The sequence below is a fragment of the Abramis brama genome (genome assembly GCF_963993115.1).
Source record: "Abramis brama genome assembly, chromosome: 22".
NCBI lineage: Eukaryota > Metazoa > Chordata > Actinopteri > Cypriniformes > Leuciscidae > Abramis > Abramis brama.
Genome location: NC_139984.1, coordinates 26,848,581 through 26,992,759, shown reverse-complemented (window position 1 = coordinate 26,992,759; position 144,179 = coordinate 26,848,581). Strand labels below are relative to the sequence as shown.

Genomic DNA, 144,179 nt, shown 5'->3' with positions numbered 1-144,179 from the left:
AGTGTGATTGTCTTAAGGAAAAGAAATCTCTCAAAATTAATGCTGGAAACTATACAGGGAACCCTCTCGGTACATTACTATAACATTAGAGGTTAAAATTAACAACAGAGCCCAAACTATTACTTTCTACTGCTATTTATTTTTATATATAGGCTAATAATTACACAAAAAAAAAAAGAAATGTTTGTATACAACTGGACATATAGTTTTCATAAAGACTTCACAACACATTTAAAACATAAATATATAATTAACAGTGAATAAACCCCTCTCTAGTGTTTTTATAGCTAATAAGGAACTGTGAACTTTGGATAACTTTCCTGAGGTAAATGCAACGTTATTGTTCTCACGCTGTTTTATTGACATCTTTCCATGGTCGAAACACTGATTGAGCGAGTAACTACTGTACTGTGCTGTATCTTTCAAGATCAACCGATATTGATACCGATACCAATTATTTGCATGTTTATGTGCCCGATGACCGATATACACACTGGTCATAAACCAGCTTGAACACAATGACGATAGCAGATGTTGAGGAATAACAAACTGGTAAGCAGTGCAGCGATCACAGATTATCACCAATGGAGTCTTTGATTATGATAACTGGTTTTGTCTTACAGATGATCCAAACACACAAGAGGGAGCAGATGAGAAGAGAAGATGGTGCTATATAGTGCTTGTGATGAGGGCTAATGAGTGACAGCTGTGCCAGGGAGGATCATGGGAAATGCAATCTGTGACATTATGCACATTGTATATTGCAAAAAAATTCAGAATATTATTGTAGATGTTTAGACGAGTTATTTGGACTTATTTAATTTGACTTTTTTTAAAACTATATTTCCTTGTCCGCTGTAGACGTCACAGCTCAAAGAAGGATCTGAACTATGTAGATTCCCTGTGTTCAAAGGCAAGCTATCTTAGCAAAAACTATATACTTTATTAAATTACAGGAAAATAAATAAATAAATTCTGTACCTGAAAATCTAATTTAAACTGTGTATTTCATTTGTATATGTTTATTCTGTTATATTTATTTGTGCTATAGCTCACAATTTAATTGTTTCCTCTTATTTTATTACTGTCTTTTACAATATTTAAAATGTACATAAGTTAGGCTAGTAGTTATGTCATAATAACCTTATTTATTAAGGTTACATGGATCAAAAACAACTAAAACAATAACTATTTGATTTATTTATTACTTTTTTGTGTTGGGGCCAGTGAAAATTTTGGCAGGGCCAAATCGACTAGGCAAGTAGAAAAAATCCTTGCCGTTGAGCCCTGTTCAAGTATGTGAGTTGGCACAGCCACTTGAAGATTTCAGACGGGTGTGTAGCATGGTTGAGCTGTGTGAAAATGACTTTTATTTGCATCTAGCATATTCAAAGTGACAGAGGAGAATGCGCTCGCAAAACAGCAATTCCAACAGCCTTCGTCCAAGACCCTTCACTTGACAGCTCATGCAGAGGAGATTATGACAGCCTGACGTGTACGGGAACGCTGGGGATCTGTTGCAGACTGTAAACCTTGGCCCACTGCTGGATGTGGCATGGAAAAGAGCTCAGGGACGCGCGGCGTGGGCCGTGTAAAGGAACTCGTTGAGGATTCAGCGTGAAAGATGCGCTTCTTGCTCCAGATGGACTTGCAGTGAGGAAGCAATCACTGGCAGGGACTCGGAGATTAATTCATTTGCCAATAATTATATTTCAACCACTGCAGCTCGGGACGCTCTGCTAGGATGCTGAGGGCTTGCTGAATGAAGTCATATGCGTTTGAACTTCGCAGGGAACAAACTCTTTGAAACAGTTTCAGAGCTGTGTCTGTCATTATTACTAGTCTGTCATTGCCTTTGGGAGAGCGAGTGTTGTTTTAAAGGGATAGTTCACACTATAGGAAATTAAACTTCTGTCATTATTTACTCATCCTCATGACTTTCTTTCTTCTGTAGAGCAGGAACAGAGGACGAATATCCTGGTCTCAATTCTTTTTTCCATATAATGAAATTCATATGGGAACTGAGGCTGTCAAGCTCCAAAATTACATAAAAGCACCAAGAAAGGGCCATGAATATGGGGTTCGATCAACATGAGAGTGAGTAAAAGATGACAGAATTTTCAATTTTGGGTAAACTGTTTCTTTAAATGTAAAAATGAAAATGTATGTATTGAACATTTTTGTCATACTCTGGTGGCTCGTTCTTTCCTCATCACAGAGGCGACATGCTGATCATTGTTTTCGGTTTGGACTGCATCCATTTACAAGCTCCACCAGTCCTCCTTCTCTCCCTCTCTCTCCCTCTCTCTCTCTCTCTCTCCCTCTCTCTCTCTCCCTCTCTCTTCCAAGGGCAGATATCCAAAGACTTTCTGATTACAAAATCACTGATCGTTTTTCCACTGCCCCGCATTTGATTCATTCTCAGCATAACATTATACCGAGACCAGGCTTCCACTCCATAAACCCATCCAGTTAGTCTAGTCACGTCAAAAGTTTTACAACAAACAACTTTCATGTTCACTTCTCAACACAGACCATTTTCTGTGTGCCTGCATAAAAATATGAAATTAAACACTGAATACAAATGCACTGAGCATTGTTTAGCAACTTAATAATTGCTGAGCAAAGATTTTTTTTTATTTGTATTATTTAGATAAATATATAAATGCTGTAAAAATGTGTTGTTCATAATTAGTTCATTATTTAACCTTATTGTAGTGTTACCAAAGCTATGTATATAAACTATTAGTTGCATTCGATTAGAGTAAAAATATTGATTTGAATCTACATTCACTAAATTGAATTACTCTACACTGAATTCACTACATTAACTATTTCTATTTTATTTCAGCCTCATGTCATTTAATGAAAATTATGTTTAATAGTTTTAATTTCGGTTGCTTAACCCCCCCATGAGAAACATAAAAGTTGTGTGTCCAAGTCGTGTGTCCTGGCACCAGGCTTGGTTAAAGCATTAGTTGGCAATAACAACATTGCTATAAATGAGCAACCTATACCAGCAGAGGCTAACGGGACAGTGTTAACCAGCCAAACCTTCACCCATGTGCCCAAACCTCAGATATCACATGGGTTTGACTGTAGGGACGAGCTGACTCCTGTGTGCCTCCTGATGCTGTGGTCCAGCTTCTGTGAGAAAGGAAACAAATGCATTTTGAGAACATTCCCAGTGTGTGATCAATCAAAGTTCCTCTTTGTATCAGTCATCCATTGCTATTAGAAATGAGCTAAACTGATTAGAGTGGAAGCACAGGAAACTTTTATCATCTGTCTGGCTCTCCGTTCTCTCACATCTGCAGCGCTCTGAGACAAAGCACTATTGGGTGTGAGGGATAAAACATTAATCTTCTTTTAGTAAGTGTGGTAACTGCTTTATTCCGGTTAGCTGGCCAGCGGCTGCTTCTTCCAAATATGTTTTCTGCTCACTTATGGTCTTATACTGTGGGGCACAATGGGTTAGGAGTTTCACCTTCACATTTTAGTGTATTACAGATGTATGCTGAGTGTGTTTAGTTACTCGATGAAGATTTAGAACATGTTTTCTTTACTCTAGTAGAGTAGAAATAGTGTTAAACCAAAGAAATAACTTTAAAGAAAACCTGAAAACTGATCATTCTGTCATCATTTGTTCACCCTCTTGTCATTCCAAACACATCCAAACAGTTGTTAAAATACTGTGTAAAGTTAAAACCCTAAATCGACTGTAAAAAAATTATAATTTAAACAGCTTTAAAGCTCAAATAATAGATAAAATAAAAGTTTTAACAGAAGAATGAATGTAAGACTTTTCTGGTTTTAACTCTGTTCCATTCACTTCCATTGTAAAGTTGTTGAGACGAAAACATTTTTTTGTGGTACTCAAAAAGATGCGGTCGACTGAACTTGTTAACTTGCTCTGATGTAATTTACACACAACCAGATTTACATCAAAACTGCATCTGCTGCTCAGGATACTGACAGATTTGTCCCAAATATTTCTGTATATCCAGTATTTATGTCCCTCATGTGAACGGCTACACCACTTAGAAATGTACAGATATTTCATGATAGATGGATGTCATTAAGGCCCCCTTTTACTTGGCATTAATTTTTAATGAACATCTGGAAATTCTTTAGCTGCACCTTGCATAGCACACTGCAATAAATAATTTTCTTACTCAGTAGTACTGTTTTACTTTGTTCTGAAATTAAATGTACTTCGTTCTGTCCAGTGGAAAGCAGCACTTCTTTCAATAAACACGCAATCCCGCAGTCAGTTCAGTTGTTGTCCAATAGACGACCATGTAAGAAGTTTGACTGGTTTGTAACCCCAATATCCCTGAGCATCTGATGGTCGGCTGTAACATCTGCTGTCTCATTTGCCATTCTAATTCAATTCCCACATGGCCGAAATAGGGAGAGAGCGCACTAATTGACAGAAATCGCAGCATACTTTTTCAAGAGTTGTTTTCAGAAATATTTACGGTCACATCTCACAGAGGTCATCGTGTTCCGGACGCTTACTGATAAAGAGTTATATTCATAGAGTTATATTTAACTATATTCTAACAGTCAGGTTCCAGAAATAAAAACATTCATTTTCTCCATAGGGAAATACATTTTTAACGATATATACAAACCTTTAAAGACAGACCAACTGTGAGCTGCGAGGTTGCTAATCGATGGTATTTGCTTCTGATGAAGTCGTCATCCTGCATTTTAACTATTTATTTTTTAACTAATCATGTTTAACAGTGGAATTCATGATGAAAACTACATTACCCATGATGCTGTACAGAAAATTCCACCAATCAGAGAGTCGCGACAAGCAAAATGCGCCAAAAGAGCTCTTTAGCTCCGCCCACTCCCATGAAACGCTGCGAATGACATGATCAAGACGTCCTCCGTACACTCTCGGGAGCAGACGTTGCGTGAACGTGCGTTGGAGATTAATATTTTGTAAATAAATTGATAAATTGTGGGGTTTTGAGCAAACATAGCACTCACGTCGCTTCATAAAATTGAGGTTAAATCACTAGAGTCACACGGATTACTTTAATGATGTCTTTACTACCTTTGAAAAGTGGTAATTGCGTAGGCTGTCAATGGAGGGACAGAAAGCTCTCAGATTTCATTAAAAAGATCTTCATTTGTGTTGCGGAGATGAACGAATGTCTTACAGGTTTGGAACGATATGAGGGTGATTAATTAATGACAGAATTTTCATTTTTGGGGGAACTAACCCTTTCAAGAATTCCCTTTTTGTCTTCCAAGGTTGAAAGTTTGGAACAACAGGAGTAAATAATGTCAGAAGTTTCATTTTTAGCCAAACTATTCCTGTAATGCCTAATTTATTGAATCATTTCCATGAAACGGTGCCGTATAATTTAGTGCATCTATTTGAAACTCTGCTCCCTCTACTTCTGCATGGCCGACAGACTTTAATGGAAAAACAAATGACTTGCACGGAGAGAGAAAAGTCTGCATCTCCCTAAAACTCTCCACCGGTAATACATTTCCAACTTGATTATACGTAAAAGCTTGGAAGTTCTTTCATTTCTGTTGATTTAGTTGATCTGGGAGTGAAATGGAAAGCCATTTATTTTTGCAATAGAAAAGTGCATTTCAAAGAGTCCGCTCTGTCTTTCAGTAATACCTGATTATTAGGGATTAAACTAAAAACGAAATTCTGCACAAACTATGTCAGTCTGAGGAAGTCATGCCATATGCATCCTCAAGTGCTCATCTTAAACCTCTGATGTACCAGATCTTTATTATTACAGTAGGCTACTATTAGATTTTGTGGCCGTTGTTCAAGGAATGCAAAGTACAGGTTGATTTTGTTTGAATTAAAATGTCCCAGGGCTTTAAAAGCATGCTGTGCCACTTAGAAACGGAGCCAGCGGGGGTAAAGCAAACATATGAATAGGCACTCAGGTTTGACCCGGCCTCTGTTTGCTAGTCTCCATGGGTCGCACCTCTTATAGACCTGGCTGACAATAGTTGTGGGTGGTAATGTAAGGTTCTGAGAGCTGTTGTCGACATTGGCAAAGTGTATCATAAAAAGGCTACCTCAATCTCACACAGGCCTCCTACTGAGTGTGTTTAAATGTGAGAAGGTAGTCAGAGCCGAACTTCATTTCTCATTTAACAGTGGAAGCCTTTCGCTAAACGCAGCTTGAACTAAATATTCCAGGCCTTATTCCCTCCAGTAAAACGTGTTCATAATTCATTTCGGAGATGCGATTGCTTTGTTTTCTTTCAAAGAGCCGCTCAAAGTTTTTAGTGATTATTCATTTTCAGTGCATAATACCTGTTCTGGGTCATTAGGGAACTTAGGAAAATTATTTGGAAACCATTTCAGGGACCTGCATACATCAGGAGTTTGTAAATTAGCATCGCAAAGACATTCGCTGCCAGTGTCAACAAGACTTCATTACAGTGACTGCTAAATTGTTTATGCAGAACACATTGAGCATAATATACATTCTTGCATGATATACGTCAACAATACATATTCATAATCAAGACTGTATGCATCAAAACATAACCAGAAAAAGACATCTTTTGAGAACTGTACTTCATTATAACATTTAAAGACCCCATTATATATAAATTAGAGTTTCAAGGCTATTAGTTCAATGTTTTATTCCTATTATAGTGTGCACATAACATTGGCATTACATTATATTTAGAAATAACAAAAAAATTCTTCTTGGAAAACTGACTTATACGCTTTGATGAGGTCTTTTTGTATTAATCTGGGGAATTTGTAGTTTATATACTATTTTACATGACAAAAATCATACTTTTATTTTTTACATCTGCATTTAGACCTAAATATTTCTGCTTATCAAAATTGTTTTTCTTCTGATTTTCTGTGTGACTTAAGTAATGATATCAATGTCAGTGTAAATGTAACTGGACACAATTCTGGCCATGCGCTATTATGAAAATATGCTTCATCTTAGAATAGTCATTTTCATCATGAAAAAGTTTTACATAAAGACATGAATTGTACTTTCATGGAATAAATGAATCATGACTGTGACTGTAAACTGTGTCAATCCAAGACAACATATATCGGCCAGTGCAATATAAAAAAGAGTTCACTCTTAATTAAGCAACTGCCTTTAAGACATGTAAAAGCACTAAAATAAATCAAGTATTACTTTATGTAGAATAACCATAGAATAAACATGTTTACCATATACTTTATTTCAGGCATTTCACTTTTTTGGCCTGAAAAAATACATCATTCCTGCAGCACTATTTACAATTTTAGTTGTGTACGATGTGCAATTTCAGTATGTAACTCTGTGTGTCCTAGAACCATATAGTCAAGACACTGAGTAAAATTATGACTAAGTTGCTTTACAAAGTTTGTGCATCAAAACTAATGAGAAAACATCCAATGTATCTTGGTTGCATTTGTCATAAAAAAAAAAAAAAGGTATAGTGTTTACTTTTAACAAGTACAGTTAAACGTAGAGTCTTTTTTTTACTTTCACTAAAGTAGTATGTGGACTTTTAATTAAGTAAAATTTTGACACATAACCTATAATTATGCATAATTTCTTAGTACTTGATACATCGCTACCTTTGCATCTATTCAGACAAGTGAATTACCCTACGGTCTAAACTGATTTTGAATGCATCATGTCAGGGTGGGCGTAAGTGCCGTCCAGGTGAGTGTCCACTTCAGCGTGTGCCCCAGAGGTGTGTGACTTTTAATGTCTCCAGAAATAGCAAAAACATCAGGTTTGTTGTGTTTTAGAGGAGAGGATCCACTCACAAACTTCTGTGAGCATCTGTGAACTCTGATCCTCAGAGTGCACTTTTACTTTCCACCATCATTTATTAATACGCCGTCACCTTCTCTGTTCATGAAAATACGACGCCACAGTAGCGTCCCCAGCTGACAATTGCACTTTAATAACAGTGTCCTCTTAATGAAAACCAAGGAGATGGTGACACACACATGCTCTCCATCAGATAGACTGCTGAAATAGTGACAGCTCTGGTCCTTGTGTGTCATTTCAGTGTCTCCGTAAACCTCAGAATATCCATGCGTGTTGTTGAGCAGACACAGGTGGGTGGCTTTGTTTCTTAAGTATGATAGATGGAGTTTGGTGTAGAGCTTCCTGACTGTCCGCATTGTGTAGTCATTCTCCCGGAGGGGAAGAGAACGCCGTCGAATAGCAATACAGCCCTTCCAGCAAGCTTTTGTTTCCCCTCAATCTACAGCGACTGAACTGTTTAACGCTTTTATTGGCTTCCTATAGTTCCTCTGAGTCGAGCGCTTATTGAAGACGAATGCCATCAGAAAAGCAGCGTTTCATTGTTCACCGTTGGCTTTACTCAGCATTACTCAACTAAATTAGACACGTTTTCTAGCTCCACATTATTCCCAGTAAAGCTTTTCCACAACTCTCTACTGCAGAAATGGATAGCATGGCTAGTCTCACAAGGTTTTGTAAGGCTGAAATATTTGAGAAACATTACTAATGCACTCACTGGTGGGCTAGTGTCTTGACATGAACCAGGTACATCAATTGGGTATGACGTACCCTACGGCATTTGGCCTTGGCTAATATATATATATATATATATATATATATATATATTAATTGTGCAAAATAGTAAATTGATTAAGTGAAGTGGGCTGTAGTTTCATGTAGTTTAAACGTAATTTAACACACACACAATTTAATATTTAATATATTTAATATGGGTTTCCATATAAAATATAATGATATCTTTTTTTAATGATTTATCAGCTATTTTCATCATAGGGAAATTTTGTCCCTGCAATGTAAGGGAATACCTGAACCACACACACACACACACACACACACACACACACACACTTCCCATACAATGGGTCCAAAACCGTATAATATCATAGTCATTGCATTGTTCAAAATGATAGCTAATTGTGTTTACAATATTTTGTACTTTAATTTATATTATAATCTATTCAATTAGTAATTTATTTAGCCTCTAGCAACTCACTTATAAATGCAGAATGCATAATTTTGATGCAAATTATTCTATTGTTTATCCCAGACTTCAGCCATTTAAGAGATTACTATATCACCTAATGGATTGATTGTTTTTAATTTAAATTCAAATCAAGCATTTTCAGCTGCCAGGTTATGACCAAAGCTATGATCTGATTATTATTACCTTTAGAAGTTTGTGTGTGCTGAGGTTACTGAAAGTGAAATGGCTACTCAGTCTATAACATCTTTTGTGCAGAGTAAATGGTAGTGGTTTACTCAGGCAGAGTTGTTGAACCCGCTCTGTTAACAGTCACCATTTAGATAAATATTTGATGTTTAAACGCAAGAATCTCTTCGATCGCACTGCATTATGTTGTTTTAGATAAAAAAAAATAAAAAAAAAAGAGTTATAAAATTAAGCTAATGTACAGATGCTGCATCCAGAATTGGATAGTTCCCTACTATATAGTATGTGAAAAACAGTATGTGAGCCGAGTAGTATGTACTCAAGTATGTTCATAGTATTTAAAACAGTAGGCTAAAAATACCCGGATGTCCTACTACTTCTGGAGAGATTCTGAAGTGTGTATTCAATCGACATGGGAAAGGATTTGTCAATGGAAGTGAAGCGACACGACGGACGCCATAGGTCACATGACAATGACAACGTGAATGATGTAGTACAGTATGTCCGAATTTCATTCAGTATGCGATTTTGGACACAGCGAAAGAATCAAAACCATTATTAGCAGTGATCAATCAAGAGATGAGATATATCACAGTTAGATGATTTAGTAATGTTAGTAGGCTATGGTAATAACTATATGACATTTATAAGTGGAAAAGTCCAATAGTGCTAGTATTTTTCTGTAACATTATTTTAACTCAGTCAACCCTCAAACAGCTAAAGAGTTTTTTTTTTTTTTTCAAATGAAATTAGATCATGACATGATCCAATTTCACGGCCGACGTGTATTGCAGCTATTAAAGGCGGTTGCTGAATTATTTATAATAACTTGCTTTTTTGTTCACGAATTGCATCGGAGGAGGTTTTAAAGTTTAATAATAATGCATTTTCTTGATCAAATCGTTCTCCAGCTTGAGATTTAAACCCATTTTCAAAGATTACAAAAAAATGCAGGCCACTTTTTAAATGAATATCACTACAGTTGGCATAAGCACATTGAAGTTTACAACAAAAAGACAGAACTTCAACCAACTGGACTGAAGGAAAAATACAAGTGAGATATCTTTAATCCCTCAAATGCTTCTCTTAGATGACAAGAAGTTTACATGGAGGTCAAACTGAGACTTTTGCTCATGACTCAATCTGCCTTTATAGTTCCTGGCAAAGGAAACCCCTCACCAAAACGAACTTGATTTGATCATGATCTGATTAAAGGTTACCGGGATACCAGTGTGAAATTCCAGATTCATCGAGATGCTTTAAATTATTCTAGAAACATCAAGAGTGCCTTGACCCTCGTCTTCGTCTGCGATTCATGAGGGGCGTTACTGATTTAAGCAGGTGTAAGGAGCAGTCTCACCTCAGAGGAAATCTAATCTTACCTGACATCCACAGGTTTATTGTTCAAGACGCTGTCACAACAGCATGTGCTGCTTACATATCAAAAACAAATGGCATAATTCAACATTTCACAGGCTCATTGTGCCATTCGCCAACAAATAATAGTATATCACTGCATGTTTGGTAGCCATAACGGCGTCCTGAACATTTCTGAATGCCATTGCATTAGATAATAAAATATCAAATTAAATCTATTATTTCAGTTTTAAAAACAATACATGAACTGTTTGTATTTTATATAGCGACACTTTCTGATTGTCAAATGTTTGTGGAACATATATGTCCATACCCAGCTAATAATAGGGAACGTTCTCAGAAAATGTTCTGGCAAGATTCTCTCAAAGTTATGAACAAACATTATCCCAGTAATGTTAATAAAACGATCATTCAAAGTTATACGCTTTGTCCAAAATATATACTTCCCTATTATATAATAGTATGCGGAAAACAGTGCGCCAAAAGAGTAGTATGTCCGAATACATAGCATTAAAAAAAAACAGTATAGACGAAAAGTCCCAGGGTGACCTACTACCTCCAGCGAAGTTCTGGAGTGCGCATTCGATGGACACTTCACTATCCCATGAGGCCACGGGAGGGGATTTATGAATGGAAGTGAAGTGGCACAACTGATGCTGTTAGGTTGCGTGACAGTAACAATATGATGTACTGTATGTAATCAGTGTTGGGGAAAGTTACTTTGAAAAGTAATGCATTACAATAGTGTGTTACTCCCTTAAAAAGTAACTACGCTACTTTTGCGTTACTTTTTCTCACCTGGGCTGGGCTTGTTTTGTTTTTTGTTTTTTTTATAACAAAAAAGTTAAACGTTGAAATAATAAGGCTGAAGGAAATGCAAATTCACATGTGTACAGTAGAGGGCACAGAATAAACTTCACAAATAAAAACAAAAAATCGAAAGTCATTTTTGCTGAATCATCGAAGATCAGCAGGAAGGACATTGGTCAATAAAGTGAGATTAAATGCATAAACATATTTGTTTTATTTAACATATTTGTTTCTTGCAGGTTTGCGTAGTATTCTGATTTTGCAAGTGAGATGAGTAAATACATGCTCACATTTAGTCTAGAACTGCAATAACCATCATGTTCACATGCAACGCCTCTGCACTTACTCCCAAATTTCTCTCAACATGGGGACAGGAGAGCTGTCAGTCAATAAATGGGAAAACAAAGTAACTTGCATTACTTATTATATACTTTTTAAATTTAAAAGTGATTTGTTACTTTACTAGTTACTTACTAACTCGAGTAACTCGAGTTACTTGTAAGGACTTACCCCCAACACTAGGTGTAATATGTCTGAATTTATACTACCCATATTCATAGGCTATACTTTTTTAACCGCTGCAAAGTAAATTCAAATTCAAATGTAGGACATATTTAGACATTTAGCGATGGTCTTTCACAATGTTCTGAATTTATACATCGTTCATTGAAGTTTTAGTTGGACAGACATCTAATATATTTTTTTAAAGTTTCAGAGAACGTTCAAAAGTAACGTTCCCCCCATGATGTTTGCAAAATAAACTGGAATGTTCCCTTAATGTTCACATACAAAAAAACACAACAAGACTACACTACATGCATATTTACTTTCGAGTTAAAAAATATAATTTATTTGTAAAACTATAGTAGCATCTTTCAGTCGCTGGGGGGGGGGGGGGGGGGGGGGGGGGGCGAAGCGACGCCCATGCTAAATACCGGTATTTATATGTTATTGTAATGAACTACAACTGTTGCTAGTACACTTTTTTTTGGTTAAAATTAATTCCACAAACTGCCATGAGAAATTAAATGAAAGTGACATTGGAAAAAGTCTGGCATAGTTTATTTGCTGATACCATTACGTTTTATATATGTATCTAATGCAGTAAAATCCATACACTTTTAACTATGGTTTAAATCTTCAAATGCTTTTGGGAGAAATACTTTCCAAGAGAGAAATGGTTTACTAAAGGTGTCACGATCCACACAAGAACAGAGGAAAAGTAGATCCAAGTGCAGTATGTAAATTTATTAAGGGAAATCCGTTACTCAAATCCAGTCCAGGCAGGGGTCAAAACCAAAGTAGCAATCCAACATAAACAGGCACAAGACAAACGGGCAAGAACAGAACTAGGAAGTGGCGTGATAATACAAGGACTCCGTGACACATACTAAAACAGACAGGGTTATATACACAGGGAAATGACAATACTAATGGGGAATTGGCTGAGTGCAATGCCAATGATTAATGACAAGGGACAGCTGAGTGCAATGAAGAAACAAGGATCGTGGGGAATGTAGTTCAGAAAGTGACAGACACCGTGGGGAAGGAGGACATCTAGTGGTTACCCAGGGAACACAAACCAAACACTGTGACAAAAGGGTCAAAAAAATTTTATTGGTTAAACTTATTGATTGTTCTTTATTTCATGTTGTCTATGAGAAATATGGAAAGTAAAGTGCTTGTAGTTTGAATCTATTACCTTAAATCAGGAAGAAATGTAGGATTTTCAAGCCATGTGGTCCCTCTGGAACTTCTTTTTATAACAGCCGATTTTTCGATTTGTGTGTAAAATTATGTCTGTTGTTAACATTATGTGAAGATACTTTAAATTAATTTATAAGTTGCTAACAATTTGCTTAAACATGAAGTACACTTCTATTCAGCATTATTTACTTCAACTAAGAATAATTTTTTACAAAAAGTTCTCTATTTTAGGACAAATATAGTGAAAAAATAATGATAATCTTAGAAGATCAGAGTGTGATGCCTTTGCATTTGGACAGTCAACATTTGGTAAACAGCAGGTTGCTTTTAATTTTCTCCCATGATTCCAGTTGGTGCAAAACTCATTATACCCCAAAAAATAATTAGCACTGCAGGAAAGAAAGAAAAGAAAAGAAAAGAAAGAAAGACCCAGAGGAAAAAAATAAGCATTCAAAGTTTTTCTATTGTGTGAATCAGTCTTTTTAGAAGGCTTTATTCAAGTGTCAAGAACAGACGAAAGAAGGGAAGGGAAGATCCACGTGTTGAGTGTGACTGGTAGAGATCTGAACGTTTTATAGAGATAGATCACCTAAAAGTGAATATTTAATCATCATTTACTCCCCCTCATGTTGTTTCCAAACCTGTATGAAATGTATATAAATGTTTGTAGACTGTATGCCACTCTTTTTTATTTACTTACAATAATGGGGTCTGGAGCTTAAAAACCATAAAAAGGTGTCATAAAAGCAGCCATGACTTGTATGCTATATCCCAAAAATATGTTCTGAGAATGCTTTGCTAACATTCTTAGAATGTTCATAACTTTGAGAGAACATTGCCAGAATGTTAGCCAAAGTTCTGAGAAGCTTCCCTGTTAGCTGCGATACTGCATATGTCTTTATTATTATTATTATTATTATTATTATTATGAAAACTTAATGACCAGATGGAAGAGGAGAGAAAACGCAGATGTCAAGGTTTTCAGTGAATAAGACTCTTTAGGTCTACGTCAGTATTAAACATTAGTGCATGAGTCATTTGGTTCATTTTTATGATACTTTTGATGGTCCTTTTGTATTTTTTAAAGCATTTACATGCCCGTCCCCATTTATTGCAAAAAAAAAAAAAAAAAAAAAAAAAAAACTCCTTTTGTTTTCCGCAAAAGAAAGAAAGTCATGAAGGTTTGGAAGGACTTTCAATGCGAGTAACTAGAGAGAATTTTCATTTTATTTTGACGTGATCTATTCCTTTAAATCCACTTCCTTCGAGTGCCAAGAACAGAATAAATGTATGGAGATCCAGGCGTTGAGTGAACCGCCTCAAGGTCATATAAGTACTCTACACTGTTAAGATCAGGAATAAAAGATGATGCTTGTGTAGAGGGTTCACGTAAATCATTACCACATACTCAGAGAAGCGAAATATGGTTCATAAGGAGCTACGTGAGCTTTAAGACTCTCTGTAAATAACCTCAGCTTTCTTGCGGGCCATAGAAAGAAAAAGAAAAACAAGGCGCATTTGCGATGTTGAAATTGGTTGTCCTCATAAATATGTCATTGGATTTCTGAACATAAATATATTGGGATACATTCAGAAAGCACATGCCACATGGGTTTGTGAAATGCCATCAGAGCTTAACAGCAATTGCTTGTATTTTTTCCAGTGAGATCTTATGCGCTTATAAATGGAGGTGAAAGGTAATGTTAAATCTTTTAGCACTAGGGCAGACAGGCCCACCGTACAGTATCTGTCAAACTATGGAAACTGAGCTAATATTAACGTGCAGATATATCACTCTTCACACGTGCGAATCTAAGTGAAAATGAATCTTTGGCTTGTAAAAATGATTAGTCTCTGAGTCAATTAAAGATCCATTTTTTTCTTGAGGTGAGATCTGCATAAAGAGATGCCAGTGCTTAGTGCAATCTGTGGTAATGGAGTCTTGTATAATGTAGAGGAGACCGGGGCTAGTTGTCACACTCAAAATTTCTCAGAGTAAGTTAAATTTGGAGTTAGTTTCTGTATAGATATATAACTTAAAGTCTTGGCTGCAAAAATAAGAAGAAGCTTTGGTTTAACACCCAGGGCATGTTGTCACAATCTATGGGGTAAGTTGTCACAATGGAACTTGCCATTTATTCAAGTTTTTTAGGCTTATTTTAATGCAAAAAATAAGGTAACAAAATGTCAGAATTTTGACTCAAGAGCTTATACCCAGCTGACAGGGAACATTCTAGCAAGGTTCTCTTAAAGTTATGAAAAAAATCCTCCAGTAACGTTAAAATAACATTCAAATTTATCTGGTCTTTAATAATGTTCTCAAAACATTGACACAAAACATTATTCATACATCGTTCATGGAATTTTTTTTTGTTAGACATTCATCTAATATTTTTTAAAATGTTATTTGTTTCAGAACTTTCAGAGAACATTCAAAAATATCACTGCCATAATGTGTAATGATTGAAATTTAATGTTTCCTTAACGTTCGCATAACTAAGAAAAAAACTTTTAAAACATTTAAAAAACAGGACATTTTGAACATTCAGAGAACAATCCGAAATAACATTTTAATAACCTAATTGAAACGTTAGCAAAATGTTCGTAGAACATCTTAGTTTTTAGCTCGGTAATTATTGAGATATAGCAAGACTGGGGGTAGTTGTCACATAGAGAATGTCTATAATGTAAAACATGTGCACTGGTTACTAAATGAAGTGCATTGGGTCGGAGAGCAATCTGTCCTCTGTAACATCCAGTCTGAATGAGTGACAAGCAATCAGATGTAATTTATGGGTCTGTGGCACCTCAGACCGAACTAAAGGATTTCTCATTTAAAGTCTAGGGTGCCGAACGCCCTAGAAGCATCCAGTTACTTTCTGAGTCATTGTCATTGCCCTAGAAGCCACATCATTCACCAAAATCACCTATATGTCAGTTTTCATAATTTATGCTTAAAGGGACAGTTCAACCCCCAAAATATGAATATTCTGTCATTATTTCCAAACCTGTTGTGTGCTGTTATTTTTACTCTAGGACAAAACAGGAACATTTATGAGAAATTTCTTTGAGAAGGTCTATTAAGCTGTAAAAATGACAATATAATTGCACATGGCCTATGCCTCTCATGGAGAAAGCAATTTCAGCCAGTGTATTGGCGTGTAGAGCTGGCAGTGATGTATCTTTAACAGCTCATATTAAGTGACACTGTTACTCTAATCTGGGCTTTTGCGATTAAAACCCAGGTCACATTTAGTGGACAAACTGGTTCAGTCACAAAGTCATAGAGATGCAGATGTATCACTGAACCAGCCAGGCATATGAGGACCTCATTACACAGTCAGGCCAAGATTAGATCTGATTTGATTAAATGCTAGAGACGCTGACTCTCTCTCTCTCTCTGTGTGTGTGTGTGTTTCCCTACATTATAGGGGGCCAAATGTCCCCATAAGAATAGAAAAACCTGAAATCAGCTAAATTGTGAGGACCAGTCAACAATTCCAGCTTAATAAAAGGAACTAAGTAAACATACTATTTTGATTAAAATCTTTTAATTGTAACATCTCATAAAAGGACTTCATATCTCACATATGACTTTATATCTCACAAATGCAAAGTTAATTCTCATATTTGTGACTTTATATTTCACAAAATGTCTATATTTAACACTTGCAAAGTTATTTCTCATATGTATGACTTTATATCTCAATATAACTTTCTCACAATTGCAAAGTTATTTCTCATGTTTGTAACTTACTGTATATCTCACAATAAGACGTTAAATCTCCAAACTGCAGTTATTTCTCATATTTGTGACTCTCACTATTACAGATATTTCTCATTTTTGTGACATATCTCACAATAGCAAATTTATTTCTCATATATTTGACTTTATATCTCATAATTGCAAAGTTATTTCTCATATTTGTGAATTCATTTCTCATAATTGTGACTTCATTTCTAGCAACTATGACTATTTCTTGGAATTGGGTTTATAATGAAAATGATTAAAATCATGGATAGCTTGAAATCATGTAAACAGGTCTCTATGATTGTTTGGGATAGCAATTGTCATTGCATGAGTGGTTCTGTCTGTCTGTCTGTCTGTCTGTGTGTGTGTGTGTGTGTCTGTTTGATCCTGGTAAACCATACGTTGCGGGGACATTTTTCAAACAGCTTATAAATCTTAAATGATGATATATAACTGTAGAAAGTTTCTGTGAGGGTTGTGTCTATGGGATTGAATATACATTTTGTGCAGTATAAAAATCATTATGTCTATGGAAAGTCCCCATAAAACATTGGAATTCCAATGCATGTGTGTGTGTGTGTGTGTGTGTGTGTGGTTAACATGCACTATTTCTTCCCCTAAGCTGCCCTATAATGGGTATTTGTCCCAATATATCCGTGGCTAAAGTTCATTGAGTGAGTGGGGAGTAAAAGAGGCGTCGAGCGTTTGAGAGAGAAGTACAGCAAGCAGCAGCGATGGTACAGAAGACTAGCTGTAAGTGAACATTTTCTCTATAGGAATATGTTGTGCGAGGTGTCTCAAAGGTGGCAGGTGCATCTTCACGCTAATTTAATTAGCAAGCACTGGAATAGCTTGTGCTTTGGTGAATTATTAAAAATTGCAGTGTTGTGGAACAATACATCTGCTAGTCTGCTTGTGAGTTGTAAGTTCAGAGGTGTTGCTTCGCACCAAACGACATGTTTCCCAAATGTGAAACATTCCTTTATTATAATGTATGAAGTTTGTTGATTGTTCACAAATGACAGACATTCCAATAGTAAATCATTTATTCCAATTCATTTAGTTTTTTTCTCTCTCAAATGATAGGGTATTTTGTTTGTCTTTCGTTCTTTACAATGTTTTGATGAAAAATACACTTGAAATTAATTTTTTTCTCACAGAATCTTTTTTTTTGGTTTTGAAATGTTTTGCCTGTGCAAATTCGAAGCTTCAAATGCTCTTTTCAGGTGATAATATGTGAAACACAAACAAACGCATGATTTTGATGTGTACGATTTATGTGTTTTAATCAGTATTATTTAAATATCATTTATAAGCTAGTTTTATATAGTTTTATAATATTTTGAATGATATTTTATATTATATCCAGTTTTCATTTTAATTTTAGTTACAATTTTAGTAATTTTGTTTTTTAAAATCATTTTTATTATTTTTAAAATATGTTTTTTTGTGTGTGTTAAGTTTTAGTGTTTAGTTTATTTAGTTCATCTTAAACTAAATGAAAATGAGAAATGTTGCCTTGATGCTGGAATAAAATAAGTTTAAGTTGTATTATGCTTTATTTTATTTCAGTTAATATTTATTTATTATTGTTTTAGCTTTAGTTAATGATAATAACCCTGGTTTTAATTACAAGGGTTCTTTCTGCACTTTCCTTCTTCTGCCTGTAAATCTGCATGACTTTCAGCAGACGTTCAGTCAGCATCCAGTTGAATCCCTGTCTCTTTCCTCTCTTGCAGTGCAGAGTGTAATCCGGCCCTACAAGCCCGCAGATAAGTCTGCTATTGTCTCTCTCTTCCGCTTTGGCATTCTGGAGCATGTCTACCCAGCCTTCTTCAAAGCCATGAGTCATCCGGACCACATCGGCGTGACCCTCAGCGTCTCCGTGGCCGGATATGTGCTCGGAGGGAGCTCGTACTTCCAGGCCGTGCTCTTCGGAGGAGCTTGGGCTTGCTTGGTTTACTATTGCTGCCACGAAATTTACGACAGCTTCCTCAAGATGAAGATGGAGGTGGAAATGGCAGATATTCAGGCCAAGTTCTTGGATAACCAGGTGAATCATTTCTGGGTGGCGGAGGTGGAGGTGAACGGGAAGTGGAAAGTGTCCGGGCTGCTGGCTGTAGTTGGTGAGAAGGGTGGCGTTTCGAAGGATGGCTGGAACGCAGACGATGCAGCGACAGCGGAGGTGTTTCAGTTAATCGTGTCCTTCCACCAGCGACGGAAAGGCCTGGGAACCCAGCTGGTAGAGACAGCCGTAGAGTTCTGTAAGGAGCAGGGACTTTCTCGGGTGGTCGTAGAGATCAGCTCCCCACAGACCGCGGCCATTTCCATTTTCCGCAAACTGGGCTTTGCTGTGACATCCATGCATAGCTACAGACATCCTAACCATCTGGTCTCAAAACTGGCCAGGATCAATGTGATACGAATGGAAAAGCACATTCTTTGATGCAATGTTACATCCATGGGTTACACTTTATTTCAATAGTCCACTTTAGATATTCTACTAGTAACTTTGCAACTATTGTCAACTAACTCTCAGTAGAGTAGTAGTAGACGGTAAGGTTAGGTGTTAGGGTTCAGGTTAGTAGAATAAGTTTGTTGAAGTACGTTTTAGTTGACATGTAGTTGCAAAGTTACTTATAGTCAGTAGAATGTCTGTTGGGGGAGCATCAAAATAAAGTGTTAGCAGATATTAAGCAGAAAGACTACTAATAGTCAAATAACTGGTACTTATAGTTAGTAAAATGTCTAAAGTGGACAATCGAAATAAATGTTACCAGTCCTTGCACCAGATATGTTTAGATGTTTGTATCTCTTATTCACACATTTGACCATCCCTTGGCAATCAACACTATATTCTCACTCCAAAGACAGTCAAAGAGCAATGCCAATTTAAATCAAATATTGAGTTTTCTAGAGAATATGTGGTTTCTTTATATTGCTATATTGGATCTAAACAAATGCCACAAGCAATAAACAACACAAATATTATATTTTCTCTCTCATCCATTAGAATTCAAATGCAAATAGAAGCTGAGGTGTAAAAATGTTATATAAACTACTTTTAGCTTTCAGGGAAAGGTTGAATCTCATTGCTCCAGAGGAATTTATGCCAGCTGACCCATAAGTCCGTACTTAAATCTTTTAAATACAACTGAAATACAAAACCAAAGAAAGCGGCTGGAGGTTTAACATTCTTGCAGCGATGACATTGTGAGCCTATTGTGTGGATTAGAATAAAGGAGCTAGTGTTTACAACTCACATTTTTGGGAATAAAAGCTATGTTTAACCACGTAACACCATTATTGTATTACTGAACATCATTCATCAGTAGAACAGTGTGTGTGTGTGTGGGGGGGGTTAATGTGATGAGTTAATGTGTTAATTTTGCAGTTAATTTTTTTTTTTTCATTTTATCCCGTTGAAAATATTTAACGCAATTAACGCAGCATCCGTTTTTTCCTGGCATTCTTCGGCTAACGTTACATTATATAATCATGCTATCATTCATTCAAGTGCTTTTAAACCAATCAAAAACGATAAGACGCCAAAGAGAACTGTCATCTTACCCAAAACGCATGCACAGAAAGCCACTTCACACACCAGTAACGCATTGAGTTCTCTTTCACATTTGAATGGACAGAAAATCACAAAAAATATGTCAAAATGCCGTTGTTGATGAGTATCCTTGATAGCACAGTCTTAAATAAGTAAAGAAATGTGAGAACATCGGATGCATGTCAGATCCGCGTCGTGCATCAGGTCTTAAGTGACAGCGGCCGAATAAACCTGCTGCACTCGCTAATGTTTCACTAATGTTAATCAAACAACAAAAGACAAAAATAAAACCACTCACTGCTCTTGACTGAATCACGTTGGTAGCTTTAATAAGGATTTATCTATATATTTTTGCAGAGCAAGTAAATATATAGTGACATTTACCTACATTTAGATAGTGGTTAATAGCAACGTATTCAGAATTTAACCTACATTTATATATTCATATTTTTAGCACTACCAGTATATTTTTTCAGTGATATATAAAAATATACATTTGTATTTATAATTATCAAAACATTTTAATATATATAATCATGATTTTTCCCCCTCTACCTATATTGTTTATATTACAAATTTAAGAATATGTACATCCTTACATAACATCACATGAAAAACTAAGGTGAACTACACTGTATCGAGCATTCAAGGTGAAAATGATGGCATCAATTTTCAAATTACTTAGTTATTGTGACCATGTGATGTGTATGGGGGGTACCATTATCTTCAGTCGGGGGTAATTACCTCTATTGTCATTAGATGATTCGATTTAGTGGTCATCTCTAAGGCTGTGTGTAAGGTCAACACTTTTAAGGACTGTCAGAGTCAGACTTGATGACTGCAGATTCCGACAGCTCGTGTTCTCAATAAAGAATCCTGCTGAAGACACAACCAAGTCTCCTGGTCTTCGCTTCTACACATTTTTCTACGAGTTTCCTACACATCCTTTAGCTTACCATTTTAGTTTACATATAGTATATATTTTAGAGTAATATTAGAATTAATAGAAACATAATTTCAGAATTTAGCATACATTTATATATTCAATTATATTTTAGATTTATTGTGATGTGTGTATATGCTAAATTCGGAATATCGTGCTATGAATCTAAATTAAAAAATGTATTATATACATGCAGATTTGTGTGTATATATATATATATACACAAACATGGGTAACACTATATTTTACAATGTCCTTGTTACACGTTATAGCTAAATATCACATTTTATATACAAAAGAATATATACATTTGGATTCATAATTATATATCCAGGATTATATTTATGCCTTCAGATAAATGAGACCATATTATATGTGATATTCTATCCCAAAGGTGTTCTGTGTTTGTCTGAGATGCGCACACATTACTAGACAGAGTACTCGCTCAGATCTTGTCAGATAAAGCACTGTCCGGTCGGCAGGTGATGATCTCTCCAGTGACGTCTGCACTACTGAGCCCCCTTTCAGACACTCCGAGGGGAATCAGCCTCTAGTAATGACTTTAATCATTATTATTCCTACCATGCATAAGGGTGGGTTTTAAAATAATTGTCTAAATTGCACATCATGACTCTAATGCATGCATATGCACATACAGGTAAGGGACACACATAATGTCAGGATGGATAATGCCATAGTGTTAATGCTAAATAATTGGCAAGCGTCAAGGTGTGTGACTGTGCATTTTGGTGGTATTTTTACAGCTTGGAGAAGCTTGATGTTTTTGGAGAGGATAAATATTCAATCAATTGGTTAGGTTCCTCTCAAAACATGGTATGAAGAATATTGATCAGTTGTGTAAATACAGCAATGGGACTTCTAGTGCTGAATTTACATGTGCATGTGCATATAGAGTTCATAAAATAATATACTTATGTGACATTATCAGGACATGAAAATAATGTATCATTTTCTTCAGGAAATATTCCTGTAGATAGGATTATATACACTTTTTAAGGGTATTGTTACCCACTTAAAGTTGACCTGAAAAGGAAGTTGTGGTTGTCTTTTCTTCCCCAATTGTCACGTATATCTGATTGAAATGGCTTCTCGAGCAAGAAATGCGGGATGGGACTTGATTTTGTACATCAGGAATTGATTGGATGGTTGTGGTTTGCTCTGTTACTTTAATTTCCTATTATCACTGTAAAGCTGTTTTGAAACAGTCCATATTGTTAAAAGCGCTATAATAAATGAAGGTGACTTGACTTGACTATTGGTGGATCTCATGTGAGTGACAGGTTGCCCCGCCCCACGCGCCAGTAAACATGTCATCAGAGAAGAGAAGAAATGTTGCCGCAAGAGAAGGGGAAGTTATTATTACAGGCTTTCATAGACAACCTAGGAAGTCGGGAAGGTCTTGTTTTTTTACCTTTTGTTACAAGCTCACACACTGGCAATACAAAAAGAAATGAATACATAACATTCTTACACATAGCCCATTTAAGTTGTTATTAATATAATTTCCTTAATGTGTCTTTAAAATTCTGTTGCCTATATGGCTGGGCCATGTTGCTATGTAGTTGCTAAGGTGTTGCTAGGCAGTTGCTAGGCTGTCTGTGGAGTTTCTAAATGGTTGCAAAGTCAAAAAGTCAGTATCACTGTATGGGGCTTATTGGGATACTTAAACAAACAAGCACTGTTTTGATAGAGTTGCAGCGTTTACACTTTCCAGGGAATCAACTTACAAATGGCTTTTTTATCCTAGATGTCTCTATTAAGCTGGAGAAAGTATTCAAACAGTGAAAAAAATCACCTCTAAATAGAATGGTCATTTCATATACCATCATCTATTAGAATACATTAAAGCAGCGAGATAAAGGAGGGATGAGAGATGCAAAAAGCTCAGATCGCTTTAATGAACTCACCCTTGGGTTTAAGAGGGAACATAGAAATCAACACACACACACACACACTGCTGGGTGCAAGGCGAGTATAGAGTGGCAATTAATTCTAAAATGTTCTTTTTGCTCAAAGCAAATTTTGGGGGTGCAAGCTGAATATACTAAAGCCAAGGCTGTCGATTTAACTTTAATTTTCTACACTTAATTGTAGAATTTTTTTAATTGTCTTTAATCTCCATTTCATATATTGGGCCCTATTTTAACGATCTAAGCGCATGGTCTAAAGAGTTCACTTTCAAGTTCAAGTTCACTTAGGCCGTGTCCGAATCCACTTTTGCTAGTTTAACGACGGGAAAAATGGTCGCCAGGCGCATGGTCTAAAAGGGTTGTCCCTATTCTCTTAATGAGTAATGGGTGTGTTTTGGGATTTACGTGCGTTAAACCAATCAGAGTCTCATCTCCCATTCCCTTTAAATGCCAGTTGTGCTCGCGCTATGGCAGATTCGCTATTTACATGACGGAATTTGATAGTGGAAACACTGAACGCGTCTTCAGAGCGCAAAGGAACTGCTCGTGCGCGAGGTAAAAGTGCGCAAGCAGACAGTCTACGGGACAAGCCGGATTCCACCATATCTTTATGTACACAATAATAATCTTTTACATTGTAATCCTTTTATTTAAAATATTTGGCATGTTTGTGTGCGTCCCTGTGTGTTTAATAAGCAGAATGTACGCGCGTTGTGGACCCGCCTAGAAGCGCACATTACTAACGCACTCATTAAAGCTGCATTATGCAGCTTTGCCGACTTCTTCGCTGTTTTCTCGCTTTTTGCTCGCGGGTTTCTCTATAGAGCTCCCCCTACAGCTTCGGAATAGATATTTGACAACACTGTCGTTAAAACTCGTTGGCTCGTCCCATCTTCTCCCGCTGGTCATGTGTATTTGTTTTCAAAGAACCCGACGAACGCACGGAGCCATGTCCACTGAGGTATGTATAATACACAGAAGGCTAGCATATAAATGTTTAGATAGTATATGTGTGCAGTGCCGTAAAGCAGTTTGTTACATCGCGAGACCTGATATCACGCGATACTTCCTGATGCTGCGGCCGGCCGGTATTTACTTAGTTCACTTTTAAATAACCAAAAAATAATAACATTGCACCATTGACTTTAGACCTGGTTTCAGCTGGCCAATGGCGCAGTCTATTTCTGTTGCCTCAAAATAGCAACACGCCAACAATGCACCTGAACACACCTCGTTTTCAGACCAGCACGCCCACGGGCGCACAAATGGGCGCAAATGCATTTGCTATTTAAACAACATGACGCAGGACGTGAAAATGATAACTGCGTCGGACTGAAACTAGCAAAAAACGTTTGGCGCTGCATTGTACCGGGTGTAAGATCCCAACAAGCAATTTTGTGTTTAAAAGACATCTAATAGCCGTCCAAACACAGCCCTGATGTCTAGAACAAGGCAAAATTTGGGCTGTCAGTGAAAATTTAATAGACGTCTAATAGCCAAAGAATAGACTAGTCATCAATTAGATAACATGTTAAAGAAATTAAACCAAACACCTTGTAATCACTGTTGACTTTGCTTACATGATGGAATATCATACATCTCGCAAGTTATTTTGGTAAAAACGACATGTAACCAAATTTAAGGTTATTTTGTCTAGAAGTGTGTCACTCATAGCCGGACTATATCGGGTCTATAGTTAACCTAGACGGTGAAATGATGGCTATTGCTTGCTGGGATAGGGTCCATACTGTATGTGACAAAGTGATTTACGGATTTGTTTTTATAACAATGATCTCGTTATCTTTTATGTAGAAACAAATATTCAGCAGCACACTGTGTAACAGCAGGATATATGAATCACTGGAGTTTGTGATTTCACACTAGCAAGATGTCCTCGATCAGCAAAACGGCTTCAAAGACACTGCAGGATCACTATAAGGTCACTTTTTGAAGGAAAGTTCAGGTCTGTGACTTTCTTTGAACGTATCTCTTCAAATACTTAATAGATCTGAAATAATGGTATCAGACAGATGTGTCCGACAGGAAAGAACCAAGACAAACTGAAGCTGGATACTGTGATCAGTGTTCAAAATGAATTAGATGCCATTTTAGCTGTCATGGTTGAGGAGGAAACAGCAAAAGACATTCTGGCATTTTGTGAGTGGTCAGGGACTTTTGTGTTGCCTGTCATGTTGTCTGCTGGTTATGCAGTAGGAAAAGCTCTGAAATCGATTCATGCTTGAAGAAAAAAAACAGCATGAGAAAATCTAGATGGCAATACAGAAACAGGCTAATGTCTCATTAGCATCTGGTATTGGTATCCAATTTAGTGATTCGATCACAAGAAGGCACTGCTAAATACAAAATGTGTTTTACACTGCAAAAATCATTTTCTTAAAGTCCCCCTGTGGTGAAAATCAAGCTTTTAATGTTGTTTATATGTCGATGTGGTGTTTTTAATATGCTTTAAGACAAACCATGTGCAAATTCATAAGTCAACACCATTGCTGAGTATTTTCTCCTTAAAACTGCAGTGAACCAAAGACAGCCTCAAGTGGATCAATGAGCTGGTGTGAGTGAGTGGAGGCGGGGCTCATTTGCATATTCAAAGAATCGCGTATACTAAATGAGGCAAGGGTGTAGAGTTACATTCAAGCTATTTTAAGGCATGACAACAACAAAAATATATATATATATATATAAACGTTATAGGTAAAAACGTTTAAATATGTCATTACCGGTAAGTATTTTTTCCCCCTTAAGCCATGCTTAGACTACCGGAGTTTCAGGCCGATTTATGCTTGATTTACCCCTCCCGACATTCTGAAAGAAAAAAAATCGTGTCCAGGGCATCAGTCAGTGTGTATTTCATCTGTTTAAAAAGAGTATTTTTTCATAAACAACTGTTAAAGCTCACAGGTGAACAGTGAATGGTGTGGAATGAATGAAAGATTTAAACTAATGGTACTTTTAATTGTGTGACCATTGCAAATGCTTGTTTTTTTACACTTCTTCCCTTGACAGTAGAGCTAAAAAGACTAAAAGTGTCCTCCATTTTTGAAAGAGTGCCACATAATTAACAGTAACCAGGTTTATATTTTTGACATGCCCTTGAAATTAATCCAATGAATGTGTGGAGTGGAGGCTTAACCAACTTAGTGCTGAACAGTGTGTGAATTAGCTTAGCTTGAGCCTCAAGAGGTATTAAGAATGCATGAGTCACATCTTGGATGCTTGTTTCCACCACGGAATAATAATTAAAAAAAAAGGTAATTATGACTTTTTATCTCACTATTCTGACTTTTTCCTTGCAATAGCGAGTTCAGAGAGAATTCTAAGAAAAAAGGTCAGAATTGTCAGATATAAACTCTTGAATTGCATGATATAAACTGGCAATTCTGACTTCTTTCTCAAAATTGTGAGATATAAACTTGCAATTGCAAGTTATAAAGTCCGAATTGCAAGAAAAATGTCAGAATTGTGAGTTTATATCTTGCAATTTTGAAGAAAAAAACTTTTATTCAGTAGTGGAAAAAAGCTTCCATAGGATGCAACTCCGGTGTCCTTTAAAAATCCTTAACCCACTGCTCAAGCACCCCAATCTGAACAGCACAACAGCAGTAACACTCAGACACTGAACACAGTGTGACTCATTAAGCCCATAAAGAGCGAACAACCTCTTTTTGTTCTCTTTGAAAATCCACTTGAAACCAGAGTCACGTAGCATGCGATCTGCCCAGAGAGATGCTGAACACTTCACAGGGCAGGAGGGCTCTTATTTCGGTACGGATGTGCGGCACCTTCAGTGCTGTGGCCGACAGCTGTTGTCATGGCATCAACCCGGGCAGCGGGTGCTCAAGTGCTTCCACAAACAGGGTACTTTTATGAATCTTTACCTCATATACAGGTTGTGGAGACTTGTGCAAATAGCATGATAGAATCTTTTGAGCTTATTTACTAAGCAGAGACTTCATGCTTGCCTGGCATCTATTTGACTGATATGCCACCCGGTGTGATTTAGGTCTTAAAGCACAAATTATTATGCCACAGAGGTGCTTAGAGTTGTGTAAGAGTATTTTTGATATTTGTGACCCTGGACCACAAAACCAGTCACATGGGTCAATTTTTTTAAAATTGAGATTTATACATCATCTGAAAGCTGAATAAATAAGCTTTCCATTGGTGTATGGTTTGTTAGGATAGGACAATATTTGGCAGAGAAACATTGAGAAAATCTCCTTTAAAGTTTTCCATTTATGTTCGCGATTGTGCTGCATTCACTCACAAAAGTAAATGTTTTATATATTTACGGTAGGGAATGTACAAAATATCTTCATGGAACCTGATCTTTACTTAATATCCTAATCATTTTTGGCATAAAAGAAAAATCAATAATTTTGACCCATGCAATGTATTGTTGGCTATTGCCACAAATATACCCGTGCGACTTGTGACTGGTTTTGTGATCCAGGGTCACATATGGTCCTTTTTGCAGTATATTCTGGCTAAGAACTGCCCATTTACACAAAAAAAATAATAGGTTTGGAAACAGTTTTCACTCTGAAATTGCTAGTAAATTTTCACAAACAATTACAAAGAAATGGCAAGTAACACATTGAATTAAACGTCTGAAGAGGTAACACTTCAATTTGTGACGTAGTTACATGTTTCTTCATCTACTTACTATTGTAATATAAGTTAATTATGCATAATCACAAGTAACTAACCCTAAAACAAAACCCAAACCGTAACTCTATAGTAAGTACATGCAGTTAAAGAGTTAGTTCACCCAAAAATGAAAATTCTGTCAGTAATTACTCACAATAAAGTCATTTTTTTGGGGGGGGTTTTGCGCACAAAAAGTATTCTCGTCGCTTTATAAACTTAAGATTGAGCCACTGTAGTCACTTGGACTATATTAACGATGTCTTTAATACATTTTCTGGGCCAGCAAGTTATAATGTCTTAGAAGCCTATGGAGGAGTGATCCAGCACTCAGATTTAATCAGAAATACCTTAATTTGTGTTCCGAAGATGAACGAAGATCTTACGGGGTTGGAACAACATGAGGGTGAGTAATTACTGACAGAATTTTCATTTTTGGGTGAACTAACCCTTTAATTAATATTACTCAGTACTTATCTGAGTAAGTACAATGTAACTATCACCTTAAAATAAAGTTTAACTGAAATGAAATGTTTAACCTATAGGGCGAAACTCAGGGTGTCTTCAAAGGCTGCAATATTTTGCAAAATCTGTGTGCATGGCTCATAACTACTGCATGAATGCAGTGAAATTTATTATGAAATTAGTATAATATCTGATAACTGTAACCTTGGTTATATACATTCTTATTGAAGCAGAAAAAGCATTTTGTAGACTGCAGCCCATGAACTCATGATCTCTAGCTTCTGCTGTCTGCATGAATCACCTTATTCTACATGCACCTCAAAGAAGCCATGATTTGTCATTCAAATCAGTCTATTCAACTCTTTAATGAATGCTCAAAGTCAACATGAAATCAGAACAGATATTTACTTTTTTAATGCATGTTCATGGTCTCATTGTGAACTGGTTCACTGGTGCATGTTGATACAAAATTCTAAATAAAAGATGATTATCTTTATAATCTTTCAGAAAAATAACTTGCAAACTTTCCTTCTCAGCTGACATCATTAATCCCTTTTACTTTCAGCCAACCTCCCTCCATTCTGGTTAGAGATCATGGATTGTAATATTGTCAAATATTATTACAATTAAAAAGAACTTTTTTCTATTTTAATATATTTTAAAATGTAATTCATTCTTGTGATGTCAAAGCTGCTTTTCAGCATCATTACTCCAGTCTTCAGTGTCACATGATCCTTCAGAAATCATTCTAATATGATGATTTCAAGGAACATTTCTTATTATTATCAATGTTGAAAACAGTCGTTCTCCTTAATATTTTTGTGGAAACCAAAAATGACCCCCCAAACAAGCTAAATGTGACTTTTGATATAAGCTGGGTTTTTATAGCTATTAAATGATTTTGTTCATGTTATATAATTGTTCGAAATAAATGGACAACAAAAAATGAGTCTTCCATTCATGTCTAGATCTTTAGACTAAGTCTGCCATTCATGTTGACTTTAATGAATGTTTGTTATGTTTAAAAATGTCTTTCCTCCCATCTTAACACGTTTTAAAGCCCTGCTTTGCTGAATGCGACAGTCTGTGACAGACCAAGGGATCAAGAGACAGTTTAGCATGCAGGGCATTCACCGGCGGCGTCTACGTGGCGTGACAAGCAATGATTTCAGAAAGGAAAATAAAAAGCTCATTTGCCCAGGCAGGAAAAAATGCTTTGGCGTAGGTGATCTAAGCCTCAGCATATTATTAGTGGTTCTTTTTTCTCGCTCTCAACCTTCCTCACCTACGCAGATCCGGGTCTCTACGGGGACCTGCTGCTAGTAGGGGACCTGACTGTATTGAGGGCTTTTGAAAGGCAAAACCTATCCTAGGATGGGAAAAACAGTCTCAGACTACTTGGTTGCTTATGCAAGGGTCATACCCAAGTACCCACCTGGATTAACCTAGCTCTCAAAATGTAAGTACATGGAAATGAAAAGTAAAAACAGACTGATATTGAGCTTGCCTTCTCAAGGCAATGCAGCATTTTAAAGCTCTATTCAATGACAGGGAGAATCTTAAACAAAAGAGGTCGCATTTTTGCCCTCAATAAGATTTTCTTGCATTGTGACACTATTTTAAAGTGCCACTACAATGCCTTTTCAGATATTACCTTTGATGGAGTGTGTAATGTGTGAATGTAAAAGGTCCGCATAGTTTCAGAGATTAAAGCGTGTGATAAATGGAGTTATTGTCTCCCTAAAGAAAGTATGATTCTGACTGAAGTACAATTCCAGTCTTACTTGCAGAAACACATGTAGGTTTGTAATACATTTGCATAATTCCAGCCTATGGTTTTCATTGGCTGTCCACAAACAACGTCTACTTTACCCCACCCTTAAACACTGTAGTTGTAGCTGAGACTTGGAATAGTTTGGGTCATGTTATCGAAATATCGAGAAGATGCTGTTTTCTGCCCTGCAAAAGCAAATCCACTTCCAAAGGAGAACTCGCGCTCTAATTAATACGGTAAAACCAATGGGATCGTTAATGTTCTTAAGGAAGCATACGGAGCTGAAATTCAGATATAGTAATTGGCATTTTGTTTCCGACACATGCTGTAAGCGGTAGACCAATCACGACGAACTTGGCCATCAGACCAATCAGAGCAGAGCAGGGGCTTGGAGAGGAGGAGTTTAGAGAGGCTGAATCCTTTACTGAATGGTTTCAGACACTGTGAGAAAAGAAGTGATACTGCAATGTAAATTATGAGAAAATTAAAGTGTCAAGACTTTGGATACATGTTGTAGGACACCTCAAAAACAAAACCTTAGGAACCTCTAAAATAGCATAATAGGGGCACTTTAAATCACAAGTAACCACATTCCCAAATAAACTGTAATGTTTCTAGACATCTTTTGGAATTGCCATAATTCTTAATGGTGATTCTCGTTATCTTCTCTCTTACAATTATGCTATTTAAGCAAGAATAAATAATTAAAATAATAAAATATAGTTGCACAGTAAATAAACAATATTTTACTATAATTTAATACTTTTATTTTATTTTTATTTTAAAAATTAGATTTTTTTACCATTATTTGCATTTTAGTTTGACAACATATGGACATGTCCTTGATAGGTTTCCTGTAATTCTCCTGATACTTCGTGCCTTATCTTTAATGCTGGTTGACGTTTGAGAATATATATGCAGAAAACTTTAAAATCAATGCATATTAGTCAGGAATGCACCCAGTGTATTCTAGCAAATGCATTGTGAAAAATGGAATGAGGATGTTTTTCACACCACATGGTCATTAATTTACATTAGTCTGCAGCAGAAAACCTGCACAGGTTGTGTTTTTCCCCATTGATGTTGAATAAAAATGCATCTTCAGGTCTGTTAACACCTGTTCCAAAATCACAGATGCACAATGCCATGCCAAGCTGCAATTTTTCTCTGTTTGGCCCAAAAACATGAACACATACAGCAGTCTTGGACATCTGTTTGCCAGCGTTGAAAATTCAGACAATGCACAGGATCATTAAATCCACAACGCTCTGTTCAGAGACACGAGGCTCTTTTCCAAGAGGAATACTTGTGATGTGTTGGATAAGATTTTTCTGATACTTTTTTCTCAGATGAATGTTAGGGCCGCCAAAGTTAACGCATTCATTTATAAGATTATTTAAATATGTTTCACCTACTTACATTTATTTAACACTTGACTAGTATTTAGAATAACACCAGTCCTTGGAAAATCTTCCTGTTAGGAAATGTGAAATTACCCCAGCTAACAGGGAACGAGAACTTTGGTTAACGCTCTGGCAAATGAATTATGTTCTATTACAAATATTATTCCAGTAACATAAATGGAATGTTCGTTCAGTTAAAACATTAGCACAAAAAACTTTATTTCTAGCTCGTTTTAATGTAAATGGTACTACTTGTTTCAGAGAACATTCAAAAGTAACATTCCCATACTGTTTGCAATATACTAAAAATGGTATGTTCCCTTAACGTTTGTATAACCAAGAAAAAAATATTTTTAAAACATTTAATCAACTGGACGTTTTGAACATTCAGAAATATCGTTTTCATATCTTAATGGAACGTTAGCAAAATGTTCTTAGAAAATGTTGTTTTTGTTTGCTGGGACACTTTCATTTTTTGAAGGTGGACTTCCAACTTGGAAACTGATATACAAATATGTTTGGAAAGAAACTTTTCAGCAAATTCCAAATTTTAAGACAACAAAAATCTAATTAGTGTTTTTTAAAAAGTATATATCTCCCTGATGATTCATTGCCCTCATAGTTCACATGTAATTAATATATAATATTTGCATATCTGTGTGTGGAAAATGCTGACAGCATGCTCTTCAGCTGCCTGGAATAATATATTCCATCACTTGTCATTCTTATGGCATATTTGAAGAGGATCTGACACTGACCTTGACAAACATTATTTTGGGCTCAATGAGTCAGCAGTTCTCTGATTTAATGAGACCATACTGAACAGTAATACGGTTGTAAAAGATGAAAATATTCGTAAATTTTTTTCTTTTCTTTTTCTTGACTTACACAAAGGATGTAAGAAAGACTGAATGTATGTTCACTTAATGAAGTGACATTTTGAAAATGGACTTTTGTGGAAAAAGAGCAGGATCTTCCTGGTAAAACGGCATATGGAAAGCTTCTAAAGGTGCATAATGGGGTTTAATACAGGTATGGATTTAATTAAGTTTAATTAAGTCTAACTTTTTTTTGATTTTTTTAAATCTAGGTTTTGAAACAGAATCATTTGAAACAGAATCATTTGATCATTTGAAACAGAGTCATGTCCATTTACAGGTGATATTTTCTTGAGGGATTTCCTTTGATCAGCTCTTTTGAGAACGTGCCTTCCTGTTGTTGTTCTCGATCTTATGTTTTAAACTTTTTAAAATAATTTCTATGAATTTCAAACAGAGCTTATAATTAGCACCTAACACACAAATCACACATGTATAAAATGTGTTTTCTGAGAGTTGTGGTGAGAGCTCAAGAGAGCGGGGGCTTGATTAGTTGAGTGTCAATGGAGTGCGCTGAAGGGCTTCTCAGAACAGTCTACCTACTTGAACAGCTCGAGCTGATTACAATAATCAAATAAAAATCAGAAATAAATAATTGCTCTGTTCGCCGGCAAGTGAAGAGTGCTCTGCATGACTGGAGAGGAAGTGATCACGAAATGGCATCTTAGTTTTTGCACTGACTGATGAAAACTATAGCAATATTTATTAGTGATGTCTGAAAATGCTATATTAACTTTTTATATATATATATATATATATATATATATATATATGTTTTTTTTGTTTTGTTTTTTTTTACTTCTTTTTTTGTTTGTTTTGAACAAGAACCCAGGAAAATGTTTTCTCAAAGGTTGACCATTCAAAAATCTCTCACCTATTTTTTAATTAATCACTTTTGTCTCAGATGTTTCTACTAAAATTCCTTCTAAAATCTGTAACACAAATGATAATTTAAACTTACATAAATCTTATAACTAAACCATTAAATCTTATAACTAAACCATTAAAGGTAAGTTTTGGAAGTATTTGACAATGCATGTATGAGATCATTTTGGGATGTTTCAGTTTGCACACTTGGCATCTCAACTTTTATTAGGGACGCACGATATATCGGCCACCATATCGGTATCGGCCCGAAATATGTTCATTTTTAATGTTATCGTTTGATAAGAAAATTTGGCCGATATATTAAAGCCGATAAATAATGGATTAGTTCCTTCAGCTGAGACACTTCAGATGCGCACTGTTCGCCTGTTATGTCTAACGAATGTAGTTTGTTTGTTTACTTGGGTCTAAAAAAAGATACTGTATATCAGTTATCGACTCTCAAATATAAAGAATTATCGATTATCTGTATTGTCCAAAATTTTCATATTGGTGCATCCCTAATTTATATAAAGATAAATCATTGATAAGAAAATTTGGCCGATATATTAAAGCCGATAAATAATGGATTAGTTCCTTCAGCTGAGACACTTCAGATGCGCACTGTTCGCCTGTTATGTCTAACGAATGTAGTTTGTTTGTTTACTTGGGTCTAAAAAAAGATACTGTATATCAGTTATCGACTCTCAAATATAAAGAATTATCGATTATCTGTATTGTCCAAAATTTTCATATTGGTGCATCCCTAATTTATATAAAGATAAAGTCATTGATAAGAAAATTTGGCCGATATATTAAAGCCGATAAATAATGGATTATTTCCTTCAGCTGAGACACTTCAGATGCGCACTGTTCGCCTGTTATGTCTAACGAATGTAGTTTGTTTGTTTACTTGGGTCTAAAAAAAGATACTGTATATCAGTTATCGACTCTCAAATATAAAGAATTATCGATTATCTGTATTGTCCAAAATTTTCATATTGGTGCATCCCTAATTTATATAAAGATAAAATCATTTATGAACTCAGTCCATGCAAAGCTAAAAACAAAAAGCAAAATTTTAAAATCATTACGGAACTTAACTGATAACCAGTGAAGAGAAGTGAGCACAGGTGTAATGTGTCAGTCAGTAATCTGGCTGCCGCATTTTGTACAATTTGCACACAATCTACTGATTTAGGCAAACCCAGATAAAGCGAATTAAAGTAGTCCAACCTAGATGTTATAAGTGCATGAATAACAGTTTTCAGGTCCTTCTTAGGATCATCATCTTGATTCTAGCAACAGATCTTAAATGAAAGACACACTGTAAAAAATGATCGTAATTTTAACGGTAAAAGACTACAAAACGCTACAGTGAAAAACTGTTAATTGGTTAACAGAAAGTTTCCGTACTATATACGGTAAATAACTGTGATAGATCTAATGGTACATTTAATGTAATTTTACTGTAAAATACCATTAAATTTACAGTTTTTGAAAGTCAAAAAGAACAACTCATTGTATAATTTACAGTAAAAAAATGTAAATTGACATTCCCACAATTCCATGTGACACTTCACATTTGATGTATTTTTGTTGAAATAACTGTTTCTTCATAGTTTTCTTCGTTTTTTCTAATCAGTTATGTACATTAGGGTTTTATGTTACATTTAATGTTGTTAAATGAATGTTTATTGCATTTTTAAAATTTCATGTGTGTTACCGTGATGGTGTTTAATGTTTGTGTGAATGACACTGTGCAGCTTCTATATACTAGTATTACATTTCTTGTGGGAGAGCTGCTTGTGATGAGCTTTGATTGATCATGTGACTCTCATCACTGCTGTGATTGGTGGTTATCAGTGTATTACAATAGTACAAAACAGATATTAATACTTCAATAGGATGTTAAATTCACATTATATCAGAAAATGAATTACGGTTTATTACTGTAAATTTGAAGTTAAGTCTGTAAAACCAATAACGTTGCTATCGTATTTTGACGGTAAAGTTCTGGCAACCACAGCTGCCGTTTTTTTACCGTAAAAATCACGGTTAAAATTTTTACAGTGCTTTTCACAACAGCACTAATCTGCTCAAGATTTTTGACACATGGCTGATGGGCCAAAGAAGATTAATTCAGTTTTATCGTTGTTTAGCTGTAAAAAAGTTCATGTCCATCTAGCATTTTATGTCATGCAGACAGTCAAACAAACTAGACACAGAACAGCTATTATTTTTCACAGGAAGATAAAGCTGTGTCATTGGCATAGAACTAATATGATAAGTTGTGTCTCTCAATGATATGACCTTGAGGAAGCATATATAAAGAAAAAAGAAGAGGGCCCAAAATGGAACCCTGGGGAACACCATAGGAAATTTGCGCACAGGATGATAAACCCTTCTCTACTTTAACAGAATAAGTTCTCTCCTTGAGGTAAGAGGCAAACCACTCCAGCACAGGCCCCTGAAATCCAGCATGATCAAGTCTTTGTAAAAGGATATCATTATCTACTTATGAATTTCTCTGTATTTTTATAAAGTTTTGTCCATAGTTCTTTCGTAATGAAAGTTTTCAGTAGTACTTTTTCTTGAGATTCTCACAGTCGCAATCTAGTCATCAAGTTAATGAACATGTACTTAATTTTAAGATCACAGCATGCAAAAAAAAAAATTAACCTCTTCTAGAGATTCACCCAGCAGGAATCACTTGAGAGTTTCTCGTAATAGGAAAAAAGCAATAAAATCAGAATGTAATTGCTGAAGTGCTCTACATCACAGGTCAATTAACTGCATCATCAAACTGAGAGAAAAAAAATTTCTAAAACATTTTAGGTGGGAAATACGACATCTGGAACAAAAACCATGCTCCGTTTCTTGCCATTGTTTTTTATATTTGACTCAAAACCATTATAGAAGTATCACTTCTACCAATTTCCCTGTCAACTGTAAAAAATTGTTTTAGCTTAAAATGTAAGTGTTACTCAACTTGAAATGTAAAGTTGAATAATTTATTTATTTTGATTATTTAAGTTGATCATCTCAAATTGAATCCAGGAAAGTTATCCTAACACTAAATTTTAAGCTGTGATATCTAATTGCAACAATCAAGTTTAGTGTGTGACAAGCTTTTATATGTCATTATATGTCATGTATATGCTTGTTCAAATATGAAAAACCTTCTAGCAACACGACATTATGTATTAGCAGTTTTATGGTCTGTCTCTCCCACTCTTCAGCTTGACTTTGCATTGAGATCCTTGTTGTAAATTTGAATCCCGTTTTATCATAAAACTCTCCTGGAAGCAAATAAGCACAAAATGTGGTTGTGTGAGATCTACATTTTTTGCTTGGTTAAACACCTGCATATGCTGATATGAAGTGCAGCTCATGCTTACACCAGTTGCTCTGCATTTGCATGTTTTTCTGCGCTTCGCAGGTTTCACTAACTGCCATTAATGTCTGAGAGATTGCTGAATTTACCCACATGCTGTTCAACAGCATTCTCTCTATAATTTTATGGATAATTTAAATGACATGCTAATTGTGATCACTACATAATCAGTGTGACATTTAGTGTAATTTGATTGGATTACCGAAGGATACAGCATAGTTTTACTGTATTTATGTGCAGTTATATCACACGTACGTACATATGTACGTGTGTGTGTGTGTGTGTGTGTGTGTGTGTGTGTAGTGTAGTGTAGTGTGTACAAATATTGGAATCACACTGTAGGAAGCTGTGCATTAGTGAGATCCCTGATCTGGTTGTTAGCACCTGTTTGTGACTTAGTGTGATAAGTATTTTAGATAGAAATCAATCATATGGTGTTACCTCGCATGAATTATGTGGAGAATCTAATTATTTATTTCTGATAATGTTCCTTCAACTTTGATTTTTAAACCAGATGAACAAAAAAACCCCACTTACTATAATATTAAAAGTCAAATTTGGTTTAATGGTTTTCAATAATATGATAATATATATATAAAAAAATTCATCTTTCATCTTTTTTAATCAATTAAAATTTTATTTTGATATGTGCTTGTTTGCCCCATTGACTTCCATAGTATGGGGAAAACAAATACTATAGAAGTAACTGTTCAAAATATCTTCTTTTGTGTTCAGCAGAAGAAATAAATTCATTCAGGCTTGGAACAACATGAGGGTGAGTAAATGACAGAATTTTAATTTTTCAGTGAACTATCCCTTTAATAATTGATCATACTTTACCATATAATTTGAGTAGCTCATGTCCAAGTCATTTTATTATGCTCTACAGCTTCTAAAACGCTGATCAGCAGTACTAAATAGATTGTTGTCCTCTTTGTGACAGATACCACAGGACTAGTGAATATATAATGGTTCTTTTCAGCAACGTGAACATAATATATAGTTGCTTCTATGCATCTCCGCTTATTTATTGTTCTGTTTTGAGGTTACACATTCAGTTTAGACACCAACTTTAAGATTCAGACATCAAGATAAGGGTGATGTTTACTGTCCGACAGCAGTAGCCTCTGTGTAAATCTGTCCCGTTTCAAACTGATAACGCAGCACAATTTTCAGGGGCAACAGAGCTAGACTTTACTTCAGTTTACAACTCAACTTGAAATGTTACAAAAGTTTAAGAGATTTTTTCTTTTAGGATCCAAAATATTAGATCCAAAAACCGTAAAAACAGTTATATTGTGAAATATTATTATTATTACATATATTTTTTAATATTTATTCCAGTGATGTCAAAGCTGAATTTTCAGCATCATTACTCCAGTCTTCAGTGTCACATGATCCTTCAGAAATCATTCTAATATGTTGATTTGCTGCTCAAGAAACATTTATTATCATTATCAATGTTGAAAACAGTTCATATTTTTGTGGAGTTTTTATATATATATATATATATATATATATATATATATATATATAGCTGAATATATGATATATGAAGATATATGAATATATATGATTCAGCTTCATTCACTTATGGCCATTAAGTCTCTAAGGGTCTGAATGCATACAAGCACCTGTTATTCATGTACTCGTCTTCTGTTCCTTCTTATGTTTGAATTAGTTCATTTACATTCTCCCCTCTCCCCAAACACATCCCAAAAGAATAAAAAACTTATAGACGTTTGTCTCAGCGAAAGGGGCATAAAGGTCAGCCCTTTCAAGATCAAAATGGAAAGAGTCCATCAGCCAAAGAACTTCTCTTTTCCCCAATGATGGATCACAATCTGAATTTGACAGGAGAGAGATAGTGTTCATCCCTCACTTTTGGCCTCTTTTTCTGTTTTTATCTAATCTAAATTTGCTCTCTGCAGACTGCAGTCTACTTTTTATAACTTTTTCAGAAATGGATTTCCAGAAATGGAAGCTTTAGAACCTTCATTCACATTTTGCTAAATTGAAACTGGGGTTAGGTGATAAATCAGATGCCTTTTGCTTAGTGTGATTTATCCGAGTATAGGAAATGTTGCTGAATCCAAGTCCTCGTCGGTCATGGAGCAACATTCATGGATCAGATTTTAAGGATGCTTGTAGGATATATAGCCTAAATATAGACAAATCATATCAATATATACTTTTTATTATAAAATATATTATATGTTATTAATAATAATATATTTTATATTATTTAATATTTTTTTAAATAGCAATGTTGTTCCAGCACTGTAACATTTTGTGTTCTCTTTCAAATGTTTTTTCTGTGACAGACACTTTTCAGCTTTCAGCTCTATTTTGCTTTTCAACTTAATTTAGCTGTAACAAAATATGACATTACAGCTGAGAAGTCTAGAGGTTCATGATATCTATTGTGAATGGATATGGAATATGAGGTAGGAATAGCATAATTTTCCCTTCACAGATGACTCACTGATTATTTTCATCATTCAGAAGTCACAATCATCCATGGACACCTCTGGTGAAGTACTGGGCCGTTTTAATAGGATCATAAAATGTAAATGCACTGGCATAATGAACTCAGATCTCTGTGCTTACTTTCATTTATATGGTTTATGCCAGATTTGTTTGAATGAATAAATTAATATATTAATCAATTAGTCAATAAATAGATTAATGAAATAATAAAATGTATGTTACACAATGTTCTATTGATAAAAATGGTAAAAAGAAAATAGAATACAAAAGATTTTTCAATATGCGAAAAAGTGTAAGTGCAAGAGCTCATAATTTTCCTTCCACATACTTTTCTTCACATACTTAGTGGACGTCTAATTCCATGAAATATGACCTATTGCCATTTCTGACATTTCTGCTGTGTTAACCATGTTTTATAGCTACTGATTTTGCTTAGTTATGAATAATTGCCAGAGAGAACTTTTCCTTTAGATAGACAAAAGTAAATGTTAAGCGTCTCAAGATGGAAATGGAACAATGTATGTTATACAACAGCATGAGGGTCCAAGATTAAGTGTTATTTGAAGAGTCTTTATATATATATATATATATATATATATATATATATATATATATATATATATATATATATATATATATAACTTGTATTTATATATATATATATATAAATTATTTCCCTGTCAGCAAGTCTCTGCAAGTTCAACTTTAGAGTTTTCTAAAGTTAGGTTTTCATAACCATTTTCCACTTTCTCTGATCCTGTTGTATAGGCCTAGTGTTATTTTGATGTTACTGTGCCTTTAAGACTTCTACGTAAACACATTTTCATGTGTGAAATGCAGCACATAGGCTGGGTTTGCTTTTCAAAAGTTTTTACCTGTGCCATCCTTCAATAACAGCCTATTTACAGAGCAAGAAATATAGTGTTCACAAAACAATCTGTGCTGAAATGTGCAACTCAAACGGTAAAGATCAGGCTGATATCTGGAATCTTGTTAAACAGATGTTTTAAGATTATAAAATAAAAATATTAAGTTGTGTAGTATAAATTTGAATGTGCAAAGTGCAAACACAGCATATGGGCCATTGTATTGTATATTGTATTGATCTTTCAAATACTTTCAAACAAAGCCACAACGAAATGATCCGCTGAACGAATCCGAGCAACACTGCAGTAGTAGTAGTGTTCCTGAATGAATCCGTGTTATGAATGATTCGGTTCATTGAATGATTCAGTAGCTCATACATAAAGCCAGTCACGTTTTGTTCCTGAATGAATTGGTATTTCGAATGAATTGGTTGAATTAATTATTCAAAGATTCACTGAAAAAGACAACTTTTCCCCACAGCTAATGCAGATTTCGTTAGACTTCAGAAATTCAAGGATTTCAGAATGAAATGTTTTTGCAGCTTGTTTACAATAAAGGGGTTTTTGAATTGGTTTGGACGTTTTTGAGTTATACAAGTTTTAATTTTTACAATACAATGAACTATTTTGTCTAAAAAAGTTAATCAAGGACGATTTCTCCTGATATGACCGCTTTTAAAAGAGGACGTGATGCCATCTGCTTTGTTGTTCTAGCACTAATAAACCACTCTGCATCAACATCTCCCTAGACTATTCCCCTTTGCTCATCTGCATCAGAATTAGTTACTTGAGAAAATCCCAGATCTGAAAGAACATGAAAAGAAACTTGTCATGAAACACCCACAACAGGGACGAGTTGCCCATCCACTCAAGGACGATTCACATGCGGTTTCAGTAGAGATTTAGAAATGATGATGAACAGACAGCGAAACATAAGCTGCTCGCTTCTAGATCTCACATACTGATGCGTCTCTTCCAAAGGTTATGACAGACAAAGATGAGAATTCACCCCACCAGCATTTTTACACTTCTACTCGCGGTAGTTTGCGTGTCTCAGAGGAGGTCATTTGATGGATGGTGCTTCATCCACACAGACCACAATTCCTGGTTCTCAGCAGCTTTCGTAATGTCAAGAAGCCATTGAAAACAGCAAAACCCCTAGTGATATAAAATTAGGAAGAAAAAGAGAGAAAACTAAATTGAAATTGATGGCAAAGTGGGTTTTTTTGTGACTGATACAGTATATGCACACTTGCAATAGTGTCCCTCTTAATGACTAGGCTATCTATCTATCTATCTATCTATCTATCTGTCTGTCTGTCTGTCTGTCTGTCTGTCTGTCTGTTTGTCTGTCTGTCTGTCTATCTATCTATCTATCTATCTATCTGTCTGTCTCATTGTTTCTAACACACCCTTCAGAACAATGCACAGAGCAGTTTAGGTAAAAAATTGATTTCCCATGTTTCTATTATTTTATTTTTCTACAAAAAAACTATAAAAAAACATTTCTGTTTTGGTCCCTAGACATTGCTGGGGGGTCAAACAAATTTTATGGCCCATTGTATTGCCACAAAAATCGTAAATGGAATTACTCTGAGGCATCGTTTCTGTCGGCAGCACAAACAAAGTTTTGTTTGGGGAAGAATAAGAGTAAATACTGTATGAGCAATAACAATAATGATGCTTGCCTAAGCAAACAGCTCTAATTAAAATAAGAAATATGGAAACAAATGCATTTAGCTAGTAGCATTTGGAAATTTGCCATTTCTTTCAGTTCCTTATTTAGGTTTTAATTCAGAGCGAGTCTTGCCGCTTGCCCTGACTGTTGTATGAATTAGATCTGTATGCCTGTGGTGTCAATAAACACCAAATAGTTGAATTCGTCCTCTGTCAAGGCATTACATACAATCCCTCTTCCCTCGGGCTATTCCAAGGCCAGCTTATGGTCCATCATATACTGTATAGTTTTTGATTATCGGATGAGACATAGGAGTCATTTATCACAAAGGGAGCAGACAAAGCATGTTTGCACACGGAGGGAAACCTCAGGGGCGAATGATTCGTTGGTTAGTTTGTCCCACAGAAGTCAATGACTTTCTGGCTCTGCTGTCCTTGCATCTCATAGCTTTGATTAGACAGTTTTTTAAAGTTTCCTCGGAAACCGGAGAAATCTCCAGAATATGTTCAAGGATTTACTATCCCAGCTAGATGAAATACTTTAAAATGTACTAGGAATATTAGACAATAATTGGAACACATAAAATATTTGTCAGTAATAAAAATTTCTGTTATAAAGGTCAAACTCTTTACAAAATCATATTTAAAGCTAGGGTAGGCAATTTCGGAGAGGCTAGCAATGGAGTAGTGCACGTATGACGTCACTTTGTAGGCTGGCAGCATCACACTCGTTCCCTCGACAAAAACCCAATAGGATTTTTCCATAGGCTTTTGGATTATTTTTGTCCATCAAGATCATTTTCACAGATGAACAACTTTTATGAAGCCTAAATGCAGTCACCAGAAGTAAAAAGCTAAACGTCACCATCACTAAGCTTCAGACAACTCTTTCAGTTTTTATCAAAAAACATTTTATCAGAAAGTATGAGTTAGAATAGTTTATAAGAGCACAATTATAAGCATAACAAGGCTGTAAAAGCAAGCGTAAGCTTACCTGTTTGGTGTGATGGCGTTTAATGTCCTCGTCTGCCTCTGAAGTCCCATTTAGCCACTTGTTAGCAGTCTCCTTTTTCAAGACAAGTAACAGCTTTAAAAAAATCACGAGTGTGGTAATACTGATGTATTTTATGAATAAAACGTGAAAGTGTCTTAGGCTTGTGTTCCCCAGAGGCCTTATTTCAGCCATTTAACCAAAATCCCATTTACTTCGGGGCAATGGAACCGGAAATGCTAAAATACTCTTAGCTTTGAAAGCATAAGATCCCATCCTCCCATCATAAGAGTCTCCAAAACCATGCCTCCTTCAAAACACACAAACATTAGTTGGTCTTGTGAGTAAATGTTCTATATTTGGTGTTTTATCGCTAGTAAACTTACAGTAGGACTGCATTGTTTATGGAATGTGCTTTACTGTGGAAAAAAGAGAGCAAATAGCACTGTGTGGAAAAATGTAGTCATATGCTTTAAAAAAAAAAACAAGTGGTTTTATTTATTTTAAAGGTTAAGCTTGAGTTAGCAAACTGTACTTTTTATATAATTTATGTAATAAATAGAACCTTATTGTAAAGTGTTACTGATTAGTTATACACCGATTCAGACGTCTCCTGAGTTCACTGTTGGAAAGATCAGTTGTTTTAACCATTCATTAAAATGAAACGGTTCAAAGGAGTCATTAGTTCGCGAATTGGACGTGTCGTGCGCGTTGTGTGATTATCCCAGCACATTTATTTCGTTTAATTAAAGTGTTGTTTTATGTCAGCTGAATGTCCGGAACGCTTTTCAGAGAAGATAAGGAAAGTTATTTAGCACAATTTACACCCAGCAGTAATTCAGGAAAAAAAAAAAAAATCTCCGAATGCTCCACATGAAACTTTGGTCTTCCGACCTTTTACCACCGTCGATTTATTTTGATTAATATGTGCGAGGGAGAGAGCAACACAGCGCCTAGTTTGGAGATGGTGAAGTCGTTTACACAGAGAGTGCGCGCGCGCGACCGGCTCTCTCTCTCTCGTTCTTTCAGTTAAACATACGCCCTTGTGACACACGCAGCCGTTCATCTACATTACTCACCGATCAAATAAGACTTTGGCGGGCGCTAAAACAAGTTCAATGCAGGAAAATTCATGCGTGAGTTTCCATTAGACTCGCACGGGCGTCTCATCTACTAATGGCGAGCTCAGTTGACGCTGTGTGCTTCAAGATTCTGACGCAAGTGCTAAGATTCCAATTGGCCAAGAGAAAAAGTGCAGGTAGGCTATGTTATTAAATAGGTAGGCTACTATTATAATGGAGTAAATGAGTCTTCTGCCTTCTCTTATAAAATAACCTTTTTATTATACTAAAATCTAATTGTTCCCAGCAAAAGCATTGTTTAGCGTAAAACATGTTGAAGATTAGCGGACAGGAAGTCGATTCATTAAGCTATTTCCTCACAAAAGTGGTTTATTCTGTGTAATGAGGCCTCTTCTCCATTGACATCCATTCATAAAAAACGGCCTCTGCTCTCCTTCCCTGCGTATCGACAAAGCCCGAGAGTTATCATTAGCCGTTACGCTTTTTTGGATCAAGGTTGCAGTCTTGCCTTCCAGTCTTGGCTCTTACTTGTAACGCCTGATTTCATTTCGCGTTGATAGTGTTGCCATAGAAACGCATACAACCGAGTCTGAGGACATGATCTGCTCTGAGTGTAATGTTACGGATGCCATCTCTAAATCACAGTAATTAAGACATGGGGTGTGTGAATGCCAACATAAGCTCGTTTCAATTCAGGAGGAACTGTAAAAGGCGCCTGCTGTTTGTTTTTGGCGCTCGGTGACTTTTTGTCCACAACTCTGCATAGCCTCGAGGAACGCGCTGATGACGTATGACATGTGATGTGTGCGCGAGCAGGTGCGCGGAGGTGCTGACAGGCTGGTAACATCGGACCGAATGCAATGATTGGATGAACATTTTTGGTCCTTAGACTTCCACAGATGATATGTACATTTTTTAGAACACTGTTATTGTTTGCGATCAGGATGTGAAGAGAGATACTGTCTATATAATCTAAGATTGTGCATCGCAGATTTTAACATGGGCTTTATTCAACAGTGACAGTTATATGATAATATAGGCTACACCAATGTTCAATAAATAGATATGTTTAATAAAATAAATTAATATTTTTTATTAATTTATTATAAAAAGTATTTCTAAATTTGTATCTTGTTTTAAAGAAGTCTAGAAAAATAAAATGAACTGCGCAGCCCTATGATGCATTAAAGCATTAAATAAACACTCTCCATTTTCAAAAGGCTTTTAGATTTTATTAACACCGCAATATCTTCATTCTGAATAAAGATCAGCATCAAAACAATATGTAGCCTATAGTAAAGGGTAAGCCATGCAGAAACCATTCTCTGAAAACCTGAGCATATTCTCTCTTTAATTGCCTTACAAGTGTTTTATTTTTTCGTGTTTTAAAGCCGTGGGTGGGAATCTCACATGATTTGAATATAGATCAGGCTGTCTTTTGGCTGTCTCCAGACAAGCACATCTAATCTTTCATGATCCAGCAGTGTCTATTATTGTTATTTTTTTTTGCTATGAAAAAGAAAACTAATTTGAAAATCAGAGGAAGATAATTAAATGCCAAACAAGTACATCCCCTGAAGACTCCCACATCGGTCTATATGGTTTAGATTACTCTGGAACAACAGTTGAATCCTGAATATATTAGACGGGGGTAAACCCAAGTAATATAAAAACCAATGCAATGGAATTAATCTGTTAAATTTATGATGTACCAAGGTTTGTGAAGTTCATTGCATAGAATCAGTCATAGGAGTTTTGTTTGCCCTCATTTAGATTAAAGCAGTGGCTCTCAACTGGTTCAGCTGTTGAACATTTTTAGGAAATTGAACCAAGCAAATCTATTGAAAAAAAATGTGGCTCAAACCCAGAGTAGAGTAGCAAACTGAGTCAGGACAACATGAGACACGGGTCAGTGGAACAAAACAGTGAGTGCAACAGTCAAACATGTGTGTATAGTGTGTGTTTACATAGAAAAACAATGGAAAAGTAGAGCAGTGGAATGAAAGAGTGTGTTCTGTCTGACAGAAGAGCAAAGTCTTTGCAGAAGGGTCAACCGCTCTCACGGATGTAATTCAAAATTAAAGTCTTGCGCATCAGAAAAACATTGTAATTAGCCTAAGTGTTTTGTTGTTGTGTTTCTCTGACTACACACTCCGTGACCCACTTAAAAAGGTCTTGCGACCCACCAAGTTGAGAAACACTGAACTAAAGGATAGGCCTAATTTAAGATTTTGTTTGTGTTTCATTTCAATGTTGCAGATAGTGATGTCATTATTTGCTATTAAAATGGTGTTTTATCATTGTAATGCCAGACAAGCTTTTGATATTTTCTATGAAAAATCTATGTTTGGATAGTTTGAAACACAGAAATTAAACAAAAACAAAATAGTCCTACCCAGAGAGAATATATGCAGTATTCTTCTGTTTTTTTTTCTTCTTCTTTTTTTAAATCCTTAAATATGCAAATATTTCACCCTCTTTATTATCTCCTTCAAACACTCCAAAAAAAGAGACTTTTTAAAAGTGTTGGAGCATCCCAAGCCCTGCACTGACCAAGTATTTGCAAGTGTTTTATTTTTCTGTGTTTTTAAAGCCGTGGGTGGGAATCTCATATGATTTGAATATAGATCAGGCTGTCTTTTGGCTCCAGAAAAGCACATCTAATCTTTCATGATCCAGCAGTGTCTGTTATTATTAGTTTTGCTATGAAAAAGAAAACTAATTTGAAAATCAGATGAATATAAATAAATGCCAAACAATACATCCCCTGAAGACTCCCACATCAGTCAGTCAGTCTATCTATCTATCTATCTATCTATCTATCTATCTATCTATCTATCTATCTATCTATCTATCTATCTATCTATCTATCTATCTATCTATCTATCTAATCTATCTATCTATCTGTCTACTGTATCTGTCTGTCTATCTGTCCATCCCTGTCCGTCCGTTTATCTATCTGTCTGTCTTTCTCTGACCTGGCTGAAACTCAAGCTTTTTGACATTTTAAAACGGGTTTCAGAGTGCACGTCTTTGAAAATGATAACGTTATAGTTGAATTTGATCACATTTGTGAAAACGGTGATATAATGCACATGCGTATTCAGTCATGTAGTGTTTCATTACAAAGTCACATGACCAACCACTGGCCTGGCAGCATTTTTAGTCATTTTCGGGGATTTTAGTCATGAACGGGGATCGTTCTGACAATGCAAAGGAAAGACTTTTTTATAGAGATTAGTGAATTCTGGTTGTGCAAACATACCTTTAGACTAAGGAGATTAATGAAATAAGGTTATCCAAAATGCAAAAAACTAAAATATGTTTTTCTGTAAATGTTTTGCTATTTTTTCACTTACATAGATTTTGTTTGATTCTACTGCATTTTTATTTGAAAAAATATATATTTATATCATTTTAACAAGTTTTGTTAATAATGATAACATCATTCCAGTATACATCAGAATCTAACCAAGGTCAAACAGACATTGTTAGTCTTTTCATTTAAGAATGTCCTGCGTGTTACATCATAAATCTGAGATTGCTTCATTCGACTTCATAAACGAATACAGGACTCATATTAAATGCTGCTTTGTCAGTGTTTCAAAGCGTTACGCATAGTGACTGACAGTAGTCTGAAAAATAAGAAGCATTTCTGTCCAGAATCATTATGTTTTCCATCCAACACCTGAAAGCGGCCCATAAGCCATTTCTGTTCCATTACAATCATTTTGAACATCATCTCTTACCTTGATATATTCAAGCTATCCGCTCAAGCTCGAGCGCAACTAGCTACAGACCTATTGTTGTACTAGTGATAAAAAGCAAGGGTGCCAATCCATCCTTTCTGGAAAAAAATCTCGACTCATATTCATGACAGCTCATCTTTGTTGAGTGGATTGTGTAATAGACTGCTGTCCTCACTTTTGATGGTCAGCTCGGAGGTCAGAAAGGAAACTTGCAGAGTATTAAATGTCAACAGTGTTCTCCCACAGAGCTCTCGAGAGGTGATTTCTGAGTTCACCAGCTGAATGAACAGAGAACAGGTGAAACTGCTTCATTCTGATGGCTTCTTTTCTACATTTCCCCAGGATGTCCAATAAACCGGAGAAAAAATTGTTAGTGATTACAGTTATTATCCGACTAATTTTATGCACGCGTTGGAAAAGGTCAAAACTACAGGCTTTCGAACTGACAGCATGTGTCGAAGCGGAAATTGCTGGATGTGGCTCCAGACTGTGACTATAAAAAACTAAAAAAGGCGATAATAATTTAAAATCTAAAGTGGTTTACATGGTTTTTGTTCGAGCGCATGCGAGTGTTTCCTGCACCGAAATGTTCGGTTCTCGAACAAAGGACTAATTATTTTTAATGAGTCCATCACAATGATTCATAAAGCACTCACTGGGTTAGCGGTTCGAATCAGATACACTCAGTCTGTGAATCATTCAGAGACATAACTGACTCACTCACTGAAATGCGAGTCATTTCACAGAATTGTTACTTTCGAGATGAGCTGGGAAATGTTAATGTGATACTAGGTTCATGAGACTTTGGACTGCAAGACAAGTTGTTCTTATGACAACGTGCCCTTCAAATCAAATAAGAGCTGTGCGAGTTCGAATCCCGCTCAGAGCAGGTCGAGTAGTACCAGTTACATTTGGTGCCGTGACCCCGATGGGAGAGATATTTAGGCACATTAGCGGCTGTGGTCTTTAGCGTCTTTGCTAGCGCGCCCGCCGGGGTCCGCCGTTCGAATCCCGCTAGGAGGGGGTCGAGTAGGATCAGTTACATAAGGTCGACTCAATATTTATTTACTTTTATCAAACAGCCAGAAATATTCTTACAGTGCTATTTTTATGTCAAATAAATGATTCATTTTCTCATTCATCCAAGTCTGAGCACTGGGCCAAGAAAGTGCTTAGTTTTGCCTGTCCCGGGACTGGGGATTTATTGTGCTGTATTAGCCAAATTAACTTTCCACTGAATCAACAAAAGCCTCTCTGTTTGAAGGCGCCGATAATAGTTAGAAATAGTGAGATATTTACAGTTTGCTGTGTTTACTCCTGGGCAAGAAGTGTCAGAACTGAACTGAACCTAATTTAGTCCAATTTCTCATCGCCTGGATGGAATTACATTTCTGATTACAAGCCAATTAGAACAATTTGCAGTTCATTTAACATCTTATCTTTAATGGACATTTTGATTTGATACTAATTTGCTTAAGTTGCTTTGTGCTTATTATAGTAAAATCAAACATATTTTAGATCAGTCTGCCTTGCTTTCTTCCATAAAACACCTAAAGAGATGTTACTGTGAGTTCACACCGGACGCGAATAGCGCGTCAAATTCGCGCCTGCCACGTCTAGTTATACGCTTGACCACTTTGTGTCCATTCGCGCGTCAAGAGCGAAATTGATGTGTGTAAAAACAAAAGTTTGAAGCGAAATTTACGCGCGTCAGAGGCGCAAGGTTTCGAAACCCATTGGCGGCCATCTTTTTACAAGATGTCTGATGTTGATCGATCCTTTATCGAGAGAGTCACCGCTCTGTATTTGCTCTGGAGAGCAAAAGAGAGGCGTAGGGATCATCCGCCAGGCAGAACATCATGGTCACTTCTTTCTATTCAATGATAGTAAATGGGGACGGGCCTTAAAAGTTTCATAAAAGTATGACTCAAGTCTTCTGTAACTAGATGAAGAGCATAATGAAATAGTTAGCCAAAACGTTAAATTCAAGCCCCAGCAAATTCGCATTAAGCTTAAGTATTATGCACAAGTATATTACATTACACTTGTTAAATACAATTGTAGACTTGATTTATCAATCAATCAATCAATCAATTTTTATTTATATAGCGCCTTTACAACAACCAAAAAGGTGCACAAAGCGCTTTCCATAAAACACATAAAAAAGGCAGCAGGATATAAAAATTGCAAGTTAAAGCTAATTTAAGCAGTTAAAACAAAGTAACTAACACAACGACTAAAAACACAAAACAGGTGGTTACGTGTTGAAAGCCTTCCTGAAAAGAAACGTTTTTAACTGCGATTTAAAAACACTAAACACAGTTATGTTACGAAGGGGAGTAGGTAAGGCATTCCACAAAGTAGGTCCCTGGATGGCAAAAGATCGGCCTCCAAACTTTTTGCATCTAAACTTAGGGATAATCAAAGAGGTGTTCTGGCAGGTTGGTATACAGTGACCAGCTCGGAGAGGTATGCTGGGGCCAGACCATTGATGGCCTTAAAAACAAACATCAGAACCTTATACTCCACCCTAAACCGTACCGGGAGCCAGTGAAGTGAGCAGAGGACGGGGGTGATGTGTGCACGTTTATGGGTATTGGTGAGGAGACGCGCTGCTGCGTTTTGAACCATCTGAAGACGGTTGAGAAGTGATTGGTTAAGCCCAGTGTAGAGGGCATTACAGTAATCTAGCCTTGAGCTGATAAAGGCATGTATGGCTTTTTCTAGATCAGCACGGGACATGAATGATTTCACCTTACTGAGTAGCCTTAGCTGGAAAAAGCTAATCTTAACGACTGCACCAATCTGTTTGTCAAAATGCAATCTATTGTCGAAAGCAACACCCAGGTTACGAACAGTCGATGCAAAGTGGGGCGTGAGGGGGCCAAAACTGAGCGAGCTGCAAGGTGAGTCTGGGGTGAACAGTATGTACTCGGTCTTACCTTCATTTAAATGAAGAAAGTTTTGAGAAAGCCACTGTTTAATGTCCTGGGTACAGTTATGGAGGGGGGCCTAGTGCTGAATGATTGTTCAAAACTACAGGAAGGTAGACTTGAAGGTCGTCAGCATAGAAATTAAATTGTACGTTGTGTTTTGAAATGAGTTGACCAAGTGGCAGCATATAAAGGGAGAACAGGATAGGACCAAGAATAGAACCCTGGGGCACACCAGATGATAAAGGGGCAGCCGAGGAGGAGAAGTCATCAAGCATTACTGAGAAAGTTCTGTTGGTGAGATATGACGAGAACCAGTTGAGCACCGTGCCCTGTAGACCCACAACATGTTGTAGACGGGAGATGAGGATTGCGTGGTCCACGGTGTCAAAAGCAGCGGTAAGGTCAAGCAGCACCAGAACCACTGAGTTTTTATCTGAGTTATTTATCCCACAGCCCGCCTCCAAACACATGCCTAGTCACACCTTTGTGCAATCTGGACACGGTGTCATGTAATTGGCTGTTTGCACAATGCAAACACACAGCATGAATCTTGATAATTCCTGACTAATTGCAGCAGCTGTGAATCATTTCTTTCATGACAATAATTACCAAGAACCCTCTCATTTCCAGAGAGATGCACTGAGCAGGACCGGTGCCCAAAGCACTTTAGCAAGGCCTTTGTTTGTATTCAGATGGCACTTTGCCATGATGCCTTTGACAATCAGTGATATATATTCTGTAAATTATTCTTAGACGCAGTTCACAGAGGACATACAAATGAATTTACGGATTAAGGAAGTGATGCGTGGACAGGACAGACGGACAAATCAATACCGTGAGTCTTGAAATTCGCCCAAACGCACAAAATTATGCAGTTTCTCCTCATTTTCTCCGTTCTTTTTCTCATTCTTCCTCTCTCTTCAAGTCAGTCTCCGTAGTTTTTTTATAGCTCTTGTTGATGGTTGCTTTAATAACTCCTGTGTTTAATATTAAATGAGGAGAGGCCAGTAAATAGGGACTTCTCAAGCATCCCACAGTAAAATCCATCCTACCTGCTAAGGTTTTCGCCGGGTGCTTGTGTTCATCCTCCACAACAACATATTTATCATTCTTGATCCGTGAGGGGAAAGTGGCCAAATTGACCAATTATTCAGAAACAGAAGTGCAGATTCTGCATAATGTCAGTTGGCGAAATGTGCAGAATTGGCTGTTGCTGGATGAAGGCGTCTGTTTAACCGTCGTGTTTTTGTTGCTCAGGGGTGATTTAATATTTAGAGTAATTGGACTGGTGCTGTTCACTGCGGTGAGGTTAAAGTGAGAAACTTTTAAAAGCACCCAGATTAAAAAAGATATAAATACACCCAGTGGTCAATCGTATATTTGAGGCGGTGAACCGAACGACTCACAAAATGCTATTTGATTGCGGAAAGGACTTTTTTTTAGGTCAACTATTTTAAATTATAGTTTTTTTCCCCCAAGCAAATAACTGTGGGCATCCCAGTGCAAAAATCTCAAGTGATATATTCTGCAACTCCAATTTCCTGTGTTGGCAAGAAAAAGTGTTTACTAAGAAATAAATGTGCTAAAACAGACACTGGAACGGCTTTAAAGTCACACATTGAGGTGGAAGCCTTTAAAATAAAAATAAAAAATACTAAAATAGCATTTAAAAATATAACCAGATTTGTGGATTTTGTACATTTCTGAAGAAAATGCTGGTGTTGGCACATGCAAAAGTTGACCCCAGGATGCTAGGGTCTTGTAAGTGGTTTCCAGGGTGTTGCTGTGAAGGGTTCGTGCAACAGAGCCCGCCCATTTTGTCAGCGGCATTGATTCCAAAAGTATTTTTTCCATTCATTTCTCCCATAGGGATTTAAAAAAAAGTCTTTGTTGAGCATTATAAACCATGAATCAAACAAATATACGTATTTTGATCATCATGGCGCATTGCAAACCGCATAATCAAATTAAAAACAATGGAGAAATATAAAACTGCACATTTAAAAATGTTGATTGTATATATATAAAAACAATATACACTCACCTAAAGGATTATTAGGAACACCATACTAATACTGTGTTTGACCCCCTTTCGCCTTCAGAACTGCCTTAATTCTATGTGGCATTGATTCAACAAGGTGCTGAAAGCATTCTTTAGAAATGTTGGCCCATATTGATAGGATAGCATCTTGCAGTTGATGGAGATTTGTGGGATGCACATCCAGGGCACGAAGCTCCCGTTCCACCACATCCCCAAGATGCTCTATTGGGTTGAGATCTGGTGACTGTGGGGGCCATTTTTGTACAGTGAACTCATTGTCATGTTCAAGAAACCAATTTGAAATGATTCGAGCTTTGTGACATGGTGCATTATCCTGCTGGAAGTAGCCATCAGAGGATGGGTACATGGTGGTCATAAAGGGATGGACATGGTCAGAAACAATGCTCAGGTAGGCCGTGGCATTTAAACAATGCCCAATTGGCACTAAGGGGCCTAAAGTGTGCCAAGAAAACATCCCCCACACCATTACACCACCACCACCAGCCTGCACAGTGGTAACAAGGCATGATGGATCCATATTCTCATTCTGTTTACGCCAAATTCTGACTCTACCATCTGAATGTCTCAACAGAAATCGAGACTCATCAGACCAGGCAACATTTTTCCAGTCTTCAACTGTCCAATTTTGGTGAGCTCGTGCAAATTGTAGCCTCTTTTTCCTATTTGTAGTGGAGATGAGTGGTACCCGGTGGGGTCTTCTGCTGTTGTAGCCCATCCGCCTCAAGGTTGTGCGTGTTGTGGCTTCACAAATGCTTTGCTGCATACCTCGGTTGTAACGAGTGGTTATTTCAGTCAAAGTTGCTCTTCTATCAGCTTGAATCAGTCGGCCCATTCTCCTCTGACCTCTAGCATCAACGAGGCATTTTCGCCCACAGGACTGCCGCATACTGGATGTTTTTCCCTTTTCACACCATTCTTTGTAAACCCTAGAAATGGTTAAAATTCAAGTTACTGGGAAAATCCCAGTAACTGAGCAGATTGTGAAATACTCAGACCGGCCCGTCTGGCACCAACAACCATGCCACGCTCAAAATTGCTTAAATCACCTTTCTTTCCCATTCTGACATTCAGTTTGGAGTTCAGGAGATTGTCTTGACCAGGACCACACCCCTAAATGCATTGAAGCAACTGCCATGTGATTGGTTGATTAGATAATTGCATTAATGAGAAATCGAACAGGTGTTCCTAATAATCCTTTAGGTGAGTGTATTTTATTTATCTTATTTTTTTATTTTTATTTTGAGAGCATAGGGAGACCGACTCGATTACGTCATTTGCAGTGCTTCATGGGAGTGGGCGGAGCTAAAGAGCTATTTTGGCGCTTTAGCTGATTGGTGGAAGTTTTTGTACAGCATCAAGGGTAATGTAGTTTTTCACCATAAATCCCTATTTTAAAAATAAGTTGAAATAATGCGGGATGCCAGCTTCAACAGAACGAAATACTATCGGTTAACAACCTCGTAGCTCACCGTAATCCTGTCTTTAAAGGTGTATAAGTTATCATTAAAAAACAATTTCCCTATGGAGAAATATGTGCTGTAGTAATGCTGCAAGCACCCATTGATTAAAAAAAACTGTGAAAATGTTGATCATAAAAGTATTCTTGGCTGCCAATTTTTCTTGATTCACTGGGTTAAAAGTTCAAACCTTCTATTTAATTAAGCAGCATGCATTTGTGTTTCAGCATGCAGATTGTCTAAGAAAGCCTTGAATTACAATAGTTAAACAATAAAAGACAGCCACTGCATGAGGAAAATGCAGGATTTTGGATCGAAAGTAGGAGGTCACAAATACATAACACTGTGTGTAAGATACTCTCCATTCAATCAAATCTCTGTGTTCATGTGCAGAATAACACTGGACCTAATCCTCTGAATCTGAAGGATTGTCCAGCGATGAAATGAACAAGGACAAATTTTCATTACGGATACTTCAATTTAATAGGACAAAAACACATAATGATTTAAAGGCTTTTTTGATCAAATCAGAGACAATCCAACCATATGGTCAAATACATTTTGGTGATTCGTAATCAATGACACAGACCGGATGCTGCTCTTCTTTTAATCAAGTCCCTCTAATATGTTTTTTACATGATTCCTGCTGGTTTCTTTAACCATTTCAGTCTTGGGACACTGCTACTGATGTGTCTCTCTTGTCTGGTGTGGACATTGGTAATAAAAAAGGAAAGAAAAGTTTCAGTTTTGATGAAAACAATCACTCATCTTTCTGCTTGTCACTCCAAATCCACCGATGCAAACATGCAAGATCTCCATTATGTTTTCGACCAGGTACAATCCCAGAGAGAAATCATCTGATTCAACTCGTCTTTGATCCAAACGCCATCTGAAGATGTCCATCATGAAGAAACAATGTCAAAGTGGGATGCACATAGACAAAGAAAAAAAATATCTTAAATAATTAAAAATAGGTGTTTTACGTATAAACATGACAAAGATTTGAACATAAATGAGGGCAAATTTTCCAAGCATTTCCATTAGTCTAATTAACATTAGTCTGAGGTCCATTATAACAAGGCTCTGCTAAAAGAATAATGGCTCATTGGAGTATAAAACATGTACGGCATACAGTTTGAACTACACAACACCAGTCGGTCATGTGACACGCCAGGATCAAATTATTCACAATATTAGGCCAATCTGTCGTTTGTGAACTGACACTTCATATCAGCAAATCTATAGTGTAAAAAATAGTGAGAATGAAAATGAAATATTTACAAAGGTAATTCAACATTAATGTAAGACTTGGCATAAAGAGTGAAAACCGAGAGGAATGCGGCTATTTGCTGCGTTAGCCATAATGATTGTGCTAAATCGTACAGCCGCTGTTTTTATGGCCACATGGTTGATTGAACATTCACTTTCTGGAATTTTTAATCCATCAAACATTGAGTTTGTTTAATAAAAAAATATTATCAAAGCAAAAATCCATTAGTTGCTAATAAGTGGCAGACCTGTGTCACAATATGAAAGGCTTTTCAGGGAAACTGATGAAACACAGTTGAAGGTTTTGAAGTGTGTGGTGAACTACACATTGAAGAAGACATTTACTCAATGTCAAGTTAGTTATTCTTACAATCTCGCCCTCTAATTAAAACATCATTTTTAATGAGCTGAAATTTTAGTGGTTTAAAAATGTTTATAATTGGTTTATTGCAGCATTTGTTTGAAACGGCACCAAGCTGTGGTTGAGATCTAAACCACATCTAAACTAAAACTTGAAGGAATAGTTCACCCACAAATACAACTTCTGTCATTATTTACTCACCACCACTTTTTTGCACTATGCAGTTTATACAATAAAATAAAAAAAATCCTAGACTATTTTAGTCTAGATTGAATTCAGTGTGGAGTTAGCAATTTTTTTGTTTGTTTATTATTTACTCCCCCTCATGTTATTGCAAATCTGCTGGGGAGAAATCTTCTGCTCGGTTGCTATTTTTTTATAGTTTCTGAAAAAAAGGCATACACAGAAATGTTGTTAATTATTAAATATTAAATATATATAGTTAATTAAAACTAACTATAAAAAATAATAAATATGATAATATATATATATATATATTATAAGTTGCCTTGGCACTTACCTGAAATAAATAAGTCTATATTACTAAAAATAAAATAAAGCTAAATAAAAATACTTATTTTTTAAAAAACTAATAAAAATGACAAAGCAAAAGCACACAACAAAATTACTTTGATGAAAATTAAAATGATATCTGAAAATATAAAAAATAAAAGCTAATTCAAAATATGAATAAATACTATAATATATAAATAATGCTACAATAAAAAATAATAGTATTTAATAAATTATTTCATTCTGAACATTAATTCACATTCAAAAATGGTTGCACAAGGTACAGCACATGACTGATGTCATATGTATTAATTTAGGTGAATTTATGTATTATTATTTTTTTCTGTCTTTATTGAAGCGTTAAAGATGTGGTTAAATAATTGTTAAATTGCAGCATATGGTTTTGAAACAACATAAGAATGAGTAAATGTTGGCCAATATTTTTGTGTGTGAACTGTCCCTTTAAAAGTGATGAGATCCACACTCCAACTGTGGTTTTTAAGTCGCACAAAAATCAACTCTCCAGCCTCCAGTGACCTATAGTTCTGCTTTAACCTCAAGCACAGTCTATGTGACTCACAAGTGACAGACATTAATTCCGAAACTGTATGAATGATGCGGTGACATGATTATTGAGTTGTTGTGTGAGTGTGTCTGAGCTCATTGGCACCTTTACACACACCGATCCCTCCACCCCTCGACTCTGTTAAAACACTCCGTGTGAAGTCCCTGAACGGATCACAAACATATTCCCTTTAACACCTCTTAATGCTGAAAATTGGATTTCAGGATTGAAATCAGTAAGTACTGTTTTACCTCTCTTTTCCATTCAGACAATCTTGTCGTTTTTACACAGAAAACATTAACAACCTCCCTTTACTGCAAACAGGGCAAATTAAGAATGAATTGTGGCCTGGTTTACTTGCACGCTGTGTTGTTTGAGCACCTGACTAGTCAGCTTTCATTGGCCAAGGCCCAACCAAGAGGCCGTCTGACTGACATGTAAAGCAACCAATCACAGCGTCATATTTAGGGGCATGAGACCAACATGCATCTAATAAATGATTCATTCAAGAACATCTTGCAATTTTACAGCAACAATGGTGCTGTGAACTTCACATGCTTTTGAAAATCCAGTGTTTAGTTGATCCTGATAAGCGCTCATTTTCACAGTTGTAAACACAACAGCGTTCTTCTTCCATGAGGGGGTTTGGCTTCACGACGGCTTTGTTTCCAAGCGGACCGATAAAGAACGTGAAACCTAGAAATCCTAGAGAATTCAACCAATCAGATGACGACTTTGAAACTCCCAAAGTGTTTGCCAGTTGTGTGCCTTATGCATCAGACGTTTAGCCAACGGTTCGTCTGAGACTGAAACTAGAGGTGCGTTCACCCAATATCTTAATTACTATAAGGATTCTGAACTGTAAAAAGCCTTCACATACTTGTAGAACTTGTAATTACAACCAGGGCTTGACATTAACATCTGTCAAATGCATGTGGATTTTAGCACTCATTTCATTTGCTCCAGATGAATATTGTTGGTGTTGCAGGGCTTGAATTTCAGCATGGAATTGCGCGCGTTGTGCATAATTTTATATATTCCTGCAGATTTTGTGCTCAGACCCAAAGTGCAGCACATAAAGCCGCCTCTCGGTACTAAATTGAGTTCTTTTTCACTGCTTATTGCGCTTAAACAGTCAAATACACAAAATAATGTCAAAATGCTGGTCTTGGCGAGTATTCACGCAAACTTAGTCAGTTGTTTTAAGTGAACGTAAACAGCTGAGAAACAGTATAATGGATCAGCGAATCAGTTCTTAAAGTGACAGAAGCCTAATAATAAATATATATATATGTCAGTTTTTCCCATCGATGTGAAAATGCTGGCTAGTAACTTTGGAAAACCACTAGCCACAGTGGCTGGTGAGCAAAAAAGTTAATGTCATTGTCAAGCCCTGATTACAACGCGTTAGATACGACTTGTACCATGTGGCCGCTGTACCTGACCACTGCAGATTTAAGGTGTGTTCGACTTGAAGCTGCGCTGTGCAGACCGATCGGTGTATGACATCAAAGTACCGTGAGAGTGATTCGAAAGCAAATGGAGCTTTATTTACAGTAATTACGACATGGTATGAATGCGGCATAGCAGCCGACTGACTAAAGGAAGTATGCAAATAAAGTAGTCGCAAACGCAACCAAAAAAAAAAAAAAAAATCCAGTGTAATTCTCCAACTTACAGGTCAGAGTTCTAGGATGCAGAGGATGCAACAGACTATTCAACAGATCTAGCGACTTTACTGAAGCTGTACAGCAAGTCAATGTTGGAAAAAAAAAACTGCAAGGTCTTGAGGTAAATTTTTTTAAAGTTTTATTTTAACTTGAGCATTGAGTTTTTAGAACGGCACGTCAAAAGACGCAAGTGCAATGGTCAAACATGTCCGTCTAGCGCATATTTCCATTGAAAAACAATGGAAAAGTAGAGCAGTGGAATGGAAAAACACATAGGCTGCATCCATAAATCGCATAATAAGAGTAGGTTCGTAATTACTTCACGACTGCTATAAAAGTATGTTTTATATAGTATGAATGTAATCCGGACGTAATACATTCGCCATGTTGTCATTATCATGTGACTTTACCAGCGTCAGTCGCTTCACTGCCATTCAAAAATCCTCTCCCGTGGCCTCATGGGATAGTAAAGTGTACATCGTATGCACACTTCAATCTCGCCGGGAGTAGTAGGTCATTCGGGTACTCTTTTATGAGTACTGTGAATTCGGACATACTTATGTTGTCACGTACTGTTTTTCAACTACTACAACCACCTAGTATGCGATTTCGGATGCAGCCGTACTGTGTGAACGACCCCTCACTCAACCATTGCAATGCTTTAAAATGCAGCAGAAAGTACGGAGCATGTTGGGAAACATGGCCATTATAATGTTCTTCTTATTCTCATTTGATCATCATATGATGAATTACTGCTGCCATGATAGCTAGAAACAAATGGAAACACTTTTAAATAAAGTTTTTTTACCACCTGTATTTCATGACGATAAATAGCACAGGCTAAAAGCATTGATATTTAGCATGAACAAGTCTAATTTACATAGAAATGTGTATTTGCTTGAAAACAATGATATTTTTAATTTTTTTAATGTAATTACATTTTTTATTTTTTATTTTTAAATAGGCATGGTGCAGTGCAAGGTTTTTGATATATTGCGCCCTTCAGGGGCAAGACTGTTTCCTGCCTTTCCTCTCTGACAGGAAATGACCTTATTAACAAATACTAAATCAGGATCCCTCATTTCACTAAAAACCAATACACACATACGAACGAAACGAACAAACAGTCTGACATGATGTGTTGAATCCTGGATGGCAGCAGAAAGTGATATTGCACTGAAGTAGATGTCTCCAGATTCACCGACGCATTTTCCAGTAGTCCGCAGACAACAGCTGAATGAATGTCTGGAATTATGATTCCATTTGGGTGCCTCCGATTAATGCTGAAGGGCTGGTTACACAATGACGATAGGACAGCAAAGGTGGCGGTCTTTTTGTTTGCTTTACAGAGGAAAAACAAGAAAGCCAGAAAAGGTGGAGTACTGCCATCCTCCTACCAGATTCCCCTTCTCCAGTTTCAGATAAACCTTGTCTTCTTTGTTGAGGTGCAGGAGGACTCCATTGGTGGCGGCCTCACGTGTGACATCTTTGTCTCCTGCGAAGGCAGAGATGACCGGTTTTCCATTCAGCATTAAATTCACCTGAAACACAAAGAGAGAAAATCAATGCAGAGATCTCAAGTATGTATGTTTTACAGGACTTAGTTCATGAATCTATCTACTACATCTATGATGGTTACATTTATAAAATAAAATAAAAAATACATTCATTTATTTATTACAATTTCTTATTACAATTTTCATAACACTTGACTTAAAACCTGCATTTAATATTATAAAGATTTTCATAGTGCCTTATATTGTATTCCACTATATATTTTCATTTAAAAAATGTAATCATCATGGTAAAAATGTTAGCAATTTTAATGGAAGACTACTACAGTTAAACCTGTAAATTGTGAGTTACCACACAATAAAATGACAAATTAAGTTCAACAAGATAATACATGCAATATTACTGTAAAGAGCTGTAAAAATCTAAAGTAGAAAGTATGAATGACCTTATATTTACAATGAAAATCTATATAATATTTAACAAGACATATGTTTGTAAAATATTAAAACTAAAATAAAAATATTTTTATAATTAAGCTTGAAATAACTTGAAAAAAAGTACTTTATTTTAAGAATATTTTACAATATTTTTTTACAAGTAAAAAGCAAGAATTACCATATTTTTTGTGATAGATTATAAGATAATTGTTGCTTTTTAGTTACTAAAACAATTTCGGCAACATGCATGATGTTAAATATATTTAATTAGAGTAACTGAACACAGTAATACATGTATGTTAACAGATTTATTTATTTTTATGATCTTTTTGTAAATAAAATATAATATATGGAAAATCACTGAAAAATTACTATTATAATTCCTGCATGACAAATAACATCTGATTATGTTTTAAATGGTTAAAAAGCTGTTCAACTTTAAGTTTATGTTTAACTTTAAATATACTGACTATCCAAGGTGTATTGTAAGGCATTGTATAATAAATTGAAAATATATTTAAAATGCAATATTTATACAGGCTTCAAATGTTACCCAATTTCTATATTCTCTAACTCTGTTCATTACGAAATTCAAATATGATATAAAAATTAAAGTGATTAAACATATTCTTTCTGTACTCACTTGTATAGTCTGGCTCTGGTAGACTTTAATAACGTGGAAGTTAAAGCTGTAGACTCCTTTCCGGGGACAAAGAAAGACGGATTCCAACGTGAAATAGTTTCCTATGTTGACAAGAACCTGCAAAAGAGTATTACAGAGGTATCAGACCTGATGCATTATAATGAAATATCCTATCCACACTATACAATTATTTGTTCTGTGAAATATGTATACTTGCAATGCTAAAACCTCAAAAGACCTTGAAAAAACGTTAGTGTCAGATTAGAAAAGGCAGCTGGAATCAAATATGAATGCACTCATGCTTACAATTGGACATTTCAATAATAATCCTCTGCAACAATGAAACAATACTACAATCCTGCCATCACACCAAATTCTCATTCTTACGGTCATGCTGACCATGATTTCATTCTAATGCCGTGATGAGGCACCATGATCTATAGCAAATGCAGGGCAATCAATCATAGGTGGCAGAAACTGCATCTGAAGTGACAGACACCATGGAAAGATGTTCTCACAGACTTTTTAATGCACAGTGGCAGCTTGCTCTACAGTTCCTATTGTGACATAAGTAATGTTACAAATGATTTCTATTTCAAATAAATGTTCATTTGAGCTGTCCATTCTGTTATGTATTATTACTTATTGTTTTATGCATCATTTTTTTAGAGCTGCTAACTCCATTTCGTTGATGTGTACTACTGTGTGCATACAATGACAATAAAGATTCTTATTCTTATTATTCATCAAAGAATCCTGAAAAATGTGTGGTTTCCTATATAGTATGGTGGCATAGTTACTGCTTTGCAAAGACTTGAATTCGTCAGGGAATGTCTGTCTTTGACTGTATCGAATCAGACTCAGTTCTGCATTTTCCACATCTTCTACTGAAAGTTTTTTTGGTCAGTGTCTGTTTCAACTTGAACATTTGAGTTTGCAAATGTGCTTGTTGTCTGTTTGGATTATTTTCAGTTTGACTTACGTAGCTTGAATTTCACGTCTCTTGTTTGATAGGTGTTGGAGTATTTCCTTCAGCCTCAACATCCAAGCGATTGCTCTCTTCAATCTGTACCATTCTGAATAATACTCAATCATTTTATTCAGAGGTTTCGCTTTTCCTGTAGCACTGACACAATTTACTACAGCTGACTGTTTCAATTCCACTTCCATTGCACCTGCATTATCTGGTCGCCAAGGCCATTCACTCTCACAAGGAATTCTGGTCCTTTGACCCAATTTTCCTTTTTCATGAAGTTTTCCACTTTGATGCCTCTAGAGGCAAAGTGTTCACATACCTCCACTGTGAGGGCTCAGAAGCTTCTCTGATAAAGGAAACCCTATTGGCAACAAATGTTTTAAATAGTGAGCTTCATTCTCAATGCATTGCAGTACTGTGAGGCTATCAGTCCAGAACACAGAGTCTTTGAGTTGTAACTGAAGCTCTTGTTTTAACATTCTGTCCATTTTCGCTGCAATAACTGCTGCAGTCAACTCCATTCTAGTGATTGTTATCTGCTTCAGAGGCGCAACTCTGGATTCACCCATTACGAATGAACAGTGTTTTTCTCCTTGCTCATTTGTGAGTAATAGATAGTACTAGATAGGAAACAGTTCCATATCCATTTTCACTTGCATCTGCGAAATGATGTACTGTAATTCAGCAGACTTAGTAGTTCCAAAATTGTCTGGCTTGAAGCATTTGCTTACACTGAAGTTTGACAATTGTTGAATGTCCTTTTTCCACGTGAACCATTTTTGTGCTTGCTTTTCCGGCATGTTCTGATCCCAGCCTAATTTGTCTTTGCACAGTTGTCTCAAAATGAGTTTCACTGGAAGGATACAGGGTGCTACAAGACCAAAAGGATTGTATATGAAATTCACTACTGAAAGCAGTCCTCTTCTCGTAGCAGGTTTCTCCTGTACGTTGATTGAGAATCTGAATGTATCTGATTCTGTGCACCACCGTACTCCAAGAGGCCTCTTTGGATCTTTCCTTTTCTGGAAATGATAACGGGACTTCTCTGTTATTGCTCACCCACTTAGTCAAATTGAATCCACCTTTAGAGCACATAGATATCAGACTTTGTGATAGTTTGATTGCTGCCTCCTCAGAGGCGACAGATGTTAAGCAATCGTCCATGTAAACGTTTTGGAGAATAGTATTGGCCGCTTCAGCTGTTTCCTCCGTTTTTCCATCCATTGCAGCCTTTCGCAAAACGAAGCATGCACAACTGGGAGACGAGGTTGCCCCGAACAGGTGTACTGTCATCCTGTATTCCTCTGTAGGCTTACCTAGATCTCCTTCAGGCCACCACAAAAATCGCAAAAGATCTGAATCATAAGCTGGGACTCTAACTTGGTAAAACATTGATTCGATATCTGCCATGATAGCAATTGGCTCTTGAATCGATTTAGCACACCAATGAGAGTATTGGTCAGGTCACGTCCCTGCAACAGTTGATTATTCAGTGAGAAGCCCTGGTAGGTCGCAGTGCAGTCAAAAACAACTCTGATTTTGTTCTTTTTCAGGTGATATATCCCATGGTGTGGTATATACCACACTTTGTCTGTGCGTTCCAGTTGTTCTAAAGGTACTTTTTTAGCATAGCCTTTGTCAATTACAGTGAGGAAAATAAGTATTTGAACACCCTGCTATTTTGCAAGTTCTCACACTTGGAAATCATGGAGGGGTCTGAAATTGTCATCGTAGGTGCATGTCCACTGTGAGAGACATAATCTAAAAAAAAAAAATCCAGAAATCACAATATATGATTTTTTAACTATTTATTTGTATGATACAGCTGCAAATAAGTATTTGAACACCTGTCTATCAGCTAGAATTCTGACCCTCAAAGACCTGTTAGTCTGCCTTTAAAATGTCCACCTCCACTCCATTTATTATCCTAAATTAGATGCACCTGTTTGAGGTCGTTAGCTGCATAAAGACACCTGTCCACCCCATACAATCAGTAAGAATCCAACTACTAACATGGCCAAGACCAAAGAGCTGTCCAAAGACACTAGAGACAAAATTGTACACCTCCACAAGGCTGGAAAGGGCTACGGGGAAATTGCCAAGCAGCTTGGTGAAAAAAGGTCCACTGTTGGAGCAATCGTTAGAAAATGGAAGAAGCTAAACATGACTGTCAATCTCCCTCGGACTGGGGCTCCATGCAAGATCTCACCTCGTGGGGTCTCAATGATCCTAAGAAAGGTGAGAAATCAGCCCAGAACTACACGGGAGGAGCTGGTCAATGACCTGATAAGAGCTGGGACCACCGTTTCCAAGGTTACTGTTGGTAATACACTAAGACGTCATGGTTTGAAATCATGCATGGCACGGAAGGTTCCCCTGCTTAAACCAGCACATGTCAAGGCCCGTCTTAAGTTTTCCAATGACCATTTGGATGATCCAGAGGAGTCATGGGAGGAAGTCATGTGGTCAGATGAGACCAAAATAGAACTTTTTGGTCATAATTCCACTAAACGTGTTTGGAGGAAGAAGAATGATGAGTACCATCCCAAGAACATCATCCCTACTGTGAAGCATGGGGGTGGTAGCATCATGCTTTGGGGGTGTTTTTCTGCACATGGGACAGGGCGACTGCACTGTATTAAGGAGAGGATGACCGGGGCCATGTATTGCGAGATTTTGGGGAACAACCTCCTTCCCTCAGTTAGAGCATTGAAGATGGGTCGAGGCTGGGTCTTCCAACATGACAATGACCCGAAGCACACAGCCAGGATAACCAAGGAGTGGCTCTGTAAGAAGCATATCAAGGTTCTGGCGTGGCCTAGCCAGTCTCCAGACCTAAACCCAATAGAGAATCTTTGGAGGGAGCTCAAACTCCGTGTTTCTCAGCGACAGCCCAGAAACCTGACTGATCTAGAGAAGATCTGTGTGGAGGAGTGGGCCAAAATCCCTCCTGCAGTGTGTGCAAACCTGGTGAAAAACTACAGGAAACGTTTGACCTCTGTAATTGCAAACAAAGGCTACTGTACCAAATATTAACATTGATTTTCTCAGGTGTTTAAATACTTATTTGCAGCTGTATCATACAAATAAATAGTTAAAAAATCATACATTGTGATTTCTGGATTTTTTTTTTTTAGATTATGTCTCTCACAGTGGACATGCACCTACGATGACAATTTCAGACCCCTCCATGATTTCTAAGTGGAAGAACTTGCAAAATAGCAGGGTGTTCAAATACTTATTTTCCTCACTGTATGTCTGACATGAAACTTTATAGTCTTTGTGATACTCTGGGTTCCTGCTGAGCTTACTTTTGAGACTGATGGCTCTTTGTTCTGCTATGCATCTGTTGTTGGGCAGCTTATCAGGATCGTTCTTAAAAGGTAATTCAATACAGCAATGTCCTTTATACTCTATACTGCAATATATCTTTATACTGTATTGACTGCTCCACGCACTGCATGAATTTTAGGTCTTCTTGTGACATTTCAGCTTTGTCACTATAATTACGTTCAGAGAAGTCGGCATTGAAATGCTCTACTAACAGCGTTTCAATGTCCACCACTGCAATCCTGTTCACTGTGAAACTTGGAGTTCTGACCTAGTCCGATTCGGTGCTCACATCTTTCATAAAGGCCCATTCACTATCCATCCTAATGCCGTCCTAAGAGCATAAGGTCCATTTTCCTACCTGTTTATTATTTGCCATGGTTCTATTGCCTTGTGCACATTAGCGCCAATCAGTAGGCCTACCTCTGCATTGAGATGAGGAATAATAACTTGTCTCAAATAAGACCATCTTTCCAGGTCCTGCTGTTGAGGGATGTTTTCCTGTTTTACCGGAATCTCTTTCTGAGTGAACATTTTTGGAAGTTATATGTAGTCTTTGCTTTCTAAACCACTTATTTCCAGGTCTGACAGAATGTGACTATGAACAGGTTTTTCTTGTCCCATAGTACGAAGAAGAATCTCCGTCTTTCTGCCTCTCAAGTGATCTTGACTGGAACTATAGCAAGAATGCATTCACTGTTTCCGGCCCCAGTGTATCCACAAGTTTCATGGTCTATGAAAGTTGTTCTCATGCTAGTTTTGTTCTCATCACAACTGCTGGATGTGGGACTGTTCTCCTTTGTAATGTGCAAAATACTTGGGTGACTCTTGGAACATTCTTGACAAATAAGTATTTTCTTGCAGTCTCTGCTTAAGTGTCCTTGTGTGAGACTTCCAAAGCACAAAACTCAATTGTATCTTTGTGTGCTTGCTCCTTAAACTTGAAATAGGAATTCAAGGCATGATTCTTTTGACAGAACACGCATGTGACATGAACGGTTTTATCAAGTTGAGGTTTTGTCTCACTTTCTTTTTTCTGATCAGTACAGACACTTGTAACGAAACTACTTCCCTTAGTAGTAACCTTTTTGTTCTTAAAGTCAGAAGCTTTGCTTTTCTTCCCACTTACAGTACTATCTCCTGAATGTCTCCAAACAAGGGGTCATTTTTTACTTTGGCTTGACGGTCGATATATTCCACTAAGTCTGAAAACCTAGCTCTTCTTCCCGTCCTTTCATGAATATCATATGCCACATTTCTCCAGTTCTCTCTCATTTTGTATGGACGCTTGGAGATGATAACCCTCAGGTTTGTAGGGTTGTCCATTTCAGCCATGTAATCTACATCTTGCATAGTGTTGCGGCATCCAATCAAGAAAAGAGCATATGCATTTAGCATCTTCCTGTCTTCGGTTTTCATCTGAGGCCATTTTAGTGCCTTCTCAATGTACGCTGAAGCAATTTTGAGTTCGTCACCGTAATGATGTTGCAATAATCTTCTTGCCTCTTTATATCCGTTTTCTGCACTCATATGTCCACAACTCCTTACCAGGTCTTGTGGTTCACCACTGTTATATTGCTCCAAATAGAACAGCTTGTCCTTGGCGTTCTCAGTTTTACTGTCTAAGCTATTGTCAAAGGCTGCAATAAACGATCTGAAGTTAAGAGGATCACCAAGGAAGATTGGGACATCTCTTTGCGGTAGTTGGGACAGATTTTGTTGCTTTACTAGCATTTGTGTGATCTCATTTTGTCTTAGCATTATTTGAAATAAATTGTCTTCTGAGCTTTCGGATTTTTTAAAATTTTGACTTGCATTATGAAGTCGAGTTTTTTCAGCAACAGGCTTTTGTTTTCTTCTGGTTGCAGCTTGAACATCAGAACTTTCATCGTCAGGATCTTTCTCAAGTCCTGACCTCCTTTCATCCAATGCGTGCTATGGTTAAACATATTTTTGCACTGATTCACCAGAATTTTCATGTTCATCATAAACTTTCAGTTTTGCATTAGAAACTTCTTGTTCTATTTCCACATTTGCATCATTTTCTTTTAATTTGTCGATTTCTTTCATTTGAATGGTAATTCGAGCCATTTTTGACTTTCTCAAATGAATGAGTCAGTTCAAACGCTCCTCCTGCACTTTATGCGTGTACTTGTGGTCATCTTTATCTCGGCAATTTATTCTGCGTCATCCGTAATTCAACAGCAAGTCAAAAATCAATGAATTGAAAAAAGTAACAGCAAAATTACCTTTTAAATTGTATTAAGAGTCCAGTTTCAACCTGAAGAAACAAGTTTAAATGTCTCTATACATCCAAATAGTACAGACCGGGAAATCCGCGCGTCTCCTGGTCAGAGCCGGACAGTAACTGAGTACATTTACTTGAGTACAGTACTTAAGTACAATTTTGAGGGATCTGTACTTTACTCGAGTATCATTTTTGGGGAGTACTCATGACTTTATTCAAGTACATTTGAGAGGCAAATATTGTACTCTTTACTCCACTACATTTCTATCCATAACTGTGAGTACCCGTTACTTCTTCTAAAAAAAAAAAAAAAAAAAAAAAAAAAAAGGAAAAAAGAAACATCTCGGAAACCCTCTCAAATGTGATTGGATTGTGCAGGCGCCACTGATTGGGACAGCCTATCAGCAATCACCTTCAGCTTTCCGCCAAAGTCAACTCCATGGTCATATTTAGATAAGAGACGAAACCATGGACGAAACAATGGATGAAGACGCAGCAGGTCCATCCCGGGAGCAATATTTTTTTTCCCAGGATGGTAGGGGAAGACTCATGAATATTCATTAGGGAAGTCATCCCTGATTGGTCTTAACCCCAGTGACGGGTAGGTTTAGGGGCGGGGTTATGGAGGTCATAAGACCCACTGTGACGGGTAGGTTTAGGGGTGGGGTTAGGGGTAGGTCATCAGACCAATCAGGGATGACTTCCCTAATGAATATTAATGAGTCTTCCCCTACCATCCTGGGGGAAAAAATATCGCATCACGGGAATGTGCCAAGCCGTGGCCCCACCTCGCCAGACTATTTTAATTTTCTGAACAAGTTAATGATAGTTTTCGCTTCAAGTGTTTGCTGTGTTTACCAATGTAAGCACTGTGGCAGTAGTAATGCAATAAAAGTAATGCAGTACTCTTGATACTCAAGTACTTTTAAAAACAAGTACTTTAGTACTTTTACTTAAGTAGACATCTACTTAAGATGTCTACTTGAGATGTTCCTTGTGTCAGTCGCAAGGAACTTTGAAATTGGTCGTGAAGCAACCGTTACCCTCGGCTATTCACAATTGTAAAATTAATGATTTTAATGAATATAATGCATGCATGAATATATCCACACAAAACGAATGACCCTCAATACATCTAATATAAAAAACAGTCGATTTTATAGAGCTAATCAATATAAATATTGATTTAATAATTATACAAATATTTTTTCAGCCATAATTATTAATAACCGTCATTTTGCAGGAATAGCGTTAACATTAAAGTATTGAAATATTGGTAATTCTAGCTTCGCGCTCATAGATTTGATTAGAAAACATCACATCCGGGCGACCGGTCGCATACGGTCTAGCCGCAGAAGTTCAGATATTTCAACGTATCCAAAGCTCAAATCGGATCAGAAATTTCCGCATACGCATATGATCGGAACTCCCCGCAGCTCCCGTACGACTCTCCCATTGGAAATGAATGACTTCCGGTCCGACGGCTGTCGTTTGTCGTTTGCAGTGGAAAGGCGGCTTGAGCTGTTTTTCGTTCTTCGCCATTTCCACAAGGGTGTAGCATAAAGGATTTGACGCGTGAATCCATAAACTTTACTTTTTTGTTGTCAGGTTACATTTTAAGAGAAATCAAACACAAAAAAAGATTATACACTTATTCACGTTCCAACATGAATTGGATCCTTTTCACGGTCAAAACACTGTCTAGCACCAACCCTTTCTTCTTCCTTATTCTTCTTCAAATTATTACACGTAGGCTACATAGCACGTAAAACTAGTCAAAATCTCGCGATATAATAGCCTACAAATAATACAAAATATGCATTTATCAAAAAACATAATCACTCTTAATATAAGGAAAAATATTACAAAATTATAGTAATTATGGCTCTAACAAAAGTAATGCGCTACTTTACTAGTTACTTGAAAGAGAAAAAAAATCTTATTACATAACTGATTGCGTTACTCCAGCACTGCCTGTAATCTTTCTGGACTTGGCAAAAAAAAAAAAATCCAAATCTACAGTGGTAAAAATATAATACACCTAAACCTGAATGCTATCAGGGCCAAACATCCTACAACAGGTTTCCTAGGATTAAAACCCGGTGTTCTCAACACTGATGAAATTTCAGGTCATGTTCGGTAACACTGATTGAAGTGAACATCAAAAAGAAAGTGTATTTATTGTGTTCCCTTCACTTTGTAGACACAAAGATGAGTGGATGGAGTCTGGGCATTGACCCCAGCCCGCTCAAAGGTAAATTTGTACATTGCACTCTCTCTCTTTTGATCTTGGCTTTATTACAGTCGAAGAAAAACTCAAGCAAAACAGAGAGTTTTAGCTTTTTTATGATTGACCACAAATACATAAGCTACAATACTGGGGTCCAAAAGTTTTTGTTTCTCCATTTAAACCTGGAAATACAAAGTTTCATATTTTGAAACCTTTCCAATGAAAGAAAATGATGGAAATACAAAGTTTCATATTTTGAAACCTTTCCAACGAAAGAAAATGATGTAAAAATGAATAAGTCATAATGTGACACTGATAATGTGCCCCTTTGTACAGAACTTTGTTCATCCTCTGAAAAACAAGATGCTCTATGGAAAATCTCAAGTCATGCTGAGAACAAGGTCATCAGGTTTGATTCATGTCAGGCAAAGCAAATACTAAGACAATATACTCTTAAAAATAAAGGTTCCAAAAGGGAGTTTTGTAGTGATGCCACAGAAGAACCATTTTGTTTCTGCAAAGAACCTAAAATAGCAATTTTAATAATCTAAAGAACCTTTTTCCACTTTTGTACATTGAAAAAGTTCCTGGAACCATCAATGCCAATAAAGAACCTTTATTTTTAAAAGTGTAGTTAATTTTTTTTTTTTTACTTTACACTTTAATTGTTTTTGTACAAAAAAAAAAAAAATGCAAGAAACATTTTAACTCACTGTCTCAGATCCATGAATTTTTATAGAGCAGCGCAGCAGTGACACTAAAATCTTTGCCTATATAAAGGCAAACAAAGGCTTTCCACATAAACTAGCTGTGATATGCGCTAGGATTACTCAGCATCCCAAACAGCCAGCTCTTTTGTTGGTTCACAAAGCTCTTGGTACATTGACAAGGGCAGAATCTCTCTCTTGCAGTCTGTGAGCTCCACACAACCTTTCCCTGTGGCGTACCCCGATCGAGACACGTGCCGGGCCAGAGGATTGGATGGTGTTATGTGTGTCAAGGTCTGGAGCGCAGTGGCTGAGGGCAGCTGGTCAGTCCTGCACTTTTTTACATTATTATTTTGAGTTTCCTGCAGCCAAAGCAATGGGAGTGAAATAATGGCTCCTCAAGGGCAAAATGTAAACAGCTTCCTGTGTATTTAATCAAAAAGAGACAAATTTACCAGGCGAAATCTTTAGGAATTAAAGGAATTAAAGGAATTGATCATCCTAAAATGCTAATGTGCTCTCCCTCATGTTTTTCCAAACCCATGTGACTTTCCTTCTTGTGTGGAACAGAATGTGTTTGAATAATGTAGTTGGTCTCTTTTTCTATTACAAATGGGGACTGAGGCTTTCAAGCATCAAAAAGGATGCAGAAGCACCATAAAAGTCGTCTTGCACTATATTAAAGTCTTTTGAAGGCATTCAATAGCTTCAGATCTTATTCAGTCATTTTTTCCATGACCAATGTGAACGGATCATTGAGTCAGTGAGTTGAATTTGGGAATCGGTTCAGTCAGATCAATCAGTCTGATCCATGAACAAATCATTCAGATTGGTTTTCTGAACTGGATCAATTGATTCATTGAAAAAATCTGACAGAATGATTCATGATTCATTCACAGGTGGACAGTGTGATTAATGAACTTTTTTTTCAGTGAATATTGAAGTAAAATTCAATCTGCTCCACACACAAAGAAATCATATGGCTTCAGATCTTATTCAATGATATTTTCCATGACCAATCTGACAGATCATTGAATGATCGTTGAACTTGGGAATCAGTTCAGTCAGATCAATCAGTTTGATTTATGAACAAACAATTCAGATTGGTTTTCTGAACTGGATTAATGGATTCATTTTTAAAAAATCTAAATAAAATTGAGGTAATCAGTTCTTTGTACTCATACATTTTAATTGATCTTAATTTAAAATATCTGAGTAAACTGATTCAATCATTCATTTATCTTAAAATTATCATGTAATCTCAACTTAAATATTTTTAGTAGTGGAAAATTGGCAAGATTTAACTGTAAAAGTGATCAGTTGACTTAACTTTAAAAAAAAAGTGAGGTTACCCGTTGCCTTAAAGATATTAAGTAAATAAACTTCATGCATAATTGGAAAAAATACGTTATGTGGAGTTGTCAAGTTCACATAACTTTTTTTATTATTATTATGCATGAATTTTATTACTTCATTTTAAGGCAATGGGTTTCCATGATGGGTTGTGGAATTTAGTTCCCCCTATAAACACTACTAAATCTCCCACTTAACATTAATCTTGCTCAAAAAAACATTATATAACACTTAATTTTAGCATTTACTCTCCCTTTTGAGTATCATGGTAAAGCATGCTGGGAAATAGAATTCCCAGCCCAGTTTCAGTTCACAATTCATTGTAATTGGAAAACATCTTAAAAATGTCGTCTTCTGTTTCACCTTTGTGTCAAGGTTTTGAACAACAGGGGGGTTAGTAAATGAAAAGAAAAAGTTTGTAAGGAAGCCTTCAGAGAGAAGGCATTCTAAAAATGTCCCACCTTTTTCTTTTGGGAATCGATTCAATCGTGAAATACAAACACACGTTGACCTCGTCTCCAGCATAATTTTTCATTTATTCCAAGGATATTGGCAATAAAAGAGTTTTATTTATTTTTCTTCAGGCATGCACATCATGGAGGCTCTGTTTGATCTGACTCTGCATAATGACGTTCGCTCATTAATTCTACCACGTCTTTGACCAAGAAAGAGAACTGAATAAAATCAGGCAGGGTCATGCTATGCCAGATCTGTGTGCACCAAAACACACAGTGAATATAAATATATTCACACAAAGCCAAGCTTACTAATTTTCATGTTTAAGTTCATTTAAACGGAATGGAAGTAATTTAAAATACAGTATGCTTTGAGTTCAGCACATGCATGAATGTTTCTAATTAATTTATTTTCAGAGTCATAAAGCTAAAGACTAAAGTTAAGCATAACATGACCCCTAGACGGATGCATGAGAAAACGCACCTCTTTCAACACAAACACAGCTAAAAAATAAGAAATACAATAAGAATAAATATCTGACTTTTACCGTCCTGACAGTTTGACTTATCAGTAATGACCTATCATCACTGTGATATTTCATACCTGTGTATCTGCTGCAATAATGGAAACCCTGAAAACCTGCGTTTATGTGCTGTCCGTGTCAAACACACAGATGCAATGTATTATGAACAATATTTGACACAGTTCTTACAGTAGGGTAGCTGTGAATATCTGATCATATCTGAGGTTACGAAACAAACTCTTTCATGTACATCTATGTACAGAAAATCTGTCCTGAATTTAGATATCCTCTCATCCAAATGACTTTGAATTTTTCTTTTTCTTTACTCTGTAAAATAAATGTCCATGTTAAATGCAAAATAATAATTAACCTCTGCACTCATTCCAATTATCACAGTAATCTGATTTAGAATATTAACTAATGATGACAAATTAATTGAATGTGCTTTATGCCTCTTGTAATTTGAATATTCCATAACATTAGATTCACTTAGACCCTCTAAAGAAAATCCAAAATGACTGTTATGTTAAAAATAAGCAGCACTTTAAATACACTGCCTAGTATTGACTATGTTATAAATATTACATCAATTTAATTAATTACAAAAGCAGAAACAATGTGTAGTCACAAAAAGATTTATATAGAGGAGACTGGGGCAAGTTGTCACGTGTGTAATTTTAATTCATTACCATATTTGTTGGCCAAAACAATGATATGATATACAGTATCCATTAGTTTACCTTTTACATTTTTTCTCTTTCATGATTTTTTTTTACTGACTGTTTAGCCAACATGACAGGTTCCGTTGTGACAACTTACCCCATTTAATTGAACATTCCTCGAAGGTGGCCTGTGAAAAGGTCAATGTGTGTTAAACTATATTTTTTATTTGTAGTTTAATGTATGAAACTACTGTATACATAAAGTGACTTAAAATAAACCTACTCTGAGAAATAGTGAGTAAAACATTTATTACGTGTAACCCAAAACTGTTAGTCCAGCCCACGAGCTTTGTTGGATGGTCTGAAAAGTCAAAGTCAAAGAAAAATACTATTCGTCTCAATATAACATGCATAAAAACATGAAGATCAGCCTTACCTGGTCAAAATATATGATTCTCGTTTTATTGCTCATCTCAGAGGGCTCGTGGTTGTTGCTTCTCACCGCAGAGAAAGCCACTTTGGAGTTGGCGGCGCGCACGGAGATGCCGAGCGGCGAGGATGAGCTCTTCCAGTCGGCGGGGTTCGAGTCACAAACCACCAGACATTTGCCCTCTAGGACGATGGGTTCCGTGTCATTTTGAGAAAAAGCCAACTCAAACATGACGGCCAGGTAGAACAAAAGAGCCACGCAGTCGACAAACGCCTTGTTTAAGGGCTTTATGGACACCATGTTGAACGATCTCCAATGTAGTCTAAATCCAAACGGCTCTCCCGAACCCGTCACTTCGCTTCTGCTCCGTGTCCGTGCTCGTTTACGCCAAACATCCGTCCGGACACCAGCTGCTGATTTACAAATCACCAAATGCGCGTAGGTGGATGCAACAACCTTATGTCTATAGTCATTTTTTATTGTTATACTTATTTCCCAGTGTGTTATTGATTCTGATAGTTTTCAACTTCAGAAGATCTGTCAGACGACTTTTGGGCAGTTGCAGTTTCTCCGTGGGTTCCTGGCGACTCCGCGTAAAAATCCACTCAGTGCGCACAGCAATGCTATATTATCCGCAATGCATGGGCAATCGCCACTTCGTGTCCATATTAGTTTTGCGCCATGAAAATAGAGAAGGATAGCCTACTAAAGCAAACCCCCAATGACCCCCTTAACACATCTGTGGATGTTCCTCTATCTCTCTCTCAACCACAAGACACTTCTATGAGCGCGCGCACACCCTTAATGACGCCCGACTATGCACTCACTGTGACGACTGGTGCGTAACGTCAGATGATTTTTCAATATCCACCTGACACCCAGCAAACAGACATTTTAAATAGTGTTACATAGGTAATTAAGTAAAGTTTTTATTATTATTTATATTTATGTACAATAATTAAACGTAATACGTACGTAATTATGATTACGATTAATACAAATAATATTTGTGATAATATTAATATTATTAAAGAATATATTAATAACTATATATATAGTTCAATTTGTATTAAATTAATATTTATATACAGTCGTACTCAAAAGTTTGCATACCCCTTGAATCTGCAAAATGTTATTTTAACAAAATAAGAGGGATTATACAAAATGCATTTTATGTTTTATTTAGTACTGTTCTGAATAAGATATTTGACTTAAAAGATCTAAAAGATGACAAAAAAGTAGCTGAATTTATAAAAATGACCCCGTTCAAAAGTTACCCTTGATTGACTTACCCTTGATTCTTAATACTGTGTGTCGTTACCTGGATGATCCAACTGTTTTTTGTTTTGTTGGTTGATGGTTGTTCTTGAGTCCTGTGTTTGTCCTGAGCAGTTAAACTGCCCAATGTTCTTCAGAAAATTCTCCAGGTCCTGCAAATTCTTCAGTTTTCCAGTATCTTTTGCATATTTGAACCCTTTCCAGCAGCGACTGTAGGAATTTGAGATCCATCTTTTCACACGGAGGAAAAACACAACTAGTAAAAAAAAAAAGGTTAAAACATTCACTGATGCTCCAGAAGGAAACACGATGCATGCACGTGGATCCAGGTAATGACACACAGTAAGAATCAAACTTTTTTGTAAATGTAGCTATTGTTTTTTTTTATAAATTCAGCCATTTTATTGTCTTGAGGACTATATGTAAACATCTTTTATGTAAAACATCTTATTCAGGACAGTGCTAAATAAAACATAACATGAATTTTCTATGATTGATCTTATTTTGCCAAAATAATTAACATTTTACAGATTCTCCAAGGGGTATGTAAACTTTTGAGCACAACTTTATTCATATCATTGGCCACACCAGAAAAATACATAATACTTTAATAAAAAAAAAAATGTATATATGTATATATAAATATGTATGTCCAGTTAATACAAATGGACTTAAAAGCAGCTAGCGGCATGTCTGGTCTAATATCTATAAACAAAAAATATACAGCCACTGCATTGGACAAATGGGTCTCAGGAGAATACTGCATTTCATACACATGCCTCAAAATTGAAGAAAATACTGAGTGAAGTTATAAGAAGGACAAGCAATTCATGTGCAATCTATAATGGAGCAGAGAAGCGTTTCAATATTTGGCTTTATGCGTTTGGCGCTACTCTATGCATCTCAAGTTGGAGCCGTGAATGTTATTTGCTCTAATGTTGGACTATTAAGCAATGTAATTCTGTAGTTGTGTGTGTGTGTGTGTGTGTGTGTGTGTGTGTGTGTGTGTGTGTGTGTGTGTGTGTGTCTGTCTATATAGTGATTATATAAGATTATAAATTAATTGCTTTCATCAGGACTCGATACTTAAATGCAGGGTCATTAAATAAAGTCATTGCAGACTGAAAAAAAAATACCTTTTTCCATAAGATCTATAATGAAGTTCAGATTCAGAAGTCAATGAAAAATGAATAATACACTTTGTACTCGGCTCAACTCGCTGATTTCAATCTCTCTGGAGGATGCAGAGAGTGAACTTGAGAAATGCAAGGCCTTTCATTTATGGAACAAATTAAGAATGGAATATTTGCAAGCACAAATTAACAGTTAACTCACCTGGGGACCTATTGAGATGCTTGGGAATTTATTGAATAAATGAGAGCTGTTATGGCTGTTTATCTTCATGATGTTCTTCATTTTCCTCTCAGCGCCTCTCGCCACTTTCCCAATGTTAGTCTTCTATAAGATAAAGGAATACTGTAAACTCTTGATTACATTGTGTGAACAACAGGACAGCATTGTTGTGATGCACATTTAGTATACAGTGCCCAAGTGTGAATGGAGCGTCTCTTGCTCAGAAAAACAGCATCCGATGTGGTCATGCATATTTCAAAATTCATAAATGTTTCACATGTTTAAACCTCACAGTTCTGGATCAAAGCCATTCACCAAAAAAAAAAAAAATGCTTGGGCATTTGGTAATATTCATCTCTTATGTAAAATCTTAATGAGATTGTAACCTACATCTTGCTGGTAATTTCACTAATGATGAGGACGTCGTTTGACTGTTTTCAAAAATAGGGCACATATATAAATATCATTAGATGGTAAGCAAACATTCAGTTCTCGTAATCAACGTGTTGGATGTTATGGCATGGCAACTGCGTCAGAGTATCTCTGAAACGACAAGGCTCGTGGGTTCAAAGAGGGACAAACCAGAAACCGGCAATAGGGTGTAAGAACATTTTGGTGGGAAATGTGCACAAAAGTAGTGAATGCAAAATGAAAAAAAAAAGTCATAATGCTTTTAATACTGCCAGCGAAAAGAAAAGAAAAAAACTCGCTGTTTGGATGCAAATAGGCAAATGCTTAACGTCCCCCTGTAGTCAATCATTTTATCCCTTAAAACTAATCTTTGATGACCAAAATGACATATTCAAAGGTTTTTTTTCCTTGAAAAAACATTCTTCATGCCTTAAAATAGCTTAAATGTAACTCTACACCCTTGTCTCATTTAGTATACACGGTTCTCTATGTTCTATGAATATGAGCCCCGCCTCCACTCACTCACTCAGCTCAGAGATCCACTCGTTGACGATCACACGTTGACCTGATTGGTTTCAAGGTAGTTTGTGACGTCAGAGACACCAGCGATTTCCAACCGAGTTTTTGAGAGTGTCTTTGGTTCACTGCAGTTTTTTTAAGGAGAAAATTCTCAACAATGGTGTTGACTTAAAGCATATTAAAAACACATCATAGACATATAAACATCATTAAACGCTTTGTTTTCACCAGGGGGACTTTAAGAGTCTATGATTGGATCATTATCACAGTGATTATTATGTTTCTAGCATGTTATATGTTTGGCAACAGTTCTTCTAACCCTAATTGATGTACAGTAGTGTGTAACTTTTCAATAAATGTTGTGATGTTATTTCCATCAAGAGGTGCATGCATTTTTGGTAAAGGTCTTGTATTGCCAAGATTCTTGTATAGCACTCTGTAAAGTCTTCTCCAGCACATCCCAAAGACTTTCAATGAATTTAAGATCTGAACTCAAAGGTGATAATTCATGTGTGAAAATGATTCTTCATGCTCCCTCCAAACCATTCTTTCACAGTTTGAACCTGATGAATCTTGACATTGTCATCCTGGAATATGGCCATGATGTGTCTTCCTACATGCTTGTTTAAGAAATGAAAAGCTACACACTCCATCATTTAGGGTTAGAAGAACTGCTGACAAACATATAACATGCTAGAAACATAACAATCACTGCAATAATGATCCAATCATAGTAGATCGCGTCCAACAACACCCCCAAAGCTTCACATCCTGGGTCGACATTTCATTGGATAACATTAGGCAGTTTTGTTTTATATGCTGTTTAATGTTGGTCTTGGTCGCTTGGTCTTCTTCTTAATGTCCAGGAGACTCTTAATCAGGAGATTAAGTACTCTTTCAGGAGATGTGTAATAGTAACGCAATCTCACGACCAATTCGTATGAATTCGTACGAGTGAGTAAAAGGTGGCTAAATATGATGGGTAGGTTTAGGGGCGGGGTCAGTAAATTCGTATGAATTCACACGAATTGGGCAACTTGTAAAATATGTACGATTTAGCAAAAATCGTTTGAGTGAGGTCGTATGATTTTGTATGAATTAGCCACCTCGTAAAAATTCATATGAATTGCCATGAGGTCGGGTTGGTAATAGCGCCCCCTACCGTATAACAGTGAAAAGCTGGACATTTCCGTCAACGGCGGGGAAAAAGTTAAAACTCTTAAAGTTTCCTTAATTATTACTTTTATACCAGCTTGTAAGACTCTTAACACAAATGATGACATAAGGAGTTAATTTTTGATTAAGAGTATTGGATTTTTGCTGGACCAGTCACCTGGACAGCAGCTGGGGAGAGAAAGCCGTGAATCTATTCCTGGATGAGAGTAAGATAAATGAGCTGGACTTGAAGCACTGCAAACGAATCAAACCCCTGTGACCTACAGGCTAGCTGTCTTCTCAGCCAGGTAAGCACTGCTGGGAGCGAGAAGAAAAGGCTGTGGAAAGAGAGAGACGGACTGCCTCATTGGACCATTTCAGAGCAGCGTTATGATTCACTGGGTTGTGGAGCGAGCGGAGGACTTTGGAGTGCTGTGAAGTTGTCTGTGTTTATGTGTGAGTGTGACTCTATGTGAGTCCTTGCACAAAGCACAAAGTAATGCTGGGCCTGCAGCGTTTGGGTGTAAAGGCCTCTGGGTGAACACCTCCCCAAAGCTGACATTGACTTAGAAAGCAAATGACATTAAAATCCATCAAACAAAGCCCTGCACTTTTCCTGGAGTTCAAACAAACCGGCTTCTCTAGGGGTATCCAAACAAATCTGCCAGTCTAGAGAGAAGGTTAAAAAACCCACTGAATTAAAATGAAGGGGGGAAAAAAACTCTCCCTTGCTCCCCAGACTGGAGTTTAACAGGTATAACACTTTTTAAGTTTATTATTATTAATTATTCTTTATTTATAACCAACAAAATCAAGTCTAGAATGCATGTCTTAAAGAAACAGATCATCAGACAAAATGACAAATCTTGAGGAGACTTCATGCAGCTCTTTCCAGAAGTGAACACATCTGTCAAGCTTTAAAATAAACATTATGAAAATTAATGAAATCCAGAAAAATTCAGAAATTAAATTATTTAAAGGAACCATAAAATAGTCCTTATTTTACATAATATTCTGAGTTTAAACTACCGTAATTTCAGTCTGTTCAGAATATTCATTCATTCAGTCATAGCAAACAGAATCCATTCTAGAATGTATATTTTTAAGGAATAGATAACCAAAAAAAAAAAAAAAAGAAGAAATTTACCAAAATTCTGTCATCATTTCCTCACCTTCATTTTGCTCCAAAACTGCTATTTTTTTGTGGGACACAAAAGGAGAATTGGTGACCACATCTGTGAAGCGTGAAGAGAACATCATTAAGAAATTTAGAAATGACAATTAAAATGTATCTAATTTATTTATTTCAAACATAGCCCATTCTAGAATGCCCCTCTGAAAGGAATAGATCACCAAAAAATACAGAACTTAAAATTATTTTTAAAATAACCATAAAAATAGTCCATATATTGGTAACACTTTATTGTGACGTAGTTACACATTATTACATGTACTTACTATAGTAATAACATCAAATTATGCATAATTACAAGTAACTAACTCTAAACCATAACCATAGTCGTAACTTTATAGCAAGTACATGTAGTTAATTAATATTACTCAGTACTTATTTGAGTAAGTACAATGTAACTACATCACCTCAAAATATCGAGTTACACTTAATATTACTGAGTAATATTAATTAACTACATTTACTTGCTATAAAGTTACGACTAGGATTAGGGTTTGGTTTACGGTTAGTTACTTGTAATTATGCATAATTTACTGTTTTTACTATGGTAAGTACATGTAACATGTAACAAGGACACTGTCAAATAAAGAATGACCAAATAAAGTGTAACCCATATTTTAAACAACCTAAATTTCAGTTTTTGAGTGAACTTTTCCTTTAAGACCACCATTAATAGGCTGAAAAATTTAAACACAAAGGCCTACCTGTAGTTCCCTAAAAAAGTCAGTGAAGGGGAAGCTGGATTTACACTTTAGGTTTGAGGTAGCGCGAGCTCTTTGACAGCTGCTAATAATCATCATTTTCACTGTTGTCCAGCACACCGTGAAGCACCTGCTAACCCACCTCTGATGGGGTGATTGAAAAGCATCTGATGGTAAAAGCGACTTTTTGGTCCCAATCTTGCCTGACTGTGCAGGCTGACAAAAGATTGGCAGCTTGCTGCTTTCACCCCTGGCAGGCGCTCCGCAAAGCAGGCTAAGAGAAATTGTTTAATCTGTGGTCTATACAATGGGGTCACGGCCGAGCACTTTGGCTGGAGTGATTTTCTTCAACAGCCTAAATGCTTTTGTGTGGCGCTGGTCAAGAGGGCGGCCCATGCATTTTCAGTTTTTATGTTCCATGAAGCTCAGACCAATCAGAAAACAAATCTCAAAAGTTTAGTTGTGCCATAGACTTTTTGAAATTAAACAAATTCATTCTAAAACATTATGAAGAAGGAATTATAAGTATAAAAATAATTCATTCAATACAGGCAACATGAACTAGATTAATATTAATTAAATAATATACCGTTCACACGGTTGGGGTCTTTAAGATTTTGTCTATGCTCACCAAGCCTGTAAAATCAGTATTATTGTGAAATATTACTTTTCTATGTGAATATATATATATTTTAAGTAATTTATTCCTGCGATGGTAAAGCTGAATTTTCAGCATCATTACTCCAGTCTTCAGTGTCACATGATCCTTCAGAAATCATTCTAATATGATGATTTGATGATCAAGAAACATTTCTGATTATTATCAATGTTGAAAACAGTTGTGCTGCTTCATATTTATGTTGAAATCATGAAACATTTTTGTCAGGATTCTTTGCTGAATTGAAAGTAGTGCTATCAAATCGCATCTAACATAAAAGTTAGTAAGTGTGTGTGTGTGTGTGTGTGTGTGTGTGTGTTGTCTTTGTATGGCCATTCACAAGCCAGTTAAGGTCAAATATAAGGTAGCAAAGCAACAGCTGGGTACCTAAGAAGATGAACAGATGTAAGATGTAGCGATTTAAACTAATGTCATCGTAAAACTGTGTGCTGCAGGTGGAGACGTAATCCCCACTTTTATTCGAAACCAAACATAATCACAGAGTATGAGTACAAAAAAAAGCACACTAAGGGAATACAGAGAGTGACAGCAGGACATGATTTTAGTGAGTCGTTTTAATTATTTATTTTTTAAAAGTGTAAATTAAGATGACTATTAATGCAAATCAGTGTTTCAGAAGACAAATTAAGCTTGTTTGGTTTAAATCTTTCAGTGTTCTAATACATTTATTTAATGAATATAATACTCATTCCCTGTGCAGTCAAGTTCATTTTACTGAAAAAAAAAAACTAAATTTTTGCCTCATGGTAGAAGGAAAGCATTTTATGTCTGACTAAGCAGAGAATTTGAGCTGACAAACTCCTGCAGGTCATGAAATGCCACACAGAATACTTTATGTACCCTTCTGCAGGGTGCAATATTCACTTTATTTGCTTGTTATACTGTACAATGAATCTGTTTCCATAGCCCACAACAAATTAGTCACAAGGTCATGTTTACACAGTTATGTTGCTACTCTGCTATGTGGTTTAAAACAATAGGTCACATATTAACTGAAATAAGGCCCTTCAAATAGTGCTATAGAATAGAAGCATTTTAATATAGTACACAAATGCTATAGACTACTTTTAAAAATGCTTTGTTTAGCATCATTCGTCATTAAACGGAAAAGAGCGGATTAAACATTCTGCCAAGCATCTTCTTTTGTGCTCCAAAGAAGAAAGAAAGTCATATGGGTTTGGAACGGCGTGAAGATGTGTAAATGATGACAGGCTTTAAATTTCTGGCTGAACTATTCCTGCAGTGGCAGAAACACTGCAATGGATGTTCATTACAAAAGGATTACAAGTCACGAGCATGTAAATCCTAGTGTTATGCGCACGAAATCAGACTTCAAAAAGATTAGTTTCTTCTATAATTCAGAAAAGAAAAATGAAGAGGGGTCTGTCCTGAATAGTGTGAAATGCAGATGTGCTGAACCGCCACAGAGGACTCGATTCTGTATCGTCGAGAAAATACACACACGCTCAAGGCCACAGAGAGTCTGAGATTCAGGAGACGCACGTGGAAACCATTCAACTGGCTGACTGAACCAGAATGCCTCTTTCACACCAGCCATCTGTGAATGTATCACTAACATTCATTATACATCCACTCTAAAAGAACAAAAATGATATGTGGCTCTAGTAAACATTTGCTCCTGCTTGGAAAATCAATCCAAGCTGTTTGCTGTAGCACCGGGTCAAAGAATCCTTTTAATCAAATCAAACCAAACACCAGCACTGGGAAAGATCCAGAAAACATTGGTCGTAGTCTGTAGGTAAGTCTCTTTCTACAGACATTCATATCGCCTTTGAAATGTTTGAGAAAGCAGGTGCCAATTCACACAGACTGTACAAACACCTACTGCGTTAGATGTGACTATATCTGACTGGAAAGTCAGGATCATTGAGCGTATTCAGAGTATACTTTCTTGAAGTCATTAATAAATTGGCAAATCCATCCGAAAAGTTCTTGGGAGTCTTGATCCAAAGGCTCTCCGAATTTTACCTGTGGATGAAAAAGAAAACAAATGAACAGTGATATTGTCAAGTCAAGTTTATTTATGTAACACTTGATACAATCAAAATTGCTTCATATTGTGACTGTTACCGTCTATTTCAAAGTCAAAATACAAAATGTAAAACATCTAATATAGTTCCTCTGATCAAATCAAAACATCCAAATACCACCTTGGCCCTGTTTACTCCTGGTATTAAGATGTGTTTTGGTCGATCGAATCACAAGTAGAAGAGGGAGACACATTCCCGTTTACACCCGTGTTTTAATCTGTCTCTTTTGTCCACTTTCAACCACTTCTGTCCTGATGTCTTCGAGGGAAGGGTCTATGGATGGGTAAATTTATGTTTTTTCAGATCTTTCAATCTAATGGACAAAATAAGCTCACGCAATTTACATATGAACGCGCCCGGAGACGACGGAAAAACACGGAGACCATCAGCTTTCATTTCTGCTCTGACAGCCACAAGATCACGGCGAACGCTGTGAGTGTGTGTTAGAAATCAGGAATGGTGAGAGAACATTGTGCTTGGTACATTTTTCATCTTCAAACCAAACTTGGGTCTCCAGCTGTCAAAGTCTAAATCCCGTCTGGCTAGCGCGCTTCACATAATGTATACGCATTAGGTGGAGAGAAGGAGGTCTTTTGTGGCTGTTTGAATGCATTCGAACACATGAGCGTTTACACTAAGAAAGAAAGCTGGTCAAATGAGTTTTCATCTTCCTCTGGAAGAGGTTGAAAGTGGACAAGCTCAAAACGGTTTAGACCCTGTTTACACCTGTATTTAGCATCATCCACTTGTGATCCGACCGAACAAAACGCATCTTAATACCAGATATAAACAGGGCCCTAGTCAATGTTCCCTTGACATTTTTTATTAATATCCATAAGTCATACTAGTTAAAGGAGTCCTTTTTTCTTTCACATTTTCAGCTTTCTTTAGTGTGTAATGTTGCTGTTTGAGCATGAAAAAGGTCTGCAAAGTTACAAAGCACAAAATCCCTCCAAAGGGAGCTATTCTGTACATCAGTAACTGTTTCTGAACTCCCTGAAACGCCTTCATTGTAATCTTGAGTTTAGTCTTTGTAATCCTGACACGTCACAATATTCCTAATTTAAATAATTGCTGCCCAAGGCACACGCAAAATAAAGGGACGAGGCCTGGTTGATTAGTTAGTAGTGTGTTGAAACTCGCGGTTATGGTAAGGGGCGGGACATTTCCCAAACACGCTTGAAGCGGTTGACCAATCATAACACACTGATCCAGCCGACCAATCAGAGCACAGCGCTTTTCAGAAGGAGGGGCTTCATAGAGACTAAACAGAGCGTTACTGACAGACTGGGAAGAGAGGAGCTGCAACAATGTCAAATATGGGGAAAATAAGGTGTTTTTTGAACATTCAGGCATGAAAACCTATTCTAGTAGAGCACAAATACAAACTCAAGACTTTGAAAAAAGGGCATATTAGGTCCCCTTTATAATTTCTTCATCCACCTAAGAAACAACATCATCCTAGTTTAAAATGGCATGAGGGTGAGTAAATGATGACAGAATTTAAACTTTTAGACCAACTACTACTGTGAACCACTGTCCAATCACGTTCATACCTGGAGAGACAAACCTTAATGCTGATAAACTAAGAGATATAAACTATTTAATAGCCAATAAAATAAAAACTGGTAATTTTCCCATCCCTCTCAGTTTCTCTCTTCATCCTGGCTCTATTCTTTCCATTATTCCTGGCTCCACAGCCCCAAGTTGCTGTTTGCTGAATTTTTGCCCAAGGCTAAAAGTTTGAGCTGTAATTGTAAAACTAAACCAATTCTCATCGCTGGCAGGAGCCTCCACCTCATCCTGTCAAACACACAATGGGCTGAACGTTCACAATGAAACACTCACAGTCTTGAAGAAAATTTGGACGGTTGGGAAATACAATACAAGTTACAGAGGAAAAGAACTCTAAAAGAACTAAGAATTTGTTACTTTCCTTTATTATTAAGAAAGCTGTGTATTTTTTGGCCCCTGATGTGGCCCAACTTTACTCAGAAATGAGTAGAAACAGAGGTGGACAGTAACAAAGCACATTTACTTGAGTATCTGTACTTTACTTGAGTGTTATTTTTTCTGGAAACGTTTTACTTTAACTTCACTACATTTGAAAGACAAATATCGTACCTTTTACTCCACTACAATTCTGTCAAGGTCCTTGAGTAGAAAGTAGTAACGTCAGTCAGTGGATGATTTTGGTTGCATTTTGGTTGGAAATGAAAGTCGGGTTGAGGTCAGAACCTGACTGATGTTGGTTTCTGATGTCAACCCGATTTTAATTTTCAACCACAATGCAACGTCTGTCCAACGTTGGATATTAACGTCAATCTGATGTTGGATTCTGACATCAACCTGATTTTCATTTTTGTCATTGTTGTGGAGCACACTACCTTATAGATATCAGTAAGGTTAACATATTCATACTAAAAGCCAAAAAAACTTTAAATGGGGCACTATTTGAGGAAACAGCCATTTGGGTGTCCGAAACCATTGTGGACGTTATTGAGTGTACTTATTCAATCTCACATTCAATCCCACTACTGGAACTGTGTTCTAGAAATAATTTTGATATTGATATGAGGGTATGCATAGATTCAGAGGCATAAGGTACTGTAAGTATTACATACAACAATAATAAAACAATGCATTGACATTTACTTTTGATACTTAAGTATTTTTTAAAACGAGTACTTCTGTACTTTTACTTAAGTAAAAATAGGTATTTACAACTTTTACTTGTAACGGAGTAATATTTGACCAGTAGTATCTGTACTTTCACTCAAGTAAGGAAGTTGTGTACAGCAAAATGTAAAAAAAACTTAAGCAAAATTTCTTCATATAGAGTTGTATTGATTTTTTTTCTTATATATTTTATATTTAAAGTTTTTTTATTACTTTTTATACATTTATTTTATTTAAGTATTATTATTTTTTTTTATTTTTTTTTATCATATTTGTTAAATGCTGCAGTTGCTTTGCAAATATTTGTAGCAAATACCGCTCTGGTACACCCAAGACAATCTTCTGTGCTCATAACATATTTAGTGCTATAAACAACCCATGAACATCATAGAGAACCGTCATCATAAGTCATTCTCAATCCAGCATCATGTCCCTCACAGTGAGGGGGAAAAAAAAACACTGTAACCTTGGTGAATGGGTGGGCTGAAATATATTCCCCTTTTCCAAAGTCCACCTGGCACAGATAAGCAGAAAAAGCCAATCTCCAGATAGCCGGTGACTCCGGCCCATCCATCTCTCAAGGCAACACAACAGAAGATATTGGAATAATAACTCAGGGATTACCAATATGTCAGTGTAGAGCTTCCTCATCTCCTCACACCTCTTCATCAGCTGTCTGAAATCGGCCTCTTGCTTCTCTATGGCCATCTAGAGCCGGAGATAAAGGAACAGCAGGTGTTTCGGTTGTGCATTTTCCTTCTTTCTGTTTTTTGGAGAGGTAGCGCTGGCATTCTTAGCGCTCTCATCCTCAGAGGCTTTTCATCATTGATATTTCTCTCCAACCAGACCACATCAGAAAAAGCTTTTGTACAGTCAAAAGGTGTAACAAACCACAAGCTCACAAGGGTCTGCACTTCATACGATCTAAATTAACTTCCTTTCTCTATGGAGTTGTGCAAGAATGATACAGTAAATTGGAATTTTTATTTTTTTTATTTTTTTTAAAGAATATCCTGGGCAGTCAGGAGGGCTGTCAAGCTCCAAACGGACTAATAAGGAGCATAAAAGCATTATAATGTATTATATATTCTTTCAAAGTAATATGATAGCTTTGTGTGAGGAAGAGACTGGAATTTGAGTCATTATTCAGTGAGAAAAGTAGCTTTGTCCAATTTGAGTCATTCTTTTGAATCAGATCTTTTGATCCAGTTCACTAAATTTAAATGATTAAATTCAACTCACTGACTTAGTAATCCGATCACAGTCATTATCAGCTCACTGAAACTGAGTGACGACTTAAATTGCAAAGACTTAGAATATATCACACAAATAGTATATACTGTATTCTTGCATTCTTTTGAAGAAAGGAAAAAACTTAAATCCCCATTCATGGTTATTGCATGAAAAATAGAGAAAAGTACATAATTTAAAAAAAAAATGTTCGTGTTCCACAGAAGAAACCACTTGAATAAATCATATTAATCAGAAAACATGACCTTTATATATATGTATTTTCTTTCAAATTCATATTCAGACCAAGTATGTGATGTACAATAACACAAAGCAAATATAATTGGGTAAACCTGTAAATTTACCTTTAAGTCTTTGATGAATTTGGGGTGCTGATTGGCTGTGTTTTTCCGTTTTTGTGCTTTCCTGTACTGGATGACCTTCTGAAACTCGTTCTTCACGACTAAATAGTGACAAGGGGGGGGATGTCTGTTTTAGGACATTTGTAATGGACTAGCTAAACTCTATGAATAAAACTGCATTAATGCACAAGCAAACAAAGCAGCAACAGGTTTGAATCTAACGCTCAGCTGATTCAAAACTTATAAATAGTATGAAATGCCTGACTACACTTGAATATAACAGTGAAAGGGTTTGTTGATATTCTGAAAGCAAAAGTGCTCAATCAAGCATCAAAAGCATCTACAAAACAAGTTTGGTGCAGCAGCATCACAGAACACATCAGATAAGACCACGTACCATCCACCTCTGCTGTTAGACCTTTAACCGAAGCTGCAGGAAAACCACAGATACACACAATCAGAAGGCATTCAATCAAATCAGCCCGAAAAACATCTATCACATCTTCCCTTCCAATGAAATTTTGATTAGAGTACCGCCAGGAACAGTCTCGAATTCTGCAAGCTCCAGGAAAAAGGTGGCCAAACGTGGTTCTCGCAACATGATCTGCTCCACAAGGGCATGCAGCAAGGTGAACTTCCGATTGTTCCCGCGCAGCTGAGAAAGCTGGAAAAAGGAGGGAAAAATAATGAATGCGTTTATCCACGCACCTGCACTTGAAGAGAAGATGGTACATTTGCTGTGTTCCGAAACCTATGTAGGGAGCATTTTAATGCATCAGACACTTTTTTATATATTTAATATAATTCATCTATATATAACAATAAACAAATATAAAACATATTATATACTTAAAATATGTATGTAAAATATGATAAAACCATGGGCGTCGGAAGCAAAAAAAAAGTGGGTGGGTCCTCCCCCAGAAAAATTTTACTAATGCCATTTCATGTATTCTGATGCCTTTTAATAAGTAAACTAAACTCGCCTCCACATCGTGCATTAAATGCACAGCTATCTGTGGATTAACCTGCTGATACCATGGTCATTTGCCAGCATTGACAACTTAAAGCTGTTATTGATGTTTGCAACACAATATTTGACTGGAAGGGTAAAACGGGCGTTTTTTTCGTCAGTTGCGGCTCATTGAGAAATATAATGTAGCGATTCAGCGGAAATTGAGTTTAATTCATTAGGGCATTCCTCAAGTGGAATGGATTTCACTGACGACGCTCTGAAAAGCGAACAGACAAATGCGCTGAATGTAAAAGTGAGTGGGTCCAATATCATTGGTCTTAAAAAGTGGGTGGGTCTTGTCCCACCCATATACAATGGTTCCGACGCCCATGGATAAAACATTTATTATTTTATGATAGATTTACTTTGTGTCCAAAACCTAGTAAGCTCCCTATGTAGGCAGCATTTTAAAGCCTCATAGACACTTATTTTGATTTAGCCAAATTGCAGTGAAGGCAATCCCAGAATTGCATTGTCACAAACTCTAAAATTTTTAAAAAAAAAATATATATATATATATATTCAAGATGGCAGAAGAGGTAAGAGAAATAACTATAAATTAAACTTGAATTCCATTTAATGCGGACAAACTAGTTGATACAATTTTTACATTTAATATAATATTAAATAAATATAAATATAAAATATGTATTGTTTTATATATTAAAAATGTGTGTGATGCGTTTTAATGCCATTAGAAACATATTAACAACAAATATTATCAATTGGAATCAATTGGAATCAATTGTCTATTTGTGTGACATACTGTAGAGAGTTGCCAATGTGTTCCAAATTGGTCACTTATAAGGTTCCATAACAATCGGGATGCTTTCTTAGAAGGTAGCTGTCTATGTTGGCAGTAGGGCAGAGGTTTGGGAATGGTTGGTCATATATCCCCAATCAAATATCCCATCTGACCAGAGGGTGTTACATTTAGAGGATCAGGTAAACAAATACTTATCTTGGGTGTGAGTGTGCATTTGTGAGCGTTTATGCATGCACATGCACGCATTTCTGAACCAATACCTTGCCCAAGGCCAGAGAAAGAGCGAGGTTTGACAATTCAACACCCACGTGCATATTACCATCAACTAAAAATGGAAGAAGATAATGTCCTTGTACCGAAGAGCACCTCTATTGTGCACATGTGAAAAACGGTTAACATTTTTCCAAAAGGATCTCCTTGACATCTGAATGTTCTGCTCTCTGATTAACCATACAGACACAATGCAAATGCTGTTGGAGTACCGCAGCCTCGCACGAGTGTTTTTAAAGATTGGGAATTTGTACAGCAGGCTAAAGGGTGATAATGACAAGGAATGCATGTCGTGAGTCATCATGCAGAATAAATATAGTTGCTAATTCACAAAGGTTTAACACTTATCAAATGGTAATGTGAGTGAATTAAAGGGACAATTCACCCAAAAATTAAAAAAAATATGTCATAATGTACTCACCCTTAATCCAAAACTGTATGAATTTCTTTCTTTTCTTTTCTTTTCTTTTCTTTTCTTTTCATAAAAGAAGATATTTTGAAGAATATGGGTAACCTAACAGCCATTAACTTCCATAGTATGGGGGGAAAAAACACCATGGAAGTCAATGGGGCCCATCAACTGTTTGGTTACCCATATTCTTCAAAATATCTTCTTTTGTGTTCAGCAGAAGATCTCATACAGGTTTGGAACAACTTGAGGGTGAGTAAATGATAACAGAATAAAACATTTTGGGTGAACTATCCCTTTAAGCACTGAAAATTAATCCAATAGTCCTAAACAAAACAATCTAAATTGCATCCTCTTAAAGAAAGAATATGTAAAGCGAGTGTGCATGTCACAAAAACCAGCAAGCATGTTCAAGAGTGATTGTTTCAACTGATCTTCATATGAAGAGGCCTGTAGAGAACAAGAGTGGCGATATATCAAGCTCTCTAGACCCATTCTTTATGGTAATGCATGTAGACATGAAACCACTGCAACAATCTCAACAGCCGCTAATTTAAAACTCACAGGGGGCTAAATGCTAATCTTCAGATGGGTGGAAAATTGGGCTATACTCGGTTTCTAGTTTGTGTTGTTTACCATTTCAATCCCCAGACCATTCTACAAAACTAAAAGATGACCTGGAGGCATCAAATACACTGTTTGTTCAAAGTTTAGGCTTAGTTCACAAAGGATCACTCATATTTTGCCGTTTCATGTGACACTGAAGACCGGAGTAATGGTGCTAAAAATTCAATTTTGCATCACAGGAATACATTTAATTATAAAATATATTAAAATAGAAAACATTTATTTTAAATTGTAATAATTTTTTACAATATTACTGTTTTTGCTGCATTTTTGGTCAGATTAATGCAGCATTGGTGAGCATAAAAGACTTTCAAAAACATTAAAAATCTATCAAACCCCAAACCTTTGAAGTTATTTTATGTGATGGGGAAAAGGAGAAATGGGATTTAAAAGAAACATAAAATAACAGTTATTTCTACAATTTAGCTGTGATTATACAAAAATATCTGACTGTAAAATTCTACATTTATATCAGAATCAAATTTACATTTAAGCCTGTCAAATATACGTTTAAAATACATATTGGTCTTAAATGTTGTGATATCTTCAAATTTCATACACTGGTAACAAAAATATGATATATTAAATGATATTTTTGAAAATTGTAACTGCCTGTAAAGTTCTACTGCATCATAGAGTAAGAATGCTGTTCTCGTCCTTCTATGTCGTGTTTCTATGGAGGAAGCACAGAGACGGTGCACTCAGATACCTCATTAGCAAAGGAGGAAGTCATTCAGCTTATTGTGGAAGTGCCCTTAAATCTTGCCACTGAGGAACTGGGTTTTCAGCATCCTGGCCGAAAAAATCGATACAAATTACCACCATGTGTCGCTAATGACTCAGCGAGCTCGGAAAAAAAGCCATGCTGCGTGGCTAATGAATTGGGCTGCTGCGGCAAGAGGTTGTAGAAATGAACAACAAAGAGAAACTCATAGGTACTGCATGTCTGATTTGAGTCATAAAAACATGACAAACCCATAGGGTATTGAGAATTATGTCACAATATGATACACGTCGCAATACATTTGCCATGCAATGCATCATAACAGAGTGCGACAACAGGGTTCTTGAAATACTAGCTTTGCGTTAGTTCTGTCGGGATGACTTGTTCAGGTACTTCACTTATGCATAAATTAGGTATACATAATTAACAGTAAATACTTCACTCATTCATTTTGTATTTCTTAAACAGCTTGTTTTTGAGTCTTTCTGGTAGAACTTAAAATCTTATTCAAAATCTGATTTTTAACATGAATGTTTTAAGACAGACTGACCATAATCAATGCAGTTGTTAAGCAATGATTTGTGCTTTTGAAGCTTCTGGAACTACAAAAAATATATATATATATTTTATAACAATATTTTTAAATAAAAGTAATGTATTCCTGTGATCAAAGCTGAATTTTCAGCATCATTACTCCAGTCTTCAGTGTCACATGATCCTTCAGAAATCATTCTTATATGCTGATTTGCTGCTCAAGAAACATTTATTATTATTATCAATGTTGTGGACACCACATTGCTTTTTTTAAGGATTCTTTGACTGAATAGAAAGTTCAAAATAAAGTTCAAAATATTTCGTAACATTATAACAGTCTTTAATGACACTTTCGATCAATTGAATGCAGCTTTGCTGAATAAAAGTGTTCATTCTTTTAAAAAAACACCACCGGTTTTGAATGGTAGAATATGTAAGGAGTGTGTATTTCAGGAGATTTTTTCGGTTCATTTGTGTGCAAAGTGTGCGCACAACACAGTGTGACCAAAAACAGAGACTGCTACTTGCTGAAAACAGGAAAACCCTAACTCATATTATTAGTTACCCTTAATGCTGTTACCAAGGCTGAACAGACAGAACAACTGGAAGAGAGATGAAAAAAAAAGAAAGAAAGAAAAAGAGAGAGAAATAAAACCTGTATGCCAATAAGATGTTTTATTTGCCCTGGCTCTCCTCGCCATCGCCCAAAGGTCATTTGCTGGCGGTGCGGGTCTTACCTTAGTTAAGGATGAGAGGCGAAATCCCTTGGCCCTGTCCTTGCCTGCGTTCTGGTTGAGGTAATTGCCCACAGCCAGAAGGTACTCCAGCACACTGACAAATGGCTCACAAGCCCACAGCTGCTGGCACATGCGGATCTTCTGGATAATCAGCTGCAAGACAGAGAGGCCAGAACATGTCATCTCCAACTAATCCAACTGCAAACTTTTCCCTGCCTCTCACTTAACAGCCACAGACACTTAAGCACAGCCGGATTTCTCAGCGGTCTTGTTGACACAAACCGTTCTTGTCAAGTGTATATCAGAGCCTACACAGGAAGTGCTGTAATATATTATTTGAAGCTGGAAAGAAAGTTAAACCTGAAGATTGATAGCCGTTAGGTTAAGGGGTTCTTACTGAAGTAACAAGTATAAGGTACAATCAACGACTACCATTCGTCAACAAGACACTTAAATCAGGGCTATTACAAAGAGTGCTTGACAAGTATACGTGCTAAATCAAAAACACTGGAACAGAATGGTGTATGACTAAGGTTAATATTACAGAAAATGGTGCCAGTGGATAATCTATTTAAAGTCAACATGAAATCAAAATTGACCCTGTTTATTTCCTTAATGCAAGTTCCTGTTAAAAATTGTTTATCAAAATATAATGGCTTGTTCGGCCTATGTAACAACATTCAGCTAACATCATCTCAGGAAAAATAACAGCTATTTTAGGCTACTGTTGTAAGTAATGCTTCCTTTCTAAAAGCTAGTTAATGCAGTAAATAAATGCTGGGTAATGCCATAAAAAAGGTCAAAATAATAATAACAATAATGATAAAATAATGAATAATAATAATATAAACATTTTAGAAAAGAAAAGAAAGCATGCATGAATGAATGAATGAATGAATGAATGAATGAATGAATGAATGAATGAATAATCAATCAATCAATCAATCAATAATGCTCTAAGTGATTCACAGGTCAGAATATAAAATAAATAAACAATATCTGTTAAAAAAAAGATTTGATACAATAAAAATGGCCTGCAAATGATGTTTCATGCTGGAAAATGGTCACAGGTTTTCACAGTGATGTACACTGGGCTTGACACTAACTTTTTTGCTCACCAGCCACTGTGGCTAGTGGTTTTCCAATTTTGACATCAATACCAAGGCGAAAAACTGCAATATATATATTTTTAATATTATCTCATAATTTAGCAGCAGGAATATTAGGCTGCTGTCACTTTAAGATCTGACGCACGGATCCATTATACTGTTACACATGCGTCTACTTTCTCAGCTTTTTATGTTCACTTAACTGACTGTGTTTGCGTGAATACTCGTTAAGACCGGCATTTTGACATTATTTTGTGTGTCTTTGACTGTTTAAATGCAATAAGCAGTGAAAAAAAAACCTCTATTTAGTACTGAGAGGCAGTTTTATGTACACACGGTGTGAGCTCAAAATTTTTAGGAATGAGTATGATCAAAACAAGCAATTCCATGCTGAAATGTAAGCCCTGTAACCAACAATATTTATCCAGAGCAAAAGAAACGAGTGAGTGAGGAGAGGCGGGTTTGTGTGTAACTCGCAGTCGGAGAGATGAGAGAGAGAAAGCGCAGCTGGTTTCGTGTGTCTATTCTGCGGAAAATTAGTATTGGTAGCGTTTCAGATATTTCAGTATTGATATGTATCAAAAAATTTATATTTTTGACAACACTACATTGCACTTAGTTTATTATTTCAGGTGCCCTTTTAAAAGACTACAACTGAAAAATGTCTATATTATATATAAAATTCAAGCCGCCAAAGTGGCTAGTAGGAGTGACTGCGTTACACGCCACTGCTGAATTACACCCGCATTTGGCTGGTAGGCGGGTGTTAACGTCAAGCCCTGGATGTACAGATACCAAAATGCATATATGTCCATATTCACACCAATGCACTTAGAAATAAATTGCATTTGTGAAAACTAAACTCACAGTGGATCAGGATACAGACTGAACCAGTAATATTCCCAGAACCACACTGGATTACTTCCAATTAACTTCACCAAATTAGATATACCATATTAATTTAGGCTGCCTGATTAACATTCCTATTAATACCAGAATTAACAAGTTTATGGTTCTCTTGGGGCAAAGCCCTTGTGATTTAGCCAAGATAAACAGGTTTAACCGAAAGGAGTTTGCGAATGGCATTGTGAGCTGCTAGCTTTAATTCCCATCACTGTTTGTGGTATTAGTTTGTTATTTCTCAACCCGTCTAACAAGCTGGTGTACTGAACCCCAGAGCAAAGAGCAACAGCAGAGACAGCATCTGAAGGAAAAAGTCCAGACACACAACTTGATATGACGTCTATGATATATGAGACAAACCATTAGACCATATGCTCAACTGTTTCCATCGTAACCTCAGCCTCAATCCATTACCTTCGAGCCCTCTCCTGCATTTCTACCTGGTGATTCACACCCTTAAACACTAATTTAACCAAATGCTAATCAAGTCCCAATGGATGGAAACTCCAGCTAAGCTTCTTTCCAACACTGAAAATGAGTGATCTTCTTGCATTAGTTCTCTCAAACTCCTGTGTTTCTCTAACCTCATGAGCTCTTTGAGCATTGCACGCTCTCTGTTTACTAAAAGCTCACAATGCCACAAGGAGTTAGCATTCCTCAGACAGCTTTTAGACAAAGCACAGCACATCTAGAGAGCTCTTCAGTATTCCCCACTCTAAGCCAGACCAATTTTCCACCCTAGCACCCAGCCTGTCAGATGGTGGCTAAATCCGCCTTAATGTTACAGGTTTAAAAAGTCAACCATGTCAGACAATCCCATGGATTTAATAGCAGGTTGTGTTTTGGGAACTCTTAACAATGGAAGACCTTTTCGTGGGGTCCAAAGTTACACTATAACATTTTCAGACACAAATATAGCATGGATCTTAAAGGGACAGATCACCCAAACATGATGACTCATGTCGTTCGAAACCTGTATGACTTTCACAACACAAAAGAAGATGTTTTGAAGAAAGTTGGGGTCAAAACAAACACTGACAACATTGGACCCCATTGACTTTCACTGTATAGACAAAAAAATTATGTTCCACAGAAGAAAGTCATATCGGTTTGAAACGATATGAGAGTGAGTAAAAGATGAAAGAATTGTCAAATTTGGGTGAATTATCCATTTATTTAATCTTATGTTCCTTTAAAGTGAACATGAAATCAAAATGCACTCAATGCAATAAATCGGTGCAATTATTTAAAAAAAAAAAACGAAATATAATAACTCACCTTTTAAGCTGACAAGACCATAAATAATGTTAAGCGCTAACCAAATAGCTATTTAGGAATTTTAGATTTCTGTTGTAAATAATGCAGCAATTCTAAAATCTTTTAGAAATACTTAGCAATTTAATGCTTGTTAACATGAATCTAATAAAGGTTACCAGAAAAACCAGGAAAAGAAGCATTATCAGACCTAAAAGTGTCAGCATGATATTAGAATGTTAATTCTACATTTCAATTTATAAATTATAAATACATTAACATTAACTTGATAAGGATAACCACACATTGACAATGAATAATAGTATATTTATAGATTAAAATGAACCTAGATTAATAAATGCTGTAAAAAGAAGTTTGTTCATTGTTAGTTCATGACACTTAAGGCATTAACTGAGGTTAGAGAATTGAACCTTGAAATATGGGTAACACTTCACAGTAAGGTCCCATTAATTAATGTTGGCTAATGCATTAAATAAAAATTAACTAACCATGAGTAAATTTATTTGTCACAGTATTTGTTAATATTTGTTAATGTTAGTTAATACAAATACAACTGTTAATTTTTCACATTTTCACATTTCAAATTCTCAGTACCAACACATATTCATCAAATGTCTACTGCTTCCGGCATCTTTGACGAAAGTCAGTGACACCACCGAGCAGAGCAAGGTAGACAGAACAGCAACATCAGCTAAAATAGCTGTCAATTCCCTGAGGCGAAAAAAATGTAAGCCCTTACTGACACCCAAATGCTGAGTCAAGCCTATTTCGATGCCATATAACACCCATAACCTCTGGAAAAATCCCCCACACGTCCATGATCCTGACCTCTCCAAAGTTACTGGCTTAAACTTCCAGCCCCTGTCCACTACATAATCATCTGTTCACACAGAAAAAGCTTCAGAAGATGAATGTCACATCTCGCATACCTTTAAAACACTACATTTGTTCATTAGAGGGATTTCGGAGCACTTAACGTGAGAGTGAAATGTATTGGTGCAGAATAGAGGAGCCAGGTGGGTATAAGGGACTCAAATAAAAAATAACTTTTGAGATGCATTGAAAGTACAAGAGGGATTTCAACTTTCTTTTTTTTTTACTCACAGGTAGAAAAAGCCTTCAGAGTGCTCTTTGGGCTACATCTCCTTCTCCCCGGCACTACCTCTCTCTAACTAATAAATGACTTGAAGGAAATATGCCATTAGAAACTCCTTCAGCCCACTCTAAGTGCTGATTCGTTGGGAACAGAACCCCTGTGTATTAATGCATGATTTTTTTTTTCACCTAAAGTCCATTTCATTTATTTTTTTCCAAGTACCTGCTGTCTGCCAAGATTATCTTTTGCATTAGTAAATGAGCTTTTTATTCTTTCTCTTTGCTTTTTTTTTTAATATCCCCCTTCGTTCAGCTGTGTGCCTCAGGAGCCACTATTGCGAAGCTTTAATACTGATTTCCTCCAGACGAACTGTGAGACTCGAGTTCACATGAGATTGTTTTTCCACAAACAAACTTTTCATTTTCTTCTTCTGTCAATCATAATCATCAGTGCAGTACAGTGCTAACTGCATAACAAATGCCGGCACAACCACAAACATGCAAATGAATATATGCACACACCACATGCTGTTTATCATAACTTAAAGGTAATAGTGAATGCATCCAAAAGTACCTCTCTTTTCTTGTATCATCTGAAAAAGAAAATGCATTCTATATTGGCAGCGTATTCTGAATGAGCCCTATCGGTAAGTAATTCAGTAGAGTTCAGAGAAAAAGAGAGGCAAAAGGCAAGAGAAGCTGAGACAGGCTGACACAAACATGACTGACAGGTGCATATGAGGTGTTTGTAATGCGAGTCTGACCGGCGTGAGGTCCTTCATACAGATGGGCAGCTCTCGCAGCATGAGCAGCAGGTCCAGGCGGGCGCTCAGGTCCGGAATGTTACACATCTGAGGAAGAGGTGATATATCAGAAGACGGCCTGGGCAATGTCACAAAGATATGCAGCGACACCTTCACACATACTCTGCTTGGTTCGTACGGGTGAATCTCACAAATTGAAAATGAAAAAACCCAGGTCATATTTCACACCAAAATCAAGAGCGAAGAAAAACCAAATAGTATATTTTAGGACTCCTTTAAACACTTTACTATAGGATTCTACATGTTAAGATTAGTTAATGCATGCATATGAATCATGAAGTAACATTGAACAATACATTTTTATAGCATTTATTAATTAATAAACTAAATATTAAAATATATTAGCATATTTCTTTGCACTTCGATGCATTATTTTCATGACAATTAAGTGAAATTTTCTTTTACTGTTTATTTTTTCATTCACATTATTTTTAATGGTGATTCTAGAATAGAAAAATAATGTATTCATTCTATTTTTATTAAAATCAGTAAATTAGTTATAGGTGGTACGACACATACCTATGGATGTTTAAGTACTTTTCTATTTAAAAAAATATATATACTTTCTCACGTTATGGCAATGAAAAAGATTGTTGTGCATTATATGCTCTTGAGAATTTGGCAGCAAATTAGCTTAATTTTCATGAAAATAATGTCACAATGCAAAACAAAAACAAAAACAATAATCCTGTTTTTTATTAAACAGAACATACTTTATAATTTTAGTCTTTTGATTCTGTGGTGAAATCTGACATGTTTTTGACATGTTGCCTGAGATTCAGTCATTCACATTCAAAGAGTTCCCAGATATCAGCTGAAATACAACGCATCATGTATTGCACTCAGGTTATACACACATATATATATTTCAAGGTAAAAACATTTATATTTTACATGTTTTATGTATTATGTATCTCACATATCTGATGCAAAGTGACCACCACTGCTGGTGTTCCAGTAAGATATCATTATGCAGGAACGATGTTTGCCGAAAACCGTGAAACACTAAAAATCACCTCTATAAATTCCAGCCTCAAACCTTTGGAACGGACTAGCACTGTGATTAATACATCACAAACGGCATGTCCATGGTTGTTAAAATTACTAAAGATGAATCTGAAACAGAAGACAGCAACTGCTGTTTCTCTTTAAAAATCCCTTTTTCAAGATGTGTGGTTCATTTGCAGTGTGAAAATGAAGGTTAAGAATTCAAACCAACAGCTGTCAAATTAAATCCCCTCATGGATTTTTCACATAATGAGGATCAGAAGAATTCGATGCACTTAGACACATGAAAACATGGCCCTTTACACATGGCCCAGAATCTGTAGGTAATGTATAATGTCGACTAAAATACATGAGAGATTTGGAACCAATACATAAGAATCTATATATAATGGGACGCTTTTAGAAAATGCAGAGTAATACTCATTAATGTCAACAACAATGTCTGGATGAATCTCATGAAGCCTGTTAAGAACATATCAGACATGTTTAACCCCAAAAGTAAAATAAATAAATAAAATTATATTTTGCAATTGAAACTTGTTTTGCACCATTATTAATTTCGATGTGATATTAAGCAAATTTTCTCAAACAGCAATGCAAAAAAAATTGTGATGACAAAATTCTTAGTATTTATAATGTACTTACATATCATGGGCCCTATCATACATCCAGAGCAATGCGTCGCCAGGCGCAATGCAAGTGTTTTTTGCTAGTTTCAGTCTGACGCAGTTATCATTTTCACGTCCTGCGCCACGTTGTTTAAATAGCAAATGCATTTGCGCTCATTTGTGCACCCATAGGCATGCTGGTCTGAGAACTACAGTGAGGAAAATAAGTATTTGAACACCCTGCTATTTTGCAAGTTCTCCCACTTGGAAATCATGGAGGGGTCTGAAATTGTCATCGTAGGTGCATGTCCACTGTGAGAGACATAATCTAAAAAAAAAAATCCAGAAATCACAATATATGATTTTTTAACTATTTATTTGTATGATACAGCTGCAATTAAGTATTTGAACACCTGTCTATCAGCTAGAATTCTGACCCTCAAAGACCTGTTAGTCTGCCTTTAAAATGTCCACCTCCACTCCATTTATTATCCTAAATTAGATGCACCTGTTTGAGGTCGTTAGCTGCATAAAGACACCTGTCCACCCCATACAATCAGTAAGAATCCAACTACTAACATGGCCAAGACCAAAGAGCTGTCCAAAGACACTAGAGACAAAATTGTACACCTCCACAAGGCTGGAAAGGGCTACGGGGAAATTGCCAAGCAGCTTGGTGAAAAAGGTCCACTGTTGGAGCAATCATTAGAAAATGGAAGAAGCTAAACATGACTGTCAATCTCCCTCGGACTGGGGCTCCATGCAAGATCTCACCTCGTGGGGTCTCAATGATCCTAAGAAAGGTGAGAAATCAGCCCAGAACTACACGGGAGGAGCTGGTCAATGACCTGAAAAGAGCTGGGATCACCGTTTCCAAGGTTACTGTTGGTAATACACTAAGACGTCATGGTTTGAAATCATGCATGGCACGGAAGGTTCCCCTGCTTAAACCAGCACATGTCAAGGCCCGTCTTAAGTTTGCCAATGACCATTTGGATGATCCAGAGGAGTCATGGGAGAAAGTCATGTGGTCAGATGAGACCAAAATAGAACTTTTTGGTCATAATTCCACTAAACGTGTTTGGAGAAAGAAGAATGATGAGTACCATCCCAAGAACACCATCCCTACTGTGAAGCATGGGGGTGGTAGCATCATGCTTTGGGGATGTTTTTCTGCACATGGGACAGGGCGACTGCACTGTATTAAGGAGAGGATGACCGGGGCCATGTATTGCGAGATTTTGGGGAACAACCTCCTTCCCTCAGTTAGAGCATTGAAGATGGGTCGAGGCTGGGTCTTCCAACATGACAATGACCCGAAGCACACAGCCAGGATAACCAAGGAGTGGCTCTGTAAGAAGCATATCAAGGTTCTGGCGTGGCCTAGCCAGTCTCCAGACCTAAACCCAGTGGGCAATTCCACGCAAAACTGTCACATCCATAACGCCAACACAATGCCATGGTATTTAGTTGGCGTTATGGATGTGACAGTTTTGCGTGGAATTGCCCCAATAGAGAATCTTTGGAGGGAGCTCAAACTCCGTGTTTCTCAGCGACAGCCCAGAAACCTGACTGATCTAGAGAAGATCTGTGTGGAGGAGTGGGCCAAAATCCCTCCTGCAGTGTGTGCAAACCTGGTGAAAAACTACAGGAAACGTTTGACCTCTGTAATTGCAAACAAAGGCTACTGTACCAAATATTAACATTGATTTTCTCAGGTGTTCAAATACTTATTTGCAGCTGTATCATACAAAAAAATAGTTAAAAAATCATACATTGTGATTTCTGGATTTTTTTTTTTAGATTAAGTCTCTCACAGTGGACATGCACCTACGATGACAATTTCAGACCCCTCCATGATTTCCAAGTGGGAGAACTTGCAAAATAGCAGGGTGTTCAAATACTTATTTTCCTCACTGTATGTGTGTTCAAGCACATTGTTGGCGTGTAAATAGCAAATCCGCCATGGCGCGGGCGCAACTGGCTTTTAAAGGGAATGGGAGATGAGACTCACTTTTAGACCATGCGCTGGCCAGTCGACCATTTTTCCCGTCGTTAAGCTAGCAAAAGTGAATTTGGACACGACCTAAGTGTGCTTGCGCCGTGCGCTTTAGACCATGCGCTTAGATTGTTAAAATAGGGACCCATATATTTACAAAGATGGAAGTATATAATAGTATACATTTCTTAAATTTATGTTGATTTGAAATACACACACATACAGACATATTGTATATTACATCCATTATTTCAGCGATTAACCAGAATGTGATGTCTTTACCTCCATCATGTACTGGTCCACCACATGCAGTTCAGTCAAGTCTCCTTTATGCAATTTATACATCTCAATGTCATCTGCAGTGGGCACGTATCTGATGAAGAACGCAACAAATGAAAACATGGCAAAGCACTGAAATGTCTGCCCTAATTTAGTTTTACATCGGGTCCAACCTCTCTGCATCATAAATACTTCATAGATGACCATTTTAAGCGTGCACGATTCTAGAAGGATGTCACACAACCCTTGTTCCTTTTTTACAGGTTGACTGCCTAGCGAGCCTATTTTCTCCTCCAAGATTGCCTCCTTTTCTCTTTGCATCTCTCCATCTAGTCGTCTGAAAAGGGTGCATGCTACTCTGATTTGCAGTGGCCCGAGGAACAGAGGTTGATTAAAAGCCAAGTTGCAGTCAGCTTGTATAAAGTGCTCAGGTAGTTGATGTTTGGCTGTTCCTGACTTGCATCCTGTTTGAACCCAGCTCACCTCCAAAATGGACCTGTGTTCAGGTCGTTTTACTGCGTTTCAAATCCATACCACACTGACTATTTCATGAGCTCAAGGATGTTCCGATGGAGAAACAAGCAAACTAAAGCCACCTACCATTAATATTGCAGTTTCTTCTGGGACCATCTTGAATAAGATTGTATTCAGAAGCCCATGTGGCCGCACTTAAGATTTCCTTCGTATTTGGCTAAATAAATATAAATCTCAGTAGGTACATTAGATTATGCCTCCCGTATGCAGGTTGGCCTCCAGCAGTCATTTAAGGATGTTTCTTGAAGTCAAATGCAGAGGAGAAAGCATTTCTCCAGCTTCCCTCAGGGCAACTCAATAGTTTCCTTTTCCTCAAATACATCAGATAAAAGTTTTATAAGCAGGCTGTTCTGTTAAGAGAGCCTGGCATATGTTCTTTTATATTAGCATTAAAGAAACGCTATGGTGTCTTCCTCAACATGAACTGCCCGTGACTTCTTGTGGTCTCTGTGGTCTTCATTACATCTACCACTGGAGTATCTTACAAAACACAGACCTCACTCTGTTCTTTTACATTTAACTGTGGTCTGCTGATCTCAACCGCTATATTTTCATTTATATTTTATAAAAGGGTCATTAACTAATAACATGGACAAGAATCTTTTTTCAAGCATTAACATTTGAGGTTAAATATGCATGCATGTAAAGTAGGATGTGTATATTTTTATCACCATTTCTTTTAGGGTTCTTACTCTTAAAGGGATAGTTCACCCATTATTATTAAAATTATGTAATTATTTACTCAAGTTGTTCCAAACCTGTATGAATTTCTTTCTTCTGCTGAACACAAAAGAAGATATTTTGAAGAATGTCAGTAACCAAACAGTTGATGGGGCCTGTTGATTCCATAGTATGGAAAAAAATACTATGGAAGTCAATGGGCCCCATCAAACATTTGGTTACCGACAATCTTCAAAATATCTTTTGTGTTCAGCAGAAGAAAGAAATTCATACAGGTTTGGAACAATCTGACAGTGAGTAAATGATGACAGAATTTTCTTTTTTGGGTGAACTATACCTTTAACGGTCTTAAAAATATACAGTATATTTCATAAACAGATTTTTTTTAACTATTCTGGTCATAAAAGTGCATACAAACTATCAAATCAGTATAAAATGTGTTTACAATTGATGTAAATGGTATAATTTAGCATTTCACGCTGCTACACTAACACTACTGTTCAAAAGTTGGCAGTAAAGACATTAATAATGTTACAAAAAAAATCTATTTCAAATAAATGGTTCTTTATAATTCAACAAAAAAAATGGGGCAAAACTCTCAGCATTGATAATAAAAAGAAACATTTCTTGAGCACCAGTTCAGCATATTAGAATGATTTCTGAAGGATCATGTGACACTGAGGACTGGAGTAATGATGCTGAAAATTCAGTGTTTTGCTATCAGACATTTTGAAGAAGTTCCAGTCTTGTGTGTCAAATTATCATTCTCAATTAAAGAGACCAGCATAACCTAGTTTGGATCAAAATGGAATTTATAAACCTCCTGTACACACTTTTTAAACTTGACTTAATGTGATACAGCATCTTAAAACATGGCACTCTTAAAAAGATGCTGAAAAAGAAGCAAAACAACACCACAACCAAAGACATCAGTCTGCATGTGTTCATAGACCAACAATTAATCAATACACATTTAAGAAATGAACTATTGTGTGAGGTGTGGAGTTTGGCAGGCTGCTTTGTCTCCATGTATCTCTTACCTCCTAAGAGAGGCAATATGCTCGTCTGAGAGACCCCCTTCCTCTTCATTTATAATCAACAATTTGTCCTTCAGCTCTTTTGGATGCACAGGGAAACTTTTGAGGAAAATATCTGTGGGGACAATACGCAATACATTTACAAAGGTACACACACATTCAGTCTTGAGCAACTCTTGAAACAACCTCTCCTGACAGCAGCTCTCCCCACCTGTGATGAGAAACTCCAAGCGCATTTCGAAGACAAAAGGGTTGTGTGCTTAATTACCTCTCTATACATGATCCAGGGAGGGCCAGATGCATGCTGATTTGCATTGTACAAAACCTGAATTGATGGGATTTTCATTTTACCTAATAAACCTAGCTGTGCTGAAGCTGCAAACAGAAAAAGGTATGAATAATGGGAGCCGTGGCAGCTGGGATGACGCTCATTACAGCAACATATTCACACTTTGATTGAGTGGCAGGTTCAAGGGTGCAATTACAATGTTACACCGTGTCCTAACTAGACGCCGTGTCCTAACTAGACTGTTAATCAGAGTTTTTTGTCCTAACCAGCCGCGATGGCGACACGCGACGATTCTATTTTAGAAACGGTTTCTAATTTTCTGTGACGTCGCGCTGGAACAACAAACACAAAGTGTGGCAATGTTAATCTCAAATGTGCTTTATTTAATGTTAAAAGCGTGTAATGTGACTTTGAATATCATTTAGTGCTCCCAGCTTTGTATCCGTGAAAGCAACAATGCAACCTCAGATCTTGAAATTAAACAAATGGAAACAAGAACGTTCAAACTGTAAACAAACAAGTGTATTCTTTGACAAAGATTGTAGTAACTCAGTAGCCTATGTATTTTTAATAATGTTTAAATGGTGTAATATTTGTGAATTTGATTATGTAGCCTACTTATCCATTTTCTTGCAAGTCACTCCTGGTGCTGTGCACTCAGCCCACACGCTGTTCTGATTGGCTGTGGGGTTTGATTGATTTTGACGCATCTCACAGTCGCGTCAAGTATGGACAGAAAATATTATTTGTCGCTGGAATCTTACTACATCGAGTCTGGTTAGGACACGGTGTAAGCCTCTTTTTCCGGTTTGCACCAAGTTGCACTACAGAGAAACCATTAGCTGTGTGAAAGGAAGGTTCTTTCATGGTTAACATGATTTCATCTCGGCAACAATGAGCCAAGCAAGAAAATCTGATTTCATCCATTCTTTTAAACATGGGAGGCCATGTCACATTCATAAAAACCAACAAGCATCACAAACACAAAACAGATTAACAGAGTAGGTTATTTAGCATTCACAACCACTTTGATTGAGTTGATACGGCAAAAAATGAAGGGTGAGTCTAGAATGTATCCACTAGGAATTAATTGGACCAAGAAAAGTTTGTTTTAATATCAGAATTCGCAGTAAATTTCTTTGTAAAAAGAAAAAAAATGTTACTGCCACAGTGCCACTTCACATGAGCTTGATGATTAGTTTATTCTGAACACTGCCACATACCCAATTATAAAAGGGTGATCACACTTCAGCAGTTAGTTATTCCAAGTTGTTTCTCTCTGAAATGTGACACTTTGGTTTTCAGTGGCATTGCAAAGGTTGTCATTTTTACATAAAAAATGCAAAAGTTCTGATTTGATTTATCTTTATGTTTATCTCAGATATGCTGTCATCTTAATATTTTACTTAATGAATATAAATATAATAGGCTATTTTAATATTTTTCTTTAGAACATTTCAAAGGCAATGATTTATTTTTTGGAAACAACTGTTTAAAAAAAACACCAATACTACACTGAAAAAAATAATAAATGAGTGAGAATAACATCTTCACTTGCATTAACATATAATTTTGTACTTTTATGTTCCAATTATATTTCCTTATTTCAGTGATTAAACTGAAAACAGCCAGAGCTGTAGAGGCTAACAAGGACTTCAGACTACGTTCCTCCCTCATGATTCCAGTAGCTCACCACCAGCTGAACAGCCAAACCCCTATGAAAAGTCTTCAAGCTGTAATTGCGGCTCTAATCATGGGTTTTCAATTAGCAATTTATTTTCTTTACGGGTGGTACAGTTGGAACAAAAAAGTTCAGATACATTAAAATGGAATAATATGATACAGCCCTTCAATTCAAAAATAGACAGGACTTTTTGTTTTATTTATGAAGACTGTGTGGTTCCATCATTGTTCAAGGACTGGACTCAAGGAGTGATGTTCACTTTAAAGCCATTAGCTATACTGTAGCTCTAATAAAGATTGAAAGAGAACATATGAGAACATATATACAGTCATGTGAAAAAGAAAGTACACCCTTTTGAATTTATGGTTTTATGTATCAGGAGTCCTTGACACGTAAAACCATAGAATTCAAAAGGGTGTACTTTCTTTTTCACATGACTGTATAGTGGGTCCAAGAGTCTGAGACCATTAGTGAAAATGCTTCTCTTTAGCAGCTTTCTAGTTTAAAATACACAAAAAAAAATCATTACAAATAAACACTATATGGAGAAAAGCATTGGGACACATGACCATTAGACCAACGGGGACTGTTATGACATTACATTGGTCCCCCCTTTGCAGCTGTAACAACTTCCACTCTCTTCTGGAAAGGATTTCCACAAGATTTTGGAGTTTCCCATTCATCTAGCATTTGTGAGGTCAAGCATTGATGTTGGACGGGAAGGTCTGACTCGCAATATCCGTTCCAGTTCATCCCAAAGGTGTTCGATGGGGATGAGGTCAGGGCTCTGTGAGGGCCAGTCAAGTTCTTCCACACCAAACACATCCAACCATGTCTTAATGAACCTTGCTTTGTGCACAGTCATGCTGGAATAGAAAATGGCCTTCCCTAAAATGTGCCCACAAAGTTGGAAGCATAGCATTTTACAAAATGTCTTGATATGCTGATGCATTAAGATTTCCCTTCACTAAAAGTAAAGGGCCAAATCTGAAAAACAGCCCCCATACCATTAATATGGTACCCAGTGAGGTCAGTAAATATATTTACTGTCCACTGTTGCTCATTTGAAATAGCACTGGGCCTAAGGCCAAAGCCAGAGACTGAGAAATGGAAAAGACATTTGGTATCGCTGGTTGAATGGTATCTCTGATATCTCTTTTTAAATACTTGCCAGTGAAATGATATTAATGCCAGTGGAACTCTTCAGCTATGGAATCAGCAGAGCATTGGTGACTTTAACGCACCATGTGCCTTAGCACTCGGTGACCCCGCTATGTGACTTTACATGGTCTTCCGCTTCGTGGCTGAGTTTCTGCTATTAAACTCTTCCACTTTCCAGTACTAACACTTAGGGTTGGCCATAGAATATCTAGCAGGGATGAAATTTCACGAATTGACTTATTGCGAAGGTGGCATCTTATTACAGTACAACGCTTGAATTCACTGACCTCAGAATGACCCATTTTATCACAAATGTTTGTAAATGCAGACAGCATTGCTTGGCAATGGGTCTGCTTGAAACAGCTGAATACAACAATTAAAAGGTGTGTCCCAATGCTTTTGTCCATAGTGGGCATATAGTATATAATATAGCATATTTTAGTACAACAATGTGTGAAAAGGTTAAATGAAAACTGTACATGACTGCAGAATGTCATCATATTTGGAAAATCTGAAATGTTTCAAAGAGCATCATGTGCTTCAATGGAATAATGAAAATCTGACCTTTTGTACAAAGTTTACATGCTCAAAGTCACAAAATTGCTGATTTAAGTAGTGATCTAGAAATCTGTAGAATCTGAAATATTTCTTATTTATTTTATGCCATATATTTTCTTTACTGAGAATCTTCCTGAGAAAACTTTCTGACTATTTTCTTGTTTAAATGAAATTCTATGTAGTCTCAGACTTTTGGACCCCACTGTATATACAAAACTATATCTGTGGGGAGAAAAAGTTTAGATATCAGATAGTTTAGATATCTGTCAGATATCATTTAAAGGGATGGTTCAGAGTAATTTCAACCTAGGGTCCTTTGCACCATGACCTCGAGCCAAATACCCCCCCAGAGGCTTTTTTTCCCATGGTCGAGCTGGGGAAGGTGGAGGGTTTCTGAAAGCGCACCAATGCAAACAATGCCAAGTATTTGAATGATGAGCAGCAAGCTCATTGGCAAGATGCGATCGCTAACAAATAGAGTTAAGGACCAATCAGCCTGCGCTATCTAGAGTTTCATGACAGAACTTTTTATTTCAAATAAATGCAGAACCTATTTGTACTACTGTAGAAGTTTGGTACCATTCCAGGCTTTAGTAGTGTGGTAATTTACGAGATACAACCTTGGATCCATTAGCGCCATGCACTAAGCCATTCGGCTGATATCTCTAAATGAGCTCTAACTTTAATAATGTTCGACCAAGGGTAAAAGAGCTTCTGGGGAGGTGTTTGGCTCGTGGTGCAAAGGTCCCTAGGTTGAAATTACTCCGAACCATCCCTTTAAGACATCAATGACAGTAACCTTTTTCTCCTAGTAATCTAGTATTTCATGTGTGTCACCTCTCGAGTTTAAGAGATCTCAAACTGTGCTACCAAAGATACCAAAGTCTGCAATTATAAGTCAGAGATCTCATCTTAAATCTCCAGAGACATGAAAGAGCAACCTCGAAGCAATAAAACTGTCCTCTGGATAAAATCGCTGCTACTAATGATGACTCTAAGGTTGTGTTAAAAGTCTCAACAGAGTCCTCAAAAGTGTCTGGCATCAGATTAGTCTTTGAGTTCGTATTATTAGGACCTACGCGTGCTATAAATTATATCAAGAGCCAAATAAGCAGTCATATTACAGGACATAATGAGTTTGTTCCAAAACCTAATGAGCTGCCTGACTGTCACCTACCTAAATATGCAGCTTTCTTCTAAGGCAGCATTGTAACAAAGCAGCAACCATACAAACAAGACTCGGTTAACTATTTATTCCAATGCAGTTTAACATCAGCATGTTGCTAATGATCAAACTGTCTGGTGCAAAGTGGGGCACTAGCCCAAATTAGCATAAAATTCCATGAACTGTTATAACAGATTTATTATTGAATGCATTATGCCTACACATGCATTGATACATATATGCCTACACTACCGTACAAAAGTGGTCTGTAATATTTTTTATTATTTAATACTTCTTATTCAGGATGCATTAACTGCATTCTGTCATGACAACCCTCTGAGAGATTGGCAATGTTAATACAGGTGGAGCTGGGGAAGGTGGAGGGTTTCTGAAAGCGCGCTGCAGATTGCAAACAGCAAACAATGCCAAGTATTTGAATGATGAGCAGCAAGCTCATTGGCAACGATGTGATCGCTAACAAATAGAGTTAAGGGCCAATCAGCCTGTGCTATCTAGAGTTTCATGACAGAACTTTGTATTTCAAATAAATGCTGTTCTTTTCAAAGAATCCTGAAAAACATTGATCACGGTTTCCGTAAAAAAATCAAATCAGCGTATTAGATTTTATATTGTAGCAATTTTTCCACAATATTAGTTTTACTGTAAATTTGATCAAATAAATGCAGCCTTAATGAGCATAAGAGACTTTAAAAACAATAAAATATCTTACCGACCCCAAACTTTTGAACGCTAGTGTAAAATGTTCTTAAAATACTGCTTCTGTAGGCAACTCACACTATTTTTTTTTAAGCCCCCCTGTGGCAAAAATCAAGCTTTTAATGTTGTTTATATGTCTATATGGTGTTTTTAATGTGCTTTAAGACAAACCATGTGCAAATTCATAAGTCAACATTATTGCTGAGTATTTTCTCCTTAAAACTGCAGTGAACCAAAGACAGCCTCAAAAACACGGTTTGAAATCGCTGGTGTTTCTGACCTCACAAACTACCTTGTAACCAATCAGGTCAACCGTGTGATCGTCAACGAGTGGATCTCTGAGCTGATGTGAGTGGAGGCGGGGCTCATTTGCATACTCATTGAACTGCGTATACTAAATGAAGCAAGAGTATAGAGTTACATTCAAGCTATTTTAAGGTATGAAGAATTTTTCTTTTTTTTCAAAGAAAAAACATTTAAATATGACATTTTGGTGATCAAAGATGAGTTTTAAGGGATAAAGTTATTGACTACAGGGGGACTTTAAATAATATGTATAACATAGCCATTCTGGACACTTTATTCAAATAAATCTCACTGAGCTATGATTTGCAGTCGTTTTGTTTATTTACTGGCACGAGGGGGTGGTAAAGTTTAGCCGAAACTACTACTTGCGGATATAAAGCAGATTCATGATAATACCCAGACACGAGTGAAATGCACAATCCCATAATTCCTCCATCTGTATTTTCACCGCATAGCCGTCCGTGTGCAGAGCAACTTTAAGCTACATCTGCTTACAATGTGTCTCTGTGGAATACGGGGTAATTAACTAAGAGGCATCGCATTTATAACCGTCTGTATTTTCTGTAATGCTTCAGCGAAACTCTGAGATACTTAAATATACATAAACAATGAATGTCATAATACTGATTTGGTCACAGAGGTGAAAAACTACGGGACGAACGTGATGGAGCATTTCCTTCCACGCTACCACAGATGCCATCATCCAAGAACTCCAACAAACTCAATCACCTCGCGAATCTCTTTCCTTTTTCATGCAGTCAGGGGAGTTTTCTGGCTGAGTTATTACTGATCAACATGCAATATTCATCTGAGAAGGCATTATCATTTTGCCGAGCTCCGTAGCCCTTTGCCCCTTCGTGTTAGACTGGCTGAGAGATAAATTGCCTGGGGGTTGCTCTGGGCCCTGATTGCCTACCGCCGCAACTTGTCTGAGACAGGGGAAGAGGAAGAGGACACTTGGAAGGGAAGAGATAGCTGACACATAGGCTAGTAAGGGTGCCATGCATTTTTCATAGCGCTCCCCTAATTGAGGCACCTGTGTGAGAAACCCACAGCCGTTTGGTTGCTGCTGGTGTTATTGTTTTCGTTCTGATTTACTCGCTTTTGAAATCCAATCTCTTTCCATCCTGAGTAGACGAGGCCATGCTTTACCTCTTTGTGAAGAGCTAAGCTGAAAATAAAATGTAAAAGTTGTGGAAATGTCTTGTTTTTGGTGCAGAACTTTGCACACAAGCACTTTTAAACTCTCATTTTTAGTTTTAAGTGCACTTTAGGTCATTCAAAGAGACATAACATGGTGCTTGTCTATTAGAATCCAACAGTCAAGCACAAAATGTGGCCTCAACATTTTTTATAACATTTTCTAGGGATGTATTGAATATTAATAGTAGAGATCACAAGGACCTACTTTCATTTGCAAATCTTTTTTTTCTTTCTTTAATGCTTTTTTGAGTCAGAGGAGCTATTCAAGTCTCATTCACTAGCAAGAATCAAGCAAAAAAAAAAAAATGTTTTATGCTACCTCTGACGTGCTTAAGAGAACATGAGCATCCTTATTGTTCAAGATAGATCTTTGCTTCTGGGAAACGTGTATCACAAAGAGAACAGAACACTTTCAACAGAACACTTGAAACCCAGTGTGATGAATCAACATATTCCATGCTTTAGTATCAGTTGGAGGACACTGGAACATTGCAGTAACTTTTTTATTTATTCTATATATATTTTTGTCTGTCAGTTTGATGCAACACTGCCACCTAGTTGTATCTTTTAGAGCTGTTTAGATGGTCAACAGACCAAATTTATCAGGTTGAGATCTTTTTTGGTGTTTTTCTGAGCATTTTTTCTGTCTATGCTTAATTTTCTTTTGGTAGAAAGCTTAATGCTTCATACAGTAGGGTCCAAAGTCTGAGAAAATGCACTACTGAAAATTTTCCATTTTTCTAATTAAAAATATTTATTCCATTACAAATTATAGTATCAGCATAACAATTTACGTGAAGCTCTGAATTTCAATCAACCACACCATTGTTATTTTATAATTATTTATACTTTATTATAGTATTTATTAATATTTTGAATTGGCTTTTTTATATATTTTCAGTTTTTATTTTAGTTAAAGTTTTAGTCATTTTGTTTTGTGCTTTTGTCATTTTGATTTATTTTTGTTTTTTATAAGTGCTGTCAAATCGATTACTATCTTACAACAATCGACAACACTATTTTATATTATTATTTTAGTATTAGTTATTGTAGTACTTTTTCATTTGTAAATGTTGTTTTTACATGTTTTTAATATAATATTTATTTTATTTTATTTTATTTTACTTATTTTATACAGCTTAATTTCAATTAACGGAACCCATTCTTAATAGTTTAGTAAAATCTTACATATTTCTTCTTCATTTTACATCATAACATTTATTTGTTTAACTTTTTTCAAAATGCTAGTGCTAAAGTTTGATTCCATGTTTAAATTAGAAGAGATTTTATAGTTTGACAAAAGACTATGCAAAAAAAAAAAATAGCTTGAAAAGCAAGCTTTTTTAGCAGACTGCTATGTGATTATTTTAGAAAAGAGAATTGTTTCTTGATATTTCTTATGCTCATGTGTTTATTCAAGGTGTTTGCAATGGCAAACCTCACTGTTTTGTATTGTATTGTTCATACTTTTTCACAACCCAATTTATGATTCGGACATGAATAATCATGTGACTCAAGAAATGTTTCTTGAGCATCAAATCATCATATTAGAATGATTTCTGAAGGATCATGTGACACTGAAGACTGGAGTAATGATGCTGAAAATTCAGCATCATTAAATTCATTTAAAAAAAAAAAAACATTAATAAAAATTACCAACCTCAAACTTTTGAATGATAGTGTTATACAATATATACAGCAGAAATTAGCATTTGATAGTCAGAATTTCAATGTGATCTCAGCCTTTTGGGCACAATGTGTTGAACAGTACATGACAACCTGAAAACACATTAATAAACGTAAGTAGAATTATAATCTTCCAGAAGTCCAAGCCAAAAAAATTGCTTAGAAAGGTAATATGGCACACCACTCCTCAATAAGTCCTTTGCAAACACCTCTAATAAACAAATAAGCATAAGAAAGATCAAGGCACAATTCTCTTTTCTAAAGTAATCAGCGTAGTAGTCTGCTAAACAGCTTGTTTTTCAATTCATAGTGTTTTGTCAAAGTACAAAATCTATTGAGGACTTAAGTACGTGAGAACTAAACTATGTGCAAATTGTTTTGTCAGATCTATTGTTATTCAAAGCCAATCCAGGAGAGGTTTTTAATGGTCCTCTCTGTTGCTGCTCTAATCCTCCCACAGAGATCAATAACCCACACCATGACTGATTCCACAAGTTCTACAACAAATACACCATTTATAACGAGACACGGCCTGGCATTTCTCCTCAAGCAACAACATTAGGCCATGATCCTCTTACTTTAAAGGAAGTTCACCTAACAAATGAAAACCTGTCATTATTTACTCGCCCTCATGTCGTTCCAAACCTGCAAGAATATCCTGGCTGCTAATTTCTATTATGAAAATGAAAAGGTACTTTTCATTTAAAGATGTTGGCTGATAGCCTGAGAGATCCGGCAATACTTACTGAAATTGTGAGCGATCTTTGAATTCAACATGATTTCCACAGTAGTGGTGGACTCTGATCGGCATGGGCCGCCTAACTCTCTCACTCCAAACAGCTCAAGCAAGCGTGAGGTCTCAATTTCAGTTTTCCTGGGGTTCCTGCAAGACCATATTGACTTCTCGATCTGCAAAGGCAGGGAACAGTCAATACCATAATTTCATATGATATTATTTCATGTCAAGGAATTGCTTTGAATGCAAGTGATCTTTAGCAAATGATTACATATTAAGAAACAGATTTAGCCCAACAACTATTTCAATGCTGAAACAGCAATGCTGCGTTTGCAATATAGAGTGTTGAATGACTTCTTTAGTCTGAATTTACAAGCAAACAACATCATAATGATGAGTAATGATGCTGAAAATTCAGCTTTGCATCATAGGAATAAATTATATTTTAAAATATATTAAAAAAGAAAAAGAAATAATATTTCACAAAATAATTTTACTGTATTTTTATCAAATAAATGCAGCCTTAGTGAGCAATAGAGACTTGGTTTGTCTGACCCAGGGTTATTATAGTTACCCAAAACTTAAGCTAACACCATAAAATAAGTATTTTCAATAAAATAAGCATTGACTGAAATAAATTATTTAAAAAAATTAACATATGCATTTTATTTCAGATAGTTGCCAAGGCAACATTTCTCTTTTTTTAGTTTAACTTTTCTTAAAAATAACTAAAACTAAAATAAAAATGAAAACAAGTATCTAAATTACACTGGTCCAACCAAACATCTGGACTCCCTCCTATAGGCCCTGTTTACACCTGGTATTAAGAAGCGTTTTGGTCGATCGGATCACAAGTGGACGAAGCTAAATACAGGTGTAAACGTTTTGAGCATGTCCACTTTCACTCACTTCCAGAGGTAGACGAAAACGCATTCGACTGAATTGCTTTCGTAGTGTCAACGCTCATGTCTACTTGTGATCCGCATCTTAACACCAGGTGTAAACAGGGCCATAGATAAAACCGAACACAAGAGCAGATACCTTATCCTGAGCCACCAGGTCCCAGTGAAAAGCTTTTGTCTTCTCTGTAAGCTGCTTGGATTTCATGGGCAGCGGAGGGGGCAAAGGAACGGGCGGTACAGGACCTGGAACTGCTGACGGCACAGGCAAAGGTGGGGGCAATACAAGCGGCAAAGTCAGAGACGGTGATGAGCATGTGGCCACTGGTGAGGTTGGCTTGAGCACAGATCTGAACTCTGCTGTCCGGGCTGGCTTCGGTTCTGATCCTTTCATGGAGTCGATTTCTGGCTCTAGTGTTGTTGGATTATCTATAAGCTCAGCTGGGAATGTTTTGGGTAAACGTGGTCTCGGAGTAGGTGGCACTGGTGGAGGTGTGAACTGCATGAGGTCGTTCTGTGTCTTACTTTCTGACTTTGTACTGTCAATGAGAGCTCTTTCAGGGGCTTCATAGAGGTGTTCATGTAGTGACTTTCGTTTCCAGTCCACACATAATTGTTTGATCGCTTTCACCCAGGCGTCTCGCTCATATTGTATTGCCTCTGAGGTCATGAATTCGCTTTTTGGTATTCGGAACCTGACAAAGATAAAAAGAGTGTTGTTGAGTTAACTTTCGGTCACACATTAATTTCCTCTTGACTATTATCTATTGAGGTAAAGATCAAGGATTAAGAAAGAGCACTTGACTCACAGGAAGTCATTCTTGTCGTTGATCAGAGTGAAGGTGTCGGTGGTGCAGGAGGTCTCCACCCTGACATTACCGTCTGAGAGATGGATGATAACAGCTGTCCCATCAGCCCCTGCACACCTGATATCATCCACACTGTCATAAATGTCTGAGAGAGTCCAGACGGTCTCGCTGGAGGAATCAAACTCGTCTGGATTACTACTGGCAGATTGCGGAGCAACAGTCCACAAGGTCAGCTGACCAGTCTGAAGATGAGCTTCATATCTAAGAGTGCAGAACATAGCATGACTGTTAGTAATCTTTAAATAAATAAATATATATATATATATATATATATATATATATATATATACATATATGTATGTATATGTCTGCGAGCCCCCCATTCAAAGTCCCTTTCAAGGAAAGTCTGTTCAGTCGGCGGCCATATTTGCAACGCCTTTGTCCAGTTATTTTGGGCATCCAAGACCAACTCCTATCTATTTGAACGGGGGAATCCTGAAATCTCAAAAACTGCTTCCCGTACTCACAATTAAATAACATATTTCAAATTAGCAACAAAATCTGACATGAACTGTCCCATAAATGTTGTTTCTTACGCTTAAATAGAGTTTAAAAAACTTTTTTTTTTTTTTTTAAGTTTGGGGTCTCTATAATTTTTTAATGATTTTGAAATAAGCCTCCTCTGCTTGCCAAGGCTGCATTTATTTATTCAGAAATACAGTAAAAACAGTAATAATGTGAAATTATTAGAATTTAAAATAAATGTTTTCTATTTTAATACACTTAAAAATTTAGTGATCAAAGCTGAATTTTCAGCATCATTACTCCAGTCTTCAGTGTCACATGATCCTTCAGAAATCATTCTAATATGATGATTTGCTTAAGAAAGATTTCTCATTATTATTTTTTTTTTAGGAATAGAAAGTTCAAAATAACAGCATTTTATGAGGCACACTGACAAAACATAAATACGGTCTTTAATTATTAATTAAGTACACTGAACAAAATTATAAACGCTACACTTTTGTTTTTGCCCCCATTTTTCATGAGCTGAACTCAAAGATCTAATTCCACAGACCACAATCAACAACGTTGTTTTTTTGTTTGTCCCAATACAGTAAAACTGCACATTTTAGAGTGGCCTTTTATTGTGGCCAGCCTAAGGCACACCTGTGCAATAATCATGCTGTCTAATCAGCATCTTGATATGCCACACCTGTGAGGTGGATGGATTATCTTGGCAAAGGAGAAGTGCTCACTAACACAGATTTAGACAGATTTGTGAACAATATTTGAGAGAAATAGGCCTTTTGTGTACATAGAAAAAGTCTTAGATTTTTGAGTTCAGCTCATGAAAAATGGGGGCAAAAACAAAAGTGTTGCGTTTATAATTTTGTTCAGTGTAGATCACAAATATATTTAATATATAATATATGTGGCAAGGGGTCCCAGAAAGACATTGTATAAATCTATATTTCTAATGCCAACATATTTTCTATACGAACTTGCAATAAATTTGCAATAGAAAAAAATTTGTGTTGTTTGCTGTGCAAAACATGACGCAACAATGCTGGATACTTGCCAGAAATTTGCAGTTGCTAAGGTTTACAGTTTTAGTTTATTGCTAGGTGGTTGCAAAGGTGTTGCTGATATTCTGGTTGCTATTTATGATCCAGTGGAAGCCTATGGGATTTTATTTTGCCGGTTTTATAGGCAAAAAAAAACGAATATTACTTTAAAAAGTGACATACATACTATAATTTAATATCTATGGTTAGCGGTTTGTTCAAAAAGTATGAGCCTGCAGGACTGCTGCCTGAGTGAGCACCACTAAAATGTTAACAAACATTTTTCCTAAGCTGATCATTCTAGTGAGAAGAGGCTTGTGACGTTTGTTCCAGTCTGACTGGTATAACAACTGCTAAGGGCTGTTTTGCAAGAAACAGACAAAACATAAAATGTCAAAAAAAATTATACTTTTTCCATTTGAATGATGCCAGTCCTCCTCTCTGGAGTAAAAGCTGTCCCTCTTTGAGATTGTCCGGAGGTAAGTGTGAGCTTTTCCTTTCAACAGACCCATTCACAGGAGGGCTGTATATGTTACTGTAGATGATCTGATTTATCAGCAGCATGATCTGAAGGTGAGATTACATGGTTTATAATACATCAATAAAGATGCTTTATCATGGCTATGCAGACTCATATCAAATCAAATCAAATCAGATCAAATCAAGTATATTTGTATAGCGCTTTTCACAATACAGATTGTATCAAAGCAGCTTCACAGTATTAAATTAAAATAAAATAATACAACAAGGTTTGTTTCTAGTGGAATTTATTGATTGATAGAATAAAATTAAATATCCCCAAAATATCCCCAACTGAGCAAGCCAAAGGCAACAGTGGCAAGGAACCGAAAAAACTCCATCAAGTGACCTAATGGTGTCCTAAAACTCCATCAGGTGACCTAATGGAGAAAAAAAAAAACCTTGGGAGAACCCAGGCTCAGTCGGGGCCAGTTCTCCTCTGGCATTTATGAACTAGAGGCCGGATTGTAGTTTGAACTGTAAGATTAACAATATTATATGAATGCCTGGCCGAAAAGATGCGTCTTTAATCTAGTTAAAGATAATCTAGTGTGTGTGCTGAACGGCACACACACACCTGGACACAGTATGAATGACCACGGGACTTCACTTCAGCAGCAAAATGGACATGCGGTTGACATATCACACAAGGACAATGATAACACCACTCCGCCACAACAACCTCTGCTCACGGACACAATCTCAGCTGAGGCCTACCCACAGAGCTCACCACAGACAGACTGTGACATATTAGAACTGCTCCAAGATTCAGAACCAAAAGACGACTTCCTGGAAAACAGCCAGGGAAGTCAGGACAGCATATCACAGCCTCCGATAACACCAGAGCAACAGCCCCTTTCACCAGACACGTTATCGCTCTCTCCAGCAACTCCACTTCTGTGCTTCTCACAGAAAATGGAAGAACTGGTGTATGCTGGAACCAGACTATCCCACTCTTTTGCTGCAAGCCCCCAGATAACAACCAAAAAAAGACAGGCACCATTACCACCCGCATCAAAGCCTGCACCAAAGCCTGCGGGCCCAGCTCGCCCTCCCCTCCTGTGAGAGCTCTTCGGCCTCTGCCACAACGCCAGGGCCCACACCCTCCTCCATCTGCTCGAGGTGAACCAAAAACAACTGATACCAGCACTCAGAGATATGTGTCGGGTCCCCGTTTTGATAACAGTAACTTTCTCAAATGTTTACAGAACAAATGGGAACCCAATGTGCCTGTATCTTTCTCTATCGCTGTTCTATTACAAGATAGAAAGTCTAAGGCCTCCAATAGCTGTACAGCAAACCTAACTAATCTGGAGCCCATTACACGTCAAACTAATATTGCTGTGGGGAAAAGTAAGACTGTTAAGTTAGCACTCTTTAACATCCGCTCACTTAAAAATAAATCACTTCTTGTCAATGACTTAATAACCACAAACAATCTGGATTTTATGCTTCTGAATGAAACCTGGCTAGAAGACAGCTGCAGTGCAACAATCCTCAATGAAGCAGCCCCTCCTAACTTTACTTTTATGAGTGTCTGCAGAGCTGTTAAGAGAGGTGGGGGTCTAGCTGCTCTTTTTAAAGATATATATAAATGTAAGCAAATATCATTTGGGAATTACCCTTCTTTCGAATATCTGGGTATTGTGTTAAAAGGTGCTCCACGCATTTTACTTATCATTATTTACAGGCCTCCAAAATACTCTCCAGTCTTTGCTGAGGACTTTAGAACTGTTATCAACAATCACATCAGAGTTTGACTGTTTTGCCATTGCTGGAGATTGTAACATCCACATAGATAGTGCAGAGAATAATATGGCGAAAGAAATCAAAAGTGTTTTAAAAACTTTTGATCTGACTCAGCATATAAATGGACCCACACACAATCGTGGACACACTCTAGATTTACTTATCAGTAAGGGTCTAAACATTTCATCGATTGTTATTAAGGATGTAGCACTGTCTGATCATTTCTGTATTTTCTTTGATATATTGATCTCTCCTGCCACTGAAGCTAGATCTGTGTCTGTCAAGAAGAGATGCTTAAATGAGAACACTAGTGTACTATTTATGAAGGCTATATCCTTAACACCAAGCATATCTGCAGACTCTGTTGATTTTCTCCTTGATTCTTTTAACTCAAAAGTTAAAAGTGTGATTGATGATATTGCTCCTGTGAAAGTCAGGAAGAAGAGTGGCAGACAAAAAGCACCTTGGAGAAACTCAACAGCAGTGCAAAATATGAAAAGACAATGCAGAAAAGCAGAGCGCATGTGGCGGAAGACTAAACTTGTAGTCCATTATAACATCTACAAAGACAGCATCCATGCTTTTAATATGGAACTAGGCAAAGCTAGACAGACTTTCTTCTCAAATATTATAAACAGCAATTTAAACAACACACGCACTCTTTTTGCTACTGTAGAGAGACTGACAAACCCCCAAGCCAGATTCCCAGTGAAATGCTCTCAGACAGCAAGTGCAGTGAGTTTGCTTCTTTCTTCTCTGAGAAAATCAATAATATCAGAAAGGTGATCAGCACATCCTTGAGTTGCCCTGGGGTCAGACAGATCAGACCACCTGAGAAAGTAGTTACTATGTCTGATTTCAAAGAAATTGATGGCAAAATTTTCGAAGAAACCGTACAGCACCTTAAAACATCAACCTGCGCTCTTGACACACTTCCCACATCATTTTTCAAAAGTGTGTTAAACAGTTTAGAAGCAGATTTTCTAGAAGTGGTAAATGCCTCACTTCTCTCTGGGAGTTTTCCAAACTCCCTGAAAACTGCAGTTGTCAAGCCCCTCCTGAAAAAGAGCAATCTGGATAAGACCGTATTAAGCAACTATAGGCCGATCTCAAATCTTCCTTTCATAGGCAAGATCATTGAAAAAGTTGTCTTCAATCAGCTGAACAAATTCCTATGCTCGAATGGATACTTTGACAATTTTCAATCTGGTTTCCGACCGCACCACAGCACAGAGACAGTGCTCATAAAGATAATAAACGATATTCGCTTAAATACTGATTCAGGCAAATTATCAGTGCTGGTACTACTCGACCTCAGTGCTGCATTTGACACTGTCGATCATAACATACTTCTTGACAGGCTGGAAAACTGGGTGGGGCTTTCTGGGATAGTCCTAAAATGGTTCAGGTCATACTTAGATGGGAGAGGTTATTATGTGAGTATAGGAGATCATAAGTCTGAGTGGACATCCATGACATGCGGAGTCCCTCAAGGCTCAATTCTTGCGCCACTCCTGTTCAACCTGTATATGCTCCCAATGAGCCAAATAATGAGAAAGAACCAAATTGCTTACCACAGCTATGCAGACGACACACAGATTTACTTAGCCCTATCGCCTAACGATTACAGCCCCATTGACTCCCTGTGCCAATGCATCGATGAAGTCAACAGTTGGATGTGTCAAAACTTTCTTCAGTTAAACAAAGACAAAACTGAAATCATTGCGTTTGGAAACAAAGATGAAGTTCTTGAGGTGAACGCATACCTTCACTCTAGGGGTCAAACAACTAAAAATCAAGTCAGGAATCTTGGTGTGACACTAGAGTCAGACCTTAGTTTCAGTAGTCATGTCAAAGCAATAACTAAATCAGCATACTATCATCTGAAAAATATTGCCAGAATTAGATGCTTTGTTTCCAGACAAGACTTAGAGAAACTTGTTCATGCTTTCATCACCAGCAGGGTGGATTATTGTAATGGACTCCTCACTGGCCTTCCCAAAAAGACCATAAGACAGTTGCAGCTCATACAGAACGCTGCCGCCAGGATTCTGAGCAGAACCAGAAAATATGAGCACATCACACCAGTCCTCAGGTCTTTACACTGGCTCCCAGTTAGATTTAGGATTGATTTTAAAGTATTATTACTGGTATATAAATCATTCAATGGCCTAGGACCTCAATACATTGCAGATATGCTCACTGAATATAAACCCAACAGATCACTCAGGTCACTAGGATCATATCAGCTAGAAATACCAAGGGTTCACTCAAAGCATGGCGAGTCTGCTTTTAGCTATTATGCCAGCCGCAGCTGGAACCAGCTTCCAGAAGAGATCAGATGTGCTCCTACTGTAGTCACATTCAAATCCAGACTCAAAACACTTCTGTTTAGCTATGCATTTAATGAATGAGCACTGTGCCAATGTTCGTCCGACTGTTTGTACTGTACTGTATTTTATTTTTTATTCTTCTTAACTGTTTTAATTATTCTTATTTCTTGTTATTATTTTAATTTCTTCTATGTAAAGCACTTTGAATTGCCATTGTGTATGAAATGTGCTATATAAATAAACTTGCCTTGCCTTGCCTTGCCTAGTTTTAAACTGGGAGAGCGAGTCCGAGCAACGAACAGTATCAGGAAGACTATTCCAGAGTTTCGGAGAAAATGCTCTCCCTCCTTTGGTTGATCTGGATATCCTAGGTATGACCAAAAGCCTTGAATTTATTGATCTTAAAGAGCGCGATGGATTATAGGGCGATAGAAGATCTGTTAAATAGACTGGAGCTAAGCCGTTTAGGGCTTTATAAGTCAGTAGCAATAACTTAAAATTAATACGGAACTTTATAGGTAGCCAATGTAGTGATGATAAAATCGGTGTTATATGATCATATTTTCTTGATCTAGTAAGAACTCTAGCGGCTGCATTTTGAACTAACTGTTGCTTGTTTATTGAGGATGCAGGACAACCGGCTAATAAAGCATTACAGTAATCTAGTCTCGAGGTCATGAATGCATGAACTAACTTTTCTGCATCAGAAACTGATAGCATATTACGTAGCTTAGCAATGTTTCTAAGGTGGAAAAAGGCTGTTTTTGTAACATACGAAATATGATTTTCAAAAGACAGGTTACAATCGAGTATAACACCCAGGTCTTTTACTGTAGAGGATAAAGTAACAGGACATCCTACGATGTCAAAGTTGTATTGTGAGAGGTTCTGTGGGCGGTTTTTTGAACCGATAAGTATTACCTCTGTCTTGTCTGGATTTAATAAAAGAAAATTACGCGTCATCCAATCTTTTATATCTTTAACACACTCTGTCAATTTGGATAATTTAGCGTTTTCATCCGGCCGTGATGAAATATATATTTGAGTGTCATCAGCATAACAATGGAAACTAATTCCATGTTTCCTTATAATATTTCCAAGTGGCATCATATATATTGAGAATAATAGAGGGCCGAGTCGAGTTATGATAAATTTTTCTCCATTTAAATAGACAAAATGGTAGCTAATAGTCAGATAAGTATGATCTAAACCAGCTTAATGCTTGTCCTTGAACACCAGTATAATTTTGTAGTCGATCTAAGAGTATTGTGTGATCTATAGTATCGAACGCAGCACTTAGATCAAGTAAAACTAGTATTGAGATACAGCCTTGGTCAGAAGCTAAAAGTAAATCATTTGTGATTTTAACGAGCGCAGTTTCAGTGCTATGATGCGGTCTGAATCCTGACTGAAACTTTTCATAGATATCATTTTCTTGCAAGAAAGAGCCCAGTTGAGCGGACACAACTTTTTCTAGCATTTTAGACATAAATGGAAGATTTGAAATGGGTCTATAATTTGCTAGATTATTATGATCTAATTGTGGTTTCTTAATGAGAGGTTTTATAACTGCCAGTTTAAATGTTCTTGGAACATGACCTAAAGATAAAGATGAGTTAATAATATTGAGGAGAGGCTCTTCCACTATAGGTAACACTTCTTTCAGTAGTTTAGTTGGTATAGGATCTAATAAACATGTTGTTGTTTTAGATGAAGTGATAAGTTTATTTAACTCTTTTTGTTCTATAGTTGTAAAGCACTGTAATTGTTCTTGCGGGGGGATAATTGAGGCTGAATTATAAGGTGCGATTGAGGATTGAACGTTTACAATTGTGGTTCTGATGTTTTCTATTTTCTCAGTGAAGAAGTTCATGAAATCATTACTACTAAACTGTAACGGGATATTTTGTTCGGGTGACGTCTGTTTATTTGTTAGTCTAGCCACGGTGTTAAATAAAAACCTTGGATTGTTTTGGTTATTTTCTATTAGTTTGCGGAGGTGCTCAGCCCTGGCCGCTTTTAGGGCCTTTTTATTACAGACTGTCTTTCCACGCGATTCTAAAGACCTCTAAATTAGTTTGTTTCCATTTACGCTCTAAATTACGGGTTTCTCTCTTTAGAACATGCGTAGTATTATTGTACCATGGTGCTTTAATTTTCTCTCTGACCTTTTTTAATTTAATGGGTGCAACAACATCCAATGTTCTAGAGAGAATGGTGCTCATAGTGCTAGTTAGTTCTTCTAGTTCATCTGTTTGTTTGGGTTCAGGCAGCAGCTGAGACAGATTAGATAAGCAATTTGAGAAATTATCTATGGTGGATGGAAGGATTGTTCTGCCTGGTCGATAACGCGGTGCAGCATGACATATTACAGCAGTACGTAATATGCAAGTTACCAAGTAATGGTCAGTGACATCATCACTTTGTGGAATGATATCTATATCGGTTGGATCGGTTCCATATGATATAATTAAATCGAGTGTGTGATTAAGACGATGAGTTGGTCCGGTGACGTTTTGCTTGACCCCAAAGGAATTTAATAAATCTATAAACGCAACCCCTAACGCATCATTTGAATTATCTACGTGTATGTTAAAATATCAATATGGTTTTAAAAAGACAGCAGATTTGATCTGTGTTTAATGATCTGCCAAAGACTATGAATTCAATCCACGTTGCACGTGATGTTCTCACCTTCTGCTTGTCCTCTAAAGATGCAGCTTCCAGCTCATAGTCAGTCCGACCTCTGAACGAAATGGAGAACCTGGTACCTGTAGCTTCATGGCAGTTTTTCACATCAGAAAAGAGGAGCTGGCGTTTCACGATGCCTTTCTCGATGCTGCACATTAGGCTTGTGCTGAAATCAATCTGAAGCATAGAAGCGTGCATTTGTTATATCGTGCGTTGAAACGTAATATGTATCTACTTGATACACACCTGCAGCACTCGTTTCTGCCATATGTAGCGGTTGAACTTGCGAACACTGAAGTTATACTGTGATGGCTGTTCTTCCTTCAACAGAAACATACGTAAACAAAGAATTCAAGAATACTTCCTAAAAGGTCACTTTACAATAGAGATGATTAAAATCACTATAGAGATCTGCTCTAAATATTAGGGACAGTCCCACGACGACTGGTTAAACAACAAATCATTTCCTTAACAAGGACTGTGCCTAAAATAACAGCCACTTTCTTATGACAAATGCTCAACGAAATCAGTCTGACTGAATCACACGCCCATTTTGCTAAGTTATTTTATATATTTTTTTTAAATAAAACAAAATAAAAGACACAGTCATGCTCAAAAGGTTACTCAACCCTTTAAGGAATCTGCAAAATGTTAATTATTTTAACAAAATAAGAGGGATCATACAAAATGCATGTTATTTTTTATTTGTCTGAATAAGATATTTGACATAAAATATGTTTACATATAGTCCACAAGACAAAAAAAATAGCTGAATTTATAAAAATTACTCCGTTCAAAAATTTACATACCCTTGATTCTTAATACTGTGTTTCGTTACCTGGATGATCCACGACTGTTTCTTCAGAAAAATCCTGCACATTTTTCAGTTTTCCAGCATCTTTTGCATATTTGAACACTTTCCAGCAGTGACTGTATGAACCTTTTTTAATAGTTGTGTTTGAGTCCCTCAGTTGTCCTCAGTGTGAAAAGATGGATCTCAAAATCATCCAGTCACTGCTGGAAAGGGTTCAAATATGCAAAAGATGCTGGAAAACTGAAGGATTCGGAAAATGTCGTGGATCATCCAAGTAATGACGCACAGTATTAAGAATCAAGGGTATGTCAACTTTTGAATGGGGTCATTTTTATAAATTCAGAATTCAGCTATTTTTTGTCTTATGGACTATATGTAAACATATTTTATGTCAAATATCCTATTCAGAACAGTACTAAATAAAAAATAGCATGCATTTTGTATGATCCCTCTTATTTTGCAGATTCTGCAAGGTGTACGTACATTTTTGAGCACGACTGTATATTTCAAATGTTGATAAGTTCTATTTTGCTAATAAGACTGTTTGCATTTTCATTCTATTGCATTGTGAATTTTCTGGCCCACTGTAGATCACTGTAGATCACCTCCAGGTCTAAGTCACTTTGCTTCCGTACTGAGCCACTTCTAGCCTGATTTACAGCTTCGTCGATACTCATTTTCCCCGATTTCACCATGTCCATGAGATTCAGCTGCATTTCGTTGCTGAGCTGTAGAAACAGTGAGAGTTTAAGTCAAGAGTTTAAGTTAAGTTAAGTGATTATTCTTAAGACAAGCACATGCTGTCTCCATGGACATTGTTTGGCAACAATGAACTAGCTGACAAAAGACTGTTGAAATGAGGAAGTCTTGATGATTTTTATTTTTGCCACACAATTTACCGTCATTGTAATCTTGTATTTCATGCTAGTGCACTTGACTTGCGGACACCTGATTCCCTGTGACACGTTTGGTCTTCTTGTAAAATGTTAACTTTTTATTACACTATATAGAGACACTATATATGATTCTTATTTTGGTTAACGCAGTCAATGTGGGACATCAAATGCATTACATTAATCTGTAAATGAAATGGAGAACACAGCTTTTTTTATATGAATTCACAACACAACATTCATTTACAGCCATGTGTTTTTGAGGTTTGATATCATTTTTGTTTATTAAATATAAACAAATTAAACAGTTTAATGATTACCCATTGTTTTTCAACACAGTACAGTTGCAGTTAAACAGACATTTACACTGAATATTTGAATAATAGCTTTAAGAAATGTCTCTTACCTGAGGAAAATGCACTGTCTTTCTATGATTCATGTTTCTTCATTGGGCTTCAAGAGACCAAAACATGTCAGATCAACCATCAGTCAAACTTAGACTGAGGATTGTAAAGGTGTGTGTTTGTGTGAGAGGGAACTTGGTATGCTTGGATGGAATGTGTATTTATTACTAGGCAACTTCCTGAAAAGCGGCTTAACTGAGGATAAAAAAAGAAAAAGGTGAAGTCATACACCTCCGCCCTTTATCTGACTTCTCATCTTTCTGTGGGACTCACCAAAATGCGTCTGTCTCTCAGTTGAGAGTCATTTAAAAATCTAAATCTATGGCTTATGTATCATGTATTTGTCTCTGCTGTTGTAAATGTGGTTGGTTGTGCTTGTACTGTCAAATTTGATGAGTAAAATAAAACGTCCACTTTTGTTGGCAAGTTGTAACGCAATTGTTCAACCGCTAGATGGCGTACATCCAACACAAAATCACTACGACGCTGTAAAAGACTTTAAATAAAAGTATTTTACATTAAAAGTTTAAAAGAATTTAAACTAAACTTTAAATAAAGTACAAACTAGTTATATAATAGTGTTGTGATCATGAAAGTGGCTTGTTACTTACCCACAACAAACTTTAAAGCAGTTATTGCAGCTGTAAAATAGTATTTTAGCTTAAATGCTACTGTGATGACAATTCACCAAGTTAAACATGTAGATTCAGACAAAATATCATAATACTACAGTTGCTTTAAATCCAATATTCAGGTAACCTATTAGGTAAGTCCTACCGCTTGGTGGTATACGGCCGAGTGTCAATTTGTTTTTGTTTTTTTACTATAGAATGCGCATGCTCATTGCACATCGGCAGGACCAGAAAAGAACACTGTAAAAAAAAAATTAATTAATCCACCTATCTACTTAAAAACTTAAGTTCAGTGGCTGCCTTAAAATTTTTTATTATAATTACCTTGGTTGTACAAGTCATTTCAACTTAAATTATATTGAACTGACTGAGGTTGAATTGAAATCGGAACAGCAACATATAAGGCTTGTTCGACTTGAACCGGTGTGGTGAAGTATCCGGTAACTCTATAGTGATGGGTCCGGGCTGAGGACCCAATTAGTATGCCAGTATATGCCTGATCTAAATCTGTTCTCGCGATACGTTAAGGCAGTATCAGTGCAGTAATATCAGGTAAAGCTCATAGCACGATCATCGGATAACGTTAGCTGTGCTACTATCTAAGCTAACTAAAAAACACACTAACAACGAGAAATGTTTAATTTCACAATCTATAGCTTCGGTTAAATACTAGTATATGAAACGTATAATTTAAAATACATTAAATACATTAATGACTCGTTATAACGTAGTACAAACGTCTTCTATAATAAAGTGATTTTGTATGATTTGTAACCAGGCACTAAAGCGATTACCCATAAAACGTGCTTTGAACCAATCGGATTGCTTGGGTCCTCAGCCCGGACCCATCACTATAGAGTTACCGGATACTTCATCACACCGGCGCTGCACAGAGACAGACCGATCGGTGAATGACATCAAAATACCGCGAGAACGATTAGAGCGAAGACAGCTCTGTATGCTTTTCAATCGCTCTCGTGGTACTTTGATTATGTCATAAACCGATCGGTCTGTGCAGCACCGGAGTGGTGAAGTGATGGGTCCGGGCTGAGGACCCAAGCAATCCGATTGGTTCAAAGCACGTTTTATGGGTAATCGCTTTAGTGCCTGGTTACAAATCATACAAAATCACTTTATTATAGAAGACGTTTGTACTACGTTATAACGAGTCATTAGTGTATTTAATGTATTTTAAATTATACGTTTCATATACTAGTATTTAACCGAAGCTATAGATTGTGAATTTAAACATTTCTCATTGTTATAGTGTTTTTCAGTTAGCTTAGATAGTAGCATAGCATACAGCTAACGTTATCCGAAGATCGTGCTATGAGCTTTACCTGATATTACTGCACTGATACTGCCTTAACGTATCGCGAGAACAGATTTAGATCAGGCATACTACTGGCATACTAATTGGGTCCTCAGCCCGGACCCATCACTATAGAGTTACCGGATACTTCACCACACCGGTTCAAGTCGACCAAGCCTATAGACCTTATGCGCCAAAGAAACAAGCGCGCATCCATTTAAAAAAATATATATATCGTCTTTGAACTTCCATTTTTGTGGTCGCTCTGTATACAGACCCTTTCCAAAAAATTAGAATATTACATGAAATCACACAGTAATTACACAGTGATACCATGGTCATTGAACCAGGTTTTGGTTCTTTTGGCAGTGTGGGCAGGTGCAAATCCTGCTGGAAAATGAAGGAAGCATGAAGTGCTCTGAAAATGTCCTGGTAGACGGCTGCGTTGACTCTGGATTTAATAAAGCACAGTGGACCAAACTCCTCTTTTCTGATGAGAGCAAATTTTGCATCTCATTTGGAAACCATGGTCCCAGAGTCTGGAGGAAGAATGGAGAGGCACACAATCCAAGATGCTTGAAGTCCAGTGTGAAGTTTCCACAGTCTGTGTTGGTTTGGGGAGCCATGTCATCGGCTGGTGTTGGTCCACTGTGCTGTCCACTCAACGCAGCCGTCTACCAGGACATTTTCAGAGCACTTCATGCTTCCTTCATTTTCCAGCAGGATTTGCACCTGCCCACACTGCCAAAAGAACCAAAACCTGGTTCAATGACCATGGTATCACTGTGTAATTACTGTGTGATTTCATGTAATATTCTAATTTTTTGAAATCCTGTTTTCGTGGGTTTTATGAGCTGGAAGCCCAAATTATGTACAAATAAACAACTAAATACTTGAAATCGTTTAAGTTGTGAGCCCTGAATCTATAATCTATGGAAGTTTAATGTTTTGAATGGAATTATGGAAATAAATAAACTTTTCCATGATATTCTAATTTTTTGGAAAGGGTCTGTATTTCTATGGCATTGCTGTCCAGGAGTAATTAGCTTTTGAAGTGGATTTACTTAATGTAACGTTAATGAAAGTTATCATGAGGATGTTTAAAGCAGGTGTCTTGACAAATGTCAGTCGACCGGGAAGATTTTAAAACGAGCCGTTCATTCATAAATACGCAAGAAAATAGTGAAGACAAAAGATAACGAGCGCAGCGCTGAGAAGGGGCGGGGCTACAGATCCGGCCCACATCTTGTAGCCTACGTGTTGCCAGATGTGGCCCGGATCTGGGCCGACGCTATGTAGCTGTCTGGGATATCATATAACGTATTAAAAAAAGTTTAAATTGATTAAATTATTTTGATGAGTTAAAGTAATATAAAATCGTCGCCATGACTTACTGATCATGTAATTTGAGGGATGTGAGCAAAAGCAGCAGTTTATGGTACTATTTATGATAGTAATGTTGTTAGGTTGTTATTTGAAATAACATAGCATAACAATAACTAGCTTCTGTGATTTCAGTCTTTCCCACATTCAAATAGATAGGAGCTTGCTGTACACTTTGAGCATTGTCATTACAGATAGCTGTTAACTTCTGTATTTTGGTAAACAATGAAACGGACAGCATGACTTGGAGGGAAATGAGCATTTTAATCAGTTCTGTTTGAACTCTTTGAATACACTTTTAAGCATTTAATAACCACACTGAGTGTTAAACAAAGATTAAACTTGTGTTATTATGTACAGTATCAGTCCTCCCAAACATATTCATCTGTAGCTGTCTACTAACTATGGCTTAAAATAACTTGTGCGTCAAAAACTGACAGACTGACTGAGAAAAGGAAGTGTTTACATCCTATTTCATTTACCACTGTAGTCAAATTTGCATATGCATGCAGATGTATTTTGTATTCTATTGTCTCTACCTTTTGCATATTTGTCAGTTATTTGACATACAGACTGTGTGCTCCCATTATTGTCTGACACCCATACTTTTATTGTCTATACTAGTAACTGTATGCGTTTTATACAGCAAGCCCCCTAGACTGTGCAGTGTCTTGAAATAGAAGAGCTTTCCTCTGAGAACATGTAACATGTGATGCCCGTAATCTCTGAACTGTTCCTCATGGGACTGAAGGGTTTTTCACTAGAACGTCTAATTACAGTATGCCATGCCTCAAATCATTCTCAGAACGTATACCTGGTGAGGAAGTGATACAATAATCTTCCAAGCATGTCTAAAGTCAGACGTCATTGTGCTGGGATCTGGCTTGTTGAATCACTGATGATCAGAGAGTATTTCTTCTCTTCCATGGTATGTCCCTAAAACTACTCATGTGTATATTCCAAAACAACTTCCTTGTTACATGGGGATTTCCTCCTGCTGTCTCTTTAATCCAAACCTGGGCTTTTTTCTTTTTTTTTTCTAAGGGAGAGTCCTCTAGCAGGGGCGGGATTCACCTCTGGCTGTTAAACTCACGTTACAGACTGCTTTGCTAAATCTCCTCTTCTCACAGTGGCAAACTGTGCTCTTTCAAAGCATGTTGCCACATTTTTGTCTTATTAACTGTTTAAATATCACTTGATTTCTTGTCTTATGGGCTATTGTACTATATATTCATACTTATTATTTTATATTATTTTAGTATTTATTAATATTTGTAAAGTAGCTTTTTATATTTAAATTTTTGGTATATTTTAGTTCAGTTTTAGTTATTTGCCAACACTTTCAATGTTCTATTGCTTTTTAAGTTAAAGTTTTTTTTCCATTTAATATTTAAATTCCATGTTATTCCAGATTCATTTAAAATAATGAAAATTATTTTAATATTTTTATAGTTAAGAATAACAACACTGCACTATATCATACTTTGTATATTATTTGAATATTATTTATACTGTATTGCACACATACACAAAAATAAAATGTAACATATATAAATCTTAATATAAGTAAATATAAATATAAGTATATGATCCCAGCCTGTGTTCTCCTGGTGTTGTGTGGACTTCTATGTTATTTCCTTTTCTGCACCATGTTTTGTAGTCCTTTGTAGTTTTTCTTGTTGATTAGTTCTTAGATTTTTCCCAGGTGTGTCTTGTTTGCCAATTACCCCTTCTGTATTTAAACCCCAGTGTTTCTTGACGAGTATTGTCCTACATGGATGTATGTTTGGTGCACTTATTCGGTGCTCTGGGTGCTCTGGGTGCTCTGGGTGCTCTGGGTGCTCTGGGTGCTCTGGGTGCTCTGGGTGCTCTGGGTGCTCTGGGTGCTCTGGGTGCTCTGGGTGCTCTGGGTGCTCTGGGTGCTCTGGGTGCTCTGGGTGCTCTGGGTTGGAGTTGTTATTATGTTTTTTATTTTAATTAAAATCACTGCATTTAGATCCAGCTCTCCTTTGTTTTTGAGTTCACCATACATTACAGAAGACTCGACCACAAATGGACCCAGCAGGGAGGATTATGCGTCTCCGCCAAGGAAAAATTGAGGACTATGTACTGGACTTTGAGCTGGCTCATTTCGCCAAAATAAAGGAAATATCCCTCATGATCTTTTTTCGAGGGGGGCTATCTGAGCCACTTAGCTCGGTCATGCCGTTGCATGAACCTACCTGGACTTTTACGGTGGGTGTCGTGAAGGAGGAACGTGACATTCATGATGTACACGCTACTCCAGAGTCTCCAGCCGTCATGGCCGCCACGCCATGTTTCCAGTTGTCATAAACGTTGCACCTGAAGATACCAAGGTGGTTCCTAGGCATGTGAGATTAGCTTCCAGTTTGGCGGGCACAGCGCTGATATTGGTATGAGCAAGCTAGCATCTCCATGGTGGTATCAAGTCTGGGGGTTTCAGAAGTTTTCCCATTGTTGATGGCATTCCTCATTACGACAGTGGCCATTTTGTGTCTCGACCGCGTATGCTTCAGTTTCTCCCGAGGTGGCGGAACCAGATCTAGTTTTGCCCGAGGCGGTGGTGTCCGCCCAGGAACTCTGTTTGCCCCGATACGACCACAGTGGTTGCCTTTGAACCCCCTACCTGTCCTGACACGACCACGGAGGTCGTCCCTGAGTTTCCTGTTAGCCTTGACACGACTACGGAGGTCGTTCAAGAACTTCCTGTTTGCCCTGTAACGACCATGAAGGTCTATAAACTCCCTATCTCGTCTCGACCAGAGAGGCCGTTCTATGGTCCCGAGTCAAAAACTCTGCTTGCTTTATCACAGATATTTCTCCTGAATGTCCTGCCTGCCCTGTTATGGCCACGGAGGCCATTACTGAACTTTCTTTCTGTTTTGACACACGGCCCCAGAGGCCAAACCTAACCTTTTCTTTGCTCCAGTTCCGCCTGAAACGCCATGAGGACCTTCAGACCTGTCTGATCTTCCCTTGTGGTGGTCCTCAGCTACACCTTGTCACGATCCCTGTGGTGTCTTGTGTTTTGTAAAGACTTTTTAAAGTGTATTCTTGGTTCCCATTATTTCTGTTCACTTCCTGTGTTTGATTGCTGTTTTGCCTTGTACCTTGTCACCCTCGTTACCTCATTAGTTACCATGACATCAAATCACCAACACCTGTCCTTCATCAGCCCCTTGTTAATCTGTCTATTTAACCTCTGTGCTCTTGTTTGTCAGTCATTGCTCTCCTGCCTGCTCTCTGTGGATTACTCTTGTTCTTGGATTATCTGTGTTTTTTGCTAATAAACTTTTGCTTGGATTTGGATGCCCTGCCTCGTCCCTGCTCATGTTACACTTAGTGGTCAGAATTTTTCTGTAGCTATTAGTCACATAACGTAATCCATTCAGTAAATCATAGATAAACTATTTTAAATGATTTTATATTTTGCATCTGTAGATAATAGAAATTAAAGTAGGTGGGTGGATAAATGTCACTTCCACGCAAGCTTTGTCACAGGTGACGTGACTCAATAATAATAGCTTTTGTTTATGGAGGAAGTGAGAGTCAAGCAGGGAAGTTCTCTGGTTGAGTTACAAGTTAGAATGCTGAAAGATAAACCATTCCCATATTATAATCTGTGTCTTTTTTGTTTGTTTGGATTTTTTTGTTTTTTGTTAATTATTGAATTTTATTCTTTCAACTTTCCCTCTTAAACTCGAAATAATATTCCTCATAAAATAAGAGTCATAATCAATTTTTTTCAAGAATTTTTGTCTTTCAATGGATCTAAAACGTCTTTAGAGTTTGTAGGCCTACTCTCTCTTCTTGGAATAGCATGGGGAAATGGGAAATGGTCACATGTCTCATGTGGGCGTGTCTGTCTGCGGGAAAGAAATCCCCTCTCGCGCCTGTGAGGAGTCATTATTAGAAGAGCTGCAGCAGACAGCTTTAGTGTCTTATGTGTTTGTGAAGCATTAACAACTGGTTAAAAGGATCCGTTTCTATATTGTCATCATGAGGACAGTTTTCATTATTTATTTGCTGGTAAGTAACGTTAGGCCTAATGTGTTGAGCGCTTTGCGCGTGCTTGATAAATGTGCGTGAATGATAACTGCGCGTGAACGTTAGTGTCGGTTGTTATTTACATTGTTGATATTCATTGTAACAGTACTGTTATTATTTTTCACGTGCAGTATTTAGAATTCTTAGATTGGTGTTGTTGCTGAAGGAATGACTCGTATGTTTCAAGTTACTTTCACTTTCTATTTGAATGCGCATAATAGCATTAGAGAAGCATTTAAAGTGTCTCTGTATCCAAGTGATATATGAAAACAAACATGTGCATTGCATGTTGTTAAATAGTTATTTGATGGAATTATAAGGTTGTAGTTTGCCCTGTTCAAAAACGGTCATTCTTGGTGGGGATCTCAGGGACTTTCCTGTAACGTCGTTTCACTTTTAAGATGCCCTGGTGGTTTGTATTTGGGGTCTGAGAATTTCCATGTCCTTAACTGACTTAACTAGCTCGAAAACATACATTTTGAAATATAGGGTTGGTTATTAATATCGCATTGTATGATAACTGATTATTAAAAAGATTGTTTACTTATATTTGTTAATTAAGATGTTAACAGAGAAAAAAAAAAATAATGAAAACGACCCTTAACATAATAGTCTACTTGAAAAAGCTGTTTTATTCTTCATGGAGTGGGCCCTCTCATTTCCTTATGGGCGCTAGCATGCCATACAGTATTCTTCATAATGTTCCTCTTATGTTTTTATCTTTGACAGGTCACACTGTTGCAGTTTGTGCAATGCTGTGAGGAGGAAACACATTATAAGAAGAATGATAAATGCTGCAAAAAGTGTGGACCAGGTATGTGGACATAATTCAGCGTGGCACTCCAGTTAATAAATATGTCTAGACTCGAGGAAGTATCACCATACAGTAAAAGAGCTAGAGCTAACTTGAAAAAAGGCAACCTATCAGATTCAACTTAAGTTAACTCAACTAGTTTGCTCCAGTTAAAGTCAACTTAAAAAACTTTGTTCATCTAATGAGTAACTGGTAGTCTTTGAACTTGAAAATTCTTGTCAATGCAACTAAAGCATGTTTAGCATTTAGCAATGTAAGCATCTAGAACAGGGGTCTCCAACACGTCGCTCGCGAGCTACCAGTAGCTTGTGGGCTGATTGGATGTAGCTCGCCAAGGTGCCGTTCACATATCGTGTCTTTTGCGCGCTCGAGTTTGTTATTTCAAATGTAGGCGCACGGCAAGCGACGTGCAAATTTTTTCCAGGCGCAGCGAGATGAAAAAATCTCAACTTTTCAGAATGCCGCAAGCATTCTTCCTTACCGCAAGCAAGGGGCAGGTCATGTGACAAGAACCAACCATTCAGCTTCACCCTTTCCGTAACAACATTGAAAGCTACAATGTAGTCAACATGAAGGATGGGGAATCCTCCAAATGGGGAATGGGGATGCACCCAAACACTACGGGTGTCTTTCTCTTCTCCGTACATAAATCTTGTAGCAGAGCTACAGCAAGCGATTTTCGGTGGTGGAAATCCATTAGCTACTAAAACTTCTTTGTTGTTGTGGAGAGCGCAGTGCATGGTTGCATAGCAACGACAGGCGCCACGGGAAAATCGGACCGAATTTTACTATCGACAATAAAAGATAATCTAATGTGTTTTGTAAATGCCAGTAATTTAAATCATAAAAATGATTTAAAGGGTGAAATATTTGAGGTTTAACTTTTTATAACTTTTTATTAGTAGCCTAGATAACATGTTGCAAGACACTCCTTTAAAATCTGGCCATCATTTTTAATGTTATTATTTAAATTTTTATGTAAACAAAAAGTGTTATTTGCTGGTTTTCCGACATAAAACTTGGTGAATTGATTTTATTGAGTAGTATTAGTAGGTACTTTTTGAACAGGATTCTGTGATAACCTTGATCATTTTGGTCACTATCATCATGAAATAAAATTTTCATGCCATTTCATCTCTAGTTATGATGATCAACGAAAATCAACTATATTTATGTGTTTTTACAGTAGGCTATAATATGCAAAGTACAATTTTCTATTAAAAAATGAATCTCTGATTCTGTTCTTTTCTCTGACATTTAAGAGGGACATATAGGCCTACAAAAACTCTTTATTAGCCTACATGAGAAGCTCTCGACCACTTTCATTTTTAAAAAGTAGCTCTCAAATTAAAAAAGGTTGGAGACACCTGATCTAGAAGAATAAAAGTATATAAATTGACATTAACTGGAGCAAATTAGTTGAGTTCACTTATTTTTTCAAGTTAGCTCGTCTTTTTTTAAATTGCCCAGTCCTTGCTTTGTCTTAATATTGTTTCACATGTTGCCCATGAAATAAACCCATCAATACTACCATATTTCACATAGTCTTAGTCCTCTTTTAATATACAAATCTCTTAGTTTAATCTGAGTGGATAATTACTGTGAATGTGTCACAGGTAAGAGGATGTTGGTGGACGACAACTGTGAGGACCCACGCTGTCAGGACTGCGAAATCGGAGAGTATCAGAGCGGCTACACATCCAATACCAAATGCGAACGCCAGCCCAGCTGTGACCCCAGTAAGTGTGTATTAATGCTGAATGGGTAATGGGTAATGCCCCCCCCTTATTTATTAAGACACATTTATGATTTTTTTTAACAGTTACACATTTCATTTTTGTATCTATTAATATCAATAATAAATAGTTTTACAACTTAATTATTAATATTCATGATAAACTTGTGGATAAATTGATTGCTAAATGAATAAATGTAAATGTAATCTCTCTTGCTTTTCTGTTTAAATCAGATTTACATTTAAAGCCACAAGAGGATAAAGTCATCAAAATCTATCTAAACAAATGCGTTTGTGAAGATGGATACTACTGTACACAAGATGATGACTGCAACACTTGTATAGAACACAGTGTTTGCAAGCCAGGACAGAGAGTCGCCAAAAAAGGTTTGTGCTGTCAGGCGTCATGTATATGTTACCGGCAAAGTGTGAAATCCCGGTATTGTATAGAATGCCTAGGCAATGTATTGAATTCCTGATGTTTTCTGCAAAAAATACATTACCTAATTCTATACATTACCTAGGCATTCTATACAATACCGGGATTTCACACTTTGCCGGTAACATATATAGTATACATGCTGGTTTATGTTGATTCTGTCCTGAATTGCACCTCCAGAATAAAAATATGCCACATCCCTCCTAGACTATCACTTCAGATGTGCTTTAGAGATTTTATAATCGTTCTGTAATCATCTGATTCGCCTTAAAGACACCTTGGAGGAATCTGTTGAAGCCTGGTGGTTAAATGAAAGGTTGTAGGTTCAAACCTCTGGCAATGTTTAATCTTTGCCCCTCATCTCCTTGTATTTACACAGGTTCACCGGACAGTGATACTGTGTGTGAAGCCTGTAAAAATGGAACGTTCTCCACTCACGATTCAGCCGAAACTTGCAAGGAATGGACAAAGTATGAAAAATCTTTCTGATTTTAGGTCCCTATTTTAAAAAGAAATGAATACATTCATTCAGCAAGGATAACATTTATAATTTCAAATAAATGCTGTTATTTTGCACTTTCTATTCATCAAAGAATCCTGGGAAAAATATATCAAGCCTTTCACATAAATATGAAGCAGCACAACCGTTTTTAACATTGAAAATAATCAGAAATGTTTCTTGAGCATTAAATCATCATATTAGAATGATTTCTGAAGGATCATGTGACACTGAAGACTGGAGTAATGATGCTGAACATTCAGCTTTGATCACAGGAATAAATTACATTTTAAAATACATTAAAATAGAAAATAATTATTTTCACAATATAACGGTAAATGCAGCATAAGAGACATGTACGACTCCCAAATGTTTGATTTTTGTTTATTGTTTATTATATATTTTCATTTGGCCATCATATTTATAGGTTTATATCAGAATTGAAGTCAAGAGTTTTATTGACAATCATAAAAAAGTTTATAAAAAGTTCTCTTTTTTCCTGTGTCTAGATGTGACTACGGGTATGATCAAAACACTCCTGGCAGTTCAACTTCAGACCGCAGCTGCCGTGAGTAATACGCAATCTTGCTTTTTAATCGCCTTCATTCTACAAACACAGTAGTGAAACCTGACAGTTGTGTGGGGTGGAGTCCAGTTCCTGTATGGCTAAATTTGTGTGATCACTTTTGATCACTCATGCTTATTTGAAACAAGACTGTGAAGACTTTGCACCGTTTGCAATACACACTAAAATGTTTTACAATGCCGTCAGTAGTATTGGTTTGATTACAGGTACCTTAATATTAGGCATGAGGAAGTCTTCTCAGTTTGTTGTATGTTTTGTTTTTCACATTTCAGTGGGTGCACCCATTCACAGAGCTGTCATTGGCGTGCTAGTTCCAGTACTTTTGTTGGCAGTCATCTTAGCTTTAGGTCTGTTTTATAAGTCAAAAAGTAAGCACTGCAACCCACAAATTATCTACTAAATGTATCTACAATAACACAAAGTATACTGTTTGTCACAATAGAGTGCAACAGAGCCGCCCACTTTTTCAGCGGCGTTGGTTCCGGAAGTATTTTTTCCATTCATTTCAAAGGGATTTCAAAGAAGTCTTCATTAAAGAGTTATAAGCCATGAACCAAGCCAACAAGCATACATTTAAACAATATAATTTAATATTTTTTCATAATATGCACATATATGCAAATATTTTATAAAAATAGACCGACTCTACGTCATTTGCTGTCTACAATTTTCTGCGCAGAATCATGGGTAATGTAGTTTTTGTTAAAGAAATATTTTAAAAATAAGTTGAAATAATGTGGGCTAACAGCTTCAATAGAAGCAAATACTATCGATTAACAACCTCGCAGCTCACAGTAAGGCTGCCTTTAAAGGTTTATAACTTGTCATTTTAAAAATCTGTTTTCCTGCGGAGAAAAGGAGTTTTACTACCGGAACCAGACTGTTTCACTCTATAGGCTTTCATAGTACAATTTCTAAGTGATCAAGTGCTCATTATATCTTTCATAAAACAAAAACAATTATCAATAATTGCTGTTTTTACTTTTCTTTTAGGATATAAGGGATGGAAACAGGTAAATATCTGGGTTTACTTAATCATATGCGACATTCAAAGTCACGCACAGCCTTAAATTCGAAAAATGTTATATTCATGTGTGGAGATTAATGATAATGGTTCTTTTGTTTTTAGTACCACAACGTGAAACCAAATCTTAAGCTCTTAAACATAAAACCAGTGCATCGAGATGTTGAGATAACAGTAGACCAACCATTACGACAGCCTGAGGAGGACATTGACAGCAGCATACCCGTGAGCCCCACGCCAAGTAACATGACAGAAAATGGAAATGTTGTCGATCAAGAACATGGCAAGGAACATATCATTTCAACTAGTGAATCAACTGCATATTCATATTCATAGAGCAAAATCTGTGCTGCCATCATGTTACAATCATCAGTGTATAGAGCATTACTAAACATCTAAACGTCCCAAAACCAGCATGTCTTATACAATCATACAAGTGTTTTTTGATGACTGAAACAGCAGCTCCTTAGCATGAGCTTTGTGGTTTCAAACACATACTGTAGATACTACTCAGTGCTGCTGTTTGCCGTCTCCTGTGGTAGTTATGAAATATAATCCACTAACATAATAATTACAAGTCCAAAATAGAAGGCAAATTTAGATGCAAACAAAAATGAAAATAGTGGTGGTTGAGGGTGGCTTTTTGTTGAGCTAGCTAGCATACACACACACCACTGCTACTAAAGGAGCGAGGAAGAAAAGTGGTGAGGCACTATGAGAGTTCCTGTGGATGCTTTTTATGGATCCTTTTTCCAGAATGCTTGTATAAACTACAACTTTCATAAATGGAAGTTTTGAACATTCACAGAATGTTTGGAAGTTACCACTTTCTTAGAAGTGTTAGCTGGGATGGAACATAGCGTTGTACAAAAAAAAAGTGAGTATAATTATTATTATGCTCAAAAATATGTTTTAATATTTGGCTTTGTGTTTATTTGTTTGCTGTTAGACAGACTGTTAAATGTTGGTATTTCTGTGATGCTTTGTATTGTTTTATGTAAATATTTCCATTGAAAATCACAGTTTTTGTTTGTGAATTGTTCTTTTATTGTATTCAGGTTTATGTAAAATAAAGTCTCTGTTCATATTAAAGCATTCCTGATTCTGCATAAATAACCCATCTATCACTGCAAGATATTTACTCGCCATTTACGAGGTGTGAAATGTCCACAGAAAAACTACTGACAAATGTTATAGTGTGAAACTGAGTTTTAAATTGCTCATGAGTCATGACTGTACAAGAGATGCATTGTGGGATACTCTGACTGTCCACAAGAGGTTGCCATTTCCATGCCTGTGGAGTTTTGGGATAAAATAGCTCACAGTAAAATCACAGTGCAATCCAACTCACTTAACTTTTTTGGGGAAAATATACAATTGTAATGGATTGTATTGATGTAAATATTTCTGACTTGACACATTCTTATAAAGCTCATACAGTATTTGTTGTATATATCTAAACAAACATAGCTTGTTGAACTATAAATCAGTGTGTAGCATCCAAAGCATAAGACCATATGCTGGGATCAGGAGGCCCGTGTGTGACACATTGATGGCCGATTTAGGCATTGTATCTCACACCATTGTTCAACACCTCAATCCTTATCTCAATATCACAGCCTTTTGCCTGTCATGTTTAGACTGGGATTACACATCATTTGGGCCACTGAAAAGGGGGCATGGAGGAGATTGTTGTGCCCAGTGTGTGTTAGCTGTGAATATGTGCTTGGGGGGTGGCTGGGAGGTGCTCTTTTTTGTACCCAGGGGTTTTCTCATTATCCTTGGATTAACAGACCACAGGCCTTTGAATTTACATGGAAGCCATAGTGATTGGCAAGGAAGAGTTTTCCTTTTATCATTCCCTCTGCAGAGGGGAGGCCGCAAAAACAGAATATTCTCCTACGGCCTAATCATGTTGGTGTGTTTGTGTCAAGAGATTTATTAAAGAAAAAGGATGCAACTTTTTTTCTTTCTTTTTTTTTTTTTTTTTTGGATGGATCAGTTTATTTATTTGAGATTCTATTATTTTTTTATTTTCTGATGCCAGTTCATAACAAGGTGGGTGAAATATGCACAGGAAATTTTAATCGCTATTAGCTTGACTTATTTTTAATCCTTTATCGCACCATTATATTTTCATAATATAATTCACTTTTTAACTTTTTGCACTTTGACTTTTTGTGTCAGAATACTATTTATTTTCTCATAAGTAACTTTGTTCAGGTTTGATCCTACCTTTGAGCACCAAATGAGGGTGTAAAGCCAGATAGAGCCTCTGGCACTTTTCGTCTGTCAAGTCGTGACTAAACAGGAGAATAATCTTAATTATCACCCTTTAAGACGGAACAATTCATGTCCTTAATCCGCGATGCCTTGAATTGTTTTAACAGATCAGAGCTAGATATGCAAATCCCTTAATAGTAGTGTCCTCACTGATAACATGAAGCCTAAATCCAGCCTTGAAGTGAAACGCTTTGAACGCGTCTTGATCTGCCTCGAAAATCTGAGAATTCCTCTTGAACGACTGCAATTATCATATAAAGTTCGATTGTATACACGTTCTTTTAAAGGTTTTAGAGAGTGATGATGGATACATGTGTGACTATAAAAATAAAACAATAAAATAGTTCTAAATTCTGATTGGATGAGCCGCGTTCCAAAGCGTTGTCAAACAGCGAACAGTTACGAACATTTATGTGGTTTAAGATTTTAATCCAATTAATATATATAAAAAAAAGAAAGAAAAAAAATTACCTAATATTCAAATCAATGGTTTTTATCCCATCGCTGTTGTTGATATTTTATAATAATAAAAAAAATCGCGTTGCGCCAGCTCTGATTGGATGAGCCGCATTTGAAAACTCGTATTTCGTTTCTGTAATATTGAAGCCTACAATGTTGCAACGTCGGATTTTACATTTAATAAAGACATTTTTTTTTTATTTTTTTTTGATAAATAATGGTCTATATTTTACTTATGTTGCTGTTGCCACTATTTTCTAAAGTTGTTGCGGCTACTATTCGAGTTAGGCAATTCACTGAACATGGACAGATTTAAGACTTTCAGAAATTCAATCGAAAGTATGCTTCTGCAACTGCAACTAAAACTAAAAGCAAAACAATGCAGAAATTCGCATTTTAAATCATTTCTCATTGTAAAAACAACCCCCCAGATCATTAACACTGACCATGAGCAAAACTTTTAGATTTTTCAACGTTTTATTTTAGCAAAAATAAGTCAGCAGGTAAATGCATTTATAATTTAAACAAAAGAAATGTACAATATTTACAGAACACGCATCCTTTGGTTTTTAAACCATGCAGGCATTTGATTAAATCTTGTATGCAAACTTCCACAACAAAACGTTCCCAATGGTTTCAAAGTGCAAAATTGAGTCTAGAGTGTTTTGGATGAAGAGTCTCATTGACTTTGTTTGAGAAGGTTGTGTGTGGAAAGGTTCACAGGTGAGTAGGAGTCTCTTGAAGGCCATCCAGCCCACCATTTCCCAAAGTCTGGGCTTTGAGGGTGTTTCAAATCGCTGGGTTTCTTGACGATATCAGAGGTCGCGGTTTCCGCGAGAGACCAGATTTTAGGTTTCTGGACATCGACGTTTTGCTTACACACCTCTCTTTTGGCCTCACACGATGTGTCAGACTTGTCGCTTTCTTTTTGCTGATCAAGTCCTTCCGCTAAACGGTCCTCCACCGTGACATCCTCCTCATCATCATCAACCGTTTGAGGATCGATCTCATCTTCATCCTCCATGCCTTTCCTCAAGGACCCCTCCTCTTCGCTCTCACCCTCCTCTTCCTCATCCTCCTCATCTGACTTTCCTTTGGAGGCCCAGCTGACCCGGTTCTCCTTCTTCAGGCGGCGCCGGGCATTGGCGAACCACGTCGACACCTGCGTGAGGCTCATCTTGGTGACGATGGCAAGCATGATCTTCTCGCCTTTGGTGGGATATGGGTTTTTCAGGTGTTCGCTGAGCCAGGCCTTCAAAGCGCTGGTGCTCTCCCGGGTGGCCACCTTGGTGACCCGACTGGGGTCATCAGCTGGCATGGGACGATAAGGAGTGTAATAGGGTCCCCCACGTCCAAGGAGAGCTTGGTGATATGGCGATGCAGCCTTGAGGTCATAGGAATTGCTCTGAAAGTAAGCAAGAGATTCAGTTTTAGAATATGAACAGTTTTGCATTACAATAAAGACAGTAAAGGGTTTGTTCACCCAAAAATGAAAATTCTGTCATCATTCACTCACCCTCAAGTTGTTCCAAACCTGTTGAGTTTCTTCTGCTGAACATAAAATAAGATATTTTAAAGAATGTTGGCAATCAAACAGTTGACAGTAGCCACTGACTTCCATAGTATTTTTATTCCTACTATGGAAGTCAATGGCAACCGTCAACAGCTTGATTGCCAACATTCTTTAAAATTTCTTCTTTTGTGTTCAGCAGAAGAAACTCAACAGGTTTAGAACAACTTGAGGGTGAGTAAATGATGACAGAATTTTCATTTTTGGGTTAACTATCCCTTTAATAGAATTTTATCGTTTATTTAATTCTATATACATTATAGTTATACATATTTTAACTTTATACAAAAACTGTAAATATTTCAAAATCTTTTTAGACATTTACAGTGTTTTTTTCTGCATTGAATTGTAATGCAATATGAGAAGAATTCAAAATACTTACAATGTGTGCAATGTGTCCAGGATGAGGATAAGGGATGAAGCTGTACCCCGGTATTCCTGAGAAAGGTAAGGGAACCCCAGCCATGCCCACAAAATGTGGCGGTGGCTGTTGCACTCCAGGTGGGCAGCCCAATAATTGATATCCAGCGGGCATGTTGATGTTTCTGTCCATGAAGAAGTTTCCAAACCCCGTTGGTGAAGCAGGCATCCTTACTCCCTGAGCTCTGGTGTTTGAATGACACTCCCACGAGTTCACGGGCTCTCTATATAGGCGGAGCCGCATCAGTGGGCGGGGCCAGAGCAGGTGATTGACAGCTGTGATCCGAAGGATTTCTCTGGGAGTAAATCCCTTCAAAGGAGAATTTCGGTTGTTCCTTTTAACGGCCTCTAAAAGTCTTTAAACTCATGATGCTTATCTCACGCTCATCCGTACTGAAGAGTGGAAAATATTACGGCTCCGTTTGAAATTCGCATTTTCTGGAGATGCTCTTATACATCCATCTGAAATAGTTTCATATAATTAAAAATACATTACGTATAGCCTAGTCAACATGAAGAAAATCCGCCTGTTTAAATGATAGGATCATTTATAAAGTTTTTTCAAAAGCTAAGTCAAACTATATTTTATTAGTATAGGCCTAAATGATAGGCCTATTATCTAATTAAAAATGTAGCCTATTTAAAAAAAAATATATTTTACATGTAAGAGCCTATTCGTTTTGATTTATATACACTCTTAAAATAAAGGTTCAAAGAAGGGTTTTCACAGAAGAACCATTTTGGTTCCCCAAAGAACCTTTCAGTTCTTAAAATAACCTTTTTCTTCTTCTTCTTCTTCTTCTTCTCTTTTTTTCT

General features: G+C 36.8%; 5 protein-coding genes across 7 annotated transcripts; 2 read left to right on the top strand and 3 right to left on the bottom strand.

Annotated features, from left to right (window-relative positions):
• The first annotated feature begins 17,490 nt into the window (after nt 1-17,490).
• On the top strand, nt 17,491-21,281 carry LOC311072712 (putative N-acetyltransferase 8B). Its single transcript, XM_084097900.1, has 2 exons — nt 17,491-17,587; nt 18,574-21,281. Exons 1-2 carry the CDS (start codon nt 17,569-17,571, stop codon nt 19,278-19,280), a joined length of 726 nt encoding a protein of 241 aa, XP_083954026.1. The 5' UTR covers nt 17,491-17,568; the 3' UTR covers nt 19,281-21,281.
• Nucleotides 21,282-58,519: 37,238 nt separating this feature from the next.
• On the bottom strand, nt 58,520-74,683 carry cbln4 (cerebellin 4 precursor). Its single transcript, XM_084098606.1, has 3 exons — nt 73,918-74,683; nt 60,997-61,113; nt 58,520-59,942 (listed from the first exon to the last, which is right to left on the bottom strand). Exons 1-3 carry the CDS (start codon nt 74,209-74,211, stop codon nt 59,745-59,747), a joined length of 609 nt encoding a protein of 202 aa, XP_083954732.1. The 5' UTR covers nt 74,212-74,683; the 3' UTR covers nt 58,520-59,744.
• Nucleotides 74,684-81,742: 7,059 nt separating this feature from the next.
• Nucleotides 81,743-126,305, bottom strand: LOC311073883 (uncharacterized protein). Of its 2 annotated transcripts, XM_084099978.1 has the most exons (17): nt 126,142-126,305; nt 125,448-125,570; nt 124,275-124,349; nt 124,032-124,205; nt 117,146-117,303; nt 115,169-115,429; nt 114,502-115,054; nt 113,471-113,633; nt 103,959-104,070; nt 101,707-101,797; nt 97,750-97,836; nt 92,604-92,756; nt 88,056-88,185; nt 87,919-87,951; nt 87,525-87,622; nt 86,554-86,637; nt 81,743-83,188 (listed from the first exon to the last, which is right to left on the bottom strand). In XM_084099978.1, exons 1-17 carry the CDS (start codon nt 126,172-126,174, stop codon nt 83,084-83,086), a joined length of 2,433 nt encoding a protein of 810 aa, XP_083956104.1. In that variant the 5' UTR covers nt 126,175-126,305; the 3' UTR covers nt 81,743-83,083. The 2 variants fall into 2 exon arrangements, with proteins under 2 accessions (XP_083956104.1, XP_083956105.1); XM_084099979.1 differs by lacking the exon at nt 125,448-125,570 and having other exon boundaries at nt 126,142-126,237.
• A 7,023-nt stretch (nt 126,306-133,328) lies between these two features.
• On the top strand, nt 133,329-139,723 carry cd40 (CD40 molecule, TNF receptor superfamily member 5). Of its 2 annotated transcripts, none has more exons than XM_084099975.1 (9): nt 133,329-133,516; nt 134,264-134,348; nt 135,965-136,087; nt 136,318-136,470; nt 136,902-136,992; nt 137,531-137,589; nt 137,880-137,975; nt 138,601-138,620; nt 138,737-139,723. In XM_084099975.1, the coding sequence occupies exons 1-9, from the start codon at nt 133,487-133,489 to the stop codon at nt 138,965-138,967; spliced, it is 888 nt and encodes a 295-aa protein (XP_083956101.1). In that variant the 5' UTR covers nt 133,329-133,486; the 3' UTR covers nt 138,968-139,723. The 2 variants fall into 2 exon arrangements, with proteins under 2 accessions (XP_083956101.1, XP_083956102.1); XM_084099976.1 differs by having other exon boundaries at nt 133,359-133,516; nt 137,880-137,954.
• A 2,120-nt stretch (nt 139,724-141,843) lies between these two features.
• On the bottom strand, nt 141,844-143,692 carry irx7 (iroquois homeobox 7). The gene is made up of 2 exons (XM_084097913.1): nt 143,326-143,692; nt 141,844-142,778 (listed from the first exon to the last, which is right to left on the bottom strand). The coding sequence occupies exons 1-2, from the start codon at nt 143,605-143,607 to the stop codon at nt 142,053-142,055; spliced, it is 1,008 nt and encodes a 335-aa protein (XP_083954039.1). The 5' UTR covers nt 143,608-143,692; the 3' UTR covers nt 141,844-142,052.
• Nucleotides 143,693-144,179: the final 487 nt, after the last annotated feature.

Coding starts and splice junctions, on each gene's coding strand:
- cbln4 (XM_084098606.1), bottom strand. CDS start 74,211: ATGGTGTCCATAAAGCCCTTAAACAAGGCGTTTGTCGACTGCGTGGCT. Junction 61,114..73,917: donor GAATCATATATTTTGACCAG/GTAAGGCTGATC, acceptor ACTCTTTTGCAG/GTTCTTGTCAACATAGGAAA. Junction 59,943..60,996: donor ACCAGAGCCAGACTATACAA/GTGAGTACAGAA, acceptor TTTGTGTTTCAG/GTGAATTTAATGCTGAATGG.
- LOC311073883 (XM_084099978.1), bottom strand. CDS start 126,174: ATGAATCATAGAAAGACAGTGCATTTTCCTCAG. Junction 125,571..126,141: donor AGACAGTGCATTTTCCTCAG/GTAAGAGACATT, acceptor CTGTTTCTACAG/CTCAGCAACGAAATGCAGCT. Junction 97,837..101,706: donor TGGACCAGTACATGATGGAG/GTAAAGACATCA, acceptor CCTCTTCCTCAG/ATGTGTAACATTCCGGACCT.
- cd40 (XM_084099975.1), top strand. CDS start 133,487: ATGAGGACAGTTTTCATTATTTATTTGCTG. Junction 134,349..135,964: donor CTGCAAAAAGTGTGGACCAG/GTATGTGGACAT, acceptor AATGTGTCACAG/GTAAGAGGATGTTGGTGGAC. Junction 137,590..137,879: donor AACTTCAGACCGCAGCTGCC/GTGAGTAATACG, acceptor TTCACATTTCAG/TGGGTGCACCCATTCACAGA.
- irx7 (XM_084097913.1), bottom strand. CDS start 143,607: ATGCGGCTCCGCCTATATAGAGAGCCCGTGAACTCGTGGGAGTGTCAT. Junction 142,779..143,325: donor CTGGACACATTGCACACATT/GTAAGTATTTTG, acceptor GCTTACTTTCAG/AGCAATTCCTATGACCTCAA.